The 128,010-nt window shown below is 40.8% G+C and overlaps 1 protein-coding gene across 5 annotated transcripts; it reads left to right on the top strand.

The window, feature by feature from the left end:
* Positions 1 to 26,110: 26,110 nt before the first annotated feature.
* Positions 26,111 to 127,727, top strand: MTR (5-methyltetrahydrofolate-homocysteine methyltransferase). 5 transcript variants are annotated; one of them, XR_006520028.2, is made up of 34 exons: positions 26,111 to 26,595; positions 34,925 to 35,139; positions 39,152 to 39,241; positions 41,481 to 41,550; positions 43,581 to 43,673; positions 45,086 to 45,192; positions 47,835 to 47,894; positions 48,662 to 48,756; positions 55,709 to 55,809; positions 57,158 to 57,219; positions 58,303 to 58,370; positions 60,298 to 60,377; positions 63,028 to 63,140; positions 66,156 to 66,296; positions 68,593 to 68,778; positions 79,601 to 79,780; positions 82,098 to 82,214; positions 82,500 to 82,640; positions 88,264 to 88,353; positions 89,421 to 89,573; positions 91,667 to 91,774; positions 92,870 to 92,970; positions 101,530 to 101,597; positions 102,197 to 102,317; positions 109,309 to 109,390; positions 113,357 to 113,455; positions 114,499 to 114,574; positions 117,214 to 117,369; positions 118,751 to 118,947; positions 121,536 to 121,736; positions 122,646 to 122,838; positions 124,042 to 124,154; positions 124,600 to 124,808; positions 126,277 to 127,727. XR_006520028.2 is itself a non-coding variant. In XM_014846519.3 (33 exons), exons 1-33 carry the CDS (start codon positions 26,562 to 26,564, stop codon positions 124,684 to 124,686), a joined length of 3,798 nt encoding a protein of 1,265 aa, XP_014702005.1. In that variant the 5' UTR covers positions 26,111 to 26,561; the 3' UTR covers positions 124,687 to 127,727. The 5 variants fall into 5 exon arrangements, 4 of the variants coding, with proteins under 4 accessions (XP_014702005.1, XP_044614492.1, XP_070348309.1 ...); XM_014846519.3 differs by having other exon boundaries at positions 124,600 to 127,727; XM_044758557.2 differs by having other exon boundaries at positions 26,122 to 26,595; positions 34,928 to 35,139; positions 124,600 to 127,727.
* Positions 127,728 to 128,010: the final 283 nt, after the last annotated feature.

Raw genomic sequence — 128,010 nt, 5'->3', positions numbered from 1 at the left:
TCACCTAACCCTCAGTTGAAAACCCCTGGATTGGAGATAAAGGAAAGGGTCAGTAGTAATCACAAGTCTAGAACAATTAGAGAAGCTCTTACTGGAAAGGTTAATAGCAGGACAGTATGAATGGCCAGGCTCCTGCGCCATCTGGTTGGCAACACAGAAATGCTTGGCAGTGACTTAGTTTCAGATGCGGACGTTTGGCTTGGTGTTCTTTCCTGCTGTCTACCTGATTCCTGGATGTTCATGAAGTAAGCTGCAGATGAGCTCTTTACAACCCTTAAGTGAACGGAAACCAATTTAAATGATACAAAGTCAGAAACTCGTAAGAAGAAGTTGCTAATTGTTACCAAACTGACAAAAATTCACCCAGTTTCCCTGGATTGTTCAACAAGAAGGTACTGAGTGTGCCCAACCGTGTTCTTGAGATTCTCAAATACCCAGGAGCCTCCGCAATGAGTATACTGTCCTGTCTGAGGCATTTTCATATTTCAGATGGAGTCACCAGAGACAGAGACAGTTTTTTTCCCTTTTGGATTCATTAATGAATAACTCAATAATTAAGCAACTGACAGACCATCATTCTTTTTAAGCTGGGAGCTGGCGGTGGTTGTGATTTGTCAATGAGAATCCCTACCCAAGGATTCCCCAGGGCTTTCAAGTCTTGATGAAGTTGTCTCCACAGCAGTGCAGACTTCCTCATTGGTAAAACAGATGGGCAGAAGAAATGCTTGGGTGTCCAGCAAGGCACACTTTCAAATCCTCTTGCATGGCTGTGAGCTCCTGGGAAACTACAGTGGCAGATAATATGGATAAAGTCATGATGTGTCTTTTCAAGACAAGCTACCAGAGGTAGAGAAAGATTAGCTATATAAATAGTAATTGTAAGGGGGAAAAGAGACCTTTTGAATACCAGGATGAGCAATAAAATGGTATTATGGTCAGCATTTAATTGCATAATTTTGAAATTACCTAGGTGACCAATGGCCAAAACCAAGAATGGCAGCCCTCATCAGTTGCATGACCTTCCCCCTGAGTTGCATACTTAATGCCCCAGGTCCTGCCCTGGAATTCAAAGGGCCTCTCAACATAGCACTGCCAAGAACACTTCCTCCCCCGACCTGGTTTTCCCCAACATGTTCCACTCCTGAGTCTCAACTCCAGATTCACATTAGATTCACCAAGGAGGCTTTTTAAAATTCCTGATGCCTGGACCCCACCCTAGATCACTCAGATGAGAATATTTGCTAGTGGTGGAGGTGGGAGACAGCCATTTGCCTTAATCTTTCCCCATAGGCAATCAAGACAATCTTTCTGTGCCTCAGGACTCTGTTCTTTCCTTTGTGACTGTCGCTAATGATATGTAAATAAATGGAAGGAAATCAATGCCTTAATGTAAATGAGTGCCCGTAGGGAGCCAGCCTTCTCTCTGGCCACTATTCTCACATGCACCTCATATCCATTCTTCCCTGAGCAGTGTTACTTCTAAAATGTCACCCTTCCTTCCAGTTGTTGCAAATGTTTCAGATGTTGGCAAGGTTCTTTGCCCTTGTGCAGTGGGGACAAATCCAGTCACCCTTCCAGGTCTGTTTCCTCCTTGGTGAGGCCTTCCCTAGCCCAGCCCAACCTGCACAGGCTCCATCTCCTCTACTTGGAGCTTAGTCCTGCTCCTGCTTTAAGCATCTCACAATGCCCCAGGTTCGTGTGGTGCTGGTGGGCCTCCCCTGCTAGTGCTTGTCCAAGCCCTTGTGCTTATATAAACACCCTGCCCACTCTTCCAAAGCAAGGCACACCCCTCACCCATTTCTAAACCTTACTTAGGTGCATTGGCGTAGGGCGTAAAAGTCCCCAGGGCTCCAAACAAAGGGGAAATTTGAAATATTATTTTGGGGAATCCCTTATCGAGGTGCTTAATCAAGACACCATGCTCCCATCCTAAACCTTTCTACCTTTTCCTGTCTTATTCATTGTTCTGCTAAAGGTGAATTGTGGCATTAGGAATGGGACCTTCTGAAATCCAATATGTGTGTTAGAAAGTGCTGGACGTGGCAGCGGTGCCAGTTTGCATTTACTGACCTCACCTTTTCCATTCCTCAGTTATCGTCAGAAGAATGACCGCTCACGAGGGAGATCAGTGATGGATAATCAGAGCAACAATAAGAAATAACCATCTAAATGGCTTTTTTTGCTCATGTATTTAAACATAAGCAATTCTTTTCAACCCTCCTCAAGAATAATCCTTAGAAGTTAGCTGGTGAGAAAAACACCACTGTGTCGATGAAAATAATCCATAACCAATCTGTAAATGAAAATTTGGGTGAGTTTATTCTGAACTGAAATCTGAGGACCATGGCCCGGGCCCTTTCTTCCCAAAGGAAGAAAGGGCACCGAAGAAGTGGGGTGCACAGAGTGGTTATATACTCCCAAACAGGGTGTTTCACATATGATTGGAATGTCCCTCCCACGGTAGTCACAAGATTGCCCTGTCGGCACAGCACTTGATGGACACAGCAGGTAGTGGGTCTGCTATCTTGGTGGGCATAGCAGGAGGCAAGTCTATTGTCTCGAGCTGGGCGGTCACAGGTGAGCACAGCAATCAGTTTCTAGCCTAAGGAAAGAGGCTTAATCCTTAAGGAGACGCCAACGGTTGGGAGGGGGAGGGAGGTTGCACCTTTACCTCAAGGGCCTTTGTTCTTGCCATAGGGAAAATGTAAAGCAGATATACAATGCATGCTCAATGGCCACAGTCAGGCCCTTTTGGAAAGACAAGGTCAGGCCGAATTAGGTTTATACCAAATGGCTTCCTCATATTCTCCAATATATCCTATTGCTTGCCATTTTTATTTGTCAACTGGACAACAGAAGCAGCACAGGCCAGGAACAGGAATGCTTCCCAAGACGGCCACAATTTTCAGGTTTCACCAGTTAAAAACCTGTGTAATTTTTCACGATTTCTTTTAGATTTGGTGTGTATTATACAATGAGGTATTTAAAACATATTTATCCAAGCATATAAAATATTCCAGTTACAATCCTGCACTTATTTCATTTTACAAAATATTTAGTATATACTGTTTCATGTTAGCAAAAAAATTAAAATTTATATTAGATACCAGACCAATTAATTTTTATCAGTCTGTATTTTACTCTTCCATTCAATACTTTGAAAAAGTTTGATCAGTATGTCTAACAAAATTAATGGAATTATTTCTTAATTTTATACACGATTTATTTAATTATTCCCAAACACCAGAGCTCAGTACATACATGCACACAGTTACCAAAGGAATACGAGTCCTTTTAGCATCCCCCTTGCTTCATGAATAACTTAAAAATGTAGCTACATATTACATTGCATAAATGAGAAAAATTTACATAATGAAAATTTTAATTATATCAGCATAACAGCATTTTAATCTTGACTTAACTGGTTTTACAAGACTTGTTGCATTATTTATCTCTCAGTGGTTTTTATACTGTTCCTCAAAATGTGTTAACAGTTTATTTGAATTGAAAAATGAAGTCGGATTTTATTTTATTATTTTTTACAACAGTAAGGCAGGCTGATTTAATCAATCATTTAGCCTTACTTTGGTATTTAGGCTATATAGGGGACATTTTCCATTTTTTCAGTTATCTAAATCAGCTACAATGTTTTGATGAAAATATAATTAAAGCATATAATAACATGAAAGCATTTTATTTTTAAAAAGATATTGGCAGAAGTGTGTTGAAATTAACAATTTTCCCCTAACCCTTCCTGAGTCTATTGAACTAAACAAGAAGTCTTTAAGAGAAAAACAGCAGGTATCACTAATAGTCAGTTGATAAATCTGAGGGATGGAGCAGCTCCAGCTTAGAAGGAATCTGGGTTCCTGTTTGACAGATTTGCCCCAGTGACATGGCCTGCTCATCTCATGCCACGTGGAAAGAGAAACAAACTTGTACATGCTTTAAGCCATTGTATTTAGGGTCCCTGCTACAGCAGCTTAGCTTTTACCCTAAATAATACATTATTAACCTTGACAGCTTCTTGACCTGACGATATGGCTACATTTATGATATTTTAGATTGTACTAAACATTGTCACTTTTTTTCTCTCAACTCATCATTATGTGAATTTTAATAATGGAAGATAATGACATTTTGTACCAAATTCAACACATTCATACATTCATTCATTCTTTATTTTCCAATCACTGCATATCATTTCACTTTAAACACAATTTTCAGACATTCTTTGTTTTCTCCCCACATGCTTTATTTCTCTCTTTTCTAGATGGTTTTCCCCTTCAATGCCCATCTGCCTCTTTCCCATCAGAGTAAATGTGAGCAGTTTGCTGTCACTGAGTACTTTTATCTCCGGAGTTAAGGTTCTTTGTCCTTCTTCTTTCCCCACCCATCCACCATCCTCTTTAAAACAGTAATAATTTCTGTTCTGTTTTGAGAACATTGTGAACATCTGTTTTTCTGTTCTTAACAAAAGCAGCTCTGTGAGATGGATCTTGAAGGATGAGCATGCCATCTTGTCTCCTCTTCCACTTGGGCCTTCCATTATTACATCCTTATATATTTTTTTTTTTTTTTTTTTTTTTTTGAGGAAGATTAGCCCTGAGCTAACATCCACTGCCAATCCTTCTCTTTTTGCTGAGGAAGCCTGGCCCTGAGCTAACATCCGTGCCCATCTTCCTCTACTTTATATGTGGGAAACCTGCGACAGCATGGCTTGCCAAGTGGTGCCATGTCCGCATCCAGGATCTGAACCGGCGAACCCTGGGCTGCCAAAGTGGAACGTGCAAACTTAACCGCTGTGCCACTGGGCTGGTCCTATTACATTCTTTTCTTATGAGAAGATTTACAGATGGCACCAACGGGAAGGCTCCTGGCCAGCATTGCCTCAATCTTTGTCATTTTGTTTTTTTGTTCCCTGTTCACCCAGTGTGTTTGGGATGCTGGTTATACTGGCATGTCACACCACAGATACTTCAGCCTGCTACTCTTGCTACCGCACTGCCTCTGAGCCAATGAGTCAGCCACAAAGGTTAAAGCTTCTGCCTGTTCCCTCCTTACACTGCAATGGACCTCAGGGGCAGTACCAGACTCAGCTCTCTCCCCTTAGCTGAGGGATCTTCTATAGGATTCCTCCAGAAGCTGCCATGCTGAATGAGTCTACAGGTCTGAATCCCAGTGGGGAGATGGGTGGGCACCGAGTTGTTGCTATGGAATTAAACTTTTATTGCCTCCTCTTCCTATATCTAGCGCCCCCCAGATTGTTATCATAAAACTAACCATTCATTTTCCCACTTACTTTGATAATTATGGAAGGCTGTGGGGTAGAGTCTTGACAGGCAGCTGAGGTTTGTGAGGCCAAGTAAATCCAACTGCAGGCCTCTGGCACATAACCTGAGCAGTGCTGGCCCTCTTGTGAACTCTGCCTTGTCTGCCAAAACTATTAAACTAAGGAATGTTCTTTCCCATACCTAAAATTCTGTTGTGAACCATGTTTTGGGAAATACCAATTTTAAAGATATAAACAAGATTTCAGGAATTTATGGCCCAGAGGTAATCTCATCCAAATCCCTTCATTTGACAGGAATGAGGCTGAGAGAGGACAGGTGACACATTATCACAGCTGCTCCTCATAGCGGGCCCCTTGAATCAAATATTATCCTCACCCTATAGAAAACTGAGACCACAATGGTTAAGTGATGATGACCACCCAGGTAACAGAGCTGAGGCTAGAACTCCTACCTTCTCACCTCCAAGACGGTTCTTGTCCATTACCCCAAGAAGGATTTGGAAGGCAGGCAATTCTGAGACTTATTCTAAAACCAAACACAGGCCACATTCCATTCCCTTCCAGGGTGTAGACTGCGGGAACCATTCTTCAATATATCAAAATCCCCACGGGGCCAGGTGTCCAAATCACCCAATTCTGTTCTATGCATGAAATGTTCCATACCGAATGGCTTAGAAAAAATGGATAGATAAAATATGGAATGGAAATATATATAAAATTTGCAAAATCAAATGAATCCCTAGCCTGGAGTATTCATATAAGCAATAAACATATAAGAAGCTGACTATTTGTTTGCTTCAGGTGTATGAAACCATTAAGACACCGGATTTAAATTTAAACACTAAATTTACATTTACTGTTTATACCTATGTCCCAACACATGTACACATTCAAAATTATTATGAGGTTAACAATGAAACAGGTTACTTATAGCCTGGAGATCAGAGACAAATCCCAAGTCTCTCAGACAATGCAACCCAGTACTATCTTTTCTCAAAAGTCCAGTGTCCAATGAGATTAGTGAATTTGAAATTCCCCAGCAGACTGCAAGTTCTTTAAAGACAGGACCATGCCTTATTTATCTTTGGATCCCCACAGCTTATCACAATGCCTGCATACAGTAGGAGCTCAATAAATCTCTGTTGAATGATATTGTCTAAACTTCTTCTCAGTATGTTTTCTTTGGCAAAGGACACATGGTCCAGGTCAGCACTTGCACCTGCTTCCTGCCAACCAACCAATAGCCAAAGCTTGTCTGTCTCCTTCTGTTCCTGGGCTTGGGCCCCCAGCGATTTCCCAGAGACTGTGGCTCCTGGATGAGGGTGGTCTCCATGGCGTCTCTTTGGTGGAACAGATAGGACGGATAATCCTGAGCTCACTGCCAACTTTCTCAAGGTTGATCTTGGCCAGAAATGAGGAGGGCCAACTGGTAAACGAAGGAGGTGCTTGATGAGAATGGTGGTTAGGAGGACTGGTTAGACAGCGAGCAGTGTGCAGATGCAGTGACCAGAAGAGAGCCAGAGAAAGACCAACAACACCCACCTCCCACTCCCATAGAGTGCTAAGGCAGTTTTAAGATGGAAAATTCTTTCATACTTGGTAAGATTCATTCCAAGATCCAAGACAGCAAAATGAAGACATACTTTTGAGGAGGCTGTTGCAATAGTCCAAACGCAAGATAAGGACCTGGCCTAAGGCAGAGGCAGGAGAACAGAGACACCTTGGCTGAATCTTCCAATCCTAATTCGAAACCACCCAGTTTAGTGGCCCTGCCTAGTTTTATCTTGTGTGTCTAACATGAACTGGATTGACAGACCTTTTTTGAAAGTTGTTATTAATTAGCACTGGATGTCCCTCTTATCTACTGAAATTCTCTTACTACCCACATTTGAGTCACCAAAAGCCTATTTATTTTTCAGCCTTTAAAGTTTATGATTAGAATTTTTACACCTCACACCTATCTGCTGTCCAATAAACCTGGTTGCAACCTGTTCCTGTTAAATGAACCATACTCTTCATTCACCGTCCCTTTTCCTTAAGTACCTTAGTTGCATGGAAAAACTGGGGTAAACAAAAAGGAGACAGGCTGAACTCTAATATTAAGCTTGAATTGAACAATTCCTGAGTACAGCTTTCACATTTTCAGTAGGGCCTACTATTATTTGCTGAGTATCAAGTACTAGGAGACCCCTGTTTATTGATGACAGGCATGGTGAAGGCTTAGCCACACCATCTCCAACTGGAATCCTCCTGAGGTCACTCTGTCCTAAGAACTGAGAGCATTGCCTACCAGATTCTCAATCCTGCCCCCACCCCCGTCTCTCTCTAAATCATTCTTCACATACATGGTAGAATGCTAGTTCATGAGAACTCAAGGCCGCCCTGTCTTGAAGGGTACTCTGGGACCCACAGAAAGAGCCAGAGCATGCCGAAGACTCCTGATTTTACAGAAAGGTAGAATTATTAAGTTACTCATTTCCTTAACATATAGACTTAATACAAAATAAATCACATGGTTACGCCTAGCATTTAGTGCTACTATAGTATATTTTTCTATGTCTGCAGATCTCAGCTAATTCCCAATAGATCATGCTACCCAGTAGATAAAGACATATCTTACTTTTACTCAAATATATGCTTAATTTTGTTGTTATATATTTATATTTCTACTGCATCTACTTCTAAAATTATTTGAGATAGCTTTTATACTTGGATGGCCAGTTGGCATTAAGGCTCTCAATATAAAAGTTCTTATGATATTGAGGATGGCAGACTTGCCCCACCAGTACTGGGCTGCTCACCTCTGGAATGTTGTGTGAGAAAGAAAATAATTTCTGGGGGCCAGCCCAGTGGCATAGTGGTTAAGTTTGCATGCTCTGCTTTGGCGGCCCAGTGTTTGTGGGTTTGGATCCCAGGCATGGACCTACACACCACTCATCAAGCCATGCTGTGGTGGCATCCCATATACAAAATAGAGGAAGATTAGCACAGATGTTAGCTCAGGGCCAATCTCCTTCATCAAGAACAAAAAAATTATGGCTTATCTAAGCCACAGTGTTTTTGGGTCTCTTTGCTATAATAGCCTTAGCCTATATCCAAACTAATATAGTCACATAGCTAGTAACAAACTAATATAGTCACATAGCTAGTAAGAAGCAGAGCTCTGATGTGAACCCATGTAAGCCTATTTCCAAAATGCAATGTCTTTCAATGCTGTGATGTCTCTCACTAACAAGTTTAAAAAGAATGAACAAAATGGAGCTTGTGAAAGAACATGGCAGTAAAAGAAAAAGAGAATATAATGCTGTTGACTCAGTGGAAGATCACCAATCTGAAAATTACATATCCTATTTATATTCTGTGATCAATTTTGTTTTTACATTTTAACATCTCTTTAATCTGGATGCATCTTACAATCGATGGTCTTACAATCACTGTGAGTCAGGCGCCAGTTATGACAGTCATGTGAAATCTTCTTTTCAAAGCTTATGGTAATATTTTCAAAAAATAGCACATAAAATCTCTTAAAATCAATGAAATACAATAGTATAGGAACCATAGGAAAAAGTATTAGGCTATATACAGAAATGGAAGAGGAACAGAAAGCAATTTGGAGAAATCAGAATCAGTTGAAAAGTATTAAGATAATAAATATTTTAAAAGAGTTGACATATAAAAGAAGGATAGGTGAGAAAAGGATGAGAGGAAAATAACAATGCAATAGCAGGACTAAAATCTGCATCAGAAATGTGTTTTTAAAGACAGGATTATTTTGCAGAAATCAGAAATGGAGGATGAAGATCTAACTTAGATTTTCAAAAGCCCTAAATATTATAATTTTTCTAGAGAAAGTAACAGAACAGTTGGAACAGAAGCAGTAAACAAAGATATCATTAAATAAGACTTTCTCAAACTGAACAAAAGATTTAAGTACACAAGGCAAAAGGGTACACAGTATACCAGGCAAAATAAATTTAAAAAACTAACACCTAGACACATTCTGCTATTTTTTAGAATTATAACGATAAAGAAGAAAAAAACCTGTACACGTAATGAGATAGAAAAGAGAAAAAGAGATAAAAAGACACTGTAAAATAATAAAAATCATTCTGGGCTCAGACCTCTCCTCTCTAATATGAAATACAAGAAGACAACACAGGTGACGTCAGAGAAGACAACAGAGTAGGAAAGTCCAGATACCTGTCCCTCCACCAAAACAACAGTTCAACTGGCAGGAGCTGTATGAAGCAAGTGTTTTAGAACTCTGGGTCTAGCAGGACACTTGCAGGGCCTAGGAGAGAGCTTGATGAAGCAGCTGGTAAATTTACTCAGTTTCAGTCCATTTCAGGCAGTAGCAGCTACCATCTTCCCTGCCTCAACCCTGCTGCAGGCAGCTGTGGGCACAGAGACAAGCATTCCTGGTGCCACTTGCTGGAGCAATGGAGGGCAATAAGAAACTTGTCCTCCAGTGAGTGGAGTTATGTGTTTTGATTGCCAATTGCTGCTTTTGACCACTGAAGAGCCAACACAGAAGTCAACCTTCGTTTCACTCTCATGGATTGAAGTGGCTTCCCAGTGAGGAGGGGATTTAAAGAGATAGGACCTATTTTGTCCCACTGTGGGAGCCAGACATTTAAGGAACTCTTTGTACCAAAGACTACAGAGATAATAGAAGAGAAACTTCAGTGACTACACTTAACAAGGAATACACATTTTTGCAAAGTTAGTTTGAAAAATTAATATGGCTCCAGCCCTCAACAAGCAAAAATAGCAATCCCTTTGAAGTGAGAGAATTAGATTTCCAAAATTATCACATTTTACTTATGATGTCCAGTTCTCAACAAGAAAATTACAAAAAGTACTAAGAAACAGGAAAGTATGGTCCATTCATGAGAAATAAAGAATTTGACAAAAATCATCCCTTAGGAATTCCAGAAATTATAATTATTAATCAAAGGCATTAAATCAACTGTCTTAAATATGTTCAATGAGCTAAAGAAAACCATGGAAAAAGAACTAAAGGAAATCAGGAAAATGATGTATGAATAAAAGGAGACTATCAATACAGATATAAAAATGATCAAAAGGAACCAAACAGAAATTCTGGTGCTGAAAAGCACAATAACTGATATGAAAAACTCAGTAGAGGGATTCAACAATAGATTTGGGCAGACAGAGAAAAGGATCAGCAAACTTAAAGATAAGACATTTGAAATTACCCAGTGAGGAGCAGCAAGAAAAAAGAATAAAGAGAAATGAACAAAGCCGGAGGGACCTGTCGGACACCATCAAACATACCAACCTCCGCATTATGGAATCCCAGATGGGAAAGAGAGATAGAAAGGGGTTGAAAAAAAAAATACTTGAAGAAACAATGGCCAAAAACTTCCCCAGTCTGATGAAAGTCATGACTATACACATCCAAGAGGATCAATGAACTTAGAACAGGATAAACTCAAAGAGATCCATTATAATCAAATTGTTGAAATCCAAAGACAGAGATACAGTTTTGAAAGCAGTAAGAGGGAAGTGAAGATTCATGAACAAAGGATTCTCAATAAGATTAACAGTGGAATTCTCATCAGAAACCATGAAGGCCAGAAGGCAATGGGATGACATATTTAAAGTGCCTAAAGAAAAAAACTGTCCACCAGAATTCTGTTTCTCTTCTTCTGCTGACTTTGGGCTTCATTTGTTCTTTTTTCTCTAGTTCAGTTAGGTGTGCTTTAAGGTTGCTTATTTGGGATTTTTCTTGTTTGTTAAGATGTGCCTGTATTGTGATGAATTTTCCTCTTAATACAGCTTTTGCTGTATCCCATATGAGTTGGTATGGCATGCTATCATTTTCATTTGTTTCCAGGTATTTTTTTATTTCTTCTTTAATTTCTTCAATGATCCATTGCTTGTTCAGTAGTGTGTTGTTTAGTCTCCACATCTTTGTGCCTTTCTCAGCTTTTTTCTTGTAATTAATTTCTAGCCTTACAGCACTATGATCGGAGAAGATGCTTGTTATTATTTCAATTTTTTTAAATTTGTAGAGGCTTGCCTTGTTTCCCAACATATGGTCTATCCTTGAGAATTTCCATGTGCACTTGAGAAGAATGAGTATTCAGCTCTTTCAGGGTGAAGTGATCTATATATGTCTATTAAGTCCAATTGTTTTAGTTTTTCGTTTAGCTCCACTATTTCCTTGTTGATTTTCTGTCTGGATGATCTGTCAATTGATGTGAGTGGGATGTTGAGGTCCCCTACTATTATTGTGTTGTTTTTAACATCTTCCTTTAGGTCTGTTAATAGTTGCTTTATGAATCTTGGTGCTCCTGTGTTGGGTGCATAGATATTTATAAGTGTTACTTCTTCTTGATGAAGTGTCCCTTTGATCATTATATATTGTCCCTCTGTGTCTCTCTTTACCTGTCTTATTTTGAAATCCACTTGGTCTGATATAAGAATTGGAACACCTGCCTTTTTTCCCTTGCTATTTGCTTGAAGTATTGTCCTCCACCCCTTCACCCTGAGTCTGTGTTTGTCCTTGGGGCTGAGGTGTGTTTCCTGGAGGCAACAAATTGTTGGATCGTGTTCTTTAATCCATTTTGCCACTCTGTGTCTTTTTATTGGAAAGTTCAATCCGTTCACATTGAGAGTGATTATTGATGCATGTGGACTTAATGCTGTTAATCTGTTGCTCATTATCTTGTTTTCCTGCATTTCTTTTCCTGTTTGCTTTAAACTACCCATTTAATACTGCAATTTCTTATACTGGGTTTCTTAGATTTTTCCTTATTCATGATTTGTGACTCTGTTCTGTACTTTATTTTAGTGTCTACCTTGAAGTTTGTATTTAGAATCTCGTGTATAATATAGTCTATTCTCTGGTGGTCTCTTACTTACTTGACCAATACTGATTTAGACCCTTTGCTCTTCCCCTCCTAAATAATTATTTTCATTTTTTATTCCAACTTGTCTTATGAATTTGTAGTTAGAGTGATAAGATCGTCCTTGCTTTGGTAGTTTCCTTACCTTTACCCTAATGCTATAGTTGAATATTTGCTATCCTGTTCTGGTTCTATCCATCAGTCTCCCTAGTCTGTGGATTGTGTCCCCTTTCTCCCTTTTTTCTTTTTTCAGGTATGAGAGCCTTCTTGAGGGTTTCTTGTAATGGAGGGCTTTTGGTTACAAATTCCCTTAACTTTTGTTTGTCTGGAAAAGATTTAATTTCTCCCTCATATCTGAAGGAAATTCTTGCTGGATAGAGTATTCTTGGCTGAAGATTTTTATCTTTTAAAGCTTTGAATATGTCACTCCATTCTCTCCTAGCTTGTAGGGTTTCTGTAGAGAAATCCGCTGACAGTCTGATAGGGGCTCCTTTATAGGTTATTCTCTTTTTTTTTTCTTACTTCCCTGAGTATTCTTTCCTTATCTTTCCCTTTTGCCAATTTTACTACTATGTGCCTTGGGGTAGCTCTTTTTACATTGACAAATCTAGGAGATCTAAAACCCTCCTCTACACACATTTCTCCGTCGATCCCTAGATTTGGGAAGTTCTCTTCAATAATTTTGTTAAGCACACTTTCTGCTCCATTTTCCTTTTCCATATTCTCGGGAATTCCTATGATCCTTATGTTCTTACTCCTCATTGAATCCATTATCTCTCGGAGATTTTCCTCATTTTTTTTAATTCTTAGTTCTCTTTCTTCCTCTGTCTGGAGCCATTCAGCCCGTCTATCTTCAATTATGTTAATTTGCTCTTCTATGGTGTCTACACGGGCATTCAGGGAATCCGTATTCTGTTTTATCTGGTCCATTGTGTTTTTCATCTCAAGTAATTCTGTTTGATTCTTCTTTATGATTTCAAACTCTTTTGTGAAGTAACTCCAGAACTCGGCTTGTTTCTCTGTCTTTCTCTCTACCTCATTGAGTTTTTTTTATTATAGCTGCTCTGAACTCATTATCACTTAGTTTACCTAATTCCAAGTCCTCAGGACTTAATTCTATGTTTTTATTGTTTTCCTTCTGGTCTGGGGCTTTTATAAATTGCTGGATGGTAGAGGAGTGGTCTTTTCACATGGTAGTAGAATTCGGTTGCAGTTATAGCCTGTCACCACCAGATGGTGGTCGAGAGCCACGTGTTACGAGCTCTCCGCCTTGGGGCAAGATGGCTGCACCCACTGGCTTTGCTGGGGGGGAGGGGCTGTTACTCACACGCACCAGTCTGGGTTCAGATCAGTTCTGTTCTCTGGTCTCCCGAGGCCCTTGATTTATAGGGTCCCCACGGATGGAAGCTTTCCCCCCGTCAGCGGGTCTCCACTGAATCAGCGGCAGGAGTCCTGGATGATCCCCGGTCGCGCGGCCCCTCCCCCGCTCCTTCCCCACCCGCGCCGCAGGGATCGCAGACTCTAGGGGAGGGAGCGATGTTCTCTCCTACCGTTCCAGCGCCTCCGAAGGGGTAAAGCTAGGTTTATGATCTCCGCCTTCTTGGTATTGTAGGTCTCTAACGAGCTGGCATTATGTTTATTCTCTGAAATTCAGTTCTTCCAATCTTTTGTTGTATTTTGGAGGGGAGAGAATCCCGGGTCAGCTCACCCCGCCATTTTGCTCCACCCCTTCTCCCAGAATTCTATATCTGAAAAAACTATCAAGAAATGATAGAAGAAACACTTCAAGAATGAAAGTAAAATTAACACATTTCCAGAAAAACAAAAGCTGAGGGAGGTCATTCCCAGTAGACCTGTCCTAGAAAAACTGCTACAGGGGGTCCTTCAGCCTGAAAAGAAAGGTCAACAGACAGTAACTCAAAGACATAAGAAAAAATTAAAGAATAATAATAAAAGTAACTTCATACATAAATATAAAAGCGAGCATTATTATACTTCTGGTTTGGTTTGTAACCTCTCTCTTTTACCCATATGATTTAAAAGGTAAAACAATTATAAATCTATATTTTCTTTTAAGATTTTTTTTCCTTTTTCTCCCCAAAGCCCCCTGCTACACAGTTGTATATTCTTAGTTGCAGGTACTTCTAGTTGTGGTATATGGGATGCCGCCTCAGCATGGCCTGGTGAGCAGTGCCATGTCCGCACCCAGGATTCGAACCAGCGAAACCCTGGGCCGCCAGCGGAGCACACAAACTTAACCACTCAGCCCAGGGGCTGGCCCCTATAAATCTATATTAATGGGCATACAATGTAAACAGATGTAATCTGTGAAAATAACAATATAAAGAAGAAAGACCAAAGATGTATAGCAGCAGAGTATACGATTGGTATTCAAATTAGATTGTTATAAGTTTAAGATTTTCATCACCAAGGTAACCACTAAAAGAATAGCTAAAAGTACACATAAAAGAAAAGAAGAGAATAAAATTGATATGCAACAGAAAGCAACCAAATATTTTAAAAGTCAGTAATGGAACAATTGAGGAACAGAAAACATGAGACATACAGAAAACAATAGCTAAATGGCAGACACAAATCCTTTTTTTTTTTCAGTTTTATTGAGATACAATTGACATACAATGCTGTATAAGTTTCAGGTGTACAGCATAATGACAACATATACACATTACGAAATGATTGCCACAGTAACACTATCACCTCATAGTTACAAAATTTTTTTCTTGTGATGAGAACTTTAGGATTTACTCTCTTAGCAACTTTCAAATATACCATACAGCAGTGTTAACTAAAGGAATTTTATACTTTTTGACTATCTTCACCTGATTCCCCCACTTCCCACTGCACACCTCACCTCTGGTGACTACAAATCTGATTTCTTTTTCTACATAAATCATTTTTTTAATCAGTAATCACATTAAATGTAAATGGATTAAACTTGTCCATCATAAGACAGAAATTGCCAGATTAGATTTAAAAAAACCAAAACAGGATTCTATGTGCTGTGTGGAAGAGACTCCCTTTTGATATAAGGATACAAAGAACATGAGAGTAAAAGGATAGAAAAAGATATTTCATGCAAATAGTAACCAAAAGATCTGGGGTGGCTATATTATTGACAAAATAGACTTTAAATCAAAAAAGTGTACCAGAGACAATGAAGGACCCTATATCTTGATAAAAGGTCTATAGAGCAAGAAGATATAACAAATATAAATTTAACAAAGGAGCCCCAAACTATATGAAGCAAAAAAGGACAGAATTTAAGGGAGTAATAGACAGATCTATAATAAAAGTTGGAGCCTTCAATACTTCACTTTCAACAACTGACAGAACAACCAGACAGCAGATAAGTAAGGAAATGGATAACTTGAACAACAAAATAAGCCAACTAGACCTACCAGACACATACAGAACACTCCGCTCAACAACAACAGAATACACATTCTTCTGAAGTGCACATGGGACATTTTCAAACCAATAACCTAACTATATACCTTGAGGAACTAGAAAAAGAACAGCAAACCAAACCCAAAGGTAGTAGAAGGAAGGAAATAATAAATGTTAGGTGGAAATAAAATAGAGAACAGAAAAACAACAGAGGAAATAAATGAAACCAAAAGTTGGTTCTTTGAAAAGATCAACAAATGGACAAACCTTTAGCTAGACTGACTGAGAAAAAAGAAAGACTCAAATTACTAAAATCAGAAAGAAAAGTGTGGATATTACTACTGATTTCATAGAAATAAAAATAATTAAAAGAGAACACTATAAACAGTTGTACACCAACAAATTAGATAACCTAGATAAAATGGACAAATTCCTAGAAATTCACAATATATCAAAACTGACTCAAGAATAAATAGAAATCTGAATAGACCTATAACTAGTAAGGAGAACAAACCAGTAATCAAAATCCCTTCAAAAAAGAAAAGCACAGGACCAGATGGCTTCACAGGTGAATTCTATCAAATATTTAATGAAGAATTAACATGAGTTCTTCTCAAACTCTTCCAAAAAACTGAAGAGGAAGGAAGACTTCCTAATTCATTCTATGAGGACAGCATTACTCTGATACCAAAACCAGACAAAGACACTAAAAGAAAACTACAGACCAGTATTCCTTATGAATATAGATGTGAAAATACTTAAAATACTATCAGTCTGAATTCTGCAGTATCTTAACATCGAGACTAAGTGGAATTAGTTCCTAGAATGCAAGGATGGTTCAACATTAAAAAATCAATGTAATACACTACTTTAACAGAATGAAGTGAAAAAAAACCCATGATCAGCTGAATTGATGCAGGAAAAAAGTATGATAATATTCAACATCCTTGCATGATAAAAACACTCAACAAACTAGTAATAGAAGGAAACTTCCTCAATCTGATAAAGGCCATATGAAATGAAGAACTCATAGCTAACATCACACTCTATGGTGAAAGACTGAACGCTTTTCCTCTAAGATCAGGAACAAAACAAGGATGCCTGCTTTCACCACTTCTATTCAACACAGCACTGCAAGTTCTAGCCAAAACAATTAGGCAAGAAAAAGAAATAAAAGACATACAAATTAGAAAGGAAATAAAATTATCCCTGTCCAAAGATGATATGATCTTATATGTATAAAACCCTAAAGATGGGGCCGGCCCCATGGCGGAGTGGTTAAGTTCGTGCACTCCGCTTCAGCAGCCCAGGGTTTCGCTGGTTCAGATCCTGGGCGCGGACATGGCACCACTCATCAGGCCATGCTGAGGCGGCATCCCATGTGCCACAGCTAGAAGGACCACAACTAAAAATACACAACTATGTACTCGGGGGCTTTGGGGAGAAAAAGGAAAAATAAAAACAACAACAACAGCAAAAAACAACCCTAAAGAATCTACAAAAAATTCTTAGAACCAATAAATGAATTCAACACCCCCAAATCAGTTGTATTTCCATACACTTGCAATGAACAATCTGGACAGAAACTTGTGAAACGATGCCATTTACAAGAGCATTAAAAAGAATAAAATACTTAGGAATAGCTTTAACCAAGGAGGTGAAAGTCTTACACACTGAAAAACTACAGAACATTGCCGAAAGACTTAAGGAAGACATAAATAAATGGAAAGACATCCCATGTTCATGAGTTAGAATATTGTTAGATGTTAACACTACCCAAAATGATCTACAGATTCAATGCAACCCATATCAAAATTCCAATGGCATTTTTATAGAAACTGAAAAACTCACCTTAAAATTCATATGAAATATCAAGGAATCCCAAATAGCCAAAACTATCTTGAAAAAATAGAGCAAAGATGAAGGACTCACACTTTCTCATTTCAAAACTTACTACCAAGCTAAACAGTGTGGTACTGGCATAAGGATAGACATACAGGCCAAGAGAATAGAGAAGCCAGGAATAAGCCTTCAAATGTATAGTCAATTGATTTTTCACACAAGGGTGCCCAGACCGTTCAATGAGGAAAGGACAGATTTTTCAACAAATGGTGCTGGGAAAATTTGGATTTCACACGCAAAAGAATAAATTTGAACCCTACAAAATTATGCAAAAATTAACTCAAAATGGATCACAAGACCTTAACTTAATAGCTAAAACTACAAAAGTCTTAGGAAAAAACAAAGAAGAAAATGTTTATGACACTGAATTTAGCAATGATTTCTTGGATATGACACCAAAAGCACAAGTAATAAAACAAAAAAATAGATAAATTGGACTTCAACAAAGTTAAAATCTTTCATGTATCAAAAGATACCATCAAGAGAATGCAAGACAACTCACAGAATGGGAAAAAATATTCACAAGTCATGTATCTGATTAAGGATTAATATCCAGAATACATAGACAACACCCATAATAAAACAACAACAAAAAAATAACGACTCCATTAAAAAATAGGCAAAGGATTTAAATAGATACTTCTCCAAAGATGATATACAAATGGGTAATAAGCACATGAAAGGTTGTTCAATATCACTAACCATTACAGAAATGCAAATCAAAACCACAATGAGATACCATTTTACTCCTGTTAGGATGGCTATTATCAATACAATGAAAAATAACAAGTGTTATCAAGGATGTGGAGAATTGGAACGCTTGTACATTGCTGGTAAGAATGTAAAACGCTGCAGCCACTATGGAAAACAGTTTGGTAGTTCCTCAAAAAACTATACATAGAATTATCATACGACCCAGCAATTCCAACTCCTAGGTATGTACCCAAAGGAACTGAAAGCACAGACTTGAACAGATACTTGTAACCCAATGTTCACTGAAACATTATTTACAATAACTAAAAGGTGGAAACAACCCAAATGTCCATCAGCAAATGAACCGATAAACAATATGCAGTACATTTGTACAATGGAATACTATTCAGCCTTAAAAAAGGAATGAAGCGGAGCTGGCTCCACGGCCAAGTGGCTAAAGTTCCACGTGCTCCACTTTGGTGGCTGTGTTTGTGGGTTCAGATCCCAGGCATGGACTTACTCCACACATCAGCCATGCTATGGAGGTATCCCACACGCAAAATGGAGGAAGACTGGCGCATATGTTAGCTCAGGGCTAACCTTCCTCAAACCAAAAAAAAAAAGAGGAAGATTGGTTACAGATGTTAGCTCAGGGCGAATCTTCCTCACAGAGAAAAAAGGAACGAAGCTCTGATACAAGTTACAACATGAACAAAACTTGAAATCATTGTGGTAAGTGAAATAACTCAGGAACAAAGGGACAAATATCGTATAATTCTACTTACATGAGGTACCTAGAGTAGTCAAATTCATAGAGACAGAAAGATTATAGGTTACCGGGGGGTGGCCAAGGAGGAATGGGAAGTTACTGCTTAACTGTTACAAAGCTTCAGTTGTAACAGTTGTAACTGTTTCAGTTACAAAGTTTCAGTTGTAACCGGGTGGTGAAAAAGTTTTGGAAATAGACAGTGGTGAAGGTTGTACAATATTGTGAATGCACTTAGTACCACTAAATTGTATACTTAAAAATGGCTAAAATGGCAATTTTATTATATATTATTTTAACATAATTCAAAAAATTAATAATGGAATATACCAAAACCCATTGAATTGTATGCCTTAAATAGGAGAATTGCACGTTATGAGCATTATATCTCAATAAAGCTGTTTCAACAAAGGACAATACAGCAGTCAGCTTTGGGGGGAAAAGGTTGTGATTCAAGGATTTCCTAGGGAGCCAGCCAGTTATTCAAGTATATGAGCAGCAGAAAGAGATTTTACATATGGTAGGTCTTAGAACATCTATTATCTATGTGCCTTTCTTCAAAAAATGCATTCCCACCAAGGAATACTCTTTTCTTTCCTATCCATTTGTCTTAGTCTGTTTTGGCTGCTACAACAAAACACCACAGACAGGGCAGCCTATAAACAACAGAAATACATTCCTCACAGTTCTGGAGGCTGGGAAGTCCAAGATCGTGGTGCCAGCATGGTCAAGCGAGGGCCCTCTTCCAGGGTGCAGACTTCCCGTTGTGTCCTCGCATGGCAGAAGGGACAAGGGAGCACTCTCTGGCCTCTTTTCTAAGGGCCCTAATCCCATTTATAGAGGCTCCACTCTCAACCTAAGCCCCTCTCAAAGGCCCCACCTCCTAATGCTGTCTCATTGGGCATTAGGATTTCAACACATGAATTTGGGGGTTGGGAGGCAGAGCACAAAGATTCAGCCCATAGCACTGATTGTTTACATTGTAGTCCAAACCCATCACTTTCCATGAATCCTTCTCATTTCTTCATATTTTGAATGAACTTCTTCCTTCTCTCTAGTCAGTAGCTTTTAATTTGTCTTTCCCTTTTCCCATTTATTATGGTCTGCTTTGCCCTATTCATTTATAATCTCTCTTGGTCTACATTGCAGGATCTTTGGGGAAGGAATTCTATTTCGAACATCTTTGTATTCCCCAAAGCACCTGACATAGTGCTTACCCCTTCAGGCACTTAATTAACAGTTTAATTGAATTTTCTAAAACTCTGCTGTCAATATTAATTATACATTTTGATAATCTGAACAATGCCATGGGTTTCAATTTCTCTGAAATTAAATTGCTTCCTAATAAAAAAAAATCCAAGATTTAACACACTACAGAACTAACCCTGCAAAGTAAATTGATGGTGTTTGGCAAATTGAATGAATGAATAATTGGTGATTAAATATTTACTTGAAGAAAAATATACATTATTTAATTTTAGTGTTTTCAGGCAATACTTCATTTTTGTGAGACATCCAAATTAATGCTTTTAATAAGAACTTTATATTAAGATCCTTATTACCAACTGGCCAATCAAATGTAAAGGCTACCTTAAATACTATTAGAAGTAAATAATATACATGGGTATTCTTAATCAAATACCAGGTATAGTGTCAATCCACTTTAAATGGAAAGAGTAATCCCAACATGGTTGTCTGTGACCTGAGAAGGACTTACTGGCCACCCAGGCAATAGCTGGATGACTTTGAAGACTAGTGTTGTCAAACCATGACAGACTGAGGTGTGGAATCTCCATTATAGTACAGGCTGCACCTTCATCTCAAGAACATAGTTAAACATCCCACTAGCAAGGTGGATATTCCTGAGTTCCTTCTCTGTGCCTCCACTCCTAACCAAACTCAGCCCCACTCCATCTCCCACATTTTTCTGAGGGGCATGGGGATTCTTTACCAGGATTAATACCTTTCATCAAATTACAGTTAGCTTGACCTGGGGATTATTTTGCTTTACTTAATGTCAACTTAGTGAGATTTGTTTCACCATTGGCAAATAAAGGAATCATATTTCCAGTTTCAGAGAATGACTATAGCTTTCAAGTTACATCCTGGTGGGGCCAGCCCCATGGCCAAGTTCACGTGCTCTGCTTCGGCAGCCCAGGGTTTTGCCAGTTCGGATCCTGGGCGCGGACCTAGCACCGTTCATCAAGCCATGCTCAGGTGGCGTCCCTCATAGAAGAACTAAAAGGACCTACAACTGGAATATACAACTATGTACTGGGGTCTTTGGGAAGAATAAGAAGAAAAAACAGTTACATCCTGGTTAAAAAGCAAAACAAAACCCTCTCTCTGCCTTCTGTAAAGAGTCTGCTGTGGAAGTTAAGCTGTCAGTGTTCATTTGATAATGTCCCAAAAGGGTGACTATCACATTTCTCTAGTAATTTATTCTTGCAAACATTATTTCTTCACTTGCCACTGTGTGCCAGATGTTAGATGTTGCTGTAGATATAGCTAGGACCAAGACATAAAAAGTCTGTACTTAAATACGACTCTTAAACGGAATGAAAGACTTAAGTATGCAAGGCAAAAGCACACAGTGTAGCAGGCAAGGCACCTGACCGACCAGATGAAGATCTTGTACTAACTCTTCTGGGGATGATATTGGTGAGCTTCCCCTAAACATTAAATTTTTACCTGTCCCAAAGAGCCAAGTAGGAATATCTTCCATGGCAACTGCAGCAGGCTGAAAATTTCAGGGTTTCATGAATGAAGATGGCATTTGTTTAACTGTAAGGACACGGCAACATTTTATAAACTCATGTCACACTATAAATGAAGGCCAGGGAATCTGAGTAACAAGTAAAATTACAAGCATGTGTGTCTATCTTTCTGGGGAGAGGGCTCTTTCATCAGCTGTTCAAAGAAAGTATTAGCTTAGTGACAAAGTACATAAATGCTGAAACCAGTTTTCCTAGGTTTGAGGCCCAGCGGCACCAACTATTAGAAGTGTAACCTTGGGCAAGTTGCTTAACGCCGCTCTCTTTTTCCTTTTTCTTCTAGGTTAGTCAAGTGAAGCAGTGCGAGTAGAGAAGGAACAAAGAAATCTGTAACTGGCTGTGATCAATTACTGGTAAACACTACTGCACTCTGACCTGCCACCTTTTGACTTTGGGTTTTTCATCAGTAAAACAAGGAAAACACCAGCACCTAGCTTATAGAGAGCCTCCTCCACGACGCTAATTTCCTTTCTAATGATATATTTGATTATTGTTCGTCTTATCCTCTAGGCTGCAGGACCTGGGTCTGTGTGTCTCATTATTTTAGCTCCAGTGACTGGCACGTAACAGTGTCAATAAATATTTGTTAAATAAATAAATGCTCCAACAATTGATGGGATTTCAACAATTGGATCTTTAAATGCCAGTATCCCAATCACTCTTACCTTTTAATGACTTTGAATTATGTCCCAACTACTATAGAAATTCTAGGTTTCAGCTTGATTATCTTCATTGGACCTCACCTTCCAGGCAGGGCCAGAAAACAATACTAGCTAGTCCACTCAATTCTTTTAAATCACCTCTGTTTTAAAATTTTCCCTTTAAAGGAAAACAAAACCAAAATGTTAATTTGGTTTAGATTGCCGAACTCTTTAAGCATTGAACATTAACCAATTTTTTTTCTGCAGTTCTGAGAAAAGAATTTGTTCTCATTGAACTCTTTTCGATGTAAAAATTATTTCTGGTTTCACTCCATGTTTATGATATAAATTTCCAAGATTCAAAGATAAGACTTTAAAAAGTGTTTGTCAGATCACTTTCCCCTCCTTAAATTTCATTTATAAAAGTAAGATAGATTAGCAGTTAGCAGCTATCAAGTTTAGCTCTCAGTTCACCATCTTAAGCTGATTACCACATTCCTGTCTATTAAACAAAAATATTTGCCTGTACTCTTAAGCAAAACCAAAAAAACAAAACAAAAACCCCTCAAAACCCAAAAAATGCAATCAAAGCACACAAAAAAGCAAAACCCTCCACACTTTATTTGGATTTTCTGGAAAAGTTTTTAAGCAATCCTTGCAATTCAATCCACAAATGTTCTCCTCTTTCTCTTCTGAATATTGGCATTTTCAGCTTTTGAAATTCAGCTTTTGCGTAACCCATAATTTACTGCATTGGCCTCCAGGATTGGGCTGCATGGGTCCCCACTCCACCATTCTCTGGTTCTATAAGCCCTTGGGTACTTTCTTCTTGCTTAATTTCTGCCTCTCTAAAATAGGGACAGCTAAATGAACCCTATTTTATAGAATGAAGATTAAATAAGAAATTGCACTCACGACCTTAAGAGTTCAACTCATGATAGCCAGTATTATCATGTAACTAGAAAAAAGCATTTTTGCATTTTATTTTAGTCAAATGATGTCTACACTCAGGTGCTGGCATATTAGCCAGGTAAAAGATGAACTATCTTCTGATAATTAAGAATGCTTTTGGAGTCACTGGCGGAAGTTGCACAAATGAGCCAACTGATTCCCCCAGGAGTCAAGTCCTACAGAGAGAGATGCTAAGTCTCTCAGTGCAGGAGGAAACGGGGAGCAAGGCTCCCCTGTGCTATTGGTCATGATAAAATAACTGCAAATCTCCTTTACATTCTTTTTTACTACCTTCTGTTGGTGCCAAGACTACATCCCACAGACTCAGTAAATTCAGCTCTTTTAGTACAATCCAAGCAGGTAGTCACAGTGCTTGTTGATCTATGTGACTCTGAGGGTGGGTCTAAATTTTGAGATTATGAAAGGATTTGAGGGAGGGAGGTAGTGGACTCACCTTTGTGGCAAAGTCAGGGATCTTCTGGGGAAAGCCAATGGTCACTTGACATACCCCAGGGGTAGTAATACCTTGTTCCAGAACTGGCCGTCAGTTTACATTCTCAGAACCCTGACGAGCAGGACACAAAAAGCAATCTAATGGGTTTGACACACATAATCAAGCCCACAGAATAATGTACAAAGCTGGAATGCTGGTTGGTGTACAGGGAAGAGTTGGATAATTAGGTTCACCAATCAGTGCTTTTTTCTTTGAAGACAAATCCATTGGGAAAAGAAGCCCGAAACCACCTAGGGGAGGAGCCTAGAGAGCCTCACCTCTACACAAAGGGTTTATGTTGGATGAGCTTAGTGGGGGTGAGGGTGAAGCTGAGGGTGGGGGTGCACTAGCGGACTATCACCAATAAGATAGTTGGTTCCCTTCAACAAAGACAGAGAAATGAGGCTTTGCCTTGGTGGTCCCACTCCATCGACAGATGTATTTGCACTAGTTTCCTAAGGCTGCCGAAACAAAGTACCACAAGATAGGTGGCCTGAAACAACAGAAATGTTTTGTTCCGGAAACCAGAAGTCCAAACCAAGATGTCAGCTGGGCCACGCTCCCTCTGAACCTACAGGGGAGAATCTTTCCCTGTCTCTTCTAGCTCCTGATGTGTGCTGGCAATCATTGGTGTTCCTTGGTTTGTAGACGCATTACACAGATCTCTGCCTTTGCTGTCACATGGCTGTTTTCTTCCTGTGTGTCTCTCTCCTTTTCTTATAAGGACACCAGTCATATTGGACTAAGGGTGCACCCTACTCCTGTAGGACCTCATCTTAAATAATTACATCTGCAACAACCCTATTTCCAAACAAGTCCACATTCTGAAGTACTGGGGTTTAGGACTTCAACACATCTTTCTGGGGAACACAATTCAACCGACAACAGTTTTCTTGGAGCTTATTCTTTAAGTTGTGTGAGTTTTTGTACTAGGAATTCACTGCCTTTTTAGGCACTATGTATTCCTTTAATCTTCTTTGCTATCCTTTTATGACTAAGAAAATACTGGATTTGGTCAGTTTTAGCTGAGAAAGTAAACTGCTGATGACTTGCTAAAAACAAAGACTGATGCACAATTCCTGGAATTTCTGCCAGGATAGGCGCTAATAAATGACTAGGTGCCTAAAAGATTATTTTTTAAGAGACACATCAACATACTTTGCGAGATAGGTGATAACTTAAAAGTTAGCCTTTATAATCTTAACAAGACCTTCAGCTATTCAGCCATCCCATCCCTGGTACCTTCTTTACTTCGTTCTCTCGCAACTCACTCCATTTTTCCCCCCTCCAAGTATGACCATCTTTGGTAAGGATGCCACACACATTATTATTATTATTATTATTTACATTTTAAAAACTGAGGTATAATTGCACACAGTAAAATGAGAATGGCATGCAAATTTGTGCTTTTTTTTAAAGCTTAGTAAACTTCATAATTTGGTCTTGATTTTATTTTTCTAGATTCGTTTGCTTTTCCTCCCATCTACCATGCTCCACCTTACAGAGCTGTTCTTTATGTTCAAATTCTCTCAACTGCTGTGTTCCACCCACTGGAAGGCCCTTACCTGGTACACGCTCTTCCCTCATGACCTGGCTTCTTCTTTGAACTTTTCCCCCAATAGGAGTACTGCTGCTCTTTCGGCACACTGTATGTGGTTCTTTTTTTTTTTTTCCTGTTTAATTATTAGCCTTAATTAGGATATGGGTTCCCCTCCTAGACAGAGGTGGGGGTGGATGTGTCTTGTTTATCTTTGTATTCCAAGTGTGTAGCCCAATGCCTGACACACAATAGGCACTCAATAAATGTTTACTGCCAATAAGTGACAATTAACACGCACACGTGTACTTCTGAATTTTCATAACGCGTTCACACAGTCTCATTTAATCCCTGCTACAACCTTATAAAATAGTAATTATTACCACCATCATTTCCTGTTTTATAGCGTTTAGAATAGAGACTAAGAGGTTAAAGTGTCTTGTCCAGCGTCAGCCAATAGCAAAACATGACTAGAATGTGCTCTTCTGACTCAGGTTTCGGGCTCTTGACACCACGCAACATGATGAGGCCAGCGCCCACTTCGCACCACGACTTAAACCTGGAGAGGCCACCGGGACCGCACTTACGGATACCAGGCGTAGGGATGCGCAAAGCCTCCGCGGGAAACCTGGGCCACCGGACTACGTCTCCCAGAGATCCCTGGGGCGAAATCTCAGGCAATTGGTTGAGATCGATCAGTTTTTACAGCCGCGGGCTCGTAGAGACCAATCACAGGCCAGAGGAGGCGGGACCTCCCGCGCAGAGGCTAGATTGATCGCAGAAACTAAGAGCATTCTAAGTTGTCCGAAGACCTTAGGGGACTGAGAGCTCCACCTGGCGCGCCGTTAGCCACGTGGTCCTCGTCTTCGGGGCCGCTTCCGCGCTCTGTGGGCGACCTGGTCTCTGGTCATACGTGTCTGCCTGCCAGGCCTGCGCCGGGCACAGGCCAGGTGACCGGGAAGAAAGCACGTGCTTGAGCAGCTGGAGCAGCCTCGGGTCCGCCTGTCATCGCGGCGCCGCGCCCAGGCCCCGAGCGTGGCGCGCTGGTGCGGGGAGGCCCCGGGGCCCTCAGTGCCCGCCGCTTCCTGGGCCTCCGGGAGGGGCAAGAGGCCCTAGCCTTGTGTGTCAGGCTCGCCCGGCGCTGGCTGGCTTCGCTCTCGGCCGTCGCCTGTGGAGAGCGTATCTTCCCCGCCGCGTCCCCGGCCCGAGGAGGAGGAGACTCCGCGACATGTCACCCGCACTCCGAGACCTGACGCCATCCGGTAACGCTGCGCCCCGGGCTCCGCGGTTCCGTTGACTGGTGCTGTGGCCTCCTAGTCCCTGGGCTGACACTCCGTGCGGGCTGGACACGCCTGGCCATGTTTCCTCCCGGGCGGGCGGCCCCTTCGAACTTGCGCAGGAGCCCTGAGGTCCCGCCTGCACGCTTTCCTCCCCAGGCAAACGAACCTTCTACGCCCGCAAAGCCACCACCCCGTGCGACCGAAACACCCTCCTACGGTCGAAGTAGCTCAGCTTTGCAGTTTGATGGAGCATGTTCCTGCAGGACGGGTGGAAGTTTTGCATGATTTAGTGTTCTTATTCAAGAAGTATTAGGCGCCTGCTGTGCTCAGCCGAAGAAAGTTCAGGTGCTGAGAGAGAAATAAGGAAACCCAGAGAACTATTTATAACTACGTGGAACTTTTATTTTCCACTTCAGGGTTAGAACAGTAGTTCTGCAAACTCCTGTGTCCACAGAGTTCTTATGTTAAAATAGATGAGCAGATAGTAGGTGGAGATGAGGGGTAGGAATCTCAAGTGATTTTGATGTTGGTGGCTTTGCATGAGAAAAAACTAGCACAGGAACTGAATATAATTTTAGCTTTATGATGAGCTGTAGTTCTCTAAGGTCATCCTAGGTTATAATTTGTGGACAAATACACCCAGAAAAACATCTGAGGAGTGAGGTAGGAAATGGAGAAACAGAATCAGAAATAAGGAGCAGTAGGTGTGCTGTGACAGAATGAGGACGTTCAGCTCCAGGAGGAAGGTGAATACTAAATTCATAACTCAGAAGGAAATTGTTCAGAGGTGAACTAGTGACCCTCTTGATTTTCTGGTTCTGATAAATGGGACTGTTAGAGTTGTTCATGAACCTAGTGGAACTGTAACCAAGACGTTTTATCACTGTTGCTATAAACTGTGACCTGTCTCTCTCAAGGCGGTATCATATGGTTGTTTGAGTAATATCTCTTCCTCAAGACTTCTGGCTGTCTCCTCCCCATTTAATTAAAAACCGAAATATCTGATTTCCTTTTCATCAGAAAGTTCATCTGAAGAGTTAGAATACTTTGAATAGTGAGTGATCTTTTTACAGAAAATTGAAGGAAAATTGCTGAGTGTCTGGACCTAGTGCAGTCTCCTTGCCTGAAGGCTCAGCTCCACAGCTGAGCACCAAGGGACCCCGGTTTAAGCAAGTCTAGGGCCCGTGAAGGAGCTCTGAGCCAGGCCCTTGGGCCCAGAAAAGACTTCAGGTATATTTCTGCTTCTCTCTGTGTGGGCAACCTGTATGCTGGGATGAGAATCAGGTTTTAACTTCCGAAAAACCCTTAGTCACTCACTGTGTCCAGTCTTAGTGAAGCTTTTTAATGAAGTACTGGGGATTCCTGAATCTCAAGGTTGGATCTTAAGGCTAAATGTCCATGACATCAGACCATGGTTTTACCCCCTTAGGAAGGAGGCTGGTGGGGCAGTAAATACTTCTTGTGAGAAAACTTTTAACTAAAGATTGCTCGGTTTCATCCTTGCCTAGTATTATGCGTGTTATCTGGAATTCAGTTGATGAATGATTAATGAAAAAATAAGTAAGTGAACCAGTAAATTGATATTAGCCAGTTATATATCTCTTAATCCTTCTCTGTCTGATTAAAATCAAAGGGGAAATAATGTATTTCAAAAATGGAATAGTGCACAAGCAATAAAAGAGTGTAGCAAGTTGGTGTGAACTAGAAATAAGAGATTCAAAAGTGAATATTGAGAAGTATTTGCAAGGGACTTGTAGGGCAGCAGTAAAATGGTCTTTAATATAGTAAAAGTAGGAAACTGCTGAGAAAGTATTAGCATCATTTGTTTATAGTGCAGAAAATAAAAATTTCTTTTCCTTGCCCTGTGTGTTCCCCATTTAGCACAGTGGATCTGGGAGTCTTAAGTCAGTCAGACCTACATGGGATCATTATATCTCCAGAGGAGATGTGTTCCTGACACTGTAATTTATTACTTAAATCCACATGTTAGGGGCTTATTGCTTATGCCTTCATTTTGTCGTTCTTTAGAATAGTTCTTAAAGGTGGTACTATGCGATTTATCCCCCTGACATCTGATTGGTGCTTTAACCAGTTAATCCCACACTTTTTTATCCTCTGGAACACTTCTGTGAGTCAAAATATCATTAGCTAGAAACTAAAATGTTAATGGCAGAAAAAAATATCATCTGAATAAACAAAATATATTGGCAAGTCCTCTCAAACTGGGGAGAACACTGTGATCTCTTAGGCTCACTAGACAAGGACCTTCCTTGCACTCTCTTCTCTGGACTGCGTTGTCTGTATACAGATGGTCCCTGACTTAGGATTTTTTTGACTTCATCATGGTGCCCAAACAATATGCGTTCAATAGAAACTACTTTGAGTTTGAATTTTGATCTTTCCCTGGGCTGGCGTTATGTGGGATGATCCTCTCTCATGATGCTGGGCAGTGGTAGCCAGCTACAGCTCCCAGTCAGCCACGCGATCATGAGGGTTAACAACCGATACACTTACAGCCATTTTATACCCATACAACTGGTTTTTCACTTTTAGAAGCCAGTGAAAGATAATCCCCTACTGGAAAAGCTTGGGGAATACATAAGGATAAGAATAGTGATCACTTACACCAAGAAATCTGGGAGGAATACCCTTTAGTTTCTTTAAAAGAGAAATCTTACGTTATCCCCTAAAGGATAAATAAGCATGAGGATAATGTAGAAGCAATGGATTTTTAAGGACCTCGGTTGCAGAGTTGTTTTGTATTCAATCTTTGGAATTCCTATTCGTATTTATTTTATTATGTATTCCCTTTACCTCTATTTTCTATTCACAATTCTCTTGCTCCCATAGGCAGCCTGTTTCACATATTTCCATGTATTTGTACATGTCCTTGTAGACTCTAGTCTGTGTATTTGTGTATTTTTAATTTATATAAATAGTATCTTGGGAGTTAGCCATTTTTGACTTTTTTACTCAGTATTCTGTCCTTACACTACAGCAATACAGTGGTATGTCTGGTTACCACCATGTAGTATTCCACATGAGTATTCACCACATTTTACTTTGCCGTTTCCCAGGGTTATCTCCAACTTGCCACTCTTTCAGACATCCTCCTTTGTGTTCTATATGGATCTGTGTGAGACTTTGTCTGGGAAATATACCCACGTGCTTTATTTTACTGAGTCCTGCTAAGCTGCTCTTCAGAATGGCTGTATCTGTCTACATTCCTATGTACGTCTTTGAGGGTTCAGATTTTCTTTAGCGTTATCAGGTCCCCTAATTATTGCCCATCTTCTGGGTATAAATTGGTATCATCTTATTTTCTTTCACATCTCTGTGATAGCTAATGAGCTTGAGCATCTCTTCATATACTTGTTGATTGTTGAGAGGAGTTTTCCTCTCCCTCGACTTGCCTATTCATACCTTTTGCCCATTTTTCTATTTGATTTTTTTATTGATTTGTAGGAATAGATTTTAGTCCCTTTCAGTTTTAGACCTTGCAAAATCTTCCTCCAATCCATAATCTGTTCATTACTTTTGTCTATGGTGACTTTCGTTTGACAGAAATCCTTAGTTTTTGTGTAATCACATTCATCTTTTTTTCTTTTAACATATAGGCTGGGCTTTTTGAGTCTTAAGAAATTTTTCCTTATTCTAAATAATAAAGACATTCTATATTTTATAAAAATTTTCCTAATTTTATGATATGGTTTTGTAGTATATCATATTTGATGGACCAAGTTGCCTCTTTCCACTTTTTCAAAGTTAATTTAGCTTTTTCTGGGCTTTTAGTTATAGAATAAGTTTGTCAAGTTTCTTATAAGAAAATGAGATGTTTAGAGTTTAAAAAAAACCTTTGATCTCTTGCATATACGAGGACTCTTAAGATCTTAGAATTTGTATGTGTGGGGGTGGGGTTGTTTTATGGTAAATAGTGAACTGTCTTAAAGACTGAAAACAGTTTATATTTCTGGAGTGAAAAGTGAATACAGTAGAGGCCCCATGGAAAAGTGCTTAGACTTTTTATGAAAATCGGAGGAGTAGTGGAGGCACACCCCATTGTCAGATTTATAGTGAGTAGAGAAATGCCAAACCAACACTGATGAGGTAGATCATGGTGGGAGAAGGTACTGCATTTCTTATGTTGTTATGTTAATTTGTCCTTTCTTCTTCCTGTCCCCATTAAACATGTGTGTACTTGCTTATTGGAGGAGATAGAAGAACAAAGACAAGTAAATAATATAATATTGATTGACCATTTTGTTGATGCCAAAGGACATACTTCATTGTTTGTGGAAAAGATTGCATTTTTTCTAGAAGGTTTGAATACTTTTCAAAATTAAATTTCAAATGTGTGACCTAATTCCCCCACGTCCTCCCCTTGTGCTCCCACTGGTCTGTTGATTCGGTCACCCAGTTAAGCTCACATGATCTCATTTCAGGGTAGACTGCAGCTACATCCTTTTAAAAAGGAAGGAGTACAGGGGCCGGCCCCGTGGCCGAGTGGTTAAGTTTGCGTGCTGCTCTTCGGTGGCCCAGGGTTTTGCCAGTTCAAATCCTGGGCACAGACATGGCACTGCTCATCAAGCCATGCTGAGGTGGCATCCCACATGCCACAACTAGAAGGACCCACAACTAAAAATATACAACTATGTACTGGGGGGCTTTGGGGAGAAAAAAGGAAAAATAAAATCTTAAAAAAAAAGAAAGGAGTTCAGTTGGGCATATAGGTTAAAGTTTTTAATCTTCTCTCTTCCCATTCCCCATTTGAAACTATCTCCCTTTAATTATTTTCACTGAGCATTGTCATCTTTGCCAGACTGATGTTCATTTCCAGACCTGCAAACATGCCATTCCTGCCTCCTGCCCCAGCATGATTAGGGATGAGAGCCACAGGCTCACATGATGTTTTTTCATGTCCCACTGGACTTTGTAGTATATAGAACACAACCTTTAGAGTTTCAATCTTAGCTCCACTTCTTGTTAGCTATGTGATAATAATGACATAATAGGAGTAGTTAAACATTGATGGGGTGTTTATGTCAAGCACATATGTCTCATTTCATGACTTGTGTGATTTGAGAGACCCAGCTCTTAACATCTGAAATATGCTTTTAAATACATTATCTCATTTTATTTTCACAGTTGCTATGATAAAGGCAGAGCTGATATTTTCCCATTTTGCAGAAGCATGAAATCTTGTCCAAAACCCCATAGCAACTTATGAGAGCTGGGACTAAAACCTGGATTTTGTGGCTTTTGTTATCCTGTCACCATTAGCTTAATCATAATCAGATTCTGAGTGCTTCCCAGCTGACAGGACAGTCACATGATGGGGTGTCCAAATTAATGCCACACCTTAATTTGCTTTGTTGACTTTAGCTTGAAATGACTAGACCACTGCCGGATGCCTGCAGTCTTCCTATTATATGTTTCAGTAAGCCCTACCTTTTCTTCACATTTCCTAAAAAGTGATTTTTGTCCCTTTGGTACTTGAAGTACTACTGGTCAGATCATTGGATCTTGACTTTGTTCCTTTTTCAGGAAGTGTTTATCTCACCTGCAAGCTCAATAAACAGAATTAGCCAGTGAGTTGGCTTTGGAAAGGAATAGTACACCCTGAAAGAAACAATGCTCTTTGGGAAAGAAACCAGATATTGGCAAATTTGCCTTGCAGGTTACCAGAGCAGCCTTCCTGAAGCCTACGTGGAGTAATTCAGTCAAAATAGCTCTGTAGCCACCATTTAGCCCCTGATCCTGTATTGTGGACCTGAGACTCTGGACAGGCAGACAGGGCAGGGTTGTAAATTTGCACCCAATGCCAGCTTACAAATATTCATACATTACTGGTTTGGACTTCAAATGACCCCCTCTTCTTTCTCCTCTTCCCTCACTTTTTTGCCATCTCAATTAAGGCAATATCTATTGAACACTTAAGTGCCAGGTACTCTCCTTGGTGTTGCTACAGATAGAGATGAGTTGGTCTAGACTCGGTCTTTTTCTCCAAGGAGCTCAAAAAGCTTACAGCTAGCCCCATTTGACTTGAGCTTTGCTTCTCTCTCAGGGAGCACAGAAGGAAAGGTTGACAAGACAGGCTGGTGTCATTGTGATTTGTTTTAAGTAACTTGTATTAATTTTGGTGGGCAGTAGGGTATTGTTGAAGGTTTTAAGTAGGAGAAGCAACTGGTTTAAAATTGTTCTTTGGGAAGATTAATCTGGTATTGGGACATGGGATGGATTTGAAAACAAGGTGACTAGGTACAGTGGTGAGGTGGTGATCTCTACTTTTCTAGGACACTTGATTGTTTACAAAACATCGTCACATCTATGATCTCTTTTAACCCGTAAAACAACCTTTGTGGTGGGCAGAGCAGGTATTGTTACTCTTCGTTTTTTTGAATGCAGACTGAAGCTCGGAGAGGATTTGTGATGGCTGGAATGTGTAGTGAGGGCTTGAAGAAAGGATTGGCATTGGTGATGGAAGGTGGGACCAGTGCGAATGGCATTTTGGAGGCCAAATCTGTAGCCTTGAGATCTGAGTAGATGTTGGTTATCTGGGAGAATAAAGAGTCAGATAATAGCTAGATTTTCTGGTCAGATTTCTGGGAAGGGTGATACCAGTCACAGAAAGAGGGAGATCAGACAGGGAATGTAGCCGGTTTGGTTTTGAATATTAGGTTGAGGGGTAGGTGGCTATTCTAGGTGGTGATATCAGGTGGACAGTTCAATATCTGGGTCTAAGATTGGGGCCAAGTGTCTCTGATAATTAGAAGGTCATTGGTGACTTTAGAAAATAATTTCAGTAGAGTGGTGGGGGAGGATGCCACATTAAGAAGATAAGTTGAGGTATAACTGCTGGAGGTGGGAAGGGATAGATGGGATGAGCAATGGGAGGTGTTGGGATGGTGGTGATTAGGTGCTGTCTGGCCACACGCCCAGTTGGGTGAGCGGTGCAGGATAAGTTGCAGAGAGACCGAAGAAAAGACCCGGAGTTGGTGAAGGAGACGTATGGGTTTATTGGGAGTTACTTACAGGGAGGTCCAGTGGCAGCTGGCTGGACAGTAATGTGCACCTGCAACCTCGGGTGGGGAAGGGGTTTCTTATATAGGCGGGGCACATGAAGGCTATATGCTTGCCAAGGGGCTCTACTGGGTACAACCAGCATTCCCAGGAACAGTAGCTCATGTGGAGGGGCTCTCTGTCCCTTTAAGACACGATGTTCTGTAAGTGAGATACAGTAGGATCCAGGCTGTCTAGGCGCTAGATTGTGACAAATCCCAATAGCTGGGCGTCTTGCTCAGAAGGGAGCCAAGAGGACGCACGGTTGCAATGGGCTTGTGGGCTTTTGCAGAGCAAGCAAAGCCCAGGCCTTAAAGGTGTAGAGAGAAGGAAAATAGAGTGAGCCAAGCTGCAAGCAGATTGTTAGGTGGGGGGTGGTGAATTTGAAGAGTGCCCAACAGAAGGCTTCTTTGTATAGGATTAGGTGAAATCACCTGTAGAGTGAAAAGGGTGAGAAGGATTTGGTGCTAAAAGAGAGCCGAGGTTTGGGACAGCAGATATAGGAAGTGTGGAGGGTAACCCAGAAAAGGTGAGCCAAAGAAGAGGCTCAATATTATGGATTTTCATTGATTCTAATCAGAATTCGAATCTAGTTTTGTGACTTTCTAGTCGTTCTCGGAAACCAGAAAATAGGATTGGAAAGAGTAGGCATTGGTGGCTTTTCAGGGCTGGGAATTAGGAGAAGTCAAGGACCTGGGGAGAGTTGAGAAGTTCTAGGGTATTAGCTGGTTATTATTTCATAGATGGAACAGAGGTAAGTAAAACCCTGTGTGTTGGCTATTATTAGTTCTGGCAATAGGTGGGGGAGACAAAGTTAAGAATTTAAATGGCAGTTTGGAATTATTGGTGGTTTTTGATTATGCATGCTAAGTCTCCCTACTGAGGGAGCATGTGCACAGAATTAACAGAGAGCCCTGAAGACTTTCTTCTGTGGCCTGGCCTAGCCTTGGGTCACTTGGCTCTTTGCTGCCTGTTTTCCTCATCTCTGAAACAGGAATAACTACAGCCTACTTTAATCTTGGTTTGGTGCTTCACCAGTGATTTTGCTCCGTGTACAAGCTTTTATTGTATTAGGCATTATTATAACTCAAAACATTTTGGGGCAGCATTTTTCAGTGTTGTAGTTATGAGTATGTCTTTTATAAGACCCATTTACTCCTTATTGTGAATTGTTCTAAATTACTCTAGACTCCCTCTCCAGCCCTCTTTTTCCCCTTCAGTTTTTAAAGTCAAATTTTTAATTTCTTTACAGCAGGTATGAAGAAAACCCTGCAGGATGAAATTGAAGCTATTCTGCAGGAGAAGATTATGGTGCTAGATGGAGGGATGGGCACCATGATCCAGCGGCATAAGCTGAGTGAAGACGACTTTCGAGGTCAAGAATTTAAAGATCATGCCAGGCCACTGAAAGGCAACAATGACATTTTAAGTATTACTAAACCTGATGTCATTTACCAAATCCATAAGGTAAAGTCTCCCTAGGTTCTTACATTTTCATTCTGTCATTCTACAAGCCGTTTTGTGCACTGAGGGCAGACCGCTGCACGGAAAGAGTGATTTGTTCCAAAAGCAGGTGTTGGACACCAAATAAAAGTCGTGCACTGTGTTGAGCACTTAGGATAAGGAGGTGAGGAAGGTAGGTTTTCTGCTTTTGAGGCATTTATTCTCGAATGAAAAGCCATAAAATCATGGTCACATTAGGGTTTTCACATACACTGTCTTATTTAAGTCACTACAGTGGCCCTGATGAAGTAAAACTGAAAGGGAGTTATTATTCTCATTTTGTAGATCTGGAAACTGAGGATCACAGAGGTTAAACAACTTGCCTGACCTTAGAGAGATTTACTGACTTGAAATCCCATGTTCTTTCCTTCCATTTTTCTGTCTCCAGTAAAAATGGCAAGTCAACATAAAGAGATCAGAAGCAAGTAACTGGGTATTGCTAGACTTTAAAATTTAAAAATAAACATAGAATTAAATTGTTTTCTACGTTATCATAGGAATTTTATTGAATTATTACTAGAATAGATAATAAGGTGATTTAATCTCTTTTCCTGGTCTAGATTCAATTAGAAGGACAAAGCATATTTACCAGTAAGTGAGAAAGGTTTATCTTCTGGAGAAGTGCATTGTTATAGGTGTCTCAGGCTCTTCTTAAAAAAAAAATCACCTAAACAACTCACTCACTGATTGATTCATTGAGTGTGGAAGGGGTCATTCTATTGGGTGGTCAAGACTTTGGTCTAGATAAGATGCAGAGTGGCTTCATTGGAAAGAAAATAAGAATGCCTTTGCTTTGATCATAATGGGAATTGTAAGTACTGCAAGATTCAAAATTGGTCCTTGAACAGGTTTGGTTCTGCAGGAAGAATGGTAACTAAGTTTTTCCGCTAGGCCGTGAGAATACATAGTCAGATCCCATTGTAAAATCTCAGTATATTGTTGATTGGGAATGTTGTCATGGGTATGAATTGCTCGGTATGGTTACAAATATCAATTCTTATAATACAGTTGATGAACTCGTACGAAATACCATGCCATGTGGCTTTGTCATTATTGTTCACATGGGTTATCCTTATATAAGCTTCCTGAGGGTAGGAATTTATGCCTGTTTTTCACTCCGCATCCCCTGCCTAGACCAGTATCTCACACACGGTAAGAGCTCAGTGAATACTGTTGAAGGAATGAATCGCTGTCCTGTGTATTAGATAGGCATCTGGATACAACAACAAGGTTGCCATGATAGGTACATGAAGCAAAAATGGCTGTAAATACAATAAGATATACCTGGCTATGGCATTCCTGGGTGAATATTTACTGGCTGGAGTTGTTTGAATGTAGAAACCATGTCGTGTTCATGGACAAAGAAGGGAAAGAGACTGGGTTACTTTCACGCTTATTCCTAGTGGAGTCAGTGATGGTAGGTCAGATCCCCTGATGTTTAATTTTAATGGAATGTCCAAGTTATATTTGTAGTGAAAGTGCCTTGACAGTAAGCTTCTTTGATTGTAATCCGAGTGCCTGACATGAAGCTTTTGATTGCAGCGGCACCCATTTCAAAGACATCCATCTTGAATCAACACCCGCCAGCTCTATGACGCAGCTACTAGCTGAGCAACTAAAGAAGGAACCGGGCAGCTCCCACCCATGAACTTCCCCTTTCAGAAAGCCCTGGGTGACCCAGATAACTGACCGTTCGAGTGACTGCTTTTCCCTTCTCATACCCTAATTCCTGCTCTTATGTTTTAAATTCTCCAATAAAGCATGAACCCTCAAAACCTAGGCACCCCACCCTCGATCCCACTAAATGCAGAACCCTATGTTCACACTCGTGTACTTACCTTTCTGCATCCTCTGCCCACCTTGCTCTGTGGCCCCAGGCGCCCCATGCCTATATCCTCTAGGACTTGTAGGTAATAAACCTTGTTTTTTCAAAAGTCCCCTGATAGTGGTTTTTGAGGTTTGTCTTGCAATCCTAATAAACACAAGGTCCAGTCTAGCCACAACATTGGCTTAGGTGATGCTCCAACAAGTAGTGCAGCCCAGCTAAGTGCCTCAGGCTTTTCTAGCTGAACGCCTCATTATTGATAGGCTGAGACCCACAGGAAACAATATTTAAAACATCTGTTAACCTGTAGAAATGCTGTCGTTAATGCCCTCCTTTGATCTTGTCAGCTTTTTCTGGAGAAAACTGAGGAGCAGAGAAATTAAATAGCTTACTCCAGATCAGGCATTTTTTTAGTTGGTGAGAATAAGATTGGAATCAAGGGGTGTCATATCTGGAGCCCATGAGTGGGATATTGAGCCAGGAAAGAAGGTGGAGAGAGAGAGTGCAGAGCTAGAAGAAACACCTTTTAAACTTTATATTATGGAAATTTTCAACCCTATACAAAATTGGAGAAAATAATAACTGGGAATTTAGAAATATTTTTCCGTAATTATAAGGACAGTATGTGCTCATTGTTAAAGGAAAAAAAAAAGGTCTTGCTAGAAAAGCGTAAAGGAGAAAATAAAAACCACTTATAGTATCAATACCAAGACGTAACTACCATTCACACATTTTAATTTACATTTCAGTCTAGTTTTCTTTACTTGGATTTTTAAAATTAAATCAAGATTATATTACTTCATACGGGTTTATAATTTACATTTTTTACTTATATACCATGGGCATTAAATATTCTGAAAGAGGGTTTTAATGACTTCACAATAACCTGTTCTATGTATATATCGTCAGTTACTTAACTAATCTCCTTATTCTTAGGCATTAAGGTTGTTTTCAGTTTTTCTTGCCTTTTTGAAAAATTTTAATTTGTTCTTATAAAACAAAAGTTGTAGATAAGGATAGATTCCTTTTTGACCACTACTCCAAATTTCTATTTTTTTCTCCAGAGATAACTACTTATATTAGTTGGTGTTTATCTTTCCATATTATTTTGTAATTCATTTTTTATATATGTATACATGTGTATACATATATATATGTACATATATATCTGTAGAAATCTCATATTACTGTTTGTGTGTATGTAAGTTTTAAACTTAATGGTGTCATGCTTTATATATCAATTTTGTTTTTCTACTCCACAATATTTTTGGAGATCTTTCCTTGTCATTATATGCAGAGGTACACAATATTTTTTAGCTGCCACATAGCATGTAATAAAATGGATATATTATAGTTTATTTAGCTATTTCCCTATTGATGGATATTTGGGATGTTTGTGACTTATTGATATAAATGTGTAAATCTTGGTTTTCATTTCCCAGCTCTTCTGCAAACAGTGTTCATCAGCGTAGGAGGGGCTGGGTACTCACTGTTGGAAAATCACGGGGGTTGAGGGATTCCAGAGTGCTCCTCACGTTGAGGTTGAGGTGGTGTCCAAGGAGTGAGACGAGGAGGAAAGGTTTCAAACAGAGGGAACAGGAAGCCGGCCACCACGTTCCTCAAGATTCTAGTAAGGGTGCAGATCTGATTCAGTGGGACTAGGAGATGTGGATGGAAACAACTGTGGTCAGAACTGAGATCTCAGAGAGAGTACGGTTCACAGTGAGGATCAGATGCTGAGGATTAGAAGCAGGGAGAAGGTAAGGGAACAGAACTAATGTTTGTTGAGCGCCATCCTGTGCCAGACACTTGATGTGTTGTCTATATCATCAAATAGCCACCCTGTGAAGAAGGGTTATAATACTTTCAAATGAGGGAACTGAAACTCAGAGAGTTGAAGGAACTTGACTCAATTCACACAACTTAGTGTGTGAACTTTGTCTGAATTCAAGTTCTGCGTTCATTTATTTACACCACGTGCCTTTCTGTGAAATCCTTAGGACTTTTTGCATCCCTAGCCTCTAGTGCAATGCCTTACATCACTTAGTAAGTGGTCCAAAGGTGCTTGGTGGTGATGATGATGGAAGATATGTTTATGGTTGGGAGACAGGGATTCTAAACTGAGTATTGATGTGCTGTCTTTTGTTTCAGGACTACTTGCTGGCTGGGGCGGATATCATTGAAACAAATACTTTTAGCAGCACTAGTATTGCCCAAGCTGACTATGGGCTCGAATGCTTGGTAAGAATTCCGTTTTTCCTCCTATCTAAGATGTCCCTGAGCATTTGCCACATTGGTAGTTGCTAGTGAGAAAACAACCAGAAGCTGCAGAGTCAAGCTGACGCCTAGTTATCTATTGTTTGTGGTCAAATGGGGAAAATAGTTTGAATCTCTTCTGTTTATGAACACAGCAGCCCATTCATTTTCCAACTGGCTTCTTTTATGGACAAGTAATACTCAAGTAAAAATGATACTTATTATGCAGTGTCTGTTGATAAAGGTGTAATGATTGGCGATGTACAGTTTTGTGAGGATTTTTAAATATTGGGTGGCAGATTTGTTGTCCTTTTTTTTAAATTGTGGCAATATACATGTTACATAAAATTTACCATCCTAACCATTTTCAAGTGTGTAGTTTAGTGGCATTAAGTACATTCACATTATTGTGGTACCGTTACCACCGTTTATCCACAGAACTCGTTTCATCTTACAAAACTGAAACTCTGTACCCATTAAACAAAACTCTACATTCTCCTCTCCCCTCAGCCCCTGGCAACCACCATTCTACTTTCTTTCTCATGAATTTGGCTCCTCTAGGTACCTCATATAAGTGGAATCATACAGTGTTTGTCCTTTTGTGACTGCCTCATTTCACTTAGTTTAGTGTCCTCAAGGTTCACTCATGTTGTAGCATGTGTCACAATTTCGTTACATTTTAAGGCTGAATAATATTCCATTACATGTATATACCACATTTTGTTTATCCATTCATCCATTGATGGACATTTGGGTTTATTCCATCTTTTGGCTGTTATAAAAATTGCTCCTGAGAATGTGGGTGTACAGATATCCTTTCCTTTGGGTATATACCCAGAAGTAGAATTGCTGTATCATATGGTAATTCTATGTTAAATTTTTTGAGAAGTCACCATATTGTTTTCCACAGTGGCTGCACCATTTTATATTTCTGCCAGCTGTGTACAAGGGTTCCAATTTTTCTGTATCTTTACAGACACTTGTTATTCTTCTGGGTTTTTGGAAGAATAATCCCAGTGGGTGTGGGGTGGAAGATTTGATTTCTTTTTAATCAACATGATACTTCCTTATTCCAATTTTGTGAAATGTTTTTGATGGAAGTACATCGTAGATGCTGAGGACCCCATTTCTTTGTGGGATTTTTCTGGATACATGCCCCTGTTTCCATGCAGGTAGTCCAGAGCACTCCGACACTGATTTCTCCCACTGTAATGGGGCTTTGTGGGATTACATGCCTTTTGCCTTATGAAGGAAAATTGAATTTGTTTTGAAGTTACTTTTGTGTTATTTTAGGGTAGGATTTGGCAGGCTGTCTGAAAAGGGCCAGATAGTAAATATTTTAGGCTTTGTTGGCTACACACAATCTCTGTTGCAACTACTCACCTCTGTGGTTTTAGTGCACAAGCAGCAGTAGACAATAGGTAAATGAATGGGCTTGACTGTATTCCAATAAAACTTTGTTTATGAAAACAGACAGCAGGCTAGATTTGTCCTAGGAGCCATAGTGTGCTAACCCCTGTTTTAGAACATTCTGGTTTCTTAATTACTGGATAGGAGGATCCAAGTCACATAGGATCTTAGACGGGATCTTGAAGATCACAAGTTCGGGACCTCCCAACCGGGTCTGTGGAAGGGTCTCAGGAGGTCTTTGAACCTCTTTCGGTTGTAGGCAATACTTCATGTGTTTGTGTCTACTTGCATTTTGTTTGCTAGTGAGAGGGTTCATGGCCCTGTACCAAATTCTCAAGAGGTTAATAATTAATTTACAGGAAGTTCAGCACCAGTGATTCCAACTCTTCTACAGTGAAGGAGGTCAGGGCCTGGAAAAGTCTAAGGAAGCTGCCCAGGCAGGCAGTGACAGAGCTGGTCCTGGAACTCAGGGCTCCTGGCTCTGAAGCCTGTGCTCCTTTCATTACTGTACTTTTCTCTAATTCTCAGAATAGTTAACTACATCAGCTTATTCTCCAACATGCCAGATGTCCAGAGATTGCCCTTTTCTCCAGCTGGCTCATGGTTTAGGGGAAGAACCGAAAAGCAGTTCCCAAAGACTCTTGCCTTTCCTGCTGCCTTTGAGGCCTTCGTGGCTAAGATTTCATTCAGACCGTAAATTAATTCCCTCTGTATTTCCTTGCTCAATAAAACTGGGTTTTAGAAGATCATGAATTCCTTATGTATTGTGTGGAGGAAAAGAAGGACAAGCTAACATTTGTGATTGATGTGTTAGGCCTACCAGATGAACAAGTGCTCTGCAGGAGTGGCCAGAAAAGCAGCTGAGGAGGTCACTCTCCAGACAGGTAAGGAACGTTTTTCTCCCCTTTTTACAAAGGTAATTCCTTTGACGTTGTCAGCTATAATATGCTGTCCTTATTACACTTTCCCCTTTCATGACAATTGGCTGCTAGCAACACTGCAGACACCATATCGTACTTGTTTGTAGATTACATCTCTGTCATTTCATGATCAAGCATTCAACATATCTCTAAGTCAACTCTGTTCCTGGGCTCAAGGTTTATTTTGTGTTTACTCTGCTGGGAGTTATGTCCTAACTTTGTAGCTAGGACCATGGCTCCCTTGTATATTTACAGCTAAAATCATTTTCTCTCTTTGGAAGCATACTATCAGGTTATTAAGGCAACAGCTGACTGTTTTGGTTATTTTGGTTTTCATTAAGGTATTTGATCTTATCCCCTTCAAGTTACCCTCATCCCTGTGATTGGCTTATTTAGGTAAAGAGATACTGTCTTTTGAACATTTTCCACTTCATATCACTAATGTCTTTGCAGGCTCTGTGTAGCACACAGAAGGATGTGGCATTAGGTTCAGTCTTGCTGGAACTTGAAAAGTGGCTCCCGAAATAGGAAACCTCCTGGCTGGCCGCCATCATACTTGGGCACCAGCTGGTGGGGAGGCTTTGAGGGAGGGAAAGGAATAGAAGAAATATATGGAACCCCTTAAGTTTGGAAATGTGAAATTATCGTCAGCAGGAGAGATGTAAAGCGAAATTGTTAGGAAGTTAGACAGCATACTAATGACGACTGAAGCAATTTTTAGGAACTCTGTTTCTGGGAGATAATGTTTAAATCCATGGAAATGCACAGACTGTTACCCCAACATGATTGCAGGTCAGAGGGTCTGTTAAACCAGCTAAAGCAGAGAAAAGATAAGAACGTTTTCTTATGCTCATATTATTATTCAGCTTTGGGGAAGATAAAGAATATGTGGGTCTGTAAACTGTTCAAAGGCTGGGTTATCAACTAGTCAGTAGTCTTCTCCAGTTAAATTATAGAGCGTAACCTAAGTTACTGAGTGGTTCTCACCAAAGGTGGGCTGGCCCAGTGGTGCAGCGGTTAAGTTCGCACATTCTGCTTCCGCCGCCCAGAGTTCGTCAGTTCGGATCCTGGGTGCGGACCTATGCACTGCTTGGCAAGCCATGCTGTGGCAGATGTCCCACATATAAAGTAGAGGAAGATGGGCACAGATGTTAGCTCAGGGCCAGCCTTCCTCAGTAAAAAGAGGAGGATCCGTGGCAGATGTTAGCTCAGGACTAATCTTCCTCAAATAAAAGAAAATCACCAAAGGTAATGGATGGTATCAACCTGGCTTCTGTTATGATATGTAAATGAACACAGCATCTCAGGCTCTTTTAGAACCACCTAGACTCTAGCCTAGAGGAAAGATAATTCAAGAATTATGAGTTATTAAAGTAAGATTTAGACTGCTTCATACTTTAATTTCAGGCTTTATGATTGTTAATCCTGATTTAATATCTTCCCCCAGGAAAGGGCCTACAGTGCCATACCAGGGAGCACTTCAAGTTGAGTGCTACTGTGAGGAGCTGTTGCAGAACTATGTTGCGTTCAGGATCTTTAGGGTTTCTTAATAGGGAGAGAGAGAATTTGTCCACATATAGCTGTGGTGATAGAAAAGGACTACTTACTGAAATACTTTGAAGCCAGATGTGTGAGAACTCGGAGACTTTTTTGGATTGGCTTGGTAATAATATGTGCACATCACCTATGTTTCATAATTTCCCCAGTGGGATCTGGGACAGCCCCCGTAACCAAACATATTTACAGTAAAATCTATAAGTCTCCCACTAAATGGGATAAAGACTATAAATAGCCTCTTGTTAGTTCAGGAGAGGTCAAGTTTTGTTGTCAAATGAATTAAGAAAAACATTTGGACTTTGGCACTTTTTTGGATTTTAGAGTTGTGAACAAATGAGTATAGACCTGTGTCCTAGGGAAAATCTTATAGCCTATTGATTCTCGACAGAAAGGTCAAGCTATTTAGAGATTTCACACTTGTTTTTCTTTTTCCAAAGGAATTAAGAGGTTTGTGGCAGGAGCTCTGGGTCCAACTAATAAGACACTCTCTGTGTCCCCATCTGTGGAAAGACCAGATTATAGGAACATCAGTGAGTATTTATCATTTGTAATCATTGACTGTGGGCAAGTGCCTCTGTGTTTCAGTAATCTATGAATCTGCAAAATGGGACCAGTAATAGGATCTGCCTCGGGGTTATTGGGACTTAATCCACATAAAGGGCTTCCAGTAGTCCCTGGAATATAGTAAACATCTAAATTATTATTATTATTATTGTTTTTGAGCTTGCTTCAAAATGTACATGGTGTTGTGTTAGTGCTTCTTTATCAGCTATGGAAATAAAACCAATCAAAATAAAGCTCTGAACTGAGAAGTTGAGCAAATCTGGACACCAGGCCTTGGTCTATTATAGAATAACCCACCACCCCCATTTTATTTATCAGAAAGCAATCCAAACTATGTAAACATACTAGCATATGGAAACATACTTGCATTGAGATTTTACAAAAAGTCTAGAAATCTAGGTCAATTTTTTGGGCATCACGACTACAAAAAGCAAAAGGAATCAAACTGTCAGAGCTGAATAGTCATGATACTATGTATGGAAATAAATTTTGTGTAGATGACAAGTTCAGGCAAATAATGTTTGTAGATTTTAGTCAGAACTTTCCGTGTGGAGACCACACTCTTTCACCAGGGGTGGCTTCTGCTGGGCATATGTGTAATTGGTGCCCTCTTTGGTCTGGGCCTAATGGTGAGGAGCTAACTTTTCCTCTCTTGTGCTGTCTAAGATGAAGTATACTTATAGAGCAAGCGTAAATGTGCTGTTTAGGCTTCTTTAGTGAACATCTGAGCATTTTTTTCTGTTTTCATAAGGAGGTATAGTGGGGAGAGGAATGACCTCTCAGATGGAAATAGACAATTCAAGACATTTCTAACAAAAATTTTGCCTAGGAGTGATTGAACGCTTGTTTGAGATTGGATTTGCCCATCAGGCAGGTTTCCTCGCTGACAGAGTTGGTATCAGAGGGCAAGAGCAAAATCCACAGGCCTTTTACCACAGAGAGTGTCAGAGAACGTGACTCAGCCTGTCCTGTATCCAAATCAGTGTGACACGTTTCTGTAATTGTTCCTCACACTCATCCCTTGATTGATTGATTAAAACCATCCTTGGAAAGAATGATCTATTTTACAGATGTTGAAAGTAAGCCACAGCGCCCAAGATGTCATCGCCTCCCTCCTCACTCACTCATTCTCAGCTCAGCCATGGAAGTGGAGGCTGCGTGGCAAGCGTTTAGGAGCAGCTGTGTTCGGTTTGCTGGGTTAACTCCCGTCACTGCCGTGTGTCTTTATTCGATGTCTTAGGAAAGGTGGTGGTGTCCTTACATTATGCCTTATAAACCAGCACTATCAGTCCACAGCTGCCAGGCCTGAGCTCAGCATGTCCTGGCCAATTGGAGGGTATTGATGACTGATGTCCTGGGTGTGATTTATTTTTTGCAGCGTTTGATGAACTTGTTGAAGCATACAAAGAGCAGGCCGAAGGGCTTCTAGATGGTGGGGTCGATATCTTACTCGTTGAAACTATTTTTGATACTGCCAATGCCAAGGTGAGTTAAGGGGGAAAAAAAGGGACAGGGCTGGGGTGGGGGCTGTGGTGAATGCCCTAATATTGTGAGAAGACAATGATGGCCATTATCAAAGTTAAATAAAATTCCTCTATTTTATTCTTGAATATTTTTAACTGAGGTCCATAGAATGAGGAAAAACTTCAAAAGGTTATTTTTTTAACTTTTAAAAAATGGCTTTTTTTAAATTATAAAAGTAAATATTTTCATATATAGCTACTGTGTGTGCATATATGCATAAGTAGTAAATACATGCGTGATTCTAAATTTAAAAGATACATAAATGTATGGAGTGAAAAGTAAGTACCCTTCCATCTCCAATCTCTGGGTATCCACCTCCCTTCCCAACTGCTGTTACCAGTGGGGCTCCTGAGAGGGGTTCTGTGCAGATATAAGCGTGCATGAGCCTATGTGTGTGTGTGTTTATGTTCCTTACATACGTACCAAGGTACAGAAGTGTATGGAGTGGAAAGTAAATATCCTTTATACGTATGTTTTTGCACACTGTATCTAAGTATAAATTTTTCAGGTGAAATTGCTAGGTCAAAGGGTATGTGCATTGTTAATTTTGATCTTTAGTGTCAAATTGCTCTCCTTTGAGATTGCACTCATTTATATCCACTCAGCAAGCAGTGCACAGTACTGCTGGTTTCACCCCACCCTCTCTAACACCATGTGTTATTAAACTTTTTGATCTTTTCCAATCTGATAGGTTAAAAATGCTACCTCTCTGTGGTTTTAATTTATATTTTTGTGACTAGAAATGAAATTGGGCGTCTTCTTTTAGTTCTACAACCATTTATATTTCCTCTTCTGTGATTTGTGTCTTGTGCCTTTTTTCCTATTGGATTTTTGGTCTTTTTTATTAAATCTTTTACTGAGGAAACCAGGCCCTTGTCAGGGATGTGTAGTAAATATTGTCCTCCAGTTTGTTATTTTGACTTTTGACTTTATATGTGGTGGTGATGGTGCTGTTGTTGCAATGTTTTTTGTTTATTTGTTTTCATTTTTTAATGGTGCATGAGAATTTAAATTTTGTACGGTTGAATTTACAGATTCTATTTTTCTGGGAGGAAGGGAGTTATATTTACAAGGGCACTCCCCACTCCAAGATAATGAGAAAAAATAGTCTCCTTTATGCCCTAGTACTTGACAGTTTCATCAAAGCTTTAATTGTTTAAATGTTGTGGAAATAAGACTACAAAGTCAGAATTTTTGGAACCTTTTTTTTTTTTATTCACTGAAATACTTGCATGCACAAAGTGTGAGGGCAGTGGCTACCAGCCAGAACCTGGATGACTATCCCATCTCATTCTTAATACATCACTTTTATGGTTCTCTTTTATATACTTCACCAGAAATTGCTTTGTGAATCTTCAGTAAACAAGTTATAATTTGAAATACAACTCAGGTATACATTTTGAACCTAAGAGCAGTAACAAACGTATAAGGAATATGTCTGAAATGAGATCCAGATATACATCTGAGAAGAGTCACAGTATTGTTTAGATTAGAAATAAGGGAGCTATTACAGCAGGGAGTGAAGCATTAAGGATGGCTTTTGTTAGTTCAGTTTTTAAGCTTAGTATGTGTAACATAACATTCTTTTGAGTATAGTTAGACTGGTTTCCCTCATGATGCATCTGGAATTAGTTTGGTGTGAGGAATAGGGTAGGGATCTGGGTAGAGACGTAACTGCTGTTTTTCTCTAAGGTTACCTAGTTTTCTTAATGCCATCTGTTAAACATTCTGTTATTTCCCAATGACAGGAATCATGTGGAATGTCATATCATCCTAAATTCAAGAGTGCATCCAGATCTGATCTATTCCAGTCATCTCTCTGCTGATGTCACACTACTGTCCTGTTATTTATCATAGGATTATAATTAAAATGTCTGAGTTACTGGTTGGCTTTTCATTATCCATGCAGCCTTTCCAGAACCTTCCTGGCTATTCTGACGTTTATTTTCCATAAGATCTTTAGGGCCAACATCAGAAGAAATTCTGATATTGTTGATTTAATAACTTTCCATGGGAAAAATCCCTCACCATCACAGTGAAGATACACGTTAATTAAAGGTTGCATTCTGATTTCAGAAAATTAATTATGTATGAAAATATGCACATCTTAGAACCAAGAAATATAATGATAAAAAGAAAGACAAGATATGTTGCTTGGAACTTAATAAAACATGGACAGTACAGAGTCACATGGGATTTATACCTTTGCAGCCCATTCTAGGCTCACACTCTTTTGCAGCGACACACACTGTTGGTTCATATACCTACCATGTGTATATGAGGATGTGGAAGGCAGAGGCATTCTTATTTATCTTGATTGAGAGAAAGAAGAAAGAGGAGCTCTTCAGCAGCTCCTCTGAGGAAATGTTAGTTCGTAGGTGAACTTTGAGTCAGCATTTTTCTGTTTTCATATGTACAGTGTTATACTTGAGAAAGGGGAGCTGGGTTGTGCGTTATAGGGAGGACGTTTCTTTTCCCCAGAGAACACTATGTGTATCTTATCTGAAGAGGTCTTGCAAAAGGGAACATTCTGATCAGCCAGTTAGACTGACCTTGGACACAGACTCTCAGAAACAAAAGTATTCTTCTTTTTTTCCCTACAGGCAGCCTTGTTTGCAATCCAAAAACTTTTTGAAGAGAAGTATGCTCCTCGGCCTATCTTTGTAAGTTCTAAAATGTTTGCATGATGAACTTTGTTTTCTATTGTCATTTTGAGGGTAGGGTTTTTGTTTTCCTTGCTTAGTAGAACTATTGATAGTCTCGTTTAGGAACCACCTACTTTAACTTCCTCTCTTCACCTCCCTCCTCCCACCACCTTTAGACTAATGGCACTCCTGTCTCTGGAAATACAAAGAAAGTGAATCTAGAGGTGGTTGGTGGAAGGCAGACTATTCCAAAGAAGCCTGGCTGAATTGGTCCCCTGAAGCCAAAGGCTCACTCTCCTTAGGCCCAAGGAGGGATGACCTTGCATGCTGACTGTGGAGTACCCAACACTGAAGACACTAGACTCCATTTATTAACTCAATAGGGAGACCCACAGGAGAGTCCTAAGATTCCTTGGTGAGAGTAAGGTAGTCAAAACAAGGGGTATTAGAAGACTCAGATGTTTAACAGCAGGAGGCCAGGATACCTGAGGAATCGGTGGGAAAGCTTCTCCAGTGGGACTGGCTGTGTGAGTTCTAGAGCTTTTCTGTCATTGCTTTTGCTTCAATGACTTTCTCTTTTCTTTGTTTCTGTGGCTCACCAACTCTTCCCCCAGTCACTTTGCATTTGTCTATTCTGACCATTATAAAAAGTGCTGCCTTTGAGTTCCACAGTTCTCTTCCTTGTAAAAGAGCAAAGAAAGTCAGCTTGCTCATTGTATTTGGTCTTTGTGACTGTGTTCTTAATCTGAATCTATATTATTGACTGAGTTGACTTGTTAATTCAGATTTCAGGGACTATTGTTGATAAAAGCGGGCGGACTCTTTCTGGACAGACAGGAGAGGCATTTGTCATCAGTGTGTCCCATGCAGACCCACTCTGGTGAGTGATCCTTGTTTCCTTGACTCCATAACTTTTGGGGGGATCTTTTCTGATGGCTACAAGAATGTGACCTGGAAGAGTTTGCTTCTGCATATTTCCACCACTCCAGTTGCGTGGGGTGTTGGCTTTCCTCGAAGTACATTCAGACTTTTCCCTAAGGGCGTCAGAAGACCACTCACTGCCTAAATGCATGAATTTGAGTGACTAGGAGAGTTCTCATTCCTTTGGGGCCAGCCAGATATTTGCCTTTTTGTCTGTAAGTGTCCCCCTTACAGTTTAAGACCGTGCATGGTTCAGTAATAATGCTTTAAAACTTATTAGCACTCCCATTTTTAGGACAATGCTTTGCAAAGTTTTTTCACTCCCCACTTATGGAGCAACCAGAAGCAGTCTAGTTTGGACTAAGATGGGAATTCTAAAGCTCAGATTTTTATCTTTCATGTAGCTTTTACCTTCTATTTAAAAATATCTCCCTATTTTTCTTATCAAAATGCTTTAAATTGCATACCATGAATGAAATGGAAGCTGCAGGAGTATATACTGTTTTTCTCCTGTGCTTCTCCGTAAACGTACTATTTCTTCTGCCTGGAAGCTGTGCCTGCCACCTAATCCTCACAGGTGTGTGCGCGTATGTGCGCACACACAGACACACAGACACACTCTCCCCCAACCCCCCGGCTCCTAGAGTGCTCTCCAGGGAACCTTCCCTCTCTCACCAGTCGAGGTTGATGTTCTTCTCAGAGCACTCTGCTGACTTTTGTTATAGCCTTTGCCATAAAAATAAAAATAATAGTAATAGACATTCATTGAGAGTTGGCTGTATGCCAGGCTTGGCTCTAAGAGATTAATGTGAGTTATTTCTTTTAATTCTGGCAACAATGTCTTGAGGTAGATACTGCTGTTCCTGTCCTCAATTTTAATGAGAAGGGAGCTTAGCCTCAGAGTTAGTTGCCTAAGATCAAGTCAATAGTGGGTGTAGGGATAGAAGCATGCTCTTAATCATTGTGTTTTACCACATTTTATCAATTAATGATTTTTTCCCAAATTTTAATATTTCTAGTTTCAGAGTGTATCTGACAGTGGGATTAATGTGGTAGTGTGATTTCTTACAAGCTGTTCTTAATTTAGAGTGCATTGTGATGCTGTTGATTGGGCCTGATAATTAAGAAAATAACTGTATTGAACTGGGTTGTGATTGGCTCCTTAACAGCTTGTGAGTTTTTCCAGAGCAATCTCTTAATCATCTGTATTGCTCTAGTGCTTAACAGAGTCCTTGGCACAAAGTAGGGAGGCGGTATACATATAACAGAAAATCTACAGATAGGAAAGTATAGGGGTCTCTGAAGACAAACTTTATCCAGTTTGTTTTTAGATTTTTTTGTCTTTCCTCAAGCATGTCGAGCATTCCTTCTTTCCTTTTCTTTCTCTCTTCCCCACCTCCTTTTACTAAGTCTTCATTTGTTTTCTGGTTGGAAGCCCTAGATATTAGATAAAACTCTACATTGCCCCAAGTGTCCTCTCGTCTTTAGTTTGTGAGAGTTCTCAAAGGGTGCCCTGAGAGGACGTGCTCGCCACCCCTGCCTCACCTGCAGCAACCCAACGATGAGATTTTATTGAGGTTCAGAAGTTTATTTTTCTGTTCCTTAAGCAAACGTGCAGTTAATTCTGATTTTTGATCTGCTCAGTGATTAATTTTTTTTAATTGTTTTCCTATGATCCTTTCTAAGTCTTCAGCATTCAGCTATAGCCCATTCACAGAGAGACTATATTTGGTCTCCATTTTGTTATGAATCTTATGGGCTGAAGGGACAGATAGAAGGCAGCCCAGGAATTGGAGCATTTTATCAGATCTTATTTATATTGTTCTAGGTTTAGAACTCTGAGTAGTGCCTACCTAGTTTTCTTCCTAGTATAGTACTGAGGATTGATCTCAGCATAGAGGAGTCTGCTTAAAAAAAAAAGATAATTAAAAATTATTTGTATAAACAAACAGTATGTAAAAAGTGAATATGTAAGAAACTGTTGCTTGCTGATTTGTGTTTGTCACAAACTGTACCTGTGTTAACAAAGAACAATGGGACAGAACCTTTATATTATTATTATTAATTCATTAAGCATTTATTGAAATCCTACTCTGTGCCCCGGAATACAGGCATATATGAAATGGTCTGTGCTAGGAGAAATATACAATAAGTTAAAATATAAAGTGTTATACAGAAGTATGAACAAAAATCTGGCAGTACGTAGGATGGAGTGATGGTGTCCTTGTGAGATTCAAGGACAGCTTTGTAGAGAAGGTGACGTTTGAGCTAGTTTTAAAACGTGTCAGAATTTGCTAAGCAAAGGCAGGATGGATGTATCAGAATGAGCAAATAGCAATATAAGAACTGTATAGTTCATGAAACATTTTATATATCATATTTCATTTGAAATTTACCATAACCTGAGAGCTGACTGGGAATTATCTTCTTCAGCAAATGAGGAACTGAAGTCACCTAGCTATTGAAGAGATGAGTTAGGATTGGAACTAAAGTTAGAAATGCACTAGGATCCTTCCTAATGATAATGTGATGATGTTAAAAAATTTCAGTTTATTACCTGGTGTTGAGTCTCAATGACAGTAGCAGAAGTTAAAAAAAAAAAGGTAGATTAAGAGATTGTTCCAAGTGGGGCTGGTAAATGGTGAAACTAAATGGGTCTATTCAAGGGTTGTAAGTTAGCCATGCATAGGACCTAGCAATCTTAACTGAGCTCTGGCTCCGTCAGGCACCAGAGGTCACAGAATTATGTTTGTTTTATATCAGTTTCAGGTTCACAGAAAAATTGAGCGTAAAGTACAGAGTTCACAAATATTCCCGACCTCCCAGTTTCTTCTATTACTAACATCGTACATTGGTGTGGTACATTTGTTACAATATGAACCAATGTTAATATATTATTATTAACTGAAGTCCATAGTTTATATGAGGGTTTACTCTTTGTGTTGAGTGAACATTCTCTGTGGGTTTTTTTTAATAGACTTATTTTTAGAGCAGTTTTAGGTTCACAGGAAAATTGAGTGCAAAGTACAGAGAGTTCCCATGTACCCCTGCCTACCCCTCACCAATTTCCCGCATTATCAATCTCTCTCACCAGAGCGGTACATTTTTTACAATTAATGATGAATCTGCAGTGACACACAATCACCCAAAGCCCACCAAAAGGTTCACTCTTCGTGGTGTACATGCTCTGGGTTGGACAAATGCATAATGCCGTGTATCCACCATTACAATATTATACAGAATAGTCTCACTGCCCTGTAAATCCCTGTGTCCCACCTGTTTGTTCTTTTTCTCTGCCTGCTGGCAACTGATCTTTTCACTCTCTTATAGTTTTACCTTTTCTAGAATGTCATATAGTTGGAATCATAGAGTATGCAGCCTTTTCAGATTTGCTTCTTTCACTTGCACTTAAGGCTTATCCGTGTCTTTTCACATCTTGATAGCTCATTTCTTTTTATCACTGAATAATATCCCCTTGTCTGAATGTACCACAGTTTGTTTATCCATTCTCCTATTGAAAGACATCTTGGTTGCTTCCAAGTTTTGACAATTATGAATAAGGTTATAAACATTCATATGTGGCTTTTTGTGTGGACATAAGCTTTCAACTCATTGGGGAAGTACTTAGAAGTGTCGTTGATGGATTGCATGGAAAGACTATGTTTAGCTCTCTAAGAAACTTCCGAACTGTCTTCCAAAGTGGCTGTGCCGTTTTGGTTTCCTAACAGCACCAACTGAGAGTTCCTGTTGCTCCACATCCTCACCAGCGTTGGGGCTGTCAGTGTTTTGGATTTGGCTGTTCTAATAGGTGGAAAATGGTATCTCATTGTTTTAATTGTCAATTCTCTAATGACATACCATGTGGAGCATCTTTTCATATACTTACTCACCATCTGTGTATCTTCTTTGTTGAATATCTCTTCAGATCTTTTGCTCATTTTTTTGGTTGGATTATTTCTTATTGTTGAGTTTTTTTTTTTTTTTTTTTTTGAGGAAGATCAGCCCTGAGCTAACATCCATGCCCATCTTCCTCTACTTTATATGTGGGATGCCTACCACAGTGTGGCTTTTGCCAAGCAGTGCCATGTCTGCACCCAGGATCCCAACCGGCAAACCCTGGGCTGCCGAAGCGGAACGTGCGAATTTAACCACTGTGCCACCGGGCAGGCCCTTATTGTTGAGTTTTAAGAATCTATATTTTAGATACCAGTCCTTCATCAGATAGATGTTTTGGAAATGTTTTCTCCCAGTCTGTGGATTGTCTTCTCATGCTCTTAACAGTGTCTTTCATTGAGTAGAAGTTTTTAATTTTAGTAAAGTCCAGCTTATCAATTTCTTCTTTCATAGATCTTACTTTTGATGTTGTATCTAAAAACTCATTGCCACACCTATGTCACCTGGGTTTTCTCCTGTGTTATTTATATATTTATATGTATTTATATCTTTAATAGTTTTGCAATTTACATTTAGGTCTATGATCCATTTTGAGTTAATTTTTATAAAAGGTGTAAGATCTGTGTCTAGATTAATTTTTTCTAATAGGGACATCCAGTTGTTCTAATGCCATTTGTTGAAAAGAAAATCCTTTCTCCATTGGATTGCCTTTGTTTCTTTGTCAAAGATCAGTTGACTATATTTTTGTGGTTCTATTTCTAAACTCTCTATTCTGTTCAGTTGATCTCTTTGTCTCTTCTTTCATCAATACTATTGATTACTTTAGCTTTTTAGTGAGTCTTAAAGTTGGATAATTTGCCTTTCCATATAAACTTCAGCATCAGTTTGTCAATAACCACAAAGTAACTTGCTGGAGTTTTAATTGGGATTGTGTGAATATGTATAAAATTGGGAAGAATTGACATCTTAACAATATTGAGTCTTCCTATTCATGAGTAAGGAATATCTCTCCAGTTATTTAGGTCTGCTTTGATTTCTTTCATCTGAGTTTTGTAGTTTTCCTTACATAGCTCTTGTATGTATTTTGTTAGAGTTATACCCAAATATTTCATTTGTTTTGGCACTAATGTAAAAGATGTGTTGTTTTCCCCCCTGAGGAAGATTAGCCCTGAGCTCACATCTGCCACCACTTCTCTCTTTGCTGAGGAAGATTGGCTCTGAACTAACATCCGTGCCCATTTTCTTCTATTTTATTTGTGGGATGCCTGCCACAGCATGGCTTGATAAGTGGTGCATAGGTCCGCGCCTGGGATCCGAACCTGTGAACCTTGGGCAGCCGAAGCAGAGTGCACAAACTTAACTGCTGTGCCACTGGGCAAGCCCCAATGATGTGTTTTTAATTTCAAACTTCAGTTGCTCATTGCTGATACATGGGTAGATAGTTGACTTTTGTATGTTAACCTTGTATTTTGCAAGCTTGGTATAATTGCTTATTTGATTCCAAGAGTTTTTCAGTTGAGTCTTTGGGATTTTCTATATATACAATCTTACTATCTGTGAACAAGGGCAGTTTTATTTCTTCCTTTACAATCTGTCAGCCTTTTATTTTCCTTCTTCTCTTACTGTATTAGCCAGGACTTCCAGTATGATGTTGAGTAAGAGATGAAAGAGGACTTCCTTGCTTTGTTCCCCATCTTAGGGGGAAAGCATCTAGTTTTACATAGTTAAATATGATTTAGCTATAGATTTTTTGTGGATGTTCTTTATCAAGTTGAGGAAGTTCCCCTCTATTTCTAGTTTGCTGAGAGTTTTTATCATGAATGAGTGTTGGGTATGTGTTTGTTAAATAAGCTTTTTATTTTGAAATAATTTCAGATTTACAGAGGAGTTGCAAAGATACTACAGAGAATTCCCATGTATTCTTTATCTAGTTGTCATTAATGTTAACATCTTACTTAACTGTGGTGCTTTTGTCAAAACTAAGAGTATATTGCTGTTAACTAAACTCCAGACAATACTCAGATTTCACGTTTTTCCACATCCTTTTTCTCTTTTAAGATCTAATCTAGTATACTGCATTGCACTTAGGAATCATAGTAAAAGAAAAAAAGTGGAATATGAAAAAGTGAAAGATCACATAGTCCAGTAGCTTCGTGGTTAATCCCTGATTCCTGAAGGCCTCAGGGGCCCCCACTGAGAGCAGTATTGGAAGGGTTTCAGGCTTTCCACTGTAACTTCACTTAGAGCAGCTCTGCTTTGATCTGTTTTATTTGAGTCCACAGCAAGTTTCATTTGTAAAACAGAGAGCCCCTTGGTCTTACTGCTTAATTTATGAAGAAGCTAGCTTAATTTATACGAGGACAAATTCTAAGTCTAAGGGCATCTTGCAAGTCATTTATGGAGCCAGGACTAAGTCTTTTTTTTTTTTTTTTCTTTTTTATTGCGTTCATAATAGTTTATGTCAATGTGAGATTTCGGTTGTACATTATTTCTTGACTGTCACCACATAAGTGCTCCCCTTCACCCCCTGTGCCCACCCCCTACCCCCCTTCCCCTGGTAATCTCTGAACTGTTTTCTTTGCAGGACTAAGTCTTGATCTTCTAGATTCCCAAAGTGGTTTCCATACCATTAATGTTCCTTCTACCTCCAAGATTTTCCTTTTTCTTTCTCTTAAGTTTTGTTTTCAAGTCAGATGTTTATTAGCAGTGGTAGTTTGGAGGCATTTCTGTTTCACAGTATACCATTTATCCAAACTGTGAACTTATGTAAGGAGTCACATCCATAGGCAGGGTCCTTTAGCTGTAAGATCATCTGAGGTTGGAGGCATGGGCAGAAATACTCAGTGCTATAGGGGACTTCAGTGATGTGGCTTTGACTGTAGCTGAATAAAGATGCTTTGAATCGTAGATTTGTTATCTGCTTGGTTTTAGATCTATTTCTTCATCATAACTTTTTATCTTCATAACTATTATGAATAAAAGATGATGCTTCTAATACATCCTTTTTGTTTTTCCAGCATTGGACTAAATTGTGCTCTGGGTGCAGCTGAAATGAGACCTTTCATTGAAACAATTGGGAAATGTACAACAGCCTATGTCCTATGTTATCCCAATGCAGGTATGTGTTTTAAGGGAGTTGCACACGGGGAAATCCAAATACACAGGACATGGGTAGATAGAGTAACAGATCTTGATTAAAAGGGTTTGTTTTGTAGGTCTTGGTATATAGTTGACATTCAATAGGAATTTTCTAAATGAAGAGTATTTGGGTCTAGATCACTGTTTCCCATCTAGACTTGAAGAAACAGTTTGGCTCAGCCTGAAAGCTTCAGAATTGGACAAAACTTTGGGGAGTGAAGCCTAGTCACATAACTGACCAGAGCCTGGCCTTTGGTGATGGTGCTCGCCATGTGGACATGGCCAAAGAGATACAAGTACAAAGAAGAGGAGAGGGAACCTTCTTCTGCATTCCACTATATTAACAAAGGAGCAGATGAAGAACCTTGTGTAGTGTTGCCTTTTTCCTTTCTAAAAGTTAGGACTTCTGGTTTACTGTGTATAAAAATTCCTAAGATGTTTACAGACAATTCTCAGACCATCCAATTAAATATTGGTCATCTAGTTTGGGTTAACCAGATTTCCTGGTGAATGTTTTTGAGCACTGCTTAGCTACTTAGGACTAAATATTTTCCAGCCTTTTTTCTCCAAATATATATATTTTGTCGCACAATAAATTTTATTTCCCACTAGGAGTGAGATAACTGGAAGGGGATAAGAAGTAAAATAGGAAATTGGATAATTAGATGCTAAAGTCTTACTTAGAAAAATTTATTTGAAAGGAGACTAGTTGTGTTTTACTTGTTTTTAATTGCTTGTCAGGTGCTCAGTAGTTCACAGGATATGTAGTACTCCCCTAACCCCACCCTCCCCTCCAAGCAGCTAGGTAACAAGAATGAATTTTCCTTATGGGAAGGGAGTCGGGCTGGGGGAATTCTGTCCCATATAGTAGTGACTCTTTTCTTTCAAATGGAAAAGAGTTAGTACGTTCATTTTTCTCTGTGACTCTTTTTTTTTTTTTTTTTTTGGTGTGATATCTCTGTATTTACTATGTTTAATATTAAGAATTATTATTGGGGGGCTGGCCTGGTGGCATAGTGGTTGAGTTTGCATACTCTGCTTTGGTGGCCCGGGGTTCGCTGGTTCGGATCCCAGGTATGGACCTAGCACTGCTTGCAAGCCATGCTGTGGAGGCATCCCACGTAAAATAGAGGAAGATTGGCATAGATGTTAGCTCAGGGCCAATCTTCCTCACAAAATATATGTATATGTATTATTCAGTTTTTGCAAGTAATCACCATTTAATTATAAATACAAAAGTTTCTAACTTTGAAACCTAAAGCCTTTACAAATATTGTGTCTATTTGTTAAGGTAGTTTCCAGTAATGGTTGAAATATTACTTTTTTAGGTCTTCCCAATACCTTTGGTGACTATGATGAAACTCCGCACATGATGGCCATGCACCTGAAGGTCAAGAATCCTCTTTCACTTGGTTTTTAAGAGTTAGAGAAATGGAATTTTAGATTTAGAATATTTAGAAGCAGAATTTTCTCCTAAAGAGATCCCAGTGTATATATAACAAATAAAAGCTTAGCTCCTCTGAATTGAGATGGTGGAAGCAGAGGGAGAGGCTAGCTGTCAGCATCCTTCTTCCCAGTTGGCACTCGTGGCTGTTGGAGAATTCCCACTGAGATCCAGCCAAAACTGATTGAATACGGCTGTTCTCTGCAGTCCTCCCAAGCGGTGGTTCCCCCCACACCCCAAACTGCTGGGCAGACTAGATGTCCTCCTTGCTCTCCATTGTCGCCATACGCCTCCTCTCCCATAAACCTCCCATCTTCGAATCCCATGAGACCATACTACCCACTACCCCTCCTTATTACTAACCCCTGGATCTCCTTTCCTCGTTCCTTGAATTTTTAGCTTCTGGCTCACTGACTTTCTCTCCTAGATGATTTCTGACTTAGTTCTTACGATTTCACTACCTTATCTAGCAGGTGATCTTTCTAATACTGACTTCTTAGTTCCTTGACTTCCTCTCTCAGTTATTGTCTTTCACTAACTAGTCTATGGTTAAACTCTAGACCCACACTGTCCAACATGTAGCCACTACCACATGTGCTTGTTGGAGCACTTGAAATGTGGCTATTGTGACTGAAGAACTGAATTTTTAATTCTTTCAGAATTTTAATTAATTTAAATTTAAAAACTGGTACTCACTTCGTGTATTATTTGAAAATGCACTATCCAGCTTGTGTTAATTTAGCTCAGCATCTGGGTAAAAAAATCTTTATTATGATCAGATAGGCAAATAAGTATCTCATTGCATTTTAAATGGTGTAAAGGATTTCATAGTATTTGAACTGTTCTCTGCTTTCAACCTTACATCTAGGGCATGTGAAAGCTTTATACCTAGAGTTAAGTATGTTTAGCTCTCTTTTTATTTTAAAATTAGTTATTCAGGAAATGTAGATCTTTTTTTCTGCTGAATTGGTAGTGGTCAGTTTAGAATTCAGATGAACTCTCTGAAACTTTGTCTTTTTCTAAATGCAGGACTTTGCTGCGGATGGCTTGGTCAATATAGTTGGTGGATGCTGTGGTACGACACCAGATCATATCAGGTACTAATCGCTGCTAAATGTTTTACCTTTTGTTATGGGATGAATTGTGTTCTCCTTCCCCCAGTTCAGACGTTGAAGTCCTAACACCCTGTTCCTCTGACTGTGACTATATTTGGTGACAGGACCTTTACAGAGGTGATTAAGGTAAAATGAGGCCATGTGAGTGGACCCTGATCCAGTCTGACTGGTGCTCTTACAAGAGGAGAATAGGACACAGTCACACACAGAGGAAGGGACGTGTGAGGACACAGGGAGAAGATGGCCGTCTGCAGGCCCGAGAGACAGACCTTAGAGGAAACCAGCCCTGCCAGCACCCTGATGTCAGACTTCCAGCCTCCAGAACTTTGAGAAATAAATTGCTGCTGTTTAAGCTGCCCATGTGGTATATCATGGCAGCCCTAGCAAACTAAGATGCCTTTATATTGTGAAAAACTCTAAAAATAAAAGTAGAAAAATAGTAAAATGAACCCTCATGTGCCTATCACACGGCTTCCATAATTTTCGGCATTTTGCTGTTCTTACTTTGTCTATTCTCCAACTTCTTTTTTGCTTAGAATATTATAAAGCAAATCTCAGCTATCACAATGTCCTACCCTTAAATACGAATACTCCAGTGCTCAAGGAGGGCCAGCTCCTATTTCTCGTTGGCAAATACATGCGTCCATTAGATTCTCTCACAGAAGGAATAGACAATAAGACAGCAAGCACCTTGAGGTCAAGAGAAGTCTCTTCACCTTGCCTGGCACACAGTCATCGCTTAGTCCACGTTGTTGAATGAGTATATGAAGGAAGGGAGTGTGACACAAGAGCATGGTGAGGTGTGTGTTGAAGTCCTTGCAGTTTTGTGACTTATAAGAGGATTGGAATTCAGTGGAATGGAACAGAGGTTTAGGACTGTTTGTATGTTTTTTTTTTTTCCCTAGAGTGACTGATGATCGTATTTTGAGCCAGTCGTCTCAATGTTCTGTGTCTGTTTTTGTGCGTGTAATATGTTCACTGTACTGAATTACCTAATATTTCACTGCTTTTGTTGACTTCTGTGATAGACTGTGTTAAGAGTCTGTGTAATTTTTTACACATCTTTTAAATACTATCTGAAAGCTATCCATAGTTGAGTACAGTTTATCTTTGGATCTCTGTTTTTAAGATTATCTCCTTTTTAAAAAGGGGAATTGTTTAAAAAGGCGTGTGTGTGTGTCTGTCTGTCTGTGTGTCTATCTGTCTATATTTGCTGCTTTTACTTTGACCCCTGCACACTAATTTTGGGGGCAATAGAATGAGCAGTTCGTACTCGCCCTGATAAATTTAGTGAAGTAGCCAAATTTTTCAAGGTTGCTGAAAGACAGTTCATTTAATCTGGTAAGGTTAAAAAGGTATGAATAATTAAAGCAAATTTTTAGGAGTAATTATTTTGGAGTTTTAGTGATTTAATACTCTGTTCCTTCCCTGCTGTGTGAACCCTATGCTTGGAAGAGACAGGCCTAAAGGGTTTATTCCTCCACTCCTGGCACCGCCTCTCCTGTTTGCTCCTTCTTCTCAGTGATGAAGGCTTTTTCCCTTCTAAACTACTGAGTAAGAAGCAAGGACATATTTCATGTGTGGATTTGATGGAGCAGAGGACGTGTATGGGTTTGAGAAAGGCTGTTTGCATTTGCGCAAACCATCACGTATCTCTAGGTTCACATCTCTTAGTGCAGAAACTGGTACAGTCAGTGCACTCTACAGATACAGAAAAGTTAAACTTTATAGACTCATTTTCTGCATTTCTGAGAAAACTAAAAGGCGTAATTGTTGCTGCACATTTGGAACTAGGTATATAATTATGTGCATAATTATGTTAAATAGACTTAATTTCATAGCTTGAAATTAGTTTAATTAAATTTATCTTATTGTGAATTAATGGATATAGTGTCTTCTCTTAACTCAGGGAAATTGCTGAAGCTGTGAAAAAATATAAGCCTAGAGTTCCACCTGCCACTGTTTTTGAAGGGCATATGTTACTGTCTGGTAAGTCATAAAGACATGGTTTTTGGATTTCAGAGACCATTTGTAGATGGATTAATTTAGTATGTTTATTCTGAGTGGTAGTGATGTTTGTGCCAAGCAACTTGTTTATTAGGGCAAAGAAGAATACATATTTTTCTTGGCACTTAAATGAATTCCAATGAAGAAACTTTTGTTTTTCTAGGGGTGGGAGTGGGAAGGTGTTAACTTCCGGGGAAATGTGAATAAAGCCCAGGTGGTGCCCTTGGTTAGAATTGGAACTCACGTGGTCCCATGGCCGTTGTGCACTGCTTTGAAAACATTCTCTCAGCCACAGCCTAACAGTTTTAATTATCAGATTTGCTACTAGTTATTAAAAATTCCAAACTGCCACAGCTCAGTGTTTTGTAATGGCGGCCGCTTCTTAGAAAATTTTGTTGCTTCTAAAATATTAATGTTGCTATCTTACATTTGCTCTGCATTTAAAGTTTTACCAAGAGTTGTGTTTGGTTCTCAACAGTCCTGTGAGGGAGGCAGCCTCCCCTTTTCAGAGAGAGGTGTGGTAGGATGGTTTATTTCATCCTTAGATCTTAAAGCTGTAATTGACTTCAGCCAAGGGCTAACAGTTAAAATGATCAACGTGTGCCAAAATTGAAACAAGAAGAGAAACATTTAGATCTGATTTTTTTTTTTTTAAGATTTTATTCTTTTTCCCTTCTCTCCCCAAAGCCCCCCAGTACACAGTTGTATATTCTCTGCTGTGGGTCCCTCCAGTTGTGGCATGCGGGACACTGCCTCAGCATCATTTGATGAGCAGTGCCATGTCCGTGCCCAGGACTTGAACTAACGAAACACTGGGCTGCCTGCAATGGAGTGCGCGAACCCAACCACTTGGCCATGGGGCCAGCCCCCTAGATGTGATTGTTTTAAAGAATTTATGTGTAAAAAAAAAAAATCCTTTTTTCCCAATTTGAATTTCATGTCCTATTTCTAATTTGCTTTACAAATCACCTTCAATCTGGGGCCAGCCCCATGGCATAGTGGTTAAGTTCGGCACATTCCACTTCAGCAACCTGGTTCAACCTACACTACTCGTCAACCATGCTGAGGTGGTGAACCACATACAAAATAGAGGAAGATTGGCACAGATGTTAGCTCAAGGCTAATCTTCCTCACCAAAAAAAAGGAAAAAAGAATCACCTTCAATCAGATTTCAAAAGAATGACATCAAACACACTCTTTTAAGTTGTTCTTTTATAAATTGCAAACTTAGAAAAATGTAGTTTTTATTTCAGATACTTCACATTCGTAAAAGATCAGAAGTGCTTTGTGTGAAATGCTTTTCATGTGATGACACAAGATCTCTCCAGCATTTAAATGTTCACCTCCCGGGTTGCCTGCCCTGCAGACCCCCAGGGTCTGACTAAGTATCAGGACACCCTCAGCCTAGCATGGAGGGGGAAAGCCCTGAGGATCATACCAATGGGAAGGGAAATCATAAGCCCACACTGGGAAGCAGTAGTCCTCCCGGTCAGTGAACCAACAGCCAGGAATAGTGTTATAATTACCGTCTTACATTCAGTATTTTCCTCTCCCTCATATCTGTTTCTTACCCAACCAATGCTTTGGCAAAGGACTCAAAAGCCATTTTCTTTTACTAACAACAGCTATGATTGCTGGTGCTAATTTTGTGCTTATCACTGTTATCTAGTGTCACTTTTACAATATCAGGATGAGGCAGGTACTCTCACTATCTCTGTTTTATAAGGTCAGAGGCTCTGAGTGAAGTTGGCCGGGGTTGTTCACTGAGATGGCTTGGCAGGGCTTTGAGCCGGAGGCTGGCTGTCTTCAGAGCCTACCTGTAAGCATCCAGCAAGACTCCTTTTCCTAATGTTTTAAATATAATGAATAAAACAAAAACAGTTACAGGCCTTCCTGTCATGATATTTTACACTGCATGTTGCTTTTTACATAAGTGTAATGTATCCACATTTATTAGCTGGTATTTGCTCCTAAATTGGCTGTAGCAGGGGAGATGTTCTTATCCCTTGGCAAATAAAGGAAGAGGTGCAAAAAGCCCAAGTGACTTGCCCAGAGTCAGCTCAGGCATGGTGGACCTGCGTGGTAGCTTCTGTCTCCCCGGGCTCAGCCTGGCTCCTCCCTCTAGACCCCATTTGGCCTTGCTGGTTATGGGTTCTTGTCCTCTGGATCCAAGAGTTGTGGTAAAGCTCTAAACACACCATTGGTGGGGTTAAGGAAGCTCGTGCCATCTGGCTTCAGGTTGATGTCCGAGTGAACAGCAATCCTTTCGATTCTAACTTCATGGCTTTTCCCCAGACTCTTGGTTAAATAAATAGGGATTTGATGATAATTTTTCCTTTTCTCTCAGAGCTGGTATGATTCAGCTCTTTAGAGAAATTGGAAATTTAAAACCCTGAGATATTTCTTCTTTTGAAAGTTCTGGTTGGAAATGTTGCTGCAACATACAGCCTTTTTTATGTTTAAATATCCCTTGGGGAGAAGGATATGGTCCTGTTTTCACACTGGATCTCCTGTCTAGTCAGATGGGCTTTGGCGCAGAAACTTCTTTTCTTTCTCATGAAAACGTTTGTTCTCTTTTTGTCTAATGTCACCATATGCATTTTCAGAAGTTTTTCAAAATGCTTCTTTTAAGGTCTAGAGCCCTTCAGGATTGGACCGTACACCAACTTTGTTAACATTGGAGAGCGCTGTAACGTGGCAGGATCCAGGAAGTTTGCTAAACTCATCATGGCAGGAAACTATGAAGTGAGCATCTTAATAGGACCCTTGAGGCATCTGCCATGTTTTTGGCTGGACAGTATGTAAATAAAACAGCTCTGCTTTTGATAGTGTTATTAGCAGAGCCGCTGGGAAGTGTGAGAAGAACGGTCACGTGTGTTTGCAGCAGGCTCAGCTGGTGGGAGGATGAGGCTTTGAAAAATTGAAGATGCTGTTGTCAATATTTGTCAAAAAGTACTGCATTCGGGGTATGAAGTGGGAAGAGATGGGAGGGATCCTAGTTCCAGCTATTTCTATTAATTGTGAAATAAGTGAAAAAATTTCAGAACACTCTTCATTTTGGCTTCTCACAAATCCTTCTATGGAGAGGGAAAGCCAAGAAAATTCCTGTTCAGTTCCTCATGACCCCATCAAACACTGACTGACGTGGTATTATTGATTCTGTAGCTGTAGAGGAAAATAAACAAGCAAATGCAAAAGAAAGAGTGAGTTCCTGCCTTGAAAAATTTACATAATAGTTTAGCCATAGTAGTTTTAAGCTCAGTCACTCTGGATGAGCAAAATTTAATTCAAATAGAGCTTACCCTAAACATCTGGATAGATTTTCTTTTTCTTATGCAGATAGAAGTTAAAAATGGAGGAATTTGGGGCCAGCCCTGTGGCCTCGTGATTTAGTTCAGCGTGCTCTGCTTTGGTGGCCTGGGTTTGTGGGTTTGATTCTGGGGGCAGACCTACACCACTTATCAGCCATGCTGTGGTGGTGACCCACATAGGAAATAGAGGAAGATTGGCATAGATGTTAGCTCGGGACTAATCTTCTTCAAGGGGGAAAAAGTGGAGGAATTTGGTCCGGGCTTTAATGATTTATTTTATTATCAAACTTCTTTCACTTTAAGGTTTTGCAACCTTTAGGAAATAGATCTTCCGGAAACCAGTATCAAAGCAGACTTAGTTTTAGTCATAAAGGAAGGGCCCATTTATCACCATTTATCAACTTGTTGATGACTACCCCATGGCAACCCTCAGAGGCAGCCCTGTGGCGCATTACTAGGGCCTGCTTACCTGGTTCCTGGCCGTTCCTGGCAGTCCTCTTCCCTTCATTCCTGCTGGTGCTCACTGCTGCCATGTGCTTCTGTCACGGTCCTCCCGAGTTCAGAAGCTTTCACGGTGTGTTGTTTTTGCATCTAGGATAAAATCCAAACTCCTTAGGCCGTCATTCAGCCTTCTGCACTGAGGCTCCAGACTGCCTCCCCATCCTGATCTCATCACAGCATTCCAGGAGGCTTGTCTCTGCCTCTGCGCCTTTATTCACGTTTGTTCCCTTCTGAAATCCCAATGGCACTTCATAGTTGTACAGTGTTCTTCAGCTGGCAACGTTTGTCTGTGTGTTTTGATTCTTACACCCATTTGTGGTGTCCCTTTCACCTCTCAGATTTATAGATTTGGTACTGAGAGCAGAGGGCTTTTTAGGAAGAAGCAAACGGTGGGAGTAATAATCTCTCGTTTAATAAGGTCTTATTATATTCCAGTCACTGCGCTAGCGCTTTTCAGGTTGGCCTGGCTCCTCTCTGCTTCCTCCAGTCCATCCCGCAGGGGCCAACTGGAGACTCTCCCCCTCACGTAGCTTTCTCCATTTCAGTCCACAGAGACCTTGCCTTTCCCTGCTGTGACATTTGACTCACGCATTATATGGTAGCACAGTTAGGTTTTTTATATGACTATGTCATGGGCCCCCAACTAGATGTAAGCCCTTCAAGAACAGGATTGTTACTTATACTTGTTTTTATTCTTTACATCATTTAACACATTGCTGATACTGAAAAACATTTTTCGATTTGCTGAATTTTGTGATCCTTTTCTCTGTGTAACCTTGTGTCATTAGGAATTGTCTTTCTTTGTGGCAAAGAGTTTCATGCCTGTTCTGTGACAATGATTGCTAGAAATTTCTATTTGGTTTTCTTGGGCTAAGAAAAAATTAGGACAACATCAGACTCTACTGTTGATTTTCTCTCTTATTTTATTACACTGTGAAGTGTATGGTGATGACTCAAACAAAATAGTCTCTACTCTATCAGTTAGAAAGCATTATTGAATATGAATATTTTGCCCAGCATTGTTCAAAGGAGATTGGGAGATACGTAAGACCTTTCTAGATTTCCAAACACTTAAAATCTATTTTGAGGAATAAGCTAATACTCATGAAATCATGAGGAAATGGTGATGTAATAAACCATGTCACGTGATAATGCTTATAATCGTTAGAGAAGTTTAGAGGCAGCAGATCGTTGTGGAATAAGCAGTGTTTCCCAAAGTGAGTTCTCTGGACCACTGATCCTGCAAGATATTCCTTAAATGGTCATAAGTGAGAAATGCTGCATATTCTATTCTGTTCGTGGAGGTTTACAGTGTCTAAAAGTATATTAAAGGATTTGAAGAGCCTTCCAGTATAAAAATCTGCCACAATTTGTTTAACTCACATTTCTTTTCATGTACTTCCTGTCAACAGGCAACAATGAATGCTTTGTGTGTTTTGGCAAACTAAAGAATTACATAAGTTTTGGATGATTTCTCTAAGGACTTTTCTTGGAGGAGTTAGTTACTTAAGCTGGATCTTAAACAAGACAGAGGGGAACAGTATTGTATTCCAAGCAGAGGGGGCAACATGATCTGTGACACAGAGGTGGAAACAGACTTGGCTGGGTGAAGGGTACCAGTCGGGGAGGAGTGTGAAGTCCAGTTATGTAAGAAGATGGGGAAAGGTCACAGGAAAGCCTTGAACACCAGGCTAAGGAGTTTGGGTTCTTTATGGTAGAAAAACAGAGGCTTGGTGGATTCTGAGTGGCAAAATAATGTGATGGAAGAGATGTTTAAGAAAGGTTAATCTGTGCTGTTGATAGGAGAAGAGCAGGCTCAGAGTCTGGCAGGCTGGCTCGTTAGTCTAGAATAATTTGAAAGGACTGCTGGAGATGGTACAGGATGACTTTTGTTAGCCTTCTCTTGAGTCACCTCCTAATGCTGCCTCCTCTTGCGTTCTTTCCTCAGGAAGCACTGAGTATTGCCAAAGTGCAGGTGGAAATGGGAGCCCAGGTGTTGGATATCAACATGGATGATGGCATGCTAGATGGTCCAAGTGCAATGACCAGATTTTGCAACTTCATTGCGTCTGAGCCTGACATTGCCAAGGTTGTACAACATTTTTATTCAAGGGAATTTATGTCTTGCTCCGTCACTCATTTAACTTTGTCAGTTGTCCCATTCATCTGTCAACTCATGCACTGGTTTTCTGTTTTCCTGTGTTCAAAGTCCCAACCGTTTCTGATTGTCAGTTTTCTTGCTTGATGGTAGCCTTTCAATGTAAACTAGACTTCAGAGAGAGATGTGACTTCAGCTTGGCTGTTCCAAGGCTTCTGGAATTGGTCATAAGAATTGATTGCATTTCCTCTGGTGTCTGAATAGACTAAGAACCCACTTTTCATGTCTGTGAAGGATATACTCACCCATTCCTGCCAAATCGTTAGCTCCATTCCTACCATAGACTAGGGAATTCGGTTAATTCTTTCTTATTGCAGGAGGAAGAGACTTTTTTAGGCTTATCAGAGTAAGATAAAATTACAAAACAAGATTAAATTAAGGTATTATGTCAGCTTTTACATTCGTTCTTTGAAAGATGAAAGCTAATTTTTGTATCAGTCTTTTAAAAGATTTTAGATGGGTTCTAAAAACTTTAAAAATCTCACTTGTTGAATTTGTGATGAGGAGTGACTTTTAAAGTTCTTTTTTTTTTTTTAATAAGAAACCTCCTCATGCTTTAAGAGAGAGGGCTGAGGGCTGGCAGTTTTTTATTGGGCTTCAGCAAATGCTCAGTTAGAAGTCTTGTGGTAAGTGGTGAATTACGCTAACCCCTCCTTCATTTATGTCTTAAAACTCCTCAACTACAAAGTCTCATCACTCCTGAGAGTAAATATTTTAGAATTTAAGGTGCAGAGAAGCTAAATGACTTGTTCAAAGTCAGTCAGAATCAGAGGGGTAGCAGCTGTTTGTCAGCTGAGTCGTGGGAAGAGGGCTGTGCTGGGAGCCACAAGACTCGACTTAGAGCTTCAGGCAAGCCGATTAACTAGAGACCTTAGTTTTCTTGCTCATCTCTAAAGTAGGACTATTTGTACGTGCATTGTCTGATTTGCAAATCGTAAAGAGAAAAGTGCCTTTGTTAGCTGTGAAAGGACCCCGTGTAACTTAAAGATATCATTAGTTACTTAGTGTTTTGATTGCCACAATAATTTTTCTTTCTTATCTTTCCTGGTTTTGACCTACTACCAAAATTTGTTTGAGACTAAATTTTGAACAATGGGGTAGAGCGTAGAAACGCATGAGCAGCATGCTTTCACCAGAAGGGCTGACATCACAGTGTCAGTAAGTGCTTTAGAACGTTGGCCTGGTGTCCTCATTGCATTTGACCCTCTTCCCAGCAAACCTCTCATGATTAGCATGCTAAGAAGGAGTGAAATTGATGGATTCCTTGTTCTGTTCGCTCTTTGGAGATGTGGCTTAAGGAAGAGCCGGCCGCCCTGGGAACCTTTCCCTGAACCCTCCCTCCCCATTTGCCCTGTGTGATGGATTGGGTCTGATGCCCCTGAAATCTGCCTTCATGGCAGTCCATTCTTCTCGTGTGCGCTAGCGCTGCTCTCACTTTATGTCATTACCTTTATAAGTTCAGTGGAGCCTGTCTGACCCTTGCCCCTGGATCTGGCATGGGGCCTAACCTGGTGGTCACTTAATTATTTGTTAAGTGAATTAATTAAATAATGGGGCCTGGATCAGCTGCCCTGTTTCATTTCTTTGCATGAATCTAGTGCTTCCTTGAAGCCCTTACTTTCACCTTTCCTGGAACAGAGGCCTGAATACATGGAGAGCATTAAAAACGGGCCTGTTCTTATCTATGAATTCCAGTTTTGCCCTTTGTTGTAGTTATATGCAGTTGTTGAATATTACATCTACTTTTCCCTTCTAATAGTAAAACTCATTTTTTTTCCAGTCAGGAACTTGATTACCTAAAGGGAAGATTGAATTTGAATAACTTGGCCAGAGGGCTGTCACCAAGGATGTGCGGTTACACATTAATCCCAGAGTCAAATCAGGGGTGTCTGAGTCCTTCTTGAGGTGTTTGCCTCAGGGTTTAGGCACCTGAAAGTGTAAACTGGTACTGAAGCCAGTGAACTGACCTCAGTGATCCCCTTCTGCTGTTTAGCTATGATCTTTGAGTTATAAATTCCTGGCCTGTGCATGGGGTCTTTTGTAAGACTGGAATTATTCTAAGTATTTTAGACTTTAAGAACAAGTGCATTAAAATTCTCTCTCTGTCACACTGCTATTATTTGTTTATTGTTTTCCCCAAAAGAATTAGGGAATATTGGGGAGCTCTTGGAAGAAAATTTGTGGTGACTTGTCGACTTTCTGTGATTTTCTTGCCTTCTGATCTCAGGTGCCCTTGTGCATTGACTCTTCTAATTTCGCTGTGATTGAAGCTGGGTTAAAGTGCTGCCAAGGGAAGTGCATTGTCAATAGCATTAGTCTGAAGGAGGGAGAGGATGACTTCTTGGAGAAGGCCAGAAAGATTAAGAAGTTTGGAGCTGCTGTTGTGGTCATGGCTTTTGATGAAGAGGGACAGGTGAGTGATTCCCTTTAACCTAGCTCCATTGTGGTACTCAGGCTAGAGAGAGCAGTGGGAGAGAACCGAGTCCAAAACAGCCATATATATATATATATATGTTACACACACACACCCCTACATATATATGAAAATTTGATATATAGTAAAGTCTTCTTAGCAGTGGAGAAAGAAATTATTCAATAAATGCTATTGTAACAACTGGCTATGCATTTGGAAGAAAATTAAGTTTTAGAGCCCCATTTTTCACCATATACTAAAATAAAGTCTACATCAGTTAAAGATCTGAATGCAAGCAATAAAATTCTAAAGAATATATGGGAACCCAGAAAGAAAATTAATAGCACTATCTACATAAAAATGTAAAACTTTGGGGCCAGCCCGGTGGCATAGTGGTTAAGTTTGTACACTCCGCTTTGGTGGCCCGGAGTTCACAGGTTCGGATGCTGGGCATGGACCTAACACCACTCATCAAGCCATGCTGTGGTGGCATCTCACAGAAAATAGAGGGAGATTGACACAGATGTTAGCTCAGCGACAATCTTCCCCAAGCAAAAAGAGGAAGATTGGCAACAGATGTTAGCTCAGGGCCAATCTTCCTCACCAAAAAAAAAAATGTAAAACTTTGTTTTGCAAAAGACATGATACTGTTTACACATGAGTATTAGCAGTGGCTTAATAGCCCTAATGTGCAAAGAGTTTCTTTAAATCAGAAGGTAAAATGCCCAATCAACCCAATAGGAGGATGGACAGAGGAAGTGAATAAGCAATTTATAGAAAAAGAAATACAAATAGCCAATAAACCTATGAGAAGATATTATATTTTATAATGATTAGAGGAATAAAAAATGAAGCAATATGAGATATGATTTTCTTTTATCAAATAGAAAAAAAATAAAAGATTGATAAATGGCAACTCTCATAATCTGTCTACCACGGAATCAGGGAGGGGCATGTGGGAAGCTTCAGACATTATGGTCATTCAACTGGGTGATGGGTGTACAGTGACTATTGTATTGTTGTTTTATTCCTCACATGGCTTTTATAAATACTTGTGTATCTAGTCAATATTTAATTTAAAACAATAAAACAAAATCCATGCCTTCTGATTCAGCCCTTCCTGGGAATCTTCTAACAGGTTGAGGATGTAAGGTATGTGTTCACATTCATTGTAGCATTGTGGTAGCAAAAAATTGAGAACACTCTAGTGTCCGTTAATAGGAGAATGCTTAAATCTTGCTACGTGCCACAGAGGATACTGTGCAGCAGTTGAAAAGAATGAGGTGATGGAACCATGTCTACAATATATTAAAAAGTGAAAAAAGCAAGTGACATGATCCCATTTTTTTTCTATAAAAAAGGATTTATGTGGATATATGTGTGTCTATATAAGCAGAGGAAAAAATTCAGTAGTTGTTAATTGGGTCATAGGGATGGTTTCAGATGGGGACTCACTGACTTCTTATTTATCTGATTGACAAATGGTGGGATTTTACATCCTTTTTCCTTTTCTTTTCTATTTTTAAAATAAAACTATTTTTAGCAAAAGTGTTATTGTTTTGTACAAAAGATGTGTTTTCATCATGGGAAAAATTCAAATAATCCAGAAGAGTGCAAAAGGGAGATAATTTTGATAAGGAACATGTATTAGGCCTTTACTTATACCAAGCAAGCACACTGCACGTGTTAAATCAGTTTTTCCTCCCAACATATAAATATTGGGCATATAGTCTTACTACTTGTGTGCCATGTGAGGAAACCAAAGGCACAAAGACCTTGTATGACTCACTGTTGTCACACAGGTAGAAGCAGTATTGCTGGGAGTCCAGCCTAGGTGATCCTTGTCATTCATTCATCAGAGTCTGTGCTAAATGGTTGTGTATAAGAATCCAGGGAGAGGCCGGCCCGATGGCACAGTGGTTAAGTTCGCACACTCCGCTTCTTGGTGGCCCGGGGTTTGCCGGTTCGGATCCCAGGTGTGGACATGGCACCGCTTGGCAAAAGCCATTCTGTAGTAGGTGTCCCACGTATAAAGTAGAGGAAGATGGGCATGGATGTTAGCTCAGGGCCAGTCTTCCTCAGCAAAAAGAGGATTGGCAGTAGTTAGCTCAGGGCTAATCGTCCTCAAAAAAAAAAAAAAAAATCCAGGGAAAGGCTGTTGGCTTTGGAAAGGAAGAGTTGGCTGTTATCTTTAGAAAAGATGATCTCGTAAAGCCCATCTGAGGAAGGAACATTTGAAAACCTGAATAAAATGAGAAAGCCATGTGGCCATTTAGGGAAAGAGCAGAAGAGGTTCCAGCAAATTGAAAATTTTGGGTAAGTGATGTATCTGCTGTTCTGTAACTCACTCGCCCCACTCAACAGAATGTTGGCAGCTTCCCATCTTAGTAAATATGCTTTATAACTCCATCTTTTTGGTTGCATTATATTCCAGTATATGTATGTTTTCCTTAGTCTATCATTGATTGAAATTGTGATTGTTTCTAATTTTTTAGTAGAATGAACAGTGGCCGATGAATATTTTAATTCATGTGGCCATTTTCCCCTTGTAGAATAATTTTCTTAGAGTCAGTTCATAGAAGTGGAATTGCAAGGTGAAAGGGTTTGCACTTTTATTATTTTGATAAATGTTGTTAAATTGTCCTTCTGAAAATTTGCATCTAGTCATTTTCCACCACTAGTTTAGTGTGGTAGGACCTTTTGATATAACTTTTATTTTTACCAAAGATATATATGCAGGTAAAAAGGCAAATAGTTCTGTAAGACTTTTTATGAAAAACAGAAGCCCCCAGAGGCAACCACTTTTAACTTTTTTTTAGTTGATTCTTACAGCATTTACCTCCTTATCTTCAAATTCCAGTTTTAGTTATTATTTATTGCCTTTCTATACAGTCACAGGCCCTTATGCGTTATTAGGTCAATGACAAACCACGTATACCACAGTGGTCCCCTGAGATTAGTCCCATAGAGCCTAGGTGTGAGTAGGCTGTACCATCTAGGTTTGTGTAATTGCACTCTGTGATGTTCATATAATGATGAAATCACCTAACGACGCATTTCTCAGAACGCGTCCCTGTCATTAAACGACACATGACTGTAGTGGTTAAGGATTTGACTTTTTCACCATCCTCTACCCCTACTCCACACGTCTTTACATTTATCCCCCCATGCTCCCTATAATATAGTTAGTTTTAGTTATATTTTCTGTGTTTCTGTTATCAAGTGATATAAAGCGTACAACAAAGCTGAGCCATATAATGTGCCATGATTCCTTTTCCTTCCCTGCATCCTGTTTTCCACGAAGTTAATGTTTATCTTTTTGTTTGCTTTGTTTCTTATGTATTTCACCTTCAGACTGTCTCCTGCTTGTGCAAATTTCCAATATCCACTGTATACAAACACATTAAGTAGACTGTCATTTTAGTTTCTTGAAGAATTCTCTCTCCAAGTCTTCTGACAGGATCTGGAAAGGTCGCTCAGTAGGCTGACTGCAGAGTGTTCACCGTGAGACCTCCTCACCATCATCCTGGGGATTCCTCTTGCCTCTCTCTCAGGTTTTCAGATCTCTTAATTTCCTCATTCTTGGTTTAAACTCTCATTTGGTGGAGTGCATCCTCTGGGAGATTCTTATGAAAGAAAACATGCCAGTAAATATTTTTGAAACCTTACGTGTTTGAAAATGGCTTTATTCTACTTTTACAATTAATTGACAATTGTATGGGTATAAGAGTGCAAGCTTGAGATTATTTTCTCAGTTTTAAAGCATTGATCCATTGTCTTCTAATTTCCACTGATTTTGATGAGAAGTCCAGTGCTCTTCTAACCCTTGATTCTTTTTCCGACATATTTGTTTTTCCATCCTCTGGGGGCTTCATGGGCCTTCAGTGCCCACAGTGTTCTGAACTCTTGTGATGATGAGCCATCCGTTTTCTTGGGCACTCGGTAGGCCCTTTCAACTGGGAAACTTATGGCCGCAGTTATAGGAAGTTTCCTTGAATTGTTTTATCCTCTTTTTTGGCATGTGTATTATTCAGATATTGGATGTGTTGGAAAGATTGCCTAATTTTCTTATCTCTTCCGTCTCATTTTCGAACTCCAGCATTTTACTCTGCTTCGTGTAAGATTTCTACATATAGACTTATATACCTTTCTACATGTCTAGCCTCTCCATTGAGTCTTATTTCTTTACCCAGGAGCTCTGTTTTTGTTATCCTAATGTTTCTTTAAAATTCATAGAGCAGCCTCTTACTATTTAATGGAGGCAAATATCTGCTCAAATGTATCTTGAGAACTTACCACGTGCCAGGCCTGAGGAGATAACAAGGGAATAAAACCCAGTCCTGTCCTTGTGTGATTTATATTCTTGGATGCAAAGGGAATAAGAAATAAAATACACACACGCTTTCTCCAGCATATATATGTTGGGTGATGTTGAATACAGTAGAGGGAAATGAGAAGGATCGAGGGGATAGGAAGTACCAGGATGAGGGTGGGGGATGCTATTTTGTATAGATGGTTTGGGAATGACTCATGGGTAACGTGACATTTTAGCGAAGCCTGAAGGAGGCGAGGGAGTGAGCCATGTGAAAAGGTGGGGGAAGAGTCTTCTGAGCAGAGCCGGAGCCTTGAGATAGATACATGCTTATCATTTGAAAACCAGCAAGGAGGCCAAGACAGCTGGAGCAAAGAGGAGAAGAGGAGAGTGGAAGGAGAGGCGGTTACAAATGTAGCAGGTAAAGGGGCTCACCCCGTGGTATAGTGGTTAAGTTTGTGCGCTCCGCTTTGGTGGCCCCGGGTTTGCTGGTTCAGATCCTGGGCCTGGACCTATGAACCATTTGTCAAGCCATGCTGTGGCAGCATCCCACATATAAAGTGGAGGAAGATGGGCACAGATCTTAGCTAAGGGCCAATCTTCCTCAGCCAAAAGAGGAGGATTGGCGGCAGATGTTGGCTCAGGGCTAATTTTCCTCAAAAAGGAAAAGGGAGGCAGGGTAGCAGGTAAAAATCACATAGGGTCTTATAGACCACTTGGGCTTTTACTCTGAGTGAGCTAGGAAGCCACTGAAGGGTTTTAGACAGAGGAGTGAACATGATCCCACTTATGTTTTAAAACTACTCTGGTTCTTGGTAGAGGATGGTCTTTACAGACAAAGCAGAACTATTGGAAGTTATTGCTATAATCCAGATGAGAGATTATGGTGGCTAGGACCAAGGTGGAAGCAAATGGGATGTGAAAAGTCATCTGTTGCTAGATATATATTTTAAGGTAGAGCCAGTGGCATTTGCCTTCACATTGGTTGGGGGTTGAGAAAGAAAGAGGAGTGAGGGATAATTTCGGGGTGTTTTGGCCTGGGCAGTTGAAAGGATGGAACTATTGCGATAGGGAAGACTGTGAGAGAAGCAGGTTTGGGATGGGGTAAGGAGAAGTTTGGGTTTGGACATACTATGGTTATGGTGGTATGGTGAATATGCAGTTGCATAGATGAGTCTGAGTTCCATGGGCAAAGTCCAGCTTGAAGATAGGATTCCCTTACTTGGGAATTATTTGTACACAGATGGTATTTAAAGCAGTGAGACAACTAAGCTCACCCAAGGAAAGACTTAGAGAAGAGGTCCTAGGACCAAATGAGTCTTGAAGCTGCAGAGCTTAGTGGATGCGAAGAAGAGGAGGTGCCATCAGAAGGATTTGGGAAAGAGCAGCCTGTTTGGTAGGAGAAGAACCAGAATAGAGGGTTCACTTGGAAACTGAGTGAAGAACAAGCTTCAAGAAGGGTGCAGTGAGCTGTTTTAAAGAGCTGTGGATAGATCAAATAGGGTGAGACCAAGAATTTACCATTGGATTTAGAAGTGGAGTAGCTTATGATCTTGCTGTTCTGTTTCCAAGGAGATAAAAGCTTAATTGGAGTGGGTTCAAAAGAGAATAGGGGGATTGGAGGTAGCAGATGTAAACAACTTTTTTGAGTTTTCCTGTAAAGAGGAACAGGAAATAGGGTGGAAACTAGAGATGGATATGGGGTTAAGAAAGGCTGTCTGTGTGTTTGTCCTTGTGTCTGTGTGTGTGTCTGTGTGTGAAAACAGATGACGTGACAACATGTTTGTAAGCTCATCGGAATGATCTGGTAGAGAGAGAGGGAGGAGTTGATGCATGAGAGAAAGGGGGCATTTGGTAGGTCCACGACCCCGTGAGTTGAGGGGGGTGATAATCAGTGTGCAAGGAGAGGGGGAGGCAGTATGCTCACAGTGTGGGAGAGAGGCAGAGTGTAAGAGTGCAGACCCACAGGCGCGCTGGTCTTTGTGCTGGTGGGAGTCTATGATTGCTTCTGTTTTCTCAGTGAAGTAGGAAGCAGGGTCAACTCTGAGAATGAGAATGGCATATTGTGTGCTTTGTATACCTGTGATGCTGAACCAGGAGTTTAAAGCAGAAGCACTTCCAGAGGGGAGGGTAGTCACTGCCAGTGCTTTTAAAAAACATGCACGCCTCTGGGCCCCACCGCTTGAATTTCTGACTCATTTGGTCTGGGATGTGACCTGGCTTTAGGAATTTTAAAGCCTTGGGGGTGATTCTCATGTACTCTGGTCAAAAATCAGCGGAGTTTATCTCATTTAGTCGTCATAGCAACCACCTGGGGTAGCTGTCATACCATTTTACAATGAGCCGAAGTCAAAGGGCCAGGACATGATGGAGCCAAGGGTTTATCTCGCAGCCCTGGCTGAGGAACAAGACAAAGAGAACCTTGGGGAATCTAACATGATATGACCTGATCCTGGCAGAGGCCTGTACACTGAAACTCTGTTCATTCTCAGATTCGTTTGTTTATCCAACAGACAAGAGTTGAGTGTCTGTTAATGTGGCAGGTACTGTGCTAGGTGCTGCGAGAAGAGTTTGACAAGGGCCTCATCCTTATGGAGCTGATAGTTGATGATTCGGTTCTGGCCCTAAAAAGCTGATCCATCCTTTGCCCTACCCAGGGATTGATACAGATATTAAGAATTTTCTTCTCTTTTCTCCCTCTCAGTCCCCACAGAACTTGCATCCTTTCCTGGACAGTCACCTTTAAAACAACCTTGCCTTCTTTAAAAGTTGAGAAGCTTTCGGTGGTGGCACCTGCAGTTCCTAGATTGTAACTGAGACCCTTTTCTCCTCCTCAGTGTTAGCTGTGTGGAGATTGCCTCTCAGTCTCGTTTCTGTGTCTGAAATCCTTCCATCTCCTCCTCAATCCTGGGTTCCTGGCATCCACATTCTGTCTTGAGTATGAGTCTGCCAGAGGCACAGCCTCCACTCTTTCAGGGGAGGAGGGAACCAGGAGGCGTTCCAGGTTGGCTTCACATCTCCCACAGCCCAGCTCAGTGCTCTGCTCTGGTCTTCCCCTGCGGGTGGGGTCTCAGCTGTCTTTGTGCCGAGCCTTCACTCCTGCCCTCGGGACTGCTGGCTCTGCCTGGGCTCTAGGCTGATGCTTGCCTTCCGCTGCTGTGTCCACACATTTGCCGCAGTAGAGAATTCATTCAAAAGATTTCTGAACTGGGCCTGTGCCCTCAGTGATTTTGTGAAGACAGAATGTCTTTTGCCATGTGTTTTTCCCTTGAAAATTTCCCTTTCTTCAGCTTTTTTCCTTCTGATTTGTCAGCGCCCTTCTGACAGTGGCACAAACGTCCCTTTCCATCCCTCCTTTTTTGAACTCTGTGGCAGCAGGATGGGCCTCCTGCTGCGTCCCTGGTCCAGTCTAAGCTAGTTCACTTGGGTTTGAAGCCTTTAACCTACCTCTGAGGTTGGTCCTGATCCCTCTCTGCTCCTTGTCAGGCTCATTTTTATGGAATCTAGGTGTCTTCTACCCTTTCTCTTTCTCTTTCTCACAGTATCTGCCTTGATGACTAAGTCAAAATTGTTTTGAGTTTATCTTATTTCTCCCTAAGTGTCTGATATTCTAGAAAGTCTCAGCAGTGGATTTCTTAACTAAAGCCTCCACCCACTGATCGCTATCTAGTTTGTCTACAGTTTCACAGTAAACATGGCCCATAAAATCATAAAAGATAGTTATTTCCTTTTTTTCTTGACCCTTAGACTTGTGGTATTGTCACTGAGGTTTTCTTCTAGCTTAACCTAAGAAGTTGCCATCTCATCAGTAGTTCTCATCCTGGCTGTACGTTAGAATCACTAGGGGCTCTTAAAAATACTGTTGCTTAGGCCTCATCTCAAGATTCTGATTTCACTGGTCTAGAGTGAGGTTCAGGTATTAATAGTAGAAAACAAAAATCCCTCCAGCTTATTAGAATGTGCAGCCAGAGCCCTTCCTAACAGAGGAAGCCTCCATTCTCTTCTTTCACTGATCCTTTCTTCTGGATCTGTGAAATCCTCAAGCATGACCGAGGCTTACTGGTGTGTTTATCTCACAGCCCTGGCTGAGGAACAAGACAAAGAGAACCTTGGGGACTCTAACATGATATGACCTGATCCTGGCAGAGGCCTGTACACTGAAACTCTGTTCATTCTCAGATTCGTTTGTTTATCCAACAGACAAGAGTTGAGTGTCTGTTAATGTGGCAGGTACTGTGCTAGGTGCTGCGAGAAGAGTTTGACAAGGGCCTCATCCTTATGGAGCTGATGATGAGGATTCAATGCTGGCCTTACAAATGAATTCCTGTCCTTTGAGGACCCTCCTGCTTGTTGCACGTGCAGGGCTGCCTTCTGGTACACAGCTAGACACCACCCCCTGCCCCCATGCGTAACATACTGAGTCTGCCAAACTCAGCCAGATGTCATTCATAGCTCAGAGAGAAATCACCAGGACCTTGATTTCTTGACCTACCAACCAACTAGGTTACTAAGAAATACTAGCAGCACTGGTAGCCCCAAACCCCTGTGCCTTCTCCTTAGTGAGCTTAGCTGGGTCATGGACCTAGAACCTAGAACTCTGTTTGGCCCTCTGGTAAACTAAAGTCCAAGACTAAAGGCAGCTCTGGGTGTCCTGCTTTTGACTGCTTTCTTGTGGGCCCACATCTTGGTCTTAACCTTAACTTTATCACTCTAGCTGAAGGAAGAAGTAAGTTGTTGAAGAAATGCAGTTAGGAAGATGAGAGCTTGCCACCTTCTCTAAAGCCTGGAGCAGTGGGGGCCGCAGAGCCCACTCCTTGTCTCCCTGTCCCTCAGCCCTGGGGCCTGCTAAGTCATGGGGGTACTTCCCCAGCAGGAGGTGAACTCTGACCCCACCAAATGCAGGAAGCAGGGAGAGATGAGAAACCAGGGAGACCAGCTGAAAAAGAATACCAAAGTAGGTAAAGCAATCAAAAGCCCACATCTAAGAGTGAGTTCTTTTCATAATTTCCCCACCACTCCTTTCTCTGGAAGATGGGGCCTCACTAAGTTTCCTTGAGCTGTGTCAGTGTCCGTTTCCCTCATCTCTGTATTTGTCTGGAGAGCTCCCTCTAGAGGTCACGATCTGTGAGATCAGGAACTGATTCTTTAACACACTTAGTGTTCACCTCCAGCCAAGGATATCCTCCCTCAAAGTTGTCAGCTTGGAAGAGACTCAACACTTAATTCACTGGTGTTGGCCATTTTTCAAGAACATTTTCCACATTTATTCAGAATTGTATGTGACTTATTTTTTTGGAATCACTGTAGTGATAGTATTCATTTTTTCTTCAGAGGAGATTTGATTTTTGATAACAACCAGAAATCATTCAGCATGTAGTTTCTTGAACAAGCCCTGCGTTGAGGTTGTAAACTTGATCTGAAGACAGTTTCCATGACAGAGTTCAGAAATGCTTTGAGTGAAACCACCATCCATTCATTCATTCAACAAATAATGTTGAGCACAGCTCTGACAGGCATTGCTCTAGGCACTGGGGATACAGCAAGACTGACATTCCAGCAAGTTGACAAATTAATAATAAATAATAAAACAAGGAACAAAAAATAGTTAACAAGTTGCCAAATAGATAGAATTTCTGGAAAGAGATGCGATGAAGAAGGGAGGAAGCAGGAGAGGTGGTAGTGGGGCTGATTTAGAGAGGATGATTAAGGAAGCCTTCTCTGAAAAATGATATTTGGGCAGAGGCCTGACTGATGTGCATAAAAAGCCATGTCGCAGTGTGTTCTAGGCAGTGGCGGCAATGAGTAGAAAGGCTCTGAGATAGGACAAGCTTGTTGGGTTTCAAGAACATCAAAGGAGCAGTGTAGGGAGAGTCGAGTCGACAAGGGGGCAGATGAGAGGAAATAAAATTGGAGATGTATGACCTGAGTTTCAGGGTGATGGGAAGCCTTCCTGGATTCAGGGTTTTGCTTACTAGGGTCACTGTTTTGAAGAGTAACGCTAATTTAATTTATATTAGTGACTTAAAGTGTGCGTGTTAACTGGCTAGTGTCATGGTGGGTGGAGATGGGGAATAATGCGTATCTCTGCAGAATATTGGAAGAGCCAAGAAAGCTATGGCAGTGTTGCCTGGGTGATAGGTTAAGACACTGCAGGCAGGCCAAGAAAGGAGAAACACTTATTTTTTAATTTGTTCTTTAGTTGTATTTGAATTTTTATCATGTCTGTGTTTTTGAGAAGGCTGTTTATTAATATACCATATACATGTGTGTAAGATTTGATTTTTACAGAAGCAGTGTAGCTGTTGTGCTGATGAAACCACAAAGGGATCTGTAGACCAATTCCTCCTCTGAGATCATTTGATAAGTGTTTAGAGACTGCTTGGTATTTGGATTTCTATGAAGTCCAAGCATTGATACTTAAGAGCTTTTGGCAAGTGAAATGTGCTTCTGTTTGTATAGATAACACTTCATTTTTCTATTTCAAATTACATCTTTTGCTCCCTTCCCCAGGCGACAGAAACAGACACCAAAACTAGAGTGTGCACCCGGGCCTACCATCTACTTGTGAAAAAACTGGGCTTTAATCCAAATGACATCATCTTTGACCCTAATATCCTCACCATTGGTACTGGGATGGAAGAACACAATTTGTATGCTGTTAATTTTATCCATGCAACTAAAGCCATTAAAGTAAGTATAGGCATTTTCTCTCTTCTATCCAAAACATTGCTCAAATTTATCACGTGGCTCCAGTGAATAGTTTCAGCTAACATATATCTATTTATTGGCTGGGAATGTTGGCATTCTTGTTCTTACATAGTAAATTGGTTTTCTGAAATTTAGGGGCCTTTATTATTTTTGCTTTATATGTTACTTTAAACTGTGAAGTATAAGACACACACTGGAGAATATATTAAAAATAGAGTCTAGTAAGTAATTAATTATAAAGCATATAATAGCTTTCACTTGCGTCCTGACATAGACTATAGCTAGTGTGCCCATGACTCTCCCTTTCTGATTACAACCCTCATTCTAAATTTTATGAAATAACCATCATCCTGAGTTTTATGGTATTTTGTTTGCTCTTCTTCATAATTTCATTAGTTATATATGTACAGTAAATCTGAATTACCCGTGGATTTTGTATTTACGAATTCATCTACTTGCTAAAATTTATTTGCGACCCCAAAATCAATGCTCGTGCTGCTTTTGAGTCATTCACGGACATACCCATGTGCAGAATGATGAAAAATTTAAGTGGCCTGACCCACATGTTCTCAGATAAAGTCAACAAGTACATGCTTTGCCTTCTTGTTTCAGCTTTCATTCTGTAAACGTGTCTTTTTCATGGTCTAGTTAGTACCATGTTTTTCACATTTTTGAGCTTTTTCTTGGTGATTTCTCTGTTTAAATGGCCCCAAAGCATAGTGCTGAAGTGCTGTCTAGTGTTCCTAAGTACAAGAAGGCTGTGATGTGCCTTATGGAGGAAATACTTTTGTTAACATAAGCTTCGTTTAGACATGAGGTATAGTGCTGTTGGCTGTGAGCTTGATGTTAATGAATCAACAATATATATTAGACAAGGTGTCTTTAAACAGAGACACACATAAAACAAGGTAATATAATGATCAGTTGATAAAAATTTTGTGACCAGAGGCTAACAGGAACCTAACCCTGTATTTCCCCCAGGAGCAGTGGTTTTCAGTATTCCTGATTCAGTGTTCATGGTGACTTAACAGAAAATAATAACTACCATAAATAATGAGAATCGACTGTATAAACAGTATAATTTTGCCTGTTTTGAGCTTAATGTAGACAGTCTTTTTTTTTTTTTAAAGATTGGCGCCTGAACTAACATCTGTTGCCAATCTTCTTTTTCTTTTTTTTTCTTCTTCTTCTTCTCCCCAAAGTCCCCCAATACATAGTTGTATTTTCTAGTTGTGAGTGCCTCTGATTGTGCTATGTGGGATGCCGCCTCAGCGTGGCCTGATGAGTGGTGCCATGTCCATGCCCAGGATCCAAACCAGTGAAACCCTGGGCCACTGAAGTGGAGCGTGTGAACCTAACCACTCGGCCATGGGGCCGGCCCCTAAGCAGAGTCTTAGAACTCTTATGCCTTCTTTCCTTACCTGACTTCATTTTAAAGATTCTTCTGTGTTGTTACAGCTGTACTTGTTCCTTTTTATTAATATATAATATTCTCTCGTGTAACTATACCACAATTAACCATTCTATTCTTGATAGATAATTTGGTTGGTTTCCAGTTTTTGGACATGATGAGCAATGCTGCTATGAGCAGTCTTGTATATGTATCTTGGGCTGATTTTCTCTATAGCGTATGCCCAGAAGTGGAATGGTTGGGTCATAGTAGTAGATAGTGGAAGCTGTCTCCCTAAATGCTTGATCTAGTTCGTACTTTAACGAACAGTAAGTATGAGTTCCTGTTGTTCCACATGCATGCTGCAGCTTGACATTGTCAAAAGGTGTGGTGGAAATTCCCTCCTGTCCTTTTATAATTGGTTGATTTTATAATGAACTAGGGAGTTTGTTCATTTAGGTTATAGAAGCCTTCTAGTAGCTTGTGCTTTCAGTGAATGACAGGCTTCTGTCTGTCTCTTTCAGTCTCTCTCTCTGTCTCTCTCTCTCTCAGTGTTGTCTGTCTCTGTCTCTTTCTTTCTCTGTCATTTGTCCAGCAAATATTTTATGGTGCACTCAGTGTGTATTGTGCCTTATCATGGTCACTGCAGAGGCATACAGAGGTAAAGCAGAATTTTTTGTTTTTGCTTAAGGAGAATAGAGTCTAGTAGGAAAAACTATTTATGAGGCAGTCCCTTTGTGACACCATAATATGGCAAATTTTGGTCTGTGTTTAGCTACCAGAAGCTCTGAATTACTTTGGACTTTATATGTTTTTTACTTTCCACTCTTATATGTAAAGTTTAAGAGATACGACTGCTGCTTTTAGCAAAATAGGAGGATCTTTTCGCCTTTTTTTTTTTTTTGCCAGGAAACATTACCTGGAGCCAAAATAAGTGGAGGTCTTTCCAATTTGTCCTTCTCCTTCCGAGGAATGGAAGCCATTCGAGAAGCAATGCATGGGGTTTTCCTTTATCATGCAATCAAGGTATAGTAGAAAACCTGTTTTCCTTGTTGAAATCAGCTTTTACTTAGGGCAGGTGTTTGCAAACTTTGGCCCACAGACTAACCCTGGCCTGCTGCCAGTTTCTGTGAATAAAGTTTTATTGGAATACAGCCATACCCACTTGCTTGTATATTGTCCATGTCTGCTTTTAGGCCAACAGAGACTATGGCCTACAATATTTTCTATCTGGCCCCTTACAGGAAAAGTTTGCTGACCCCTCGTTTAGGGTATCACTGGAAATCCTCATTTTTCTTTTTATTGCCATAGTTTGGTATGGACATGGGGATAGTGAACGCTGGAAACCTCCCCGTATATGATGATATCCATAAGGATCTTCTTCAGCTCTGTGAAGATCTCATCTGGAATAAAGACCCTGAGGCCACTGAGAAGCTCCTACGTTATGCTCAGGTAGAGAAAAGAGTGTTCTAATGGGTGGCTTTTCCTATCTTTGAATTTACCACTCACTTATAGTTACTAGACCTTCATTGGCATAGAAGCAAGTATCTAATCATGTCTTTGGATCATTGAAGACTTCTACGGAGAGTTCCAGAGAAGGTGTTTTAGTTAGGGCAAGGAAGGAGGAACAGGCCACACATAGGCTGTTTCATTATTCTGAACTTGTTTCTTTAAATTTATTTTAAAATGTGAAATTGATTTTTCTCATACCAAAGTAATACATATTAATTCTAGAAAATTTACAAAATACAGATAAGCAAAGAAGAAAATAAAATCACTCATAATCCTACCACCTTTTAGTCATGGTTTTTGTGTTTTTCAAAATGAATGTTTACTTATATGTGTACATGCACACACACACACATTTTTACAAAAATAGAACTGTACTCTGATGCTTTTTTGGTAACCTGTTTGTTAAGCAGTATACTGGAACATCTTTCCATTTTACTAGATATTTTCCTACCTCGTCATTTAAAATGTCTATTTTGGATTTCTTGCATGGCAGTGTTGTTATTACCTGGTTCCCATTGTTGTAAGTTTACATTAGTATACCTGTTTATATTAGGATCTGGTTGATCTGTGGCAAGGTTCTGCGGTTCAAGGCTTGAAGTCTGTATACATTTGATCTAGAAAAATGAGAATAATTTTTAATCCAAAAATCAATTCCTTGTTTCCCACTTATTGTGTGTTGGCAGTCCTAGATACAGTAAGTATCTGTCATGGGTGCTGCTTCCTAGAATTTAGTTTAAGGAAAGATGAGATCTTTACCTCAAAAAAACTTACTTTTTGATTTGTTTCAGAAAGTCATGGCAAAGGAAGGCATTTTTCTCACAAAGCATGTTGGGAAGTGATAGAATGCTTTTATGTATATTGCCAACTTTGTTAATGTTTTCCATATTAAAATCTGAGTTTAACTCTGGCAGAAATGCTAACTTTTCCTCTTCTAACACCGAAGAGTATTAACATGTTCTGGAAGAAGGATAGGACAATGTAGGATTAACCGCATCCTTGACTGCTCAGCCTTATGAGGGGCAAGGTTGAGATTTCTGAAGCTGCTCATGTTAGCCTTCGGCTCAGCAAAACTGATTGGCATTCAAACTGTGCCAGTGAGCACATGACTCTCCTCTCAGTTCCTTAAAAACATTTCTGGTTTCTCATGTGAACCCAGGACAAAGTGTCTCAGATCTCGGTTGTTGCAAATATAACCAAGTTCTACTTCTTAGCTCATTACTTAAGAGACAATCCCTAGATTTCTTTTTCTATTCTCATGACTGTTTCTGCTCATGTAGACAAAGTGCTCAGTCTTTTAATATTCTTCAAACATCAAGGCATGGGTAAGAAACACTATTCAGTTTTCAGTCTTAGCCTGTCTTCCACCTAGTGGGGGACCCTCCACTAATAACTGACTAGGACAGGGTTCTGTTGAAAGGCAGAAGGGCATCATAGCTGGTATAATCGTGAAGTTATGCCAGAGAGCTCTTAATTAACCCATAAAAAGATGTGCAATTTCATCTTTTCCTCCACTGTCCGGATGAGATAGTTCTCTCACTTAGGAAAGATGGGGCTCCTTATTTGTAAGACTGTTCTCATTTAAGGTTTTCTTGGCTTTGTATTTGCCAGTCATTCTTTTTGGTCTGTGATCACTTTTAGCATTTGTTTACAAGTTGTTTCTGTATATCATGCTGAGCTGCCAAGAGGTTTTGCCCCCAGGACACAGCCAAATTGAGGGAAATCTTAATAGCAATTGCAAGAGCTTAAACAATCCATCATGTAAGAAATTGCCTCCCTCTTAATGTAACCACAAGGACTTATTACAAGCCATTGACCCCTCTGTCAAGTAGGCTAACTCTCTACATTCAAGGTGACTTCTGTTACCGTTAAAGGAATTAATAATCAAAACAGGTATACTTTAATAACTCCCAGGAGTCACCGGCTCTGTAGCAATTCCTCAGGATACACCAAGTGCAAATGGAGCATGCAAAGCAGGAATATTAGAAGGCAAATAAGGGATGAGGAACTTATTTTCTTGATAAGAGAATGATTATCTCTTTTTCTTATTAAATGATGAAGTCTGCACCCAAGTTCCTGTCTGATACATTGAGAAGAGTAGAAAGAGCCCTGTCTCCGATCCTCATAAGTAGTCTAATCCCACTTTGGGGAGTAAGGGGTTTTACTGAAAAATAATTCCCCTAATTTGGTGCAGACTGACCTGTGGCGGATAAATTCTTTTTAGTAGTAAAAGTTCCAGGTGTCATGGTAAGAGATAATTCACGTGGAATTTCTTTATTAAGTACTTTGTACCCTAATAGAGGAGGTCATAACCCCTTTAGGCAGGGACTGGAAGGATCTCTGCTCTGAATAGGATAGCTGTTGAATAAGCTTGGATTGCGAGAATGTTCTTGATATTTTTCTGGAAAAAAGGTCATCTGTTCTTTGATCTGGCCTTAGGCTCTCATTGCCATTGGAGCTCACATTCTGCTTCGGCTTTCTCTCAAGGAGTTTACTTCCCTTGATGTTGGTCCGGTTTGATTTCATAAACAAAACACAGATCACCATGAGGACCCTGTGGGGCAGAAGCTACTCTAGAGCTGTGGATACAGATACAAGGAGTAGCCAGATGGACATGACAATTGATTGTTCGGTTTGCTTGGTAGTGTTTCTGAAGCATGTTGATCAGGTGGGGTAGTTTTCATTCACTGCAGCCCCAACACTTTAGTGAAATCTTCACTGGCCTTCACTGTGTCCTCATGTGCCACTATTTGTAATCACATACATACTGACCGCTCCCCACCCCATATGTGTGGCACACTGTGGTATTTTTCTGTGAACACACCAGGTCCTTTTTCCAATAGTGTGTGGAACACTCTGCCCTGTTTTTACACATCAGACTCCATCCCGCAGCAGGAATTGCCTGATTTTGTGGCTCAGAGAACAAATGGTGTTTACATGTATCAAGTGATGTGAATGTGACCTTTGAAGGACTTTTTCTGTCTTTCTTTCCTTCTTCTCTTCTCTTCTTTTCTCTTCACTTCCCTCCCTCCCTCCCTCCCCTCCTCCCTTCTTTCTTTCTTTCCTTCTTTCCTTCCTTCCTTCTTTCCTTCTTTCCTTCCTTCCTTCTCTCCCTCCCTCCTTCCTTCCTTCTTTCCTTTCTCAGTGCCACACAGCTCTAGTTTTGTGTTTTCTCTTAAAGATCAGAGTATATAACTTATGAATTTTGTAATTTTTAGGGTATTTTTAATTGAGATATAGTTAACATATTATGTCAGTTTCAGATGTACAACATAATGAGTCCATATATGTCTATATTGTGAAATGATCACCACAATAAGTCTAGTTAATATCCATCACCACACAGTTACAAATTTTTTTCTTGTGATGAGATCTTTTAAGATCTACTCTTAGCAACCTTCAAATATAGAGTACAGTATTGTTAACCATAGTCACCATGCTGTACATTGCATCCCCAAGACTTTTTAATTTTTTGACTACCTTCGCTCATTTTGCCCACTCCTCCAACCCCCCTGCATCTGGCAACCACCAGTCTGTTCTGTGTATCGATGAGTTCGGTTGTTTTTAGATTCCACATACAAGGAAATCATATGGTATTTATCTTTCTCTCTCTGACTTATTTCACTTAGCACAGTACCCACAAGCTCCATCCGTGTTGTTGCAAATGGCAGAATTTTCTTCTTTCTGGCTGAAGAACATTCCATTATGTGTGGGCAGTTAGGTTATTCCCATGTCTCAGATATTTTAAATAATGCTGCAAATAATTCTTTTTAAATTACATTTTCTTTAGGTTTTTTGATATGCAAGAAAGCCCTTGTGTTGTCATAATTTCAGTTACAGCCCCAGCCCTGAATCTTGGCTTTTGCCCCAAGTCCTTCCTTCTCTTCTTACACGTTGTTTCTTAGTTGATGCCTTTATGTTTATCCTTTCCTTCCCCTCCTGTTACCAGCACTGCAGTCCAGGCCTTCATCATGGACTATTAAAACATTCTCCCCCTTTTTGGGTTCTCTTTAAAATACTTCTTTGAATGTTACTCTGCAGCTTCTGAACTTTGAATTCTGCCCTCCACCCCACAATTGCCTGGAAGGTTAAATCTAAACTCCATAGCGTGGATTTGTGGCGCTCTGTGACTCGGCCTCTGCTATCCTGCACAAACGTTGCTCCAGACATCACTAAAACATTCAGCTAATATTTACTGAATTCTTGTTTTGTGCACTTTACTGAACTTGGAGGATCTAGCTAGTAAGAGAGCTGTGTCCCTACAGAGCCTCGAGTTTAGTGAGACATGCAAAAATATATGGAGGCAATTCTGATCCACTGTGGTAAGTGCTATGATAGGGGAAATACAGGATGCTATGAGAATGCTTCAGAGGGACACTGAACCCAAAGGTAGAGGTGGTCGGGGAAAGCTTCCCAGAAGTGATGGGTCAGGTGAGCCCTGAAAGTTCAATAGGAGTTTGCCAGGCTAAGGTTTGGGGTTGGAGAGCAGTGCTGGTGGTCCCTGCCAGGGGAGGAGTATTCGCATCTAACTGGGGCCTGGCATTGTGGTAGGTGCTGAATAAACGTATGTCAGATGAACAAATGTGAAGGCCCAGGCATGAAAGAGATGATGGGGAGTGTAAGGGACTGAAATGTTCAGGATGGCTAAGCTTGTTGGGAATCGTAGAAGATGAAGCTATAGGAGAACACCAGATAAGGGCACTGTATGGCATAGAAAGGAGTCAGTACTATATCTCAAGAACAATAGGGAACTTCGAATGAATTTTTTCACCTAGGGGCAGTTTGATCAGATTTGCGTGTTGGAAAGGTCCCCCTGGCTACTGTGCGAAAGGTGCATTGGAGATCAGGGTGATTCTGGGCTGCGGAGACCACTTATTGCTTGGACTATGAAGGTGGAATTGGGGTGGAGAGAAATGTTGAGGAGGTGTAATCATTAGGACTAGGTGATTGATTAATTGTGAGGAACGAATAGAGTAGAGGTTCAAGAATGATACTTATTTTCTGGTTTGGGAAACTGGTGCCACTGGTTGAGATGGAGAAAACAGATAAGGTAATGCAATTCACCTTTTGTGCCATTGATCCTTGCGCTTCTGTTTCTTTGCTGAATCCGTCAGCTTCTTCAAAGTCTCTCTTCACCACCCCGGTTTGCGATAATCACTCCTTGCTCAAAATTCCTAGTCTAGTTTGTATTATCTACTAGTCTGTATCGTCTGCTCATTCGACCCTCAGCACATGTTTTCTCTTGTGGCTCTCTTTTCTTTGTATATTTTCCACCTCCCTTGTGATAGGACAAAGTCCTTGGGAACATAGTTCATGTCCTGCACTTCTGAGTGTGCCCACCTCCAGGGTGATGTCTGACCTAGTTTCACTACATCTTTTCTACATATATTTGTGGGTAGTCCTTGTTGAAAGCTTTAAAAACTCATCAGATGTGTGGTATAGCTTCAGACATTTATTAAGATCTTAATTCATGCTGGATACTCTACTAGGGACTGGAAGTATTTTTGATGCCAAGTAATTCTAAGTGACCTGTTATACCCATCTCTCTGTCCTAATTTGAATTCAGACTCATGGCAAAGGAGGGAAGAAAGTCATCCAGACCGATGAGTGGAGGAATGGCCCCATTGAAGAACGCCTTGAGTATGCCCTCGTGAAGGTGAGTTGTGCGACCGCTGAGTGTGGACTGGAGGCAGGAGACTCCTCATGGTTGTCTGATGTTGATGCTGGAAGGGTGGTGCTGACAGCAGCTGGCAAAGGAGATTCCCTAAAGACCACCCCTGGGTGATTTTGCATCCCCCATCTCTGGCACATGTGGCAGTGTCTAGAGACATTTTTGGTTGTCATAACTGGGGCTGGGAGGTGTTACTGGCATCCAGTGGCCAGGGATGCTTCTAAACATCCTCCAGTGCATGAGACAGGCCTGCACATCAAAGAATTTTTCAGCTGCAAATGTCAGTATTGCCAGGGTTGAGAAACGCTCTCCTAGACCAAGTTGCTGTCAGTCGGTCAACAAGCAAGTCCTGGCTCTTCTGCTGATAAGTGGAATTTTAGCCAACATAATCTCTTAGCTTCGGTTTCCTCATTTGTGAATCTGGAGAATTTCAGAGGTTTTTTTTGGCTCTGAAATTTAACTTTTAACTTCCTGGACCTTTTGAGATTCACATATTTCAGGTTGTGGAACTAGTCAGCTGCATCCAAGGCCTTGAACTGGGGACACTGAAGGATTAGGGCTTGCTGAGTGAAGGCTGGATAAGTCAGTGGAGGCCTCATGGATCTGAACTTCCCATAAAGGTCCTGCCCACTGTCATTCCTCCCCTAGCCCCGTAACATACAGTGAGAAAACACTGATTTCACAGGAGATATTTATTAACGTGTAATCTGTTAAAGTGTATTTTATTGTGAATTTGAACTTTGCTTGTTAGTACTCCTTCTCTCACTAACAGCTCACTTTTACCAAGTACTTACTTTGTATCAAGGAGGCCAGCTAAGCTCTTGACATAGGTTATCTCACTTAATCCTCAAAATAAACATGTGAAGTAGGTACTATGTGATATTTTACTTTAGGAAACTGAAGCTTAATAAATTGTCTAAATTAGTGATTGGAGCCAGGATATGAACCCATGCAGTATGATTCTAAAACCCTCACTCTTCAGCATTTCCATGATTCGTTCTTTGTTGGCTGTTTGGACTTCATCCAATTTTTAATGTAATTTTTTTTTGTAGGGCATTGAAAAATATATTATTGAGGATACTGAGGAAGCAAGGTTAAACCAGGAGAAATATCCCCGACCCCTGAACATAATTGAAGGACCTCTGATGAATGGCATGAAAGTTGTTGGTGATCTTTTTGGAGCTGGAAAAATGTTTCTACCTCAGGTTGGCAAAAATGGGGGGGAAATTTTCACAATTGAAAGAAAAAGTCTCTTTTAATAAAATAGTCTGGGTATATTTCTCAGGTTTTAATTTTGGTAAGAGCTCAGAGGCATTGAGATCTGGTCATTCTTTCTCTAAGCATTTTTAGTACTAATGTCTGGTTTAAAAATCCATCTTTAGGGTGATGTGGAGGTTAGAGGTCATCTGGAAATTAGCATTCTCATCTTCATGTTCTATTCTTCTGTACTACCTCTTACCCCCAACACCTATGTCTCACCCATATTAAAATAAAATCCAAGATTAATATAAAGTTAATAATATTAAGATTTGATTTGACCAGCCAATATTCATCTTTAAGGATGCATATTTTGAAAAAATTATTACCATTTTTAAATAATGATATACATTAAATGTTTCAAATGAAACCAGAACTTTTTTTTTTTAAAGACTGGTGCCTGAGCTAACATCCACTGCCAATCCCTTCTCCTCTTTATTTTTCCTCTTCTCCCCAAAGCCCCTCCCCCAGTACATAGTTGTATATTCCAGCTGCAGGTCACTCTGGCTGTGCTATGCAGGACGCCGCCCCAGCATGGCCCGAGGAGTGGTGCCATGTCCATGCCCAGGATCCAAACCGGGGAAACCCGGGTTGCCGAAGTGGAGCACACAAACCCAGCCACTTGCCCACAGGGCTGGCCCGAAAACCAGAACTTTTATTTTGATTTATAGTAGCTGCTAACCAAATCAGTTAACAAATACTTGTTGAGCCCTCTGGGTTTGGTGCTGTGAGGCATACAAAAAGCTAAAAGGTCCAGTTCTTTTTTTTTAAAGTTTACTTATTCTATATTTAAATGTTATTTGTTCATTTTCCTTCATAATGTTCATCCTTTTTTTTAAACAGCTTTATTTTATCGTTGCCATACAATAAACTGCACTTATTTAAAGGCTACAGTTTGATAAGTTTTAACATGTCTGCACCCGGGAAACCATCACCACATTCAGTAGAAGGAACATTTAGTTGTCCTGTCGTCGTAGTCTCCTCCAACCTGTGACAGTTCCTCAGTCTTTGTTTTTCATGACAAAGTTATTATTTTAACTTTTTACTTTTGAGTTAGCTTGAGACTTACAGACAAATTGCAAATACAGTTTAAAAGTGTCCATATATCCCCTACCCAACTTCTTCCCCTAATGTTAACATTTTTACATGACCATCCTATAATTATCAGAACTGGGAAATTAACATTGATATAATGCTGTTAACCAAAGACCTTATTCACATTTCACCAGCTTTTCCACTACTGTTTTTTTTTGTTCCAGGATCCCACATTGTTTCTATCCTACCTTCTCTAACAGTTCCTCAGTCTTTCCTTATGACCTTGACTTTTGAAGAATACAGCACAGTTATTATGTAGACTGTCCCTCAATTTGAGTTTGTCTGATTTTTTTCTCATTTTTGGCAAGAATAACAGAGTGATGCTTGCCCTTCTCAGTGGATCATATCAGGAGGCCCGTCATGTTGTTATGACTCATTACTGGTGATGTTAACTTTCATCATTTGGTTAATGCTGTCTGCTAGGTTTCTCCTCTATAAATTTACTTATGGGGAGAAACTTTAAGAGTGCAAATATCCTGTTTCTCATCATACTTATACCAATGAATTTCAGCATACATGAATTTTGTAAAAGGCTCTGTTCTAGTTTAAGCACAAGCCTTCATTATAAGTGAATTGTAATGCTGGGGAATGAGAAGAGAAGGCTGAGAAGGGGCTCATGGTAGAGAAGCTTGAAACATGAAGGATACATATGGAACTTGGAGAAGTGATGGAGGGCCTTCTAGGCAGAGAAAAAATAATATGAAGTTCAGAGGACAGAAATTGCAATGTTTGATTTCTAGCCTTGTTTTCCTTCTGCTTTACCTCATTCACTGGCTCTCCCCACAGGGAACTCACTCCTTATCCTGCCCACTGTCAAAAGTGAACTCCAGTGTGGCTGACCTAAGGTTAAAGCATGCCGTCTTAATTTGTGCTGAAATTTCACGAGTGGCCATTAGCAACCATTCAGGTGATTTTATAAAGATGCCTGACTGTGTATTTTCCCCAGGTTATAAAGTCAGCTCGGGTTATGAAGAAGGCTGTTGGCCACCTTATTCCCTTCATGGAAAAAGAAAGAGAAGAAACCAGAGTGCTTACTGGTGCAGTAGAAGAAGAGGCAAGTCATTTTGTCCAGGCTTATGGGCCCTGTGAGGAATTGGTCCCGAAGACTGTTGCTGGGGTGGGGGTGGGGACCATGGGCTTGGCTGTCTTTGTCATTGAAGATAAATAGAGAGATGATCTACTGCTTTACTAAATAGCGGAATACTCTGGAACTTTGCTTTGAATGTGACTTTATGAAATTTTTAATATGAACATAATTTTTCAGACAAAGCTCATGATTTCAAGACAAGTTCATTCATTCATCTGTTGACCATTTACAAAGCTCCTACTATGTGCCAAGTACTGTGCTAGACACTGTAGCTACAAAGATTAGTTCCTGCCCTTGAGGTAACAGTAATTTGTGGTGTTGGAAAACCTCTTAACTGAATATTCTCTGTGTCTGGATAATGTCCTTGGCACGGTTTCTGGATTCAATTGAATTCTTGTTGGGCTGTACCACCGTAGTATATCATTAAGCTTTGACCTTGTTTAGCTCCCTGTGAAGCTCAGTTTGTTTTGGCCCCTAGGGTTCTGAATTCTTAAATTGGTCTGAGTTTGTGAATGGCTCAGACAGACATAGTGCTTATAAAAGTCCCACTTGCCTTGCATGCCTTTTCCTTTGTTTTCTTTTTCTTTTTTTGAGGGAGGGGATGCTGACAGTACGTAGAACACCAGTGTTGAAACAAGATTGTCAAATGCCCCTCAGTGCTGGCCTGTTGAGGTGGTTCAGATTCTGACGGGCCATATGCAGTTCACCGGCTCCTCCCTCCCTCTCCCTCTATTGCTAACAATAAACATTTGTCAGACAGTTTTCTGGGGTTAAGGATATGGTCTTCAGCTATGGGATTGTTTAGTATTTGAACATAAACTGTTCTTTGAGGTGATGGAAACCATGATCTTGGTTGAAGCTCCCTGAGCTTATCAACTAGGCAGGCCTCCTTTGAACTGCTCGGGCTTCCAGCTGTCTACTTGCACAGCACATGATTTGGGTTCCAGGTGTATCTTTGAGGTTGTCTTGGTTGTATTGAATTGCTGTCTGTGCCGACACCTGTCTGGCCGTAGAGAACTAGGTGGTCCACAGCAATGCTGAGCTGCTTGCCTTGCTCTCCAGGACCCTTACCACGGCACCATTGTGTTGGCTACAGTTAAAGGCGACGTGCATGACATCGGCAAGAACATAGTTGGAGTCGTCCTGGGCTGCAATAATTTTAGGTAAGTTAAGACCACTTCTTTCAGCTCCTTTCTTATTTAAAAATAAAAGCAGTAACAGGATAATTCCTTATTGGGTTGGAGGGGTAGGGTATGGCAGTGGATGTTAGAGGTTATTTTTAATTTCTTTTTCCTTCCTCTGTTTTTGAATTTCTACTTTGAACATACCTTTTCAAATGAAATAAGTTAGTAATTATTTAATCTCTTATATGTTCAGTAAGGGCAAAAAGGATATTAAAAACTGTTCAAGCAGAGTCAGAACAACCGAGAGGCTTCTTGAGACTTGACCTTGGGCCAGAGGCTCTAGTAGCTAGAACACTGGGCTCCTACCCATGGCCAGTGGCGTGTAGCTTATTCCCTTCTCCTCCCAATAAACTGCTGTATTTTAGAGCCTAGATGTTACTAGACTTTGGCTAAATGGAGTTTTAGAAGAAGGTTTTGACTGTACAGTTCTCTTTCCTTTGCCTAGAACAGGACCGTGCATGCCTCTTGGTAGTGATGTAGCTGGATTTTGGAATGTTGTATAGAAGTAAAACTTTTTTATGTATCTCGTTACAGTGAATAAATATTCAGCACAAAGTTATTTCCAAATGAGAGCTGATGACCTAAAGTAAGAGTATATTTTGCTCAGATTTCAGCATATTCTTTATAATCAAAAGCCTAATATAACTAAGGCCTTTTCTGGTCCTTGTCCATCCAACAGTCGTTTTGGGTCAGGGACTTCTTTCCAATGTGCTGTTTTCTCTGTGGAGAAGAGAAACTTGACTGCAGCTGCAGCTGGGCCCCCTTAGAGTTCTCGTGTCCTGCTGTCAGGTAGCAATCACCCTTTAAGACCCCTCCCTCATGTTTATCCGTCTCTGTGTTCAAGGCTAATTAAATGCGGCTGAGAACCACTCAGGAAGGCGGGAGATGGAGGAGCAGTGCCATGATGGCACCTTCTCCCTCTGTCTTCACAAGCACTTCTATGTGCCTGCCTCAGTGTCAAAAGACTTAGCATTCTCTCCTCCTCCTGGAAATGAGGAATAGTGTTCTTGGAATGTATTTATTATTTTTCAAAAGATAAGTATATTGGAGATACAGTGGGGGTTGTTATAATGACATTTTACCTGTAGGATAAGTGTTTGGATAAGGTATTTGCTTGCTAAAATCTGCAAGACATTTCTGCTGTTGTCTCACCTTTTCAAACCCGATATCAATGGTTTCTGTTTGCATTCACCACAATTAGTTAAAATTCAGTTTAGCTAATACACGTTTATAGATCATCTGCGACGTGCCATGTGTTGCACTAGAGACACCAAAATGATTCAGCTGACTTTTCTCTGTTCAAGAAGTTTACTGTTTATCAGGCTAAACACCCAGGTACATATTGAACTGTGATAATGGCACGAGAACTACTGGAAAAGGCGACTTGTAGGCACACTTCCTAAAGCAATTCTTGAGATATCATTGTCGTGTCTTTATCATTTTTTATCTTGAAAAATGGATAAGTAGGTGAGCGAATCATACTAGGAATGTTTTTTCTCCAGTAAAGACATTTGAAGAAGCCAGAGGGAGCTGTGGCGTTTCTCCAGGGTGCTACTGGAGCTGAATGTCAATGGTTGTGAAAGCCTGCTTATTGAACCGGAGGCTTTCCCCCAGCACATCCAGTTCCTCTGTCTTGTGCATTGAAGGTCTGCGTATCTTTGCTAGCAAGTCTAACTGGAGAAACATCTGCTGATGTAACTTTAATTATTCTTTTTACAAAAACGTTAAGTGAATGCACAAACTTTTTCTGTCAAGTCGAATACCCCTTTGAGTCCTTTGTCTTGTAACACATGGACTCTTGGCATTGGTGAGTTTGATTTTATGGTGTCAACTAGTAGATGAGTGCCTGCAGATCTGCCTTCTGTAGTTACATGTATACTTTATCTAAGCAGTAGTGTTCTAGGCTTGGTCTTCTTTTCCTGACTTTTTTTCTTTTCCTTTCTTTTATCCTTCCTTTCTTTTAAAGGTTTTGATCCTATTCTTCCTGTCTCAATTATTGTATTTCTCATTTTACAGAGGAGAAAACCAAGACTTAGAGAAGTCAAGTGATTTCTTCATGGTCACACAGCTAGCAAGTGGCAGGCCATACTCAGGGCTTCTTAGTCCAAAAGTCGGGATTCTATGCTGTGTCAGTTTACCTTCCAGTATTTATTCCAGTTATAAAGTTAACTTTAACTGTAATGTCTGATATTAATATTCTAGTTAAATTCCTTTTAAGAAGTAATTTAGAATATTTAAAAATATTTTTGATCGGATATTTGATTACATGAAAGTTGATTTTAGATATAGTCTTTAATCATAATTATATAAAAAGACAAATATAAATATCTCCCATTTAACAGATAATTTTTGTAAGAAAAGGTGGGATATATCAACAGAAATTTTAAAATTAGATATCATACATCAGTACTTAAAAAAATATGGATGTAGTGAAACAGTTAATGAGGCATATTTATGTTTTAACCAGTGGTTCTTAACATAACTGTCTTGTATGGGTAAAAATAAGAAATATATGTCTAAGAATGAAACACTGCATGTTCAAGTGTTCAGGTGAGTGAGGAAAATGGCTGTGTCTAAGTCAGGGCACACTGATCCAGTCTCTCCAACATACCTCACAGGCTTGCTTGGTAATCAGAGGCTTTCAACTTGATATGTGTTTATGTGTGTGTGTATGTGTGTGCGTATGAAATAAATTATGTATATATTGTTTTCCAGCATTATTCAGATATAGTTGACATATAATATTGTGTAAGTTTCAGGTGTACAACATGTTGATTTGAAACACTTATATAATGCAATGTGATTGCCACCATAGTGTTGGCTAATACCTCCATCACATCACATAATTACCGTTTCTTTTTGTGGTGAGAATATTGAAGATCTACTTTCTTAACATTTTCGAGTATATAATACAATATTGTTAACGATATTCACAATGCTCTGTATTAGATCCTCAGAACGTGTTTATCTTCAGCTGAAAGTTTCTACTCCTTGACTAACATCTTCCCATTTCCCCCACCCCCCAGACCCTGATAACCACCATTCTAGTCTCTGTTTCTATGAGTTTGGCTTTTTTAGATTCCGCATATAAGTGATATCGTGCAGTATTGTCTTTCTCTGTCCGCCTTATCTCACTTAGCATAATTCCCTCAAGGTCCATCCATGTTGTTGCAAAAGGCAAGATTTCCTTCTTTCTTTTGGCTGAATAATACTCCATTGTATGTATGTCTCCACATTTTCTTTATCCATTTATCTATTGACCAACACGTAGGTTGTTTCCATATCTTAGCTGTTGTGAATAATATCGCAATAAACATGGTGGTGCAGATGTCTCTTCAATATCCTGTTGTTATTTCCTTTGGATATATACCCAGAAGTGGGACTGCTGGATCATATGGTAGTTCTATTTTTAATTTTTTGAGGAACCTCCATATTGTTTTCCATAGAGGCTGCATCAAGTTATGTTCCCACCAACAGTGCACAAGTGTTCCCTTTGGTCCACATCCTCGCCAACACTTGTTATCTCTTGTCTTTTTGATACTAGCCATTCTAGCAGGTGTGAGGTGATAGCTCCTTGAGGTTTTGATTTGCATTTCCCTGATGATTAGTGATAGTAAACATCTTTTCATGTGTCTGTTGTCCCCTTGTACGTCTTCTTTGGAAAAATATCTATTCAGTTCCTCTACCCAACTTGTACTATTTTGAAGAGGAGACTATCAAGAATTTTATTTATGTATGTATTTTTGAAAAGGAGAAGTGGAAAGAGACCCTGTGAGCTCTGCTTAACCGCAGATTGGAAACCGTCATTGGGGAATGCAGACTGGTGGGGTGCTTCCATCTAGTGGTAGCGTGTGTGAATTGCAGGATCAGAAACAAGCTGCCACCTTAGTTCACATGACAGCAAATATGAGGCACCTTAAGGCCATGCAGATACATAGCTAGTTTCATTTTCCTTTTTAATTCCTTCTGGAGCATAAAAGAGACTTTATCTACTACACTATTTATTTTCTAAAATGTTTGTGTTCTTAAATAGTATTGGATGCCTTTGCTAAAGCATTTAATGCAGCTTACCTTTTTTTCTGAATTAGAAGCCCAAATTAAATGCTTGTGTTCACAACCTGTTATAAGCAGTTTAGAAAGATGGTTATAAAACCGACATTTTTCCATAACATTCATTTGATTGTCTTTAATCTCTCATTTGGCAAAATATAAGAATATGTATGGGAAGAGTCCTACGGACGTGGGGTACAGCTCAAAGTGAAGAAGGGAAACCAAGGGAAAGCCAAGGGAGATGGAGAGGTACGTGGGGGAAGCAGGAAGTTGTAGTAAAGGTGAGAGAACATGGAAAGGGTTGGTGGGAAGAGTGGTGGCAGCCGCGGAAGGCAGGGATGGCTTTGACCCATGCCCTCCTCCCCAGGCTTCAGATCCTTTCCTTCAGCCAGAGTTCTCCAGGGCCAGCTGCTTCATGATTCTGGACCTTCATAGTGCTAGTCTTTGCCTGGACTGCCCTCTTTTTCCCTTCATCTAGCTAATACCTACTTATTTTTTCAAAATTGAGCTCGGGTATCACCCTCCTGGGACATTTCTATTTGTCATCCAGTTTAGATGGCCTCCCACAACACACTGTAAATGCCTCCATCGTAGCACTTGTCACACTGTATTCTAATTCAGAACTTGCCAACTGTTTCTCAACTCAGATATGCTGAGAAACTGATCCCTTTCTTCCTCAAGGGTGGAGCTGGGGGCAGCCTCAGTCCTAGACCGGTTGTCCCTGATGGTGAGCAACCTCGTGTATCCCAGTGCCGTAAATATTACTTTCTATGCATGGTAAAAGTGGGGAAGTGCACTTCTAATCAATGATATATTTGACTGTTTGCCGACAAGATTTCCTAAGGAGGCATACAAGTTGGAAATTGAACTTGTATCCTGGTCCCCTGGGTCACTGTTCTCAGATCCCTTCTTACCTTACTGATCACTCTTTGTCTCTCTCTTTTGCTGATTTCTCCTCTGTGTGATCCCTACATAGAGGAGTGCACCAAGGCTCAGCCCTTGGAGCTCTTCTTTGTCTGTCTTCACTACCTACGTTAGTGCTTCTCCAACAGTAATGTGCCTTCTGGTCACCTGGGAATCTTGTTAAGGGTCACATCTGGTTGAAGTAGGTCTGGATCTTAGGTTGTGCATTTCTCACGAGCTCCCAGGTAATGTTGGTGCTGCTGGTGCAGGGAGCACACCCACCTAGGGTGACAAGGCCCTAGGACAGGCTTGTATGGTCTCATCCAGTCTCCTGACTATTTTGTTTCTTGCTCATCTCCTCCCCTCCCCCTCTTTTCTCCCTCCTCCTGCTCCTCCTCCTTCTTCCTTTCTTTCTCTCTCTGCTTTTGGCAATCTATTTTTCTAATTCTTTTATACACAGTCTCATGACATTTTAACATCATCTAATATGCTGACAAGTTCCAAGTTTTATCTCCAGCATGGATCTCTCACCTGAACTCCAGACATGTATATCCAGTTGACTACCTGAGAGCTCCATTTGAATATCTAAAGAAATCTCAAACTTAGTACTTTGAAAATTGAACTAATTGCCACCATTCAGATGCCCTCTCTTCCCTCTCTGACCTCTCTGGCTACCTCTCTCCTTCCCCCATTTCTGTCCAGCCACAAGGCCTCCTTACTTTTCCTCAAACAGAGCAAGCATGCATAAGATGTTCCTGAAAGATACACTGCTTAAAACAAGAAAAGGGAATGAGAACAAGAGAATTCTTGCCATCATACTGATGATTTTTAATTGAGTTTTAAAAATATATACAATATTGAAAACAGCTTTGAAATGTATGCCTTTTTGTCTTGATTTAAAAGTAGTATGCTATTTTGCTTAGTTTTATATGCGACAGTCTATACTTAGTCATAGTTGAACGAAAGATCCAGTTACCAGACTTTTTTCAATATGCTAAAAAAACGCAAAGTGGTATCATCTCATTCCTGTTACAACCTGCAGTGTCATATCATTAAAACCTGCAGCTTTTGTTTCTACTGGGTTAGTGCTAACAGCTGACTATGGTTATTGATTTGAAATTGTCTTGCTTCTTACTGAGGATTCCATATGTGCTAGTTTATTTAAAAACGTTTTTTTAAGTAATATGGGAACAAGCTAAATAATCCAATAGTATAAACGGGTATATAGTGAGAAGCAAGGCTCCTTCCTGCCCCTGATGTCTAGGACATTGTGGACATCACTCATTCAGCTGACTTGATGGTGCATAAAACATAGTGATTTTTTTACTTAAAACTACTTTCCTTATTTAATTTTAAGAATTCTTGACATTATGAAGTAAGTGAAGATGCATGCTGTAATTTTTTTAAACATATTTTAAACAAATACTCATAATAGAATGAAATTGTAATAATGACTGACATGGATCCTCTCTCAATCTAGAATAGAGGAGTAGTACATAGAACATTTTCCAGGGCAGAAATTCCTGTTTTCTCTGAGTTCCAGAAAGCCATCTCCCCTACGAATTGGAATTCTTCTGGTATTATCTGTTCTGTCAGAGCATGCTCCAGGCTTTCTCTGCCCCTGCTGACCCTCCTTCTCGTGTGTGCCCTCCCAGAGCCAGCTTCTCCTTTGAGTCTCACCCCATCTCTCTGGGTGAACTGCTCCCTGATTCAGTCTCCCTCTCCCTTGACTTAAGTAACCAGATTTCTTTATCATCGGCTTTTCATTTGCAGGAACTGACCTCTTCTGGATTATTCTTCTCATTGGCTTCTGTGTAGTATACTGTTCAATAGATATTTATTGAGTGAGCTTCCCCGGCATTATTATTAGCCTAAATGGCTAAGAGGATGGGTTTTTTGGTGTCAGATCCTGGTGCAAATCCCAACTCTGCTACTAAGTAGTTCTGTGAGTGGGCCCAAGCTCCTCTGGGCCCTTCCTCATTAAAACATTAAAGTCAGAGCCAGCCCTGATGGCCTAGTGGTGAAAATTCAGTGCACTCCGCTTTGGTGGCCCAGGTTCGCCGGGCGCAGAACCATACCACTCATCTGTCAGTAGTCATGCTGTGGCAGTGGCTCACATAGAAGAACTAGAAGGACTTACAACTAAAATATACAACTATGTACTGAGGCTTTGGGGAAGGGTGAAAAAAAGAAATGAAGATTGGCAACAGATTTTAGCTCAGAGCAAATCTTTCCCAGCAAAAAACCAAAAAGAACGTAAAAATCATGTTTTCAAGAATAATAATAATTGGGACCAGCTTTGTGGCTGAGTGGTTAAGTTCACGTGCTCCACTGCGGCAGCCCAGGGTTCGGATCCTGGGCGTGGACATGGCACCGCTCGTCAGGCCATGTTGAGGTGGCATCCCACATCCCACAACTAGAAGGACCCGCAACTAAGATATACAACTGTGTACGGGGGGAGGTTTGGGGAGATAAAGCAGAAAAAAAAAAAAAAAGATTGGCAACAGTTGTTAGCCCAGGTGCCAATCTTTGGGGGGGGGCGGGGAAGGAAGATTGGCAGCAGTTGTTAGCCCAGGTGCCAATCTTTAAAAAATAATAATAATAATAATAATTTAAAAAGTATTAATTGGTACAAACTACCTCAAAATCAAGTTTAAAATATAAATCAAACATCATAAAATATATTTAATGCAGTAATCCCATTTATAATAATCCATCCAATGTATATATTTGGATAAATGAATCAAGTAAATATATGAAAACAAAACAAAAAATGGGGCCTAGAGTAGTGCTTTATTGTTGAGTTGCCATGAGGGTTAAATGAGATCGCTTATATGAAAAGCTTAGCATAGTGGAAGCAACCCAAGTGTCCATCGACGAATGAATGAATAAACAAAATGTGGCACATCCATGCAATGGAGTATTATGAGCCTTAAAAAGGAATGAAGTTCTGACACATGCCACAACATGGGCGAACCTTGAAGACATTATGCTAAGTGAAATAAGCCAGTCACAAAAGGACTGTGTATGATTGCCCTTATCTAAATGTCTAGAATAGGCAAATTCATAGAGACAGAAAGTAAAATAGAGGTTGCCAGGGGCTAGGTGGAAGGGGGAATTGTTGCTGAATGATTACACAGTTTCTTTTTGGGTTGATGAAAGGGTTTAAAAATAAATAATGGTGAAGTTTGCCCAACATTGTGACCTATTGTAATTAATACCACTGAATTGTGTGCTTAAAAATGGTTAAAATGGCAAATAATATATATTTTTTACCAGAGCTTAAAAAATAATAATATAATATACCAAAACCTATTCAATTGTATACTTTAAATGGGTGAAGTGACTGCTTTGTGAAGTATGCATCAATGAAACCGTTTAAAAAGCTTAGCATAGTTCCTGGCATAGGTAAGTACCTAATAAATGGCAGTTGTAATTGGGGTGGTTGTCAATATTTAGTGAGCATTTCAATGTGATTCCAGTTTACATTAGAGCAGTATTTGATGGCTAAATAAAAATGTTCATTTCAGCTTTGTCTCTAATGGGTTCTCATTAATTTTCTCACATCTCATTTCTTTTCCTCAGAGTTATTGATTTAGGAGTCATGACTCCCTGTGATAAGATACTGAAAGCTGCTCTTGACCACAAAGCAGGTACTGTGCAACTGTACTTCTGGGTGTTTTATTACATGCCATTCCCTCCAGTTGTGTGTCTGCCAGTGAATAGTAATGCCCCAGCCCGTGTGGGATCCGTGGGACATTCAGACAATCAAGAGCCAACTCCTGCATGGGGCCTGCTTTCACTGCCATCTATAATGGGGGTTGAAGAGGGGAATAGGTAACCATGAAACTCCTATGTAGCTCTGAAGATGGGGAATGGGGACAGGCTTCTTGTAAGAGAGCAGTGTTGTGTTAGCGTTTTTTCTCTGGGTGTGGTTGTTTTTATGTTTCTTTAGGCACTGTGACACGTTGGAGTCTGGGAAATATGTAACAATGTATTCTATTGCATGGCTTCCCAAAACTGTGGCAAGTACATTATTGCAACTTTAAGTTACAGATCATATTTACTACCAAAAGCAAACAGTAAATTGAAACCCCCCAGTCAGAGAAGATGTCTTAGAGTTAGAAACTGGGAATTCAACTTAGGTCTTGTGGTCTTGATTTACAAAGTTTCTAAAATGAGTCTTTATACGTTTCCTCTTTTTCTCCCATCTTCTGTCTCACTGTCCTTTTTTTCTTTTTTTAAATAATAGATATAATTGGCCTGTCAGGACTCATCACTCCTTCCCTGGATGAAATGATTTTTGTTGCCAAGGAAATGGAGAGATTAGCTATAAAGATTCCATTGCTGATTGGAGGAGCCACCACTTCGAGGTAAGTCAAGTTTATGAGCTTTGTGCTTTGCTTTAAATTCTCTTAAATGCCTGTGTTTACAATCAGTGAGAAAACCTGAGGGTTTTTTCTTATGCTTAGTACGTTGGCTCCATCTTATATAAAAACATGAACTTTCCGTCTTCACTTGGACAAGAGCCAGAATACTTTGGGAGCCTGCTATAGGAAACTCCTTGGTGATCTCCCCACCCTTAGCCTTTGTTTGGATTCCTTTGGCTTGCAACTGTCTTCTCCTTAATCCTCTCACCTCCTGTTTAGTTCCTGAGATTTCTAATGAACATCCACTCCTCCTGAAATCAAACTGAGTGGAGAAGCTGTGTATTTTAGCACAAAGACGTTGTTTGAACTTCAGCTCACTCTCTATCTTGAAGCAGGTGTCTGAGTAATTGCAGGTTCCCTTGAAGAGACTCTGACCTTGTAGTAGTTGAGACAGAAAGCCAGCCTAGCAAGAATGAACCAAAAGACCACTTTGGGAAGTTGTTTTTGAAACCTCTGGGTTAAACAATTTAAAGCGGAGAAAGTTCAAATTTGGTCACATAATCATTAGTTTGTCAGATTTTTCCTGGGGTCGTGATCATAATATTTGGTGAGAAATATGTTAACTATGGGTTTTAGACTTTTTATGACACATTCCATATGCCGCATATAGTTCACTTTGGCAGGAAATAAGACCCAGTTGGAGCATTGAACTTGGTGATTCACACTATCATATAGTTTATTTTTCTGATACAAAAATACAGTAGAGGTCTGGTCAAAGATAGTGCAAAGTTCCTGTCATACTGGAAACAACTGTATGGTAAGCCATTTGTATTAGTCAGAGTTCTCCAGAGAAACGGAATCAAGAGAATGTGCATGTGCATTGTGTATATATTTAGAGAGAGAGAGGGAGAGAGGTTTGTTTTAAGGAAGTGACTCATGTGATTATGGGGGCTGGTAAGTCTGAAATCTGCAGGGAAGGCCTTGGGCTGGAGACCAGGCAAGAGGTGATGTTGCAGTCTTAAGTCCCCAGGCAGTCTGGAGGCAGAAGTCCTTCTTCCTTGAGGACTTCAGTCTTTTCTCTTAAGGTCTTTAACTGATTGAATGAGGCCCAGGCACATTATGGAGGCTAATCGGCTTCCCTCAAAGTCTACTGATTTAAATGTTCATTGCATCTAAAAAATACCTTCACAGAAACGTCTAGATTGGTGTTTGACCAAAAACTGGGTCTCATGGCCTAGCCAAGTTGACACCCATAATTAACCGTCATGCCGTTTATAATCTGAATGGATCGTTTTCATGAGTAGTCCTAGTGTTATGTCATTTATCTACCAATTGCTTTTTGTACTTGAAGGACTTAATGGTGTAGCTGTTGTTGCTCACATTAGAACTGGGTTTGTTTCTCCACAAAAGACTGTCCACCAGCATGTGCGGCAGATTATTCTCTGGGGTGTGACCAACCATTGGTAACGGGTTTCAGTGAGGATGGTCTTAGGTAATTGATGATTGTAGTGTGAACATTTGTTAGCTTAGTAAAGAGAATGGTAAGAGAATCTATAGACTATTGTCAGAATGAAATACCTTTTAAAATCACAGTTGTAAATAGAATAAATAAATATTTAAATGAACAGATATAATGAAATGCATTATGAGTTATGTAAATATGATTCTGGTTTCAAAATAAGAACCATTTTATATGGTAGGACACTACACTCAGAGAAGTTCAAGATCAGGAAACCACATATTGCTACTTGTTCAAATTGGAACATTACCAAATGGTCCATTCTATTATACCTCTTACCACGTAAGAGCCACCAAATTAAAGAGGTTTTTAAAAAAAACATTCAGAAGCAACATGACTAGCCTCCCAAGATACATCATTGGCAAAATTAGCCGTAAATGACTCTGTAACCTGGTATATCAAGTTAGAAGTAATCACATCAGAAATCACCCATCGTTTCTTCATGCTGTTGCAAAATATCTGCTCTCATCATCTGGGAAACTCCATGTGTGCCTACCCGAAGGCAGAAAGCTGGGTCCCTGACCTCCCACAGTTTCTTCCAACTCTCCAGTCCTTTGTTTCTCAATGAGCTCTGCCTTTTCTGGTTCTGTTGTCTTCCATGCCTGTTAGAATTTCTGGGAAATTATTGGAAAGTGAAAGCCAGCAGCAGTGCTTTCAGGTACCATCCCCTTGTCCATTGTGGTGGTAGACCAGCCTTTGCACAACAGATGCTCGTGCAGCCTCTAAGAACTTCCATGTAAAATTCCCCTGTTCTGACTGCATTCTAAAGTAGTGACAGTAGGTGAGGACTCGGGCCTGGAGTCTTGCTTCATCAAGCCCTCTTATTTAAGTGAGTACTTCTACCAAAGTATTGCAGTCATACAGGAAAGTACACAAATCTTAGATATACAACTTGATGAACCCACCCATGTAATCACTCCCAGATCAAGAAATAGAACATTAATGGCACTCTGGGAACTTCACGGGCTACCCCACCTCATCATCCTTACCAACAAGAGGAACCACTGTTCTGTCTTCCATCATCGTAGGTTGGTTTTGCCTGCATTTCAACTTTGTATAAATGGAATCCTGTTGTATGTATTCTTCTGTGTCCAGTTTATTTTGCTCAACATTATTTCTGTGAGGCCTAAACTTAGTGTTACAACAGTTGGGGGTTTTTTCATTGTGGTATAATATTCCATTGTATAGTATACTATGCCTTATTTATCCATGCTCCTGTTGGTGGACATTTGGGTTTTTCCAGTTTGCAGCTATTACACAGAACTCTGCTATGTATGTATTTCTGCCCTAAAGCAAACTAGCTGAATCATAAGGTATGCATATGATCATCTGCATCAGATATTGCTGAGTAGTTTTCCAAAGTGATTGTATTAATTTACACTCCCACCAGCAATTATGAGAGTTCCAGTGATTCCACATCCTTTTTGATTTTACCGTTTTAATGTGTATGTAATAATATCTTGATATGGTTTTCATTTGTATTTCTCTGTTTACTAATGATATTGAGTACCATTTCATATGTGTCTTGACCATTTGTATATGCTTTTTAATCTTTTGTTTTGCTCTTTTAAGTCTTTTTTTAAATTGGATATTCTGCCTTTTTTCTTACTTTTTTCTTAGATTTGTGTGCGTTCTTTATATTGGATATTAGGCCTTTATGAGAAGTATATATATATATTTTTTTTTTCTGAGGAAGGTTAGCCCTGAGCTAACTACTGCCAATCCTCCTCTTTTTGCTGAGGAAGCCTGGCCCTGAGCTAACATCGTGCCCATCTTCCTCTACTTTATACGTGGGACGCCTACCACAGCATGGCGTGCCAAGCCGTACCATGTCCACACCCGGGATCTGAACCAGCGAACCCCGGGCCGCCAAAGCGGAACATGCGAACTTGACTGCTGCGCGACCGGGCCGGCCCCTAGAGAAGTATATATTTTAAATAGATTCTTCCAATATGGCTTGCCTTTTGCTGTCTTAGTGGTATTTTTGTGTAACAAAAGTTCTTAATTTTTACGAAATCTGGTTTATCACCTTTTATGGTTTGTGCTTCTTGCATCTGAATGAGAAAGACATCTACTGCTGGGCGAGTCAGCTTTGCTAGAAAGCATTCAGGGGTTTGAATGTCTCAGAAGCCCTCTGAGAGCCCTTGGTATTTGTTACCTCCTCTGACCTCTTGAGGGCTCAGCAGTGTTCCAGTTCTCTCCTTTGCTAACTGTATTTGAGCAGATGGCAGCTCAGGTCTTCCAAGTTGTCATGAAAGCCGATCTCTAAGGGGATATAATATAACAACATGGCTTTTCCAGACCTCAGTGGCCCGTGGTGGCATGATAGAATTAGAGCTGTAGCCCCAGACGCTTGCAATGAGGAGTAAGGCTGTCTAATGGATGGCTCCTTGGAAACGTTGAAAGGGTTATACAGATTTGGGGGTCATATCTGAGTGGAAATGTGCTTGGATTGTCCCTTCTTAACCTGTAGCTATAAAGGAATAGAACACTGAATATTCTCCTGTCTGTAATACAGATGGTTTTGATATCACAAACTAGAAATGCCTTTAACGGAAATCTAGCCCTGTTAGCTACAGAACTTCTCAAGGGCACAAGTCTGGCAGTTAGCTCTCAATTTTTTACTGGTGTAAAGCCAATAACTGCAAAATGTCTTTATTATTTTTTTGTGAATAGTGGAGAATTCAATAGGAAGTCATATTGCTCAAAGCTGGAGATAATTTTCTGAGTTTTAAGAAAAATTCTTAGGAAGTTTGGTGCCAAATCACATAACTGATATTATTTTCCTCTTTGAATTGACTGCAGGGAAGCTTAGAGCTCAGGTCTGTGTGTAGGATTTCGTGGAATGAATTTTATATGTCGATCTCACTCCTGATTGCATCTTAATTTTCCCATCTTTATTTTCTCTTTGTCTCATTTTTCTCATCAAATTTTAAGTTTTGGTCATGCTGCATTTTTATATAAAACACTTTCAATTAATTCTAGGATAGGCTATGACATGAAATAAATACTTCAAGTACTTGTTCTTTTTCAGAGTTTTTAAAAAGATCTTCCAAGGTTAATACTATTGTGCCCATTCAGCAAGTAGGGGCAGTGACTAATTAAATCCTATTTGATGAGTGACTTAGCAGAGATGGATATAGGTTCAGCCTCAGCTCTAGCCCTTTGCTCTTGGTATGGAGGAAGGGGAAGAGAGAGTCCAATGTTTTGCATCTTTTCAGACTTTGGAAAGAAGTCTTCTTCCAGCTAGAGAAGCTTGCATAAATGGAAGCTTGGAAGAAAGTGGAAGCAACGTCAGATTATTTTATAAGGAAACCAGAATCACTCTCGATGGCTGAGCAAGCTCAAATTTTATGCCTGTGCTCATCTAGCTTTGTCAATTTTGTGTTAGAAGGCAGCACTTTTCTTTTACTTATTAATTTATTAATTAATTTATTTAAAATATTGGAATCCGTCAATTCCTTCTCAGTGCCCTTGTCCAGAAGATCATCAAAGAAAATGGCCAGAATTGCACCAAAACCCTTGGATGCTTAATAAATATTAATTGTGTTGATTTTAAAATTTAAAATTGTACTGGTTCTCTTTAAGAAAAGTGCTATCTAAGTCACATCAAGCTTAAAATAATGTTTCCTGGAGGAACTTCATGCAGACTATTCATTGGGGTAAATTCATGTGCTCAAGGAGGTGACCATCTGAGGAAAAGGAAGCAGGCAGAGTCTGACTTGTGTTCTATTTTGAAACTAGAAACAGCTTCTTCTTTATAACTTTTCCTACTGTTTGAAAATCTTCCCCCTCATAGAATACCCAAGGTATCTTCAAATCTTTGATCCCCAAGCACACAGTGGGTACAAAACAGGTCCCCAGGAAGCAGTGGAGTCTGTTTGGCTGCTCCAGGTTCATGGTCTGGCTCCCTCCGTGCTCTGCACCGCAACCTCCCAGCCCAGAAGATGTCTCTTGTACTAACTAGCTTAGGCCTGAACTTCCATCTTTAGGTCAGTTCTTGTGGCTATGGCTTTAGTCCTTTGCTTCCTGTTTATGTACAGAGATACACTTAGAAAGGGCCAGGTGAAATGTTAGTGATCTTGTCTGTCTCATTACGAATGAATTTTTAGAGCCTTCCCTCAGAAGCCTATTAAAAACACACACGTTTGCATCTTTAATATTCTCTTGTTTTTTAAAAATTACCTCAGTAATCCTCGCTTACTAGAACGTGTCAGTTCAGAGGAATGTAAAGTAAAATTGGGTCTCTCCCTTCCCACCTTCACTCCCGTCTCTGACCTGCATGGAACCAGTGTGGACACTTTGATGTGTATCTGTGGCACTTACATCTAAGGTGGGTTGATTGGCACAGGTTGAGGGTGATAGTGTTTGTTTTTTAAAAAATAGTTTTATTAAACATCCTGTTCTTCCGCTTGGTTTTTTTCCTCATATAAAAACATATTCCGGACGTCTTTCCAAACAAAAATACATCTTAATTGAGGGACAGAATATGAAAGTGTCTGACTTGGGGAAGACTGCTGCTACTTTAGGGGAGAAGATGAAACTGGAAAGCACTGCCCGTCTTGTGGGAACTGCTGTTGCCGCCCATTTAAATGCAGTGTGGGAAAGCCCTTGCATCTCTCCATCTTCAGGGCCCTGGTTAACTACTGTAAGGGAGCGCATATGCATTCCCCAGTCTCACTTTAGCGTTATGTTCTGTAATGAAACAGCAGATACGTAGCCTAAGCTATTGCTGTAAACGTTCGGTAATCAGAGGGCAATTTGCTTTGCACTTTAGTTAATTAGGTAATCTTAAGGATTAAAGGGTGTTTCTTCCTCAGCACTGACATTTTCAAGTTTGGCAATAGGGATTTGGGGCTGAGCCAATGTTAGTATAAAATATTTTTGTTGCTTTTGCCTCTCTGTGTTATTTTGTGTTGAATTTATTTAGGGTCTGAGGTTTCTTCCTGCAGGTATCAAGTGGGGTTGAGGTGGTGTCTCCCAGGAATAGGGAGAAGCAGCTAGAGGGTGGTGTCCTGTGTCGCCTGCCTAGTGTCTGGTTCCCCAGGGGCCCTGGCTGGTAGCCCAGCTCATTTGGAGGAAGAAATTCAACTTGACCTTTATGACAGCAAAGTGCAATTGCCTGGGCTGGTTAGCTCCCTTAGTTCAGACAGGTTGCTAATGACTGCAAGGTCGCAGACTCGTCCCCTGCTGGCAGAGAGCTGAGGACAAAGTCGTTCTCATTTTGTCACAGACTTCTTTGCAGCCTGGGCCAACAAATCCATGTCTTTTCCCTTTGGTTTCCCCATCTTAGGGTGGGGAGAAAGTCATCCCAGTTTTACAAGAGAAATTTGAAATTCAATGTTTGTAAGTACCTTGAAATCTCTCTCTGGGAAGCACTGTAAAAACACATCATCTCTAATGGTTCTGAACAAGAGTTGTGTAAGAACTGTCAGCACTGATGGATATGTTTTTCTTCCTGACCCCTCATTTCAGAACCCACACAGCAGTTAAAATAGCTCCAAGATACAGTGCGCCTGTAATCCATGTCCTGGACGCATCCAAGAGTGTGGTGGTGGTAAGTGTAGGCCTTACGTTATTTCAGATACAATGTGAAGAGAGAACAAAGAGAGGATTAAGAGTTAAGGGTATCACCCAAGACCTTCCATTTATTTTTGTCCACTTCTACCAAAAAAAGTGAAAGAATAGCATAAGCCTTATGATAGTGTCACTGCAGTTGTCTGTGTTGCTGGAAGGAGGGCCAGATGAGTGTGTCTTGTGTTTGCAGACCACTTCCTGCACCAGCGGCAGAAATGCCGGTCTGAGTAACAGAGGAATGGTGCCAAGACACCTGTGACTTTGACACCAACCCGGAGAGAGATCTCAGCCATCTACAAATATTTACAAATATGAACATACACTTTCTTAGCTCCATGCCAGAGCTAAAAGGAATGTAGAATTTTTTAAAAATGGCCTGTTTCCAGATAGAAAAGCATTTAACCTAGAACGGGACAGTTGACCCTACCGAAAGACAGAAAAACATTCACTAGATGTTCAAAACCCAAAATAGGAGGTTTTTCTCTATCAATGTAATGAACAACTTACCTAAGTTTTTTCCTTGTCAGTGAAGCCTCATATCCTCTCTTGTTACGTGTTTCATTATTTTCCCTGAAGAACAGGCTGTAATAGCTGGAGGGAATCTGAGTGACCATGTGGTCCAGTGGTTTCCAATTCTCTTAGCCACGGAAACCTTGTGTTCAAGTGACATCTTCCCTGGAAACTCAGTGTGGTACAAATAAGAGCAGCCCCTCCCATCCTGCATCCCACTCCCAGTTCTCATCAAAAGAGCGCAATTTAAAAACCACTGATCTAGTCCAACTTACAGTTTGTGGGTGAAGCAAGTTACTGAGGGGACCCAGTGATTTGGGAGACCACCAGGTGATATCGTGCAGCCTGAACCAGGGTGACCACATTTCCTTAGCCATTTTCCAAAGGAGTTCTTTCAGATCTGTGGATTTATTTACATGAAACTTATACAATAATTGCTGGCATTATTAAATATTTATAGTGTGCTAGGCACTGTAGTAAGTGCTTTACATGGATTTTTTATTTAATCCACATGAGGTAGATACTTTCATTGTCCCCACTTTCAAGATGGAGAAACAGGAATGAAGAGGTGAGTAACTCTGAGGCCACATATCAGTGAAGCGGCCGGTGCGGGATTTGAAGGCAGGGGGTCTTACTCAATGCTGTGTTAAACTTGCTCTCTTGAATTTAACAGTTCTCCTTTACTAAAAAGGATAACATTAAATCAGGCTGCCATCATAAAATTGTAGTTTTTATTTACCATTGACATAGACTAGTGTCCAAATAAACTACATTTCTACAACTCAGTTTTAAAACAACTTTTGTACCTTATATTTGGATTATGTTTCATAAGGAGCTTATGTCAGGTCCATGGTTGCGTAACCAATGGCCCTCTTTTTAATGCTTGCTGCTGTTTTCAGATGCTACTGAATGACTCCAAACATTGCTCATTTGGAGAGGAGGCAGTTGGCCATTTAAGGATGCTGTGCTAACACTGCCCCTTCAGGTAGGGGAAAGACTCTAGCTAGGAAAGAGTCAGCCTCTTGAGTCCCTTCTGAGGACAGGCTCCTTCACTGTCTTAAGGAGCTGCAGCAGCACGGGCCTGGCTGAAAGCAAAGGGTGAGGCGTGGGCCCTTGTGCTCTTTACGGCCAGGTCCAGCCAGGCAGCCAGCAGAGGTTAGCTCTTGTCATAGACAAAGAAACCGCCACCTTTTGAAATTACTCAAACGTGAGTCCAATAATAAATCATTTGGGTAATTGCTTATGACCCTTTTCAGGAGTCAGTGGTACAATTTGTTTAGGTTGATTGTTGGTTCAGAGTCTTGATCTAACCGCAATGAGTGTGGCACAGACCCAGGCCTCTGGCTAACTGGCTCATGAATTTGAAAGATTCCAAAATGTGTTGACTACAAAATAGCTGGACGTTCAGACCTCAGGATGCCTCTTGCTTTCTTTTCTTTCTTTTTTAATAAAAAACAAGGTACCAATATTATTTCTTTTTAAATTATAAAACGTATTTTCAACTTATGCCCTCTCATTGTACTACGATTGCCATGAAAAATAAAAAAGAAGGAAAAGAAAACCTGTACTGTGTCTAAGTGGTTGGCATGAAAACACATGACGGACTCTGCTTTTGTGGAAGGATCCCATCCATTAGCCCATGTAATTGGCCATGAACTCGTTTCCATCAAGCGAGACAGACAGGGCCGGGAGGCACGTGTTACCATGTCTCTGGGAGCAGGGGGCTGTATAGCGGGCTCGAAGGTGCCAACAAACCAGTGGGCCATTCTGTCTACCCAATAGTACCTGTGTCGGGGTATTGTTAAGTTCTTTGAATGTTAAGGAAATCAGGGTTTTGCTTTCTCAGAGTTTAAAATCCAGCAGAATGTAACAATATTTTAGAACATTGGTTACGTGTACTTTCGGGCGCTCAGGAGTAGGCATCCCCTTCTTGTCTTCGTTTAGCTCTGCTGGGTTTCCTAAATGGGGCTCCACTGAGGTAAGGTTCATATAAGGCTGGGAAATACTCTGTGGTGTGGATACCATTTGGGAGCCATTTTTAGGCTTGCCACATGGCCTTTCCTGATTATGGTCCTTAATAAAGTGATTTGGTTTTATAGTAACTTATAGGTGATTAGATTGTAATTAGAGATGCTTAGTAAATTCTCATAGAATTATAGTTACTTAAAGCTGGTAGGCATTTTAGCCATCATCCAGTCTAACTTCCTCAATTTCAGTGATGATATTGAACTTCCCTGCCTTTTTGCGTATTAAAAAATGCTGCTTGAGGCTGCAGAGGTGGGCAGTGCTGTGAGCTTTGAACTGATGTGATCAGTAGCAGCAATTTCATATTTCTTTGTAATCTTACTTTTAGCGTTGGTGGCAGCTATTCCTCTACCAACTTGGTAATCATAGTCATAAACAGCATTTACCTGATCCTAGTTTTACAAGTTACCGAGTGACCTCACATTTCCCAGAAGATCGATTTCCTTTCTTGTTTTAGCAGAAGCTGCCAGGTGGCTGTGATCAGCCTCATTCCTTCAGCAAACATTTAGTGAGGATGCTCCTTGTACGCACCGGGCACTGAGCTAGAAACCAGGGACGTGAACGTGGTGTCCTCTAGTGAGGAAAGTCGATACATAGATAGATACTAAAAGCAAGTACGCTTACTAAAAGTAAGTGTAGTGATGGAGAGATGAGCAGAGTATCTTTGGAACACTGAAGAAGAGGGGTGTTGGAGGTCCCCAAGACCACCCTCAGTTTCAGTGATTTGCTAGAAGGACTCTCAGAACTCAGAAACACTCTTATACTCACAATCATGGTTTATTACTGTGAAAGGATACAGATAAAAATCAGCAAAGGTGGAAAGATGCATAGAGTAGAATCCAGGAAGAGCAGGCGTGAGCTTCCGGGTGTCCTCTCCCTGTGGAGTCATATGGACAGTGCTTAATTCTTCCGCTAGTGACGTGTGACAGCGTGTACAGAGCGTTGTCAGCCAGGGAAGCTCACCTGAGCCTTGGTATCCCAGGCTTTTATTGGGAGTCAGTCATGTAGACGTGGAATACTCAGACTTCAACCCCTCCAGAGGTCAAACAGATACAGCAGGAGCTGAGTCTCCCCATAAATCACATTGTTGACATAAACTATCTGGGGTGGCCCACGACCCCAGGTAGGCAAAGACACTCTTATCAGGCAGATATTCCAAGGGCTTAGAGCGCATCTCCCAGGAGCCTGTCAAGACCGGTCTTTTCTTCAGAATGTGCAAGATTTGAACATCCCAGGCCTACTGAGTTGACCCTTTACTGCACACCCAGGCAGGAATTAGCAAAGTTGGTGAAGGGAGAGGAAATGATGGGAAAAGTTTCCTGAAGGCAGTGTCACCAGAACTGACTGGAATTGCACGTTTTATCTTCTTTTGCTGCTCTGTTGTGATTGAACGCTGATCTTGCGTTTTCAGTGTTCTCAGCTATTAGATGAGAATCTAAAGGATGAATACTTTGAGGAGATCATGGAAGAATATGAAGATATCAGACAGGACCATTATGAATCTCTCAAGGTGAGTGATAAAAACAGGACCCTGTTTGTTTGGGTAATAAAATGATCCTATAGTTTTTAATGTGACTTTACTGTTTTGAGGAGGTAAGGTTTAGGATCATTTTAGAGAAGTCCTATTTTTTAGTTCAAGTCAGACTTCTTCAGAGTCTAAATTCCTAATAATTTTTGGCTTTATTAAAATTAATTTTATTTATTCTGCCCAACTTTTATTGGGTACACAGTAGGTGTTGGGTGCTGTGCTAGATACCAGAGTTATGAAAATGAATAAAATATGAGGTAGTCCCCAGCAGGGAAACAGGAACCAAAACAGTGTACTGAAATCACTCCCACAGATCCTGTTCTTGAGGAGAGAATGGGAGAAAGTGAAGACATTAGACAGGACTGTTGTAAGCCTCGCTCCCTGACTGCCCGGCGCTGGCTGTGCAGAGTGGTGTGTCAGCACTGTCCCTGTCTGGATGAGCTTCAGGCAGTCTGTGGAGAGTGGGCACAGTTCCTCTGCAGAGGTCGTTGGGATACTTCTCCCTGGTTATCCGCCAGCTGGGCGTTGTCTGAGGGTGGGGGCGGTGCGTTTTGGGGCTGACTAGGCAAATGGAATGAGATAACAAACAGCATGAAGACAACAGATGTTTCCAAGCTGTTGGCTTTCCTCCTTCCCTTAGGTTTGCCCACAGTTGACAGTTTCTTAGTTCTGCCTTCTGGTCCTCGGGGCAGTGGAGAGCGGGCCAGTTAACCCCGGCCTCAGGTGTTCTAAAGCACAGGCAGGAGACCGCTCCACTGCCATGTTCATCCCACGGTCAAGGCTGCAGGTCAGCCTTATATTCACATATCAATATTCAGTGGATATTTAATGAGTCTTTATTGTGCTGGTGCTGATGTGAAGCCATATTGGATGGGAAAGGAAGAGCTATTTAGGGCTTGAATTTTCATTAATAAAAATATTTGTTTTCTTGAAAAACTTATGTACTAGCTTTCTTGAACATACTTTCAGGGTAGCAGCTGAAAAGCTAAGAGTCTCTGACTAAGCAACTTTTCTTTTTTTCCTAGGAGAGAAGATACTTAACTTTAAGTCAAGCTAGAAAAAATGGTTTCCGTATTGACTGGCTGTCAGAGCCTCCCCCAGGTCTGTCTGGCTATTGGTTAGAGAAAGGCTGCGTGTGCTAACTGTGAGCCGAAGAGCCATTTGCATTTACTTGGCTATAGAATCAAACAGGCAGCTAGAAACTCTTAATTGTGTCTAATGATGATGAATGACAATGATGATTAAAAATAAAAGGAAATGGGTACCATTTATGGAGGACCAAACACTGCCCTGAGATTGACCTGCAGCGGCTCTGAGCCCTTGACACAACTCTGTGATGAATGTGCTATTGTCCTCACTTTAATTTGAAGAAACTGGGTTTCAGGTAATAACCTGAAAGGTTACTAGGATTCTCTGTGATCTGTCTTGTAAACCTATATTCTTTCCTCTGTGCTGTGCTTGAGTGAACCCCCTTCGGCTTGAAGCAAGTTCTAGAAACCTGCCTGGGTGGTACGGTCACTGGGTTGGCTTGGGTCCAGGCGGGCCCAAGTGCAGACATGGAATGTCTGAAATTGAAAATGCCTTTGCGTTGAACAGACCTTTAAATCATTTCAGCAGAGCCGGGTCTCCTATTTCTTGTTCATGCTCTCATTCTCTCTCTGGATGCTTCCCTCTTTTTATTTCTTTTATCGGGTTTCTTCCCTTTCTTATTTCTAGCCACCTTTTTTGCCTTGCATAGGTGTTCACAAGGGAATAAAATGTGTAAGATGTTTTGACAGGCTCAGAGATGCGTGAGATACAAATGCAAAACTAAGACAGGGCGAATAGGGGTTATATTAATTGAATCCATATTTCCAAGGTAATACCTCAAATCAGCTTTCATTGTTCACAACATCTGTGTTCTACACGCGCTCAGCAGAGTTGACAGGATTAAATTGAAAATGTCGGTGAGCTTGGTTCTAATTTCTGTCCTGCTGGGTTCAGTGAGGCTTAGTGGGAAGAATGCAGATTGGGAGCCAGGATGCCTGGGTTCTAATCCTGGCTCAGCTCCTGGCTCTGAACCACGGAGTGACCCTGAGCATCTTACTTCTGTGTTTGACAGTTTCTAATGTGTAAAAAAAGGAGTGAGTTTATGGAAATGTTGTGAGGACAAAACAATATGTGAAAACTTTTGAAAAATGTAAATCACTATATAGTTCCAACTATTATTTTCTCTTTACCTTTCACTGTGAAATTGGAAAAATATCTGAAGGGGACGTCCATTTTAACCAAGTCAAACCTCCAAAGCACATCTTGGTGGAAATAGTCCTCTGAGGCCCACAGTGCCAGGCAGCGGGGCTGACACTTTTTGAGTGGCCGTTTTAACCCCCATCGGGGCCCCTGCAAGGCCCTGACCCTGCCCCCTGCAGGGCGCTGGAGGCCCTGAGGTACGGCCCTCAGAAATGTTTTGGAGGGCAACCCAGTCCTAGGGTAGTTGCAGGAAGTCGGTAAAGGGAGGAAGAAGGGTTCTTTTCCACGATCCTTGGCGGTAAAACCGCAAGCAAATCTTAACCTCTGGAAGACAAGCTTATTCAGGGATGACGTCCCTTGGTGCTGCTGCAGAGCAAGAGGGGGCTGTCGGCAGGAGAATGTTGGTAGTTCCTTCTCAGTTACCGAAGGAATCAGCACAATAGAATATTTACACGGAAGGGATCATCCTGTGTGGTAAAAAGACCAGGTGCAAGTGGGCAAGAGTTACTGTCAACATGTATGAAAAGGTAGAGATTTCCGGGCAAAATTAAGAAGCTGCTCGTACTTTCTCCTCTCACTTTTACCATCCAATGAAGAAAGCACTCTTGAGACTTTTGTGTTATCCCAGAGCCCCTGAGATTGTCAGTATAGTCTAAGTTCTCCGATCCCTATTCACAGATCAGGAAACTGAGGGCAAGAGGGCTAGGAAGCTGGCTGCAGAGTCAGTCCCTGGGACTCTGACCTGACCCCGCCACGGGCGTGGTGAGGTCGGGGGCAGTATTGCTGCTCATGAAATCCCAAAAAGCCCAGTGGCACCATCTGTCTCGGATGTCTTCACCATTATTTAACGTAGGGCGTATTTTAGACTCACGAGGAGGTATAAAGAACAATGTGCTGAACATCCATGTATACCCGCTAACCACTTAAGAAAGAACCTTCTGTCCATTTTAAAAAGCAAACAGTACATGTGCAGTGGGAGCCCCTGCGCCCCTCCCTCCCCCACTAGGTCCTGAGTTGATGCCTTGCTGCCGTGCACTTCCTCACCCTTTGACTATGTGCACGTGTGTCAGTAGGCAGTACAGATTATTGTGTCACGTTTTTACGCTATATATAAGTGGCTTACTATGTATGTCTTTCTACAATGGTCTGTATTTTATATTGTCTTCATTTGTACAAGTGAAGATTAACCCAAGTCTTTTATTTTTCCTGGGCGGGGTCGGGGGTGGAAGGGTTGACGGGAGAGTTTCCATGGGCGGTGCAGTCAGTCAGCTGCATGGGAAGAATCGTTTTATTTAAGATTTGTTGCAGAATTACTCCTTCTCTACGATAATTTAAAGTTCTCCTCTTTGTAAAACAACTCATACGAGTGACAGGAGGGAGGCAGAGTGTGGGAGCCAACAGAGCAGGAGAGAGCCGGCCAGGAAGGCCTCTAGAAAGCAGCGCTGCATGTGAGGGCTGCTCAGCCCCGGGCGCCTGGTGGTAGTGTTGACAATGGTACTTCTTTCCCATAGTGAAGCCCACGTTTCTTGGGACGCGGGTCTTTGAAGACTATGACCTGCAGAAGCTGGTGGACTACATTGACTGGAAGCCTTTCTTTGATGTCTGGCAGCTCCGGGGCAAGTACCCGAATCGAGGCTTTCCCAAGATCTTTAACGACAAAACTGTAGGTTAGTTCACTAAGTCCTTCCTTCCTGCTCTGACAGTTGAGACAGTCTGAGACTTTGGAGACGAGACTAAGTGGTGAGCAGTGGGTGTGGATTATGCAGGGTATAGTTTATTGTTATAGCATAGGATATTGTTTACCTGCTCAACTCTTTAATGGTTTTTAAATTGCTGGCTTGGTCCTTATTTATCAGCTAAATTTGGCATTTCTGTGTATCCATTCTTTTAATAAATGTTTATTGACATCAGTTACATGCCAGGCTCTTCTGGGAATACACAAAAGAAGACATGTATAACCCCTGTCCTCTGGGACCTGGCTAGCTGGTGCAGCCACAGTGACGGGTAATTCCCGTACAGCATGCCGAGCACCTGCTGCAAGGTTGAGCCCAGGCTTCTGTGGACACAAGATGAGATAGACCTCAGTCTAGGAGGTCAGGGGAGGCTTCCTGGAGGAGGTGGTGTTTGAGATGCTTTTTGAAGATTAGGTGGGAGTTACCGAGCCTGGGACTGGGGACGTGAGATGGCATCGAAGAAAAGGACATTCCAGGCAGAGGAGACAGAATATGAGAAGGCACAGACACATGTGCCAATTTGGGGGCCCGCAAGGAGTCCTTTGTGCCTGGAGCATTGGTGAGGGGAGGAGGACTTGGGGCAATAAGCTAGAGAGTGGGTGAGTCGATAAGCTGCTAGCCCCGCTTCTCACTCCTAACCCTACCCCCAAAACTTACCTTAGAGACATGGGCTCCAGATGCTAAGCCATTCGAAGGATTAGGTGATAGCCAGATTAGAGCAAGGTGGAGGGATACACTGGCAGAAGTGTGGGATTAGGGCCAAGAGGAGCCTGACATCTAGAGTCAAAACCAAGAGGAGGGTGTCCTGGGAGCCTGGCTCCTGCTGTGCAGGTGACAACGTGCAGGGGCCCGAGCTGAGGCCGTCCAGGTGCAGCGCTGACGCCACTTCAGCGGGATTGGGGCCACGCTTCACCCTCCGCCTATTCCACATCCCCAGGCTCATGTGAGGTCAGTGGAGTTCTGTGTGCACGAGGACTGTCAGTGACGGAAGGATTTGGCCTGCTTTGTTTCACTCTCTGTCTGACAGACTGCTTTGGGAAGCCACAGATTTGGCACTCTGCCTTTTGTTAAATGGGAAAGTTGCAGTGGCTTGAGCTAGGAAAACAGACTATGGGAGCTGTACTTAGCAGAAACCGCTGAACCCTTAGCTGTTCCACCTTCAGTTGTGCTGATGACAAACGCTGAGAAAGGATTTGAGGGGAAAAGAGAGGCGCGAAGAGAGAACATGGCTGAGGAGGGGTAGTGGTCTTAAAAAGGAGCATTCTTTGCTGATTATTTTTGGCATCTTTAAGTGAATTCTTATATTTCCTAAAAGGTGAAGAGGCCAAAAGAGTCTATGATGATGCCCAAAATATGCTGAAAGCATTGATTAGTCAAAAGAAACTTCAAGCCAGGGGCGTGGTTGGGTTCTGGCCGGCGCAGAGTGTGCAAGATGACATCTGCCTGTATGCAGAGGACGCAGAGCCGCAGTCTGCAGAGCCCATTGCCACCTTTTATGGGCTGAGGCAACAGGTACGGAGAACCATATTGACAGCAAACACACTGCTGCTGCTTTTTGGTTTAAGCGCTAAAAAAACCATGAATAAGTCTGAGCTTTGTGTAAATGATACCTCTGCCCCATCTCACCCCAAATGACCACTCACAGGCCCAAGCCCAAAGCATTTGTGGGGACAATGGAGAGAAGGCGCCAACGTGGGTTTTGAGGCTGGCCTCTCAGGCAGCAGGAGAGAGGTGTTTAAAGTTATGTTGGACAGGTGGATGAGAAACGTTGCTGCCTTGGATGGTCACATACAGATGAACAATTACTTGTTCAAAAACATTGGTTTGCATGCATGTGCATTATTAAAATAGGCTGATGGCTTGCTTTCTTAAGAGGAGGACATGCAGGAGCAAACATTTGCTGAACCCACTAGATGCCAAGTGCTTAGCAGGGCACGTGATGGACCATCTTGTTTACTTTCCACACAGCCTTGTTGTCGGTCAGTTTATGTTTCCATTCTACAGAGGAGAAAATGAAGGCTGGTGGGCTTGTTCTAAGTCCCACAGCTGAGAGGGGAGAGCCCAGCCTGTCTGCACCCGGATGGCTCTTCCTTCACTGCACCAGCTTCCTTCAGTGTGATGAGAACAGGCTCTTCTCAACACGGCTCCCTCTCATATGCCTCCACCTCTAAAAATGCTAAGATCGTTTGCATGTCCCTTTAGCTGCTACAAAAAAATAGTTGTCCTAATCAAGGACATTCACTAGTCATTAACAAAGGACTGTAGTAAATTATTCTTGCAGAATTTCACTGCTGTTTTCAGTCATTCAAAAGTGATAGTATTGCTTTTAATTATAACCACAGTATAATTCATAATGATAGATACTTTAAGCGTAACAACATCTGAAGTGATTCCTCAGTTTGGGACATTAAACAGTACCACGGCAAGTTAAATGACAGCAGCTACATCCTTACTGTGTGCACTCAGACTCGGACACCACAGAGTACAAGGCACTGGGGTTCTGATGCTAAGATCCAGCCCCTCCTCACTAGGGAATTGGTGATTTCTCTTTTACAGGTGTTATTAAGGTCAGAAACCTCTTCCCTGGCCCAGTCTTTCATCCTTCAAATCCTCTATCTTCTGATTTCTTTTTATGTCCAGTACCATTCATGTCCAGGCAGTCTGTGACAGACTGTAGGAGGGCGTTTAATATAGTGACTTCTCAGTGTACGTATATCACCTACTCAGATACACACTTCTAAAGAGGTGCTTTCTTCCAGTACACTCTGGAAAATTCTGGCTGCAGTGTCTTACTGCTCTGGGAGTCTCCTGTTCTGAGTGGCTCTGATCGCTGTCTCTTCTGAAGTGCCGTGGGGCTCTGTGACCTGTCTCTCCTGTGGTGCCGGGAAGCTTTGTGTCTCTCTGGCTTTTGTTAGCAGAGGACAGGTGATAGGCAGAGTACACTGGAAAGCGGCTTCTCCCTGCATCGCTGTCCCTGAGCTCTCTGACATTTCCACATGCCATTATCAAACACCTTTTTGCCTACAGCCACTTAATCATTTTCTGCCCAGTGTCAATTAGGCTGTACTTGTTTCCAGAGCTGGCAGGCAAATAGCTCTGAAACTTCTGGGTTGGCCACTCCTTGATTAATTGATCACTTCTAAGCAGTGCCGGATAGTGGTCAAGGGCCTTGGTTGTGGTGTCAGACCACTGGGCCAGCCCCTGTCTGACCTTGAGCTAGTTAATCAAGCTCTCTCTGCCTCAGCTTTCGTGTCTGTAAAATGGAGCTGATGGTATCACTTACTTCACGAGATTCTTGAGAGGATTAAATTAGCTAATTCATATAAAGCACCAAGAATAGTGCCTGACATATAGTAAGCACTTAATAAATATTAGTTATTAGCTGTTTACCTTTCAGCAAATGTTTACTATTTGTGAAATACGTGTAACACCTTATTTGCCAGCTTAGTAACAGGGAAGGGTCAGTCATCGGCTGAAAATGAAAAATGGGCGAGGATAGGCACCTGGCCTTCTGGAGAACGTCCCAGAGGCAGAGCCTCCTGAGTTCTTTGTCCGGTTTCTGCCCTGCCCAGGGAGTCCTTCGCTGTCTCCTGACCCCCGCCTGTGGCGGGCAGCCACGGCCCCTGTGTTGCTGACCCAGCAGTTTGTTGAACTGCTTCTGTTGGTGCAAAGTCAAGGTTTGTACATTGAGTGGACCCTTCTCAAACTTAACTTCAGAATTTAATGTTGATCTTGAGTTAAAACCACTTTTGGGGAAAAAGTTCTTTTTATATGAATGTTTAGGTTTCCAGATCCCAGCACAGTACCTGTAGGCATTCAGAAAATGTTTGGTGAGTGTGTAAAGGAGCGAATTAATTGGTTTCCTGACTATGCATGTTATATCATGCCATATATTCTTTGAAATTTCATTTTATTTGCTTATTCAACAACTATTGACTAAATACTCAGGCACGATTCTAAGTGCTAGGGATGTAACAGTGAGCAAAACAGACATCCCAGTTTGAAGCTCATATTCGTTTGAAGATACCAGAATGCTGTTCACTGTGTGCTGGTGCCGTGCCCATGCTGATGATCCCTCCACCGACTCCTTTGATTTTAAGGCCGAGAAAGACTCTGCGAGCACAGACCCATACCACTGCCTGTCCGACTTCATCGCTCCCCTGCATTTGGGCATCCGTGACTACCTGGGCCTGTTCGCCGTTGCCTGCTTTGGGGTGGAGGAGCTGAGCAAGACCTATGAGGAGGAGTGTGATGACTACAGCAGCATCATGGTCAAGGCGCTGGGGGACCGGCTGGCAGAGGTAGAGCAGCAGTACACTGAGGACAGCACCCATGATGGGTGCCAAAAAGCTAAGCAACCCTTAGAATCAGTGTCTTCTTTTTCTTTTTCCATGTTGGAGGAGGCTGGCTTTAACATCACACATATTTTAAATCATGAATTCTTGAATTGCTCTCACACCTTTTTATTTTGGGGAGGAAGAGTGGCCCTGAGCTAAAATCTGTGCCAGTCTTCCTCTGTTTTGTCTGTGGGGCTCCACCAGAGCATGGCCTGACGAACGGTGTGTAGGTCCATGACCGGGATCAAACCCACAAACCCCAGGCTGCCACAGCAGAGCGTGCAAACTTAACCACTACGCCACCAGGTTGGGCCCTCACACATCATCTTTTGGGCAAAGAAAAACCTTCAGCAATGCCGTAGGTGGTAGTCACCCTTAGAATCTTGACCTCTTTGCCTTAGTTCTGATATCTCCCTTTGCTTGTCGTGACATTTTCCTGAAGAGCCCAAAAAATTAAAAACGGATTTTTATTTCAGAACTCCTCATTCTAACGTTGATATCCTCTGTAGATTCCTCATCTTCCTCTGCATGGAATGGGGTAACCTAAGCCATGGGGAGGTCCTCTCCCCTCTCCCTGAGGCTAACAATGGTCCCAGCGTCTCTTTCTGGCCACCGTCAGCTCTAGACTGACAGTGAGGGAAATGTTTAAGTTAAAAGGCCTGCATTCCTCAGATTATTGAATAAGGTGCTTCAGAGCCCAAAATTGAGGAGCAGAGCAGCTAATGAAACTACAAACGAGTCGAGAATCCAGTCACATTTTCCCTGTGGTCCAGGTGAGGGACGTGCCCTGGATGACTTTGATTGAGAGGGTGGGGGGCACTGATGCTGAGGGCTCTTGCCTCTGCCTAAGCACGCCTCATTCTGGGCTCCCAGGCCTTTGCGGAGGAGCTCCACGAAAGGGTCCGCAGAGAACTGTGGGCTTACTGCGGCAGCGAGCAGCTGGACATCGCTGACCTGCGAAGGCTGCGCTACGAGGGCATCCGCCCAGCTCCCGGCTACCCCAGCCAGCCTGACCACACTGAGAAGCTCACCATGTGGAGACTGGCTGACATTGAGCGGTGCACAGGTGTGTGCCAGGAGGAGGCGAGCACCTCCCTCTCCTTATTTAATAGATACACTTTTGTCAAAGTAATGGTGCATATGGTTAAAAATTTAAAAATATGGAAAGGCTTATAATGAAATCATCCCTAATCCCATCCTTTCTCACTCCTAGCTAGCTATTCTAGTATTTTACCTCCATGTTATTGAATAGTATTCTTACATTACTATTTTACCATTTTAAGATTTATCAATTTTAATTATTTTCTCTTAACCTCTAACAGATGGGAATTTAGCTACTCATATTACCCCATACATCTCCTGCCCCATTTTCCCATTACAGGTGTGTTAACTGCTTTTACTCTCTCCATTAGTGACCTTTGTAACCTTTAGTAACATTTCACGTTAATTTCTCCTCCCATTGCTTATAGACAGTGTCTTTGGGCACTGGTTTTGCACAACTCCCACTGGTCCCTTCAGCTTTCTCTCTTTACCTTTACGCTGTTATTAACACAATTAACAATTTCAGTGGACTTAATCAAAAGCATGCCATCAACACTGAGTTAAAGGAATAAACACTGATGGAGTTAAAGGAATCTAGATTTAAGTGAGGAACAGTGAGGCTGTGTTGAATCCGCATTAGCAGGAGTAGGAGTTGTGAGATATGGATTTGAGTCCTGTTTCTGCTGTAAGCCCGCTGGGAGATCTTTGGCAAAGCACTTAACCTTTGTGCTGCACTGTTTCCTTGTGCGTAAAATGAATGGCTTGGACTAGATAGCCTTAATGTTCCCTTTGAGTTCTAAACTCCTATGAAAAAGTATCTTTTCTTTCTAAGTGCCATTGTAGGCACATTCTTAATGGGTCCCTGGTAGCATTGGCCCCACAGGAGTCCTTGGAGGTTCAGATGGTGCTCTCATCTCCAAGGCTGGAGCAAATGGGGGCCTCTGTAACTGACCGTGGAGGCCTGGGGGTAGGAGTATAGGGAGTCTTTTCCACGCCTGTCCCCCTGGGTTAGAGGAGATCTGCACGTCCTGAGTTTGTTCATCCCCTTGGCAGCAATTTGCTAGATGGGTCTGATCACATCTTTCGTACTGTGTCATGTGTCCACCTAGAAGGCATGAATTCACTTTCATTCACTTGTTCAGCAAAAGTTAATTGGGTGCCTACTGACTGCCAGGTCCTGTGCTAGGCACTGAATAAATGAGCATTTTCCCCATGTTCCTCTCTCTAGGCATCAGATTAACAGAATCATTAGCAATGGCACCTGCCTCAGCAGTATCTGGCCTTTACTTCTCCAATTTGAAGTCCAAATATTTTTCTGTGGGGAAAATTTCCAAGGATCAGGTAAGTTAGCTGTTTCATTGTGTATGACTTCCCTAGATACCTGTCTTGTTTTAAGTGGAACTCTAGAACCTATTTTATATTTTACACATGAAAGAAAATAAAATGAGAGTGAAAGGATGAAGAAATTTACCTCACTTAAGGTCTTAATTTCCTTTCAACCCATTACTCTGATTCTAGTCCTCCCATCTACACACAGAGCCCCCCATACACACACTCACCCTCTCATCCAGCTTCTAAGCATCAGAAATTTACTACATGTAGTTTTTCTGCCCAGAGAATAAGGAAGCTTGGTGAATAGATAAGTGTCTCCTTCCATGTAACTCAGTAGATTGCTATTAAGACAAGAAATAGAAGATACTTAATGTTTTTTGGCAAATCCTGTGGAAACTTCAATTCAAAAAGTCTTATCATTTTGGTTTAATAAGCTGCTTTTAATCTTTTGCAGATTGAGGATTATGCTTTGAGGAAGAACATGTCTGTGGCTGAGGTTGAGAAATGGCTTGGACCCATTTTGGGATACGATACAGACTAACTTTGTTTTCACCTTCGCTGTACTTGATGATCTTCAAGGAAATACAACCCAGAGTGCCTTCAAAATGATAGCAGCAGCAGCAGCACGCCTGTCGGCATCTGGCTGACATTTACCTGCTTCAGGTTTGGGAAGTTTGGTGGAACCTTCTAGAGGAGCAGGGTCTCCCCATAGCCCTTGGAAACAAGCAGCTATTTTCAGGGGACCTTGAATGAAGAGCAGCGAGCAGAACGCTGGTGGTGTCCCTGGTCCCTTGGGGACTGGGACAAGCTGGAAGTACAGATCTTTTGCATTTCAAAGCAAGTCAGCTTGCTTTTTTCATTTTTACCTTGAATCTAGGCCACTTGTTCTTTTTTTTCCCCCCCTCTCTCTTAGAAAAAAGCCTGAAACTCAGTTGAATAGAGAAATGTATAGAGAAATATGACCCTGTGGCAAAATGACGCTGTGAGAAATGGGGCATTTTAGTTGTAATGGTTATGACGGTCAACTCGGACAGGGCAGAAAGGATAACTCTGCTCTCTTTCCAGAATGCCTCGTTTTCTAAAGGCCCGATTAAATGGGTGCAGAAGTGCCTTTGGCAAAAGGCGCGCTGTCCCTGCTGGCTTCTCAGGAATGCTTCGGATGTCTGCTCTGTGCGGTCAAATGCAGTAGTGTTCTCTAAGCATTTTTGTCCTCTCATAAGTTCATAGCCCCTAGCCCTAAGGAAAACAAGGAGGTGGGGAGAGAGTGTGCTGTTCAGGGTCATTAACATCTTTTAGTTGTGTCCAGAATTGAGCAGGTTCTCGGCTGAGCCATGGTGTCCTGTGCAGATTTGGACAGGTGAACAGCGTAATTATACTCAGTTCTTCCTCTTCTGCACTGAACCACCTCCAGACTCATACAACTTAGGGATAGCACGTTGCCTTGTTCTCAGTTATTTCAGGGGAAATGGTAAGAACGTGGGCACTGAGGTCAGGCATACCTGGATTCTTATTTCAGCTGTGCCACTTACTTGCTGTATGACATAGGCAAGTTACTGAAGCTCTCCAACACTATTTTCTCATCTGTAAAATGGGGACAATAGTACTAGTTCCTATCTCGTGGGCGTGAGGGGTGGGTTGAACAAGATGATGCACATAAGGCAGGTGATAGGGATGTGGCACACAGTGAGTGCTTGGTGAACGGTAGCTTCTGTAGGGGTAGCCCCTCCAGGTCAGCACGCAGCTGTGCTCATGGAAAGGGGAGGATATGAGATTAATAGTGAAAAGCTATTGGGGAACTGCATGTGGTAGTGACTGAATTGGATATGCTAGGTACCCTTTCTGGGATTAGACCCCATGTAACACTGTGACTGGGAAGGAGAAGCTGCCTCCTATGTCACATGCACCATCAGTACTCATTTTCTGAGTGACAGCCCCCCCAACCCCACCTCTTGTTATATAAGTTGACTTTGCCCCCAAAGCAGTTATATCAAATATACATTCAGGTACATTGGAGGTGAAAGGGAAAAAAGACTTAGGAAATGATAATCCTACATATCTGCAGTATATACATGTTCATTTGCAGAGTGACATACCTTTTCAGGCGTCATTTGCCCTTAACTTGCCTCCACAGCGTGGCCGATGAGTGGAGTAGGTCTGCACCCAGGATCTGAACCTGCGAACCCGGGCTGCCGAAGTGGAGCATGCAGAACTTTAACGACTCGGCCACGGGGCCGGCCCTGAAGTTAGGGTTTTTAACCTATCTGTTCTGTCATTAATGATTTCTTAATTGTTAGATCCAGTGGTCTTTCCAGTGATTTTTCTTCTCAATGGGTTTGGATAGTTTTGACCACTTCTTCAAAATTCTTCCCCTGGCTCCCCCTTGACGTCATTCTTCTGGTTAACCTTCTGTGTTTCTGATAGTTTCTCAGCCATTTCCATAGTTTTCTTTCCCTCTGCCCATTTTAATCCTGGTGTCCTCAAGGGCCAGTTATCAGTTGTCTTTTTGGCCTGTATAGTTTTAACAGGCAGTCTCATCGAATCATTATCTCCGTCCAAACTCTGTCATGAAGAACATAGCATGCATCCAACAGCCTCTTCCAGGAGGACATGCAGACACCTCCGACTGTGTGTCCCAAACTAGCCTCATTGTATTCTTCTCAAATTCTGATGTATTCAACAATGAAGAATGGTGCCACCACTGAAGCTAACAAACTTCGAACTCATATCATTGTTTTCTTGGACTGTTACAGTTATCTAAAAAAAATTGCATATAAAGGACACACTTCCCCTACTTTAGTTGGGATGGTGGTAGAAAGGTTTAGGGAAGGCAATGTTTAGACTGAGGCCCGATTTGGAACTTAAAGGATGAAGATGAAGAAGCAAAGTGGGAACTAGTGAAGAGCCATCTTTTTTCATGAGTGGGACTGTTACAAGTTGTAGAGATGTCAACTCTCCCCAGTTGATCTCTAGATTCAATGCCATTTCCAAAAGAAGTTCTAACAGAGGTTTAGTTACCATAAGCAGATACTTAAACTTATATGGAATAGGTAAGGACTAAGAATGACTGAATGCTTCCAGATATGAAGCAGAGCCTGAGGAGACTTGCCTCAGAAGATGGTAAGTTTTCTTGTAGAAATGGTGTTGTATATACTGCAGAGATAGGTATTCTGAGTAGTGCAATGAGATAAGGAGCCTGGAAAATAAGCCATGCATATGTTGACCTTTGAGATATGACAGAGGTGGCATGGCAGATCACTGGGAACAAGGATGACTCAAGTAGTGCTAGAACAATGGTTACCATATGGAAAAAATGAAATTTGATTTCTGACTTACACCTTACCTAACAATCAATTCCAAATACATTACAGTCTTCAGTACCAAAAGCAAATGTTTAGATGTTTGCATGAAAAAAATGTTAGGGCAGGAAAGAATCTCTTGAGACACAAAGCACTAATCATAAAAGAAAAGATGATTAAATCAACAATATTAAAACTAAGGATTTATGTTGACCTAATAAATAATTCAAAGTGGTGAAAAGACAAGCCATGACTTGGGATATTTACAATACAATTAACTGACAAAGGATTAGTAAGCAGAATATATACAGAATTCCTATTTTTAAAAAAACTCAATAGAAAAGATGTGAAAAGGCGTTTCACAGAGGAGAAACATGGGGCTTATAAATAGATAGATGTTCCAGGGCATTGGAGATAGAGAAATATAAATTAAGATCAAAATGAGATTCCGGTTTACATCCATTAGATTTGCAAAATTTAAGGAGTCTGACAGTCTGGGTGCTAAAGAAGATGTCTGAGAACTTGTACATTGTGTGGTATGTAAACTGGCACCTCAGCTCTTCTAGATT

This window comes from Equus asinus, chromosome 2 (genome assembly GCF_041296235.1).
Source record: "Equus asinus isolate D_3611 breed Donkey chromosome 2, EquAss-T2T_v2, whole genome shotgun sequence".
Taxonomy (NCBI): domain Eukaryota; kingdom Metazoa; phylum Chordata; class Mammalia; order Perissodactyla; family Equidae; genus Equus; species Equus asinus.
Note: the sequence above shows the minus strand (reverse complement) of the source record. Positions and strands in the feature narration are given on the sequence as shown.

Bases quoted from the DNA above. Each gene is read 5' to 3' on its own strand.
- MTR (XM_014846519.3), top strand. From the start codon at position 26,562: ATGTCACCCGCACTCCGAGACCTGACGCCATCCG. The intron at 26,596-34,924 runs GTAACGCTGCGC...ATTTCTTTACAG, and splicing joins CCGAGACCTGACGCCATCCG to CAGGTATGAAGAAAACCCTG. The intron at 88,354-89,420 runs GTGAGTTGTGCG...TTTTTTTTGTAG, and splicing joins TTGAGTATGCCCTCGTGAAG to GGCATTGAAAAATATATTAT.